Below are 121,896 nucleotides of genomic sequence, written 5' to 3' on the forward strand. Positions count from 1 at the left end.
GAAGAGAAACCACACCCCTGGTGTGTTTGGCAGCCACAGAGAGAGCCGAGAGCAGACGTGGCCTTCCTGATATAGAGTAATTCAGAAGACACGAAGCCACTCATGATCTGAAATGCACTCAGCCAGCCCTGGGTGTTTTATGGTAGGAAGCAGGAACTTTGAAGCTTTTCTTGCTGCATATACAGGTAATCAACATAACCAGAGCGCTCAGTCCTGCTGTTTACACACACTCACACAGGACAAACTTCCAGGCTGGTGCTCTCCCTCTCATGGCACATGTATTATATGCAGGCTGCTCACCTGTTACTAAAGCCGGTGCAGTTCTTTGCAAAGTACAATTAATTTTTCATCAATCCCCTTGACCCTTAAGGAACTCATCACACCAATGAGGCCAGAGATGAACACTTCAGCTTCAGTGTAACCCCGTGTAAAAATATAACCTAAGAAATGGTCGGGGATTGAATCATGACCAGGAAATGGTCCTCACCTATTGCTACCAGACAAACAGAAGGCCCAGGGATTAAGCGTGGCCTGAGTGAGGCCAGGATGCCTGGATTTGTATCTGGTCACACACATGATGGGCAAGTCGTTACCCTCTCTGTTCCTTTATAAAAATTCGATAATGGTAGCTACCCTGAAGGGTGGTGATAAGGATTAAATGAGTTAATATAAGTAAAGGCTTAATACAGTGCTTGGCACATGGTAAGCCCTTAATCAATGTTAGGTATCATTACTACCCAGAACACCTTCCCCCAAACACTTGGACCTTCACACCTCCCATTTCTAGATTCCTCTGAGGTTCAATTCTGTACCGTGCAGTCTAGTGTTTGATGACATGCAGTGTTGCCTTGTGGTTTCAGTGTCATTTCAGTGTTTGAGTCTTAATGTTGCATCCTCAATAGACTGTAAATGCCTGGTCCTAGGAACCACGTAGTTTACTTTTGCTGCATTTCTACAACGCACAGCCCTGTCCTGGGCAACCACTGGACACATAAAAATCCCTGGAGTGTGTGCATCACTATAAACAGGAAAAAATCTGTGATGTGGCATTATATACGGGTACTACAGCCAACAGCTAACATGCTAAGTGGAAAGACTTACAGAGACACAAAAACCCCCATACTGAACGTCTATGGCTGGTTGTCTCACAACAACCCCCAACCGGAAACAACCCAGACGCCCTTCCACAAGCGAATGGTTAGACAAACAGCGGTCCCTCCGTGCCACAGAACACTACCCAGCAATGAAGTGGTAGGAACTCTTGATACAGCGAAAGTAGCCAATCCCCGAAAGTTACACACCATATGAGTCCACTTATGTACTATTCTTGAAATGGCAAAAATGTAGAAATGGGAATGGATTAATGGTTGCCAAGGGTTGTGGAGGGGATAAGAACAGGGGGGAGGAGCAGCATGAGGGACCCGTGGAGGATGGGGAAGACCTGCATTTTGATAGTGTCAGCGTCAACATCCTGGTCCTGATATCGTGCTATATAGTTTTTACAAGGCATCACTATTGGGGGAAACTGGGTAAAAGGTACAGGGATCTCTCTATGATTTATCACAACTGCATAATCTACAATTGCCTCTAAATCAAATGAATTTTATTTTATTTATTTATTTATTTATTTTATTCATGAGAGTCAGAGAGAGAGAGAGAAAAAGAGAGAGGCAGAGGCAGAGGCAGAGGCAGAAGCAGGCTCCCTGCCTAGCAGGGAGCCCGATGCGGGACTCGATCCCAGGACCCCGGGATCATGACCTGAGCCGAAGGCAGACGCTTAACCATCTGAGCCATCCAGGCGCCCTAAATCAAATGAATTTTAAAAAACCACTTACGGCATTCCCAGCAGAAGCAGAAAGAGTAGATTGGGTTGCCCACTGATGGGCGAAATATGGCAAGCCTCTTCTAGAAGGGCTTTATTTTTTAGGAAGGAAGTTTGTTGATTGTACTTAACACTTTTGTTTCCATTAGTACTTAATCCTTGGGATATATTAATAGCAGTGTTTAGTCATGCTAAGCGACATTATTGTCTAATACCATCAGGAGTCACATGGTTGGTGTTTTTTGTTGTTGTTGTTGTTATTGTTTTATTTGACAGAGAGACCCAGCGAGAGAGGGAACACAAGTAGGCGGAGTGGGAGAGGGAGAAGCAGGCTTCCCGCCGAGCAGGGAGCCCGATGTGGGGCTCGATCCCAGGACCCTGGGACCATGACCTGAGCCGAAGGCAGACTCTTAACGACTGAGCCACCCAGGTGCCCCGGATTCACACAGTTTTTTTAAAACTGGCAGGAGTCATTGAGAGATCATCTTTTCCAATTCTCTCATTTCACAGATTCAGAAACTCCGAAGTGGCCCAAAGTTACACAGCTAACTAGCAGTATTAACCAGGACTAGGACCCAGTCATCCCAGGATCCAATCCTGTGCTTCCAACTGCTCTGTATTTTTATTTTATAAATGCAGCACTATTAGTGGATCTAGATCAATATCCTGAGTTACCCCGGTGTCCATGCTTAGCACCTGAGAGGACTCATTGCCCTCCAGCAGGGGTGCCCCTGCCCAGTTATGGGGTGGCTGCTGCTGGTGGGGACAGCAACTTACTCTGAGACCAAACCAGGCTGGTGGACCCCTCACCCTCCAAGCACATAATAGGACCAGAGTGGGAGAGGACGGAATAACACTTGGAGGACTGGCTAGAAAGCAAACAGAGAAAGAGGCAGCTGGAAGCAGAGCCAGGATGAGAACCAGCTCTCCACGCCCAGATCAGGGCTTCTCTGATGGGGCACCCCAGAAATGGCCACCCCAGTGTGTGCTTTTCATCACTGTGTGGCCAGTGGCCTTTATTTAAGTCATCATGGAGGGGGGAAGCCAAGCTAGGGACAGAGAAATGGAAACCTAAGTTTCCAGAACACCAATTACCACCCGGGACCCTGGGCATGATCCCTCCTTCCTGCCATCTTGACTCAGTTTACCCATTCATACAAGGGGGTTTGGATTAGCCAGAAGAGTGGCTCTAGCTTTTGTTCTGAGCTTCCTGTGCAGACCAAACACGCAAACAACTAAAAATCAGGCTTGCAAAATAAGACTCGTACAGATGGCTAGCCAACGGCAAATGTGTAACAGACCTGAATCATTTCCCCAGGCTTATTAAATCAGCCCCTGCTTCCTCATGGGTGGTGGTAGAGATGCTGGCTGCAGGGAAGGGACTTGGGGAAGGAGCAGTCAAAATTTCACTTTTTGGGAGACATTTTGTACGTTGCACAAACAGCCCCCACTGCCAAATGAGTCAGAATTTCCGAATGGCATAATTTTAGGGCCTCCTTGTGGTTCCCTCTCTGGGCCACTTCTGAAAGGGAGGCCTCAGGGCGGGGTTTCCTGTGCTCAATTCCAGAGATGCTGGAGGGGCTCTCTCCGCCTCCCCCATCCTTTGCCAGAATTTTCTTTCCAGAGCAGTTTTCGTTTCCACTCCTTTCTGTAGCCGTGGGTAATGCTGAAGACTGAAGACGGAGGTGAAGGCTTACAGCCTTCCTAGTGGCAAACTGCCCCTCTCTCCCGCATTGATTACTCAACATGTTCGCCTTCAGCGTGGTCTACTTCGGAGTGGCAGAAGACTGGCACAGAATTAACAAAAAATCACACCCTGTGCTTACATCATGCTTGAGAAGAGCAACGGGAGAGTATCGTCACAAATCACCAAGCCCTGTAAAGATGAAGATAATATTAATGATGACAATAAATCTACTAATATCGGCATGTAAAATATTTTTTATCACATATATTTTCCCCTATGGAATATTCTTTTTTTTTAAAGATTTTATTTATTTACTTGAGAGAGAGAGAGAGAGAGAATGAGAGACAGAGAGCACGAGAGGGAAGAGGGTCAGAGGGAGAAGCAGACTCCCCGCTGAGCAGGGAGCCCGATGTGGGACTCGATCCCGGGACTCCAGGATCATGACCTGAGCCGAAGGCAGTCGCCCAACCAACTGAGCCACCCAGGCGCCCTCCCCTATGGAATATTCTTGCTATGCCCGCTTAAGAGATGAGAAAACCCAGGTTCTAAGAGGTCACATGGCTTGCTAGGGTTCACTCAGTGAAGGAGCAGAGCTGGGTCTGGAGTGTGGGTCTCGCAGCTTTGAGGTGGTGCTCTGTGCTGTGTGAGCTGGGAGTTGGGGGGGGTTGGGGGGGTTGGGGGGGAGGTCGGGGCATCTCTATGCACACCACCGCCCCGTTCAGGAGACAGCCCCCTGGACACAGAATCATTGCACTGTGACCTCGACCTCTGGTAGTAGTCCTCTGTTTCTCACTCTCCATATCCCCAGGGACTCACACGTAGTAGGTGCTCAGGAAATATCTGATGAAGGACTGAATAGCTGCGTACTAGAACCTGTTGGGATCATGCTCTACCCAGAACAGCTCACATGAGCGGGGTGCTCACACCACTAGGTGCAAAATCATTGAAGATGGATTCTTCTTATTGAGCGCATGTAACTGAAGAGGAAGCCAAAGATGAGTAATGAACAGAAAGTTGCCAACTTGCAGTTTGGCGCTGGAGCTTGAGCTCTTTGCCCCACCTGTGCGAAACCATCTCTCACAGCAGGAAGCTGACTTCTGATGGCCTGCTGCTTCACCTTACCAGCAGTGCTGGTGGGACCATCCTCCTCCTTGCGCAAAGTACCTGACCTCCGTGTGCCTCCGTTTCCAACCTAAGACAAATGGAACTTTTCCTAACCCCCTGGAAGACCTTGGCAGAGATGTAATGAGGAGATACACGTGAAAGCATTTGGAAGAATAAAGAGCGTTATCCAAGTGCCAAGTGTCATAATAATTGGTCATTGCTGTCTGCACCTTCAACTTGGCTGTTGTAACCCCAAGGCTTGTGACAGCACCTCAGATGGAGGCGGGATGATAATGAGAAACATAATAGGACACCTAGAACCGGTCAAGGGGAAGCGTGGGAGAGGCCCTTTGTGGGCATCTCCTATGACCCTGTGGATAATTATAGCTTGATGAACAGAGTTCTGAGTTAGGAGGTGTGGCTGACACTGGCATTCTAACTCCTGCTAGGTCTACCCCAGTGTTACTTCTGGGCTGTAGCATTCCTCTGCTTTGCCCTCAGTTTGGAAAAGACACACACACACACACACACACACACACACACACACACACACGCATGCACAGCGCGTGCGCGCGCGCGCGCGCGCGCACACACACACACACACACACACAATTACTATCTGGTCCTGTTTTACAATTTAATCTTTGTCTTAGGACACTGATCTGTTCAACAAATATGGATAGAGGACCAGACAAGCTCTCACTAAGAAACAAAAGAGGAAAACACCCTCTGGGAAGCAGTAGATCTGGGCCAGCTCCCTAACTCCTCAAGCTTAGCCTCCATGGTCTCATCTGCAAAATGGGCGTCACTGACACCTAAATTGTGAAGACTGGAGTCCCCATGGTACATAGTTCCACAAGTTGTGTCGTTAGTGGCTCTCATTCCCATCCAGAGGAGACAGAACCAATCAGGCAAACATGTTGTAATTACTCGGACAAAGATCAAGGCTCGGGTGGAGAGACAGTTCAAAGGGCCCTAGGTGTGCCGGGAGCCAAAGGCAAGGAGGCAGATAAGATTCAGACATTCTGCCGCAAGGTTTAAGAGTTGGTGGAGTCGCTGATCAAGGTGAGAGGATGTCTTTTGGGTGGGAGTGCGCGCTGGGAGAAAAGGGAGACAGTTTCCGGGGGCCTTGCGTGGGTGGGAGGTCCAGATTATGTTTAGAATTCACATTCCTTGCAGCTCACGCACCGTCGCCCCCTCTCGGCATCCTGGGGGACTCCCTTCTGAGCCTGTGGCCCAGAGATCCCGCGCGCCTTGGCTCCAGGCACTGTGGGGTGGGAGGGGCCGGATGGGGTGCCCCCACTGTCAGGCCAGCTGATAGGTGTCACTTCCTCCTGGATTTCGCGCCTCAGGGGAGTGCCCTGGCGTTGGGCCCCGCCTCGGCTCTTGCCGGGGGGGCAAGACCTGCGAGCCCCCTAGCCTTCTCCCCAAATCTGGACGCCCGAGGAACTCCCTCCCGGATCTAACTTTCCCCGGGGGAGAGGCAGCTCCGTGTCATCCCCAAGGATGAGACCCCGGCGGAGGCAGGCAGGGGTCCGGGGATCCCGGCGGCTCCCGGGCCGGAGTGTGCAGCCCTGGGCGCGGGGCCGGGGGTGAGGATGGGGAGACCCCACGGCAGCGCTCCCTCCCTCGGAGGGGTCTGCGATTGGGCGCCGGGGGCTTGAGGCGGTGCACCGGGGGCCTCCGCGGAGCGCGCGGAGCCGGGCGCGTCCTTGTCCAGCCCTGCCCGGTGGCAGGGCTCGGGCGGCGGCTCCCGCGGCAGGTCCCCGAGCGGACTGGGCGGGGCTGGGGGGGGGCGAGTGTCCGGCCCCGCCCCGGCCCCGCCCCCCTCCGTAGCCGCCCGGGACGCAGGGAGGAGGGCGGCTGGGCCGGAGCAGCCCGCGGCGCCGCGCTCCTGCAAGCTCGGGGCCGGGTAAGTGGCGCGGGACCGGGAGGCCGAGCTGGGGCCGTGAGGGTCGGGGCTGCAGCCCCCCGCTCAGCCCCGACGCGTCCCCCAGGGGTATGGGTCGCCGAAAGTCGAGGGGACCCGGGGAGGCGCGCCTGGCGCGGGGGCGGGGGCCCTGGCGTGACAGCTGCGGGCGGGCGGGTATTTTTAGTTTAAACCCAACCGTTCCCCGCCGCCTGCGAAGTCCCGGAGCCTTTCTGCTCCCCAAGCTTGGAGGCGCGGCCCCCAAGAAAAAGCCCCTAAGCCCTGGGCAGCGCGTCCCCGGCTGGCCGGGCGCCGCCTCCAATCTTTGCTCAGCCTCCGCTTGGGGCCAGAGGACCTGTCACCGCGGGCCCGCGCCGCCGAGTGTCCCGGGCCTGGGCAGTAAACGCGGGCGGGAATACCCCATCCTGGCGACCACGCGCTCGCCTCGGAGTGCCCGCGACAGCCCAGAGCCCGCGAGCTAGGAGGCGGGGGGGGGGGGGGGGGGCGGGGGGAGGTCGTCCCAGGCGGCCTCGGTTTCGTTCAGACGCCTCCTGGCTGTGCAGCTCTGGGCAAGTCCCTCAGCCTCTCTGAGCCTCATTCCGCAACTCTCAAGGAGGGCGTAGCGAGGCCAAAGATCTCTTGCAGGGTCTGAGCCAGCCCCAGATGGATGCTGACTCCCCTTAGGGTCTTGAGATCTTGACTCTAGACAGAGGACCTGGTGGAGGTAACCCAATGGTCAACCTAGGAGCCCGTGAGTGCCCCACCCTGCGCAGCGACCTCTGCTTCAAAACTATACCGCTGCAGTGGGGGTGATAATCAATGTTATTTTTTCACTTTGGCCCAAGAGCTCTGGCCCAGGGCTGCCCTGGGACCCTGTCCCAGGTTCCTGGTCTCTTTCACTTCTGAAGGGTTAACTTCCTCCTGGCACCAGTGGAGGAGCCTGACATGCCCAGGAAGCATGCCCCATCCCAGGTGAGAGAGCGCAGGAGGAGACAGTGGGGAAAAGAGACGGTCCCCCCAGAAAGGGGAGCATGTCACAAAATCACTGCCCTTCTGAGCTTGGCGGGACAGCCTCCTTCATCCACCAAGAAGAGAGAAAGCAGGCCCCGAGATGGGGAGTGATTTGCCCAGAGCTGCGCAACCAAGAACAGAAGCTGGCTCTCTCAAAGGGTCAGGCCCTGCCTCCTGCACAGCCAACAGCCCCCAGGGGTCAGGAGCTGGGAGGCGGGAGGGACAAGCCTGTGCCAATGGGTTGTTTTGCTCTGTTTCCTGTAACCGTGCCCCAGCGAGGCTCTCTGACACGTGTGGGTCTGCACATTCCTCAAGCAGGACCGCACTGGGCTGCCGACAGTCACAGCTGTGCCAAGCCTGCTGGCCCCGGGGCGGTTTTCAGCGAGGGAGGCCTCTCTGAGGGCAGCTGGAGTGGGGGAGTGGGCTGGGAAGGCTTTATTTCTGGAACTCCTGTCTTGCTGGGGGTCCTGAGGAGGCCTGAGGATTTGCTGGTGGCCCTGCGGGGAGGATTGAGAATCCAGGCTTTGGTTTCTGCCTCAGGGTGCAGACTGGCCCCCTGCAGGCACCCCCCTTCAGGGTGAGTTTGAACTCCTTCGGTCTCCATGGGAACAACCAATCCTCTCTCCCAGCTGCTTTACATGATCTGTAACCGCTGCAGACCTGTCCTTGCCTGGGGGGCCGCTGGGCCTCGTGATGCCAAAACCTGGGGCTGGGACAGTTGGGGGACCTTGGCTTGGCTGCAGGGTGACCTCCGCTCTGGGGAAGTAAGACTGGACAAGTCCAGCACAACCCCCCCTAAATATCCTGGAGCCCCTGAGAGCCAAGAGGGCGGTGGGGCCTCCCGTGTTGCCCAGCTGTTAAGAATGGGGGTGGCCATGTTAGACCACCTGGGTCCAGGGCCAGCCTTGGCGGTGAAACAGTCACTTCAGCTTTCAGAGCTTGGATCTTCTTCCGCACGAGAGGGGGGGGTAATCGTAGTGCCCCCATCTTGGGTGCTGTGAGCATTAAATGAGATGCTCCATGAAGAGTGATTTATACGGGGCCAGACACAGCACGTGCAAGCAGCTATCATAGTTTTTGGTGATGGGGCTCCGGAGGGGGGAGGTGGGGGACACCTGAGTGCCCCCTGCCCAGCGCAGCTCCGCCCTTTCCTCTCTGCCTTGAATGCCCGTGTCTGTCCAGTGGCGGGTGGCCCTGGAGCCTTTGCACCCCTGAAAGATGGTCTTCGACCCAGGCAGAGAGATTTGAGAGGGGTCTGCCAGGGGACCCCATGTGTCTGTGGGCCCTTAGGAAGCATTTCCTGTCTCTCCTACGGCCCTGACGGCAGCCAATGCTGCCACTGCCGGCCCATTTACAGATGAGGAGACGGATGCAGAGGCCAGGAGCCACAGAGTCAGGATTTGACCTCTGGGCTTTTGACTTGATGCTCTTCATTATGCCCGGCTGCGTGTCTCAGAGGATAGAAGCACCATGTTATCTGCTGATCTTCAGGAGAACAGTATTGACGAGGCAGGATCCTGGTTATCTAAGACATTGGTATTTCCTGGAAAAGAATGAATTCTGGACTTCTTCTCCCTGTAACATCGAAACATAGCTCAACAGGGCCAAGAGAGGAAACTGGGAGAAGGAGATGGAAGTTCCAGAATTGTCTGCTGACCCTCTCCACCCGCCTCAAGGGATGGATATTTGCCTCAGGATTTGGGAACGGGGCCTAGCAGCTAGGAAGTAGCGGGGAGACCGTCCCAGCAGCCAAAGCCTAAGTTTGGTCATCTCTAAAATAGAGATAAGAGGCCCCCACACCTCCCTGTGGGGTTGCTGTGGGGGATAAATGAGACAATGGGGGACAAGGCTCAGCAGAATGCCCTGCAGGCTGGGGACACATCATAGGAGGAGTTACGATGGTTTTATTATTACTAATCCTCCTAATGTAACTGTAACAATGTGCTGCGGCCGTGCTCCTCTTGCCTGGATTTCTAGGCTGCAGACTTTGGGCAGGGAATCCCAGCATCTCCGAAATGGCTTTGAAAGGCTGGGCAGAGAGCTGCTAATTATGAAGCTCAAAACGCAAACACTAACCAGGAGTTGTTAAGCGATGCATACACGGGAAGTAAAAAGCAATGGCAAAATGGGAGAAGTGAGCACCTTTAATGAGTCAGAGATGACCACTGGGGGGGTGCATGGGGGGTAAGAGGGGATTGGGAGGGTCACAGGGTCTGCGACAAAGGAATTCACCCTGTAATATTTGTAAGGATATGTATGTCTCCTGTGCGCCTCTCTACGTAGCTCCTGTTCATAGATTTAAGCAGGTTTTATAAAAGGCAAGGGAATGGCAACCCCAAATCGGGGTGGTTATCTTCGGTGGGGAAGAGGGTACAGGGTCAGGGAGGAGCCACCTCCACCTCCAGTGGCATCCATTATGTTCTGTTTCTTCTAGCTCATGGGTGCTATTTTAAAATATTTTTATGCTTCATCATTTACAAACCTGTATCTGTTTCCATACACACAGACACGCATATATTCCATTGTACATATCAAATCTTACATGCAAATAAAAAGGTAATATGAAATGTGAAACATTTCACAAAACCCTCTTAGGAAATCAGACTCTTCCCCATGGATTCAGATGTTAATTTGGCTGGATTTAAGAAATAAAACAAACACAAATCCTAGTGTGTGACAGACACATGGCTTCTTCTGGAGAAATCATCTCCCTCTTCTGAAGTCCTAACAACAAGAAGATGGTGTGAACACGGCGATCTCAGGTTATCAACGGGAGTTTTTAAAGTCTCGGGTAATGATTTATGCTTTATGATTTATGATTTATGCTCACGAATCAGAAAATCCTGAAATGTTTGAGCTGGGAGGAACCTCGGGTCACCTGGACCAACCTGCTGGTTTTATGGCTAATAGAAGTGCCCCGGCCAAGGTCAGCATTAGGCACATGGGCAGGGCAGACAGCTCACTCTGGGCTGCCACACCTGTGTGACTGTCACTGGGACACCACCTGCCACACCTCCATATTTGAGGCTAAACTAACGCGATCATTTTAATCTTTTTAAAAAGTCAGAAAAAAGCTACAGTGTGCCATGAGCACACACTTCCAGAACTTACACGAACACAAACATCATCAAAGGCCATACATAAGCCGTGTCCACACTCCCCTTTGCTACAGAACCCTCCTGGGACAGCCCCTCATATTCCTCCCGGTCTTTGTGGGGCACACTTGATCTACTTATAAGTTATCAAAACAACTTACTGCTCTGGGTATGATTACCTCCATTTTTCAGTTGGGGAAACAGATTCAGAGAGGTTGAATGCCTTGCTCCAAATCCTGGGGCAGGTAAGTGCTAGAGCAGAAGTCCCACCCCGAGGAAGAACTGAAAAGACAGGAAACTTTTTGTGTGTGCTGTGTTGTGAACGCATCCTTCCCTCCCCAGAAGCTGCAATCCCCAGTGGCCCAGCCCAGCTGGTGGGTCATGGGGACATGCCCTGATCAAGCATAGTTGGGTGGTGTCTGCCCACCTGTCAGATCGCAGAAGGTTCTGGAACCTGACGGCTCTCACTGCCACGTCTTCCTCCTTATGACCGAGCAGGGCAGCGGGGTGCTGAGATTTGGGGAATCCATCCCATTTTTGGCCCTGGTGCTCTGAACGCCCACTTCAATTCTGGGCCACCTTCTTCTGCCCAAATCACAGGTGTTCTTCGGGCCTTCCCTCTGCAGAGGCCAGTGGGGCTCGAGGTGCCAGGGGATGTGTTCAGTGGTGGTTCTCCTGATGTGCGGAGGCAGCTGTTGTGCCCAGCCCATGCGCCCACCTGCGCAGTGGAGCCCGGGGCCCAGCCCCCCTGCCCTGGGTCCTGGGGTCAGTTGTGACACCGTGACCCCATTTGTCATGTGCCTGATGGGGCTGGTGGTGCCTCCCCCTGGGGCAGGGCTAATGCACAAGCCAGGCAGCTTTCAGAAACTGGGAAACAAGCCCTCCCTGTATGTGCCCGCGGACACTGTGTGTGCAGTGTTCGCGAAGGGTTTGGAAGTGACAGCTGCAGGGGAGAACAGGAGCCAGCCTTGACTTCATCTCCTCTGAGCCTCTAATTTGACCCATGGGGAAACCGAGTCTCAGCGAGCGCAAGTGCCTGGCCCAGGTCTCTCTGGTGCCTCGAGGCCAATCTGGGATCTGAGATGGTGTCTTCTGGTCCCTGGCCAGTACTCTTCCCTCGAAGCCACCTTCCCTAAAAGTCTGTTTTGTCTGCATTCGTGCCATAGCACCAGGCGGGCTGGGCGTGTGGTGTAGACAGACTTGTCTTCGGGCCTCATCACCAAGGCCTGCATAGAAGAGGTGGGCCCCTGGAGTCACTTGTTGAACTCTCATTAAGCCAAGACTTATTTGAGGCCTGGAAAGGGCTGAGCCCCTCCCAAGTGACATTTGCTGAAATAATACAGCAGGCTGACTCACTGGGGGAGCCTCTTTCCTTGTTGTTTCAAAGAGCTGGCCCTTCTGTGATGATGGGAGGTACTGGCAGGTCACCAGGCACACTGACCTTTACCTGGGCCAGTCTCGGCTTCCTGCCCTTCAAAATGGGAGGCTGAAATTAGGAGAGCTCGAAGGGGCCTCGAAGGAGGTGTCTGGAGATTCTAAGTCTCCCGTTGCAATCTGCCCACCCTAGGAGAGGCCAGCTCACTGAAGCGGGTGAGTCCCTGACTATCCCCTCCAGGGCTCCCCCTTGCTCTGAGGACCAAGACCCAGGCCCCCAGGCTGCCCGGCTGGCCTTTTGTGCTTTCTACCACCTGGGCTACCTCCTGGTCCCCTAAGGCCACAAACCCATCCTGGACTTCACCACCTCCAGACCTGCCCTCCCATTGTGACTTCTGCCTCACTGTGCCCCTCACCCAGCTCCTCCCCGCCAACACCTGCTAGGTGGCTCTTCCTCCTAGAAGCCTTCCTCAGGCCACCCTGGGGGGTTGGGGGTTTGTTTTCCTTTCCCAGTGTACTTTCCTTTTGGTGTTTAAATTTCAGCTTTTGTGTTTGATTCCCCCCCACCCCAGGATTGTGACCTCCCTGAGGGCAGAGATACAGGGTTTTTCATTCCCTTCTTGTTGTTATCTAATTAAAAGGCTCTACACTTTAAAATCAGATCTTACAAATATAGGGGTGCTGATGCCACCCTAATGAGCACCCCCAGCTGAAGTGGACGGGGTAGATCCTAGTGATTCCCAGGACACCGAGGAGAAAGCTGGGCTCCAGAGTCGTGACCCAAGGCTGGGGAGAGAAGGGACGCTGGTCACCTCCCTCTGTGGCTCTCTTTGGAGACTGTCCTCTTGGAGAGCTGTCCGTTTTCCTGGGCTCTCCGGGGCCGGCGCTGGACCTGGAGCCTGTCTGGAATCTGACATCTCTTGCCCCCCCCCCGGAGCTCACGTCTGATGCTCATTCCCTCTCTGAGTCTCTCTTGCACTTATCACTACCTGAAATCACCCTAAGTATTTGCTCTTGAGCTTATCATCCATCTCCCCTGCTAGCACGTCAACTCCATGAGGGCAAAGATTTTTTTTTCTGTCCCCAGAGCCTCGCCATGGTGGTAGGTGCTCAGCCCCTATTTATGGGATGAATGGCAGTAGAAACTGACCAGGAGCGCTGAGTGCCCCCTCCCCCCAGGGGTCTGGCACACTTGATCATGATGGCTAGCGTCTGCTCAGCACTTAGGAGTGCCCTTGCTACTCTGAATGCTCCCTGGGTTTTTCCCTCTCTATCCTCCCAACAGCTCCGGAGGCAGGCTCTGAGGGTCCCACTTTACGGAGACGTTCAGCAACCTGCCCTCGGCCACTTTGCAGCAGAGTTAGAATTTAGCTCCGACTATCTGACCCCACAGCTTGTGCCGGGAACCGTCCGCCTTCACTGGCCTTTTCGCGGTTCCATGCTGGGAGTGCGCTGGGCAGGATGCGGTGAGTCACACCCAGAACTCAGGCCTCCTCCCTAAGCATCGAGTTCTTTCCCTGAAACCCCCAGTCTCTGTCACACTGACAGGCCATTCCTCAGAGGAAATCCTTTCTGCGGGGCCAGTGTCACATGGGTCCAGGAATGCCACAGGTTTTGCAGAGCCCGGGCCCACCCTGGGGCGCCCCACCCTGACCACCCCGACCACACCCTTCCCTCCCGCGGGCCCCGGAGCTCCGCCTGCGGCTTGCTCACTCGCTGTTGAGAAGTGGGTGGCCACACGCCTGGCTGGATGTGAGCCAGCTGGGGTTGTCAGGTTAAATTCCTTTATTCGGGACTGGGCAGCAGTTTGGAGCCTGGCTTATGTAATTTGCCTGTTTATCTGTTTGCTGATTTCACATTCAGCTTGGCTCAGAAATACTTATAGAAAATGGATTTGTAAAAAATTCCATCTGTAGTATCTCTTGTCCCCAGTGCCTTCTAGGTAAAACCACCTGAATGCCTGGGTGGGTGGGGGGCGGGAGGGTGGATGCTCCCAGCGGTCTTTGCTTGTTTGTGTGCTCCTTTGGCGGTCTTTGCTTGTTTGTGTGCTCCTTTGGCGAGGCGAGGGGGTGGCCCCGTAAGTCCCCACACTTGTCCCCTCTAGGTAGCGGGGTTTGTCATGCGGGCCCCTCAGTGGAGCCGCTTTGCTGGGGAGCCAGAGAGGTACGCGTTTGGGACTGGGATGTAGCCCTTGGGCTCTGGAAGCCATGTGCCTCGGGCAACCGCCTTCCTTCAGCATGCTGACGCCCCCTGAGCTGGACAGGGGAGGAAGACTCCAGAGGCACGTCTGTGCCCCGTGGTTCGAACGAGCCTGGTGGGTGAGTGCAATCTTGTTAGCAAGTCACATCACCTGCGTGGGCCAGGCCAGTTCGCCTGCTCCCGGGGCTGGTCACACCTTCCCTGCCATAGGATCACGGGCGGATGAGGGAGTCCCAGCTGCAGGTGAGCGCTTGGTCTCAGCTGCTCTGAGCACTCCCTCTTTTCCCCGGGTTGCCGCCTAGCTGGGGAAGTGACTCCGGTGGCAGCGTGGCCCATGTGCAAGGGAGCTGGCCACTTCCGCCTGCCTCCGCCCTGGCACTCCCAGTGGTTGGATCCACACAGCTGCCGGTGAGCTAGCCCTTGGCTCAGGTGTTCTCGGCTGGGGCCCGTGCACCGGCCGGTCCCAGGGGCGTGATGGGCAGAGCCTGCCCCTCCTTGGGAAGACTCTGATTGGGGTGTATAGGGTGCAGACTGTGTATCTTGATCACTCATTTCCCTCCCCGGGTCCCGGCCATCCCTAATGGCCAGAGTGACTTTTTTACTTTTAGAGAATGGCCTATGGGAAAAAGTCAGTGTCACCCCACTGGGCCCTCGGGTCTTATCCCAGCCCGGGATCCTCAGTACAGCGTGAGGGTATAAACAAGGTCTGAGGTCTGAGTTTGGACTGGGGGCTACTGGTCACAGACAGGGTGAGTGTGGTGGCACGTGCTCAGAGCAGGGGGTGACAGTCATTCCTTTCTCCATCTTCCTCTCTAACTTCCCTTTGACTTTTCCCCTTTATCCTTCCGGTTATGCAATGTTTTCCTAATCACCTGGGCTTCACTTTAGGCCAATGTAGGAATCTCTGGGCCTCAGGCTGCTTGTCTGTGTTTTTTTAAAAGCTCCCTGGGTGTTGCTGCTGCACGGGGCTGGTTGAGAACCACTGGGTTCTCATGGTTTATATGCACAGTGTTTATCCCTTATGATGTTCTACACACAGTAATCGATCATCGCTCTGGTTTTCTATTTGAGGTAAAGATAAAAATTCTCCTTTTTAAAAAGAGATTTAAGTGTAAATGGGGAGAATTAAAAAAAAGCACTAATGAGAAAAAATAATAAAACCAGGCATCCCTAGATGTGGCCAAAATCACAGATATGATGCCCAGATGTCCAAAGTGTGTAAAAACTGTAACTAGGTGACCTCAAAGCACCCCCCCCCCCAGGCCCCACGTCCTGATGGACCCGAGAGGCGCTCACCATGGACAGCCTAACAAAACGGACAGTTAGCCCAGACTGTTCACACCAGCTGCCTGGATCCAGAGGAAACAGGGTTAGCAGATTCGGGGGCAGTGGTACATGAGGTGTCCCCCTCTTGCTTTACTCAGTGACCCCCCCACCCCAAACAGGCCAGCTGGTTCTCTCTGTTGCAGTGGGTCTCCACCTCTCCTGGATCATAGTGGCAGCTCGGGAAGCCTTCTGGGCAGCACTCGGGGCTTCCCCCCCCAACTCCCCCCCCCCGCCCCGCCCACCGGAGACATTGCTACATAAACCCAGTGGAATGCAAAGTTACCAGGATCTGACTCCATAGGACTCAGGCACCCGCCCTGGCACATGGAGGAATCAGGTCATGGGGGGCTAGTAGTGCTGGCCCCAGGCCTTGACTTCTCAGATGGAGGAGGGTCCTCACCCCCGCCCCCAATGTTTACACTATCCCAAAGGGACATAGAAACCGAACTTCAGGTGAACAGACCCTGCTTGGCCCCAGCCTGCTTCTCCTGCTTGTGTCTGGGGGGAGCCACCTTTTGCCATGGGCGAGCTGGCCCCTGTGCCTTCCTTTCCTGATTGTGTGAGGTTCCTGTTGTCTTTTAACTGGTCAGCCTACTCTGGGTATCAGGGATTGCAGACTTCTTGCCGAAAGGAATAGTATGGAGTCTTCTAGATTTCCAGACCTCTCAGGAATGCTGTGCTGATCTGTGGGGGTGGGGTGAGGTATTTCTCTTGAGCTGATAAATAGCATCGGCAAACCTTTTCTGTGACGGGACAGATAGTAACTATCTTTGCCTTATGGGCCGCACAGACTGTTGTAATTTATTCAGTTCTGTTGTATCTTCGCTGCCGTGGCTACAGGCCAGTACAGTTTTGCTTACGGATGCTTAATGGATGCTGGAATTAGAGTTTCCCGTCATCTTTACCTATCATAAAGTATTACTCTTGCAGTTTTTTCCCAACCATTTATTTTTTTATTTTTAAAGATTTTATTTACTTAGAGAGAGAGAGCATGAGCAGGGGGGAGGGGCAGGCAGAGGGAGAAGCAGACACCCTGCTGAGCAAGGAGCCCCATGCAGGGCTCGATCCCAGGACCCCAAGATCATGACCTGAGCCAAAGGCTGATGCTTAACTGACTGAGCCACTGAGGCGCCCCTTCCCAACCATTTAAAAACAGAATCATCATTCTGTGTACTGGAAAGCTGTGTACTGGAACCCGCAATGGGTCATGGTTTGCAGGCCTCTGTTCTAGAAGCCCCCACTGCAGGGGAGGGTGGGTCTTGCAGATTGGAGCAAGTGGTTCTAATCATTTCAGTTCTGAAAACTAGTTCTGAAATAGGTCTCAATCTTTTAAGCCTGCTGTTTAAAATAGAACCGTGGGTCTGTGACTTAGTTCCCGCATTCAGCCAAACCTTAAGTCTAGTGGCGAGGAGGAGAGGAACCTGGAGGGAGAAAACTTGACCTGTGCTGGCTGTGCAACCTTGGGCAGGTGGCTCAGCCTCTCTGAGCCTCGCTTCTTCCATCTGGGGAGGCAAGAATAGTGGGACCTACCACGTCAATGGAATGATCAATGCAAGGCTTAACACATACCGGGCACATGGCACAACTCTGCAGGAAGGTCAGCTATGTCCTCTCCCCTCTGCAATGAGTTCAGGAGCACGGGTGGATGGGAGTACTTTTTTCCTTCAGCCAGCAGCACTGCACAGTAGATCTTACTTGACACTTCATAGAGAAGGAGGCCCAGAGAAGTTACAGAGCTTGTCCAAGGTCACAGCTGATAATAAATAGTAGATCTAGAAGACTGTGTAACTCGAAGGACCTAGCTCTTTCCATGCAATGTCCTTGCAGGGGACCAGAGGGGGGTTAAATCTAATTCAGCTATGTACTTGCTGAGAGGTTAATGTAATCAGCATCTTTCCTTTTACAGTCAGGCTCTTGTAACTCCTCTGTGCTGTGCCTGAAGTTCTTTGGGGGACAAGCATCATTTGGGGGACCTCACGGACTTACAGCAGCTTGTGGGGTTAGCAGCTCCAGGCTGAGGGTTTTCTGTAAATATCTTAGGGGGGCAACTTTGTCATTCTGCAGGGAGCTCTAGTGTAGAAGTCCCAGCCTGGAAACAGGCATCTGGGGAAGTCTTTAAGTTTATCGGACCCTCTTGGGCGAGAACATCTGTGGTGTCTGAGTCTCTGCAGGGTTAGTGGGGAAGGCTCTAGAAGGTTCTAGAAGACTGGACTCAGGGTAGCTGCATTTGAAGAATGGAATCATCGCAGTCTTAGGAAACATACTGGCTGTGAGTTCCTAACTGGTGTTAGGCCTTGGTATTTTCCCTTCTGTAAAATGGAGACAGAAATGTCATTAGTGGCCTGTTGCCTGAACACGTGTCTGTCGGGCGCCTGCAGTGGGCCTTGCTCTGAATGCACAGAAGAAGGCTGGGGAGGAAGCCTGGCCTTGGATTATGGAGGCCTCTGGAGATGAAGCCCAGGCAAGGGAGACTGTGGCAGGATCAGTGCATCTGGGCCAGCTGCAGTTAGGCTCCGGACTGGGTTTCCTGCACCCCTTGCTCTTGTCTGAAGGCTTCATCAGAGAAGCCAGGACACCCGGACATTGGACTCGCTGGTCAGCTGCCCCATCTGTAACGTAGAGCATCTCCTGCTCGGTTACCTGAGGACAAGCAGCCTGGACCCAGGCTGCTGGAACCCAGCCCCCACCTGTGAGTGGCTGAGAGGTTGGGGTGGGGACAGGTGTGTCAGGAGTGGGGGGAGGCATCTTGGGAGAGAAAGAAAGATGGACACAGGTGTGACCAACTGTCCCCAGTGTGCCCTAGATGGAGGGGTTTCTTGGGATACAGGACTTGCGGGGCAGAAACAGGGAAAGTCTGGAGCAAACTGGAGCAATCGGTCCCCCTTGGTCAGTGGGTCATGCCACCCTGACTGTGGCATCGGGCAGTCTCTGGGTCATGGCGGGGCGGTGTGGGAGGGGTCAGCTCTCCCCTGAGCATCAGGGTCTGCTCAGAGCCCCTGTGCATGAGGAATCACCAACTCTGCTGTCCCCTGGGTCTCTGCGTGCATAACGGGAGAAACCAGCCCCACCCCCACCCCCCACCCCTGCAGGACCGGGTCCTAGAGCACAGAGAGTTTCGGAAATGCCGTGGGGTGAATGGCTGGGGGTTAAGGTCTCCACCACGCTGGGGCAAATGACTCAGATGCTCGTTCATGCTTTGCCACCTTGCATATGCTGTTGCCCATCCCTTGGCCACCTCCTCTGTGACTCATCCCTTGGCCCCTCACGACAAGCAGTGTCTCCCACCCCCACTGTGTCCCTCTGAGCTGAATCTTACTAACCCCCCAACTGGGCTTCTATGTTTCTGCATCTTTCTCCCCATACACTGCGAGCTCCTCAAGGGATGGTCCCCACTGTAGTGTTTCCTCTGCTGCACTTGGTACCTGGAGGCCCCGTAAAGGTTTCTTGAAGGAATGAATGACACTGAACACATAGAGCAGAGAGTCATGCATTCCTTGCTGAGGACCTCCTGTGTGCCAGAAGCTGTCCCAGGAAGTGGGATGGGAGCAGTGGACATGACTAGCAGAGTCTCTGCTCTGATGAAACGTGTATTCTAGAAAGATCTAGAATCCTCTAGATTCAACAAGCAGGCAATGACTGCGCAGACCATATCAGAAGGTCACATATGCTCTGAAGGAAATGCAAAGAAGAAGGGAAGGGAAGTCACTGAGCCGCCGCCAATTGCCAACAGGCTGGGAATGGAGGGGGTGGCTGATGGTTCAGGCCTAGCACATGCGGCGCCTTCCCATGGAGGCAGAAAGAAGGTACCTTCCCCTGGGTGGTGGTGGCCCTCCTGTGCAGTGTTGTCCACTCAGGGTTGGTGGCATGTGGGCCCTCAGTCCCTTCAAGGACATCTGTAAAAGCCAGCATTGTGTGAGGCAGGGCAGAAAACACATTTGGGAAAGTCAGATGGTGTCCTGTGCCTTGTGCGGGAGCTGAGTGTGTGTCTGCTCCTCTCCTCAGGGTGGGAGTACCAAGTACCAAGCTCACATGCTGGCCACCCTTCTCCCCCCACCCCCCGCTGGGTGGGTGACCTTGCCAGGGCAACAGCAAGAAGGGACATGGGCTCCCAAAGGGACTGGTGGCAAGAAGCCAGGCACCTAGGCTTTTCCAGGAGGAAAGGGATCGGTCCCTCTCCAGCCCCAGGCAGGGGACTGCCCGTGAGAGGGCCAAGAGGGATACGGAGGTGGCAGCGTCATCAGCTGCCATGGGTTGCCCCTGACAGGGGAGTGCTGTCCCCTGGGGCTGATGGGGTGCTCAAGCCCAGACACGGGCCTCTCCAGGAGGGGTGCAGGGCCACAGCGCCCTAAGACTGGGAAACACGCCGCTCCCCTGGGCCCCAGAGGATGGCTTCGACCCGGTGCTGAGGTCCGGGCAATTCAGGTGGCACTTCTTAGTCTACGAGGATGTCACTCTGGGGGTAACACCCTCACGCTGAGACACCAGAGCACCGAGGAACAGAAGTCAGTCCACAAGCCAGGTGCCCTTGGCTTTGCACAGACACATCCTAAACCTGGCATCTTGAAGCCCTGGCAGGAACAGGCATGAGCTAATTATAATCAGCACAGCCTGTGAACAGTTGACCTTGGACTCCAGAGAGGTGAAGGTTCCCTGGGGGGAATGACTCTGGAGTGCTCTGAGGCTTGCAAATACAAGGCAGGGGTTAACAATACAGGGTGTGGACTCATCTGGATAGTCCAGTGGATATCTCCTTTCAGCTTCAGCAGAATGGGGATGGTTTTAAACCTCTTGGACTCTGCTAAGAGGAGAGAAGAAGGCAGCAGGATTTCTTGCTGTGTGACCTTGGGCAGGTTAGGTAACCCCTCTGAATCTTGATTTCCTTATAAAAAAGCCAATCATTCCTGCCGTGGGTCTGAGAGTAGGTGGGAGACCTCAATGAGCTGAATGTGTATAGACACCCAACGCAGTGCCTGACACATAGTAGGTATTTAGCAATGTTAGTTCCCAGCCCTCTACCCATTGAAAAATCCCAGAGGGCTTCCTGGAGGCAGTGATGGGTAAATGGAGCCGGGGAAAGAAAAGCATAGAGGGGAGAAGCCCCAGGGAGCTCCTGTTGCTGGGAAGGAAGCGGGAAGTGGTGGAAGGTAAGGCTGCCGAGGTAAATGGAGAAGGACTTTAGCTGTCCTGTTAAGATTGAGGATTTTCTCAGGGGATATGGAGCACTGAAGGGTTAAAGTCAGGAAGGCCCTGACCCTGAGCCCTTACATGCCCTCTTCCGTCGCCGAGAAGGGAGGACTCAGGTCCCTCTGCCTCCTGCAAGACAGGCAGGCTTCTGGGGCACCTGGGAGGCTCAGTCATGATCCCGGGTCCTGGGATCTAGCCCCGCGTCCATCAGGCTCCCCGCTCATTGGAGAGCCTGCTAGCCCGCTTCTCCCTCTCCCTCTGCCCTTCCCCCTTGCTCGTGCTCTCTCTTACTTTCTCTCAAAATAAATAAATAAAATCTTAAAAAGACTGGCAGGCTTCTGGGGGAGGAGTCGAAGCACCCTGATGCCTGAGGCTTGGGAACCAGGCATGGCTTTGGCTCTGCAGGGCCAAGGGTCTCCCCAGGGTTCCCTCCCTCCAAGAACTCCCGTCTGGAATGAGCACTTCCTTCCTTGGGCTGTTCATCCCACAGCTGGAGTGCCTTTTCTTAATTGAAAAGTGATGTTCAGGTTATTCTGTTTCCTAAACCAAACCTGAAAACCACGGGAGGGCATTTTTCTTACCTGGAAAGAATGCCGGGCTTTCTAACCTGCCTTGTTCTTGGTGATGACACAGGCGCAGGGTCAGGGGGATCTGGCCTACGTGGGTCCCCATGGGCCCTGGTGGGTCTGAGAGGCAAGCCCTACTGTGCCGCAAGCTCAGTGCCGGGCTTTTGTGTGCTTGTTGGTGCTGTTGTTATCCTCACTTTGTAACTGAGGAACACTGAGGAACAGAGAGGTTAATAAACTTGCCCAAGGTCACACAGCAGACAGATGGAGCAGCCAGGTTCAGTCCCAGACTGGCCATACTTCAAAGTCTCTACCTTTTCTGTGCAGCATAATGTGATTGCTGGGCTTAACACTCATTTGAACTTGTTTTGAAAGTCTAACAGAACCGCGAAATCCTTAATGTGTTCTTAGAGCGTGTTACATTAAAGCCCTTTAATTTTTTTTTTTAAACTGTGACTACCACCTTAAGGGAATCGAAATTTTAACAATGTACCTGTGATTCCACTGCTGTAAGAGAAACCCTTGTCTTTTTTATGTATTCCTTTCAATCTTTCTTTTTTTTTTTTTGACACAGCTTTTGCATAATTTACCAGCAGGAGTTGGCAAACTACAGCCCCCTGGCCAAATGCCACTTGTTTTTATAAACAAAGCTGCTGGATCACAGCCATGCCCGTGGATTATACATCGCCCCTGTGTTCACACCACAACTGCAGATCTGAGTAGTTGTGACAGACACCATATGGCTGGAATACTCCCCGATCCTTTCCAGAAAAAGTTTGCCAACCCCTCTTCCAGAACGCACAGAGTCTTTCAGCATGCCCTTCCTCCTGTTAGCTACAGCATTATGCCACGGTGTGAACCATCACATTGTTTCATTGTGAATGGCCCAGAATATTCCACGAAATGATATCACACACTTTTCTCCATCATTTCCTCTTTGCTGGACTGTTATATTGCATCTTTGCTTTCATTTTGTTTTGTTTTTCCTCCTTTCCTCATCTGTCAATTTATTATTTATTTAAAACACTTACTTAACACCTGCTGTTTACCTGCGCTGTTCTAACCATTTTACCGATAGAACTCACTTTATTCTCAGATCAGTGATAGGAAGTTCATATTATTACTACCCCCTTTTTAAATATTTTTTTAAATTTATTTTAGAGAGAATGAGAGCAAGCAGGGAGAGCGGCGTGGGGCAGAGGGAGAGGGAGAATCTCAAGCAGACTCCGCGCTGAGTGCGGAGCCGGATGCCGGGCTTGATCTCATGACCCTGAGATCACGACCTAAGCTGAAATCAAGAGTCGGCAGCTTAACCAACTGCGCCACTCAGGCGCCCCCTTACTCCCATTTTATAGACGAGAAAGTGAAGTCAGAGAAGTTAAATCCACTTGGCTTAGGTCTGAATCTGCTTAGCAGGCTAGCTCCGGAGGCTTAGCATCTTTTAGGAAGTATCCAGAAGAGACAGGCCTTTGTGACTGGGTGTGAGTGGGGGTCTAGGGCAGTGACTCATCAGGATGAGCCCTGCCCTGCACTCCCTGCCCTGCCCAGCTGCCCCACATCACCCAGATGTGGCTATTCTCTGGTCTTCCTTGTCACAAGCCAGGCAGCTAGGGCCCTATGACCACACATTTTGTTTCTCTGTGGAAAAGGGGGTTCACGGCCAATGCTGAAGAGTAAGAAAAGGCAGGGCCAAGAAAATGTGTCACAATCAGGAAAATACCACGTGGGTGATAACAGCAAGAGTAGATCAAGGACTCTGCTTTGTGGCCAGAGGGCTCCCGGGCTTGCTCAGTTGTTAAGTAAGTGATAAATTTGCAAATTCTCTAGTCAAACTGAGAAAAACACCACCAAAAATGCAATGTAACTGTCCAGCAAAACAGAAACGGCTAAGGATGGTTTGTGACATCCACCCGTGGAATGTTCTGGGTCACTTACAATGAGAACTGTTAATGGTTAACACCATGGATGGCATGTGGCAGGCTTGGTGTTAGTCTTCTCCGAGTCAGGGGGCCTCCTGAGACCTGCAGACCTCACCAGGAGGACAAGCAGACCCAAAAGGCGACATGACATTCCAGGCTCACAGAGCCCTCGTGACCCACCCCGAGGGTCTCGGGGGACAGATCAAAATCCCTGGTTCACAGAGACGTTCTGAAAGGTGAATTCAGTGAGGGCTTCCCACAGGGCGTGTGAACTGGTGAATTGCAAAAGGTCTCAGGTTGAGAAACGCCGTGTTATAGACATCAGGGGTGGGAGGGAGACCATGGGAGAACGCTGGATGCCATGCCCATCTTCCAGAAGGGAGGAGGGAGACTGAGCTGTCAGGCCACCCAAGGGTGCAGGACCTGGTCGGTTCACTTCCTCTTTGTGATCTTCACGCCAACCGACGACCACAGCGTCTGGTGCAGAGTAGAGGCGTTGAAACAAGATTTGCCATTAAAGGCACCGAGCCTCTCCCAGGCTTTGGAACGGAGGGAAAGCAGGCCCCCGGTGTGGTTCTCACTTAGATGAAATGAGCCCAACCCAAACCTCTGCCTGCTCACTCGGGGTCCTTTGAGAGCCTGCCCTTCATCTTTCCCTGGCCTGTCTGGGTGGAATGAGAAGGCACAAGGTGGGAGAAGTTAAGAGCTGGTTTTTCTCAGCCTTCGGTTTCTGGAACCCCCGGCCCAAGGCTCCCCGCACCTGGGACTGGAGTCTCTGTCTGGACTGATTGATTTTGAGCCGTACACCCAGGAGACCCACGGGGGAAGCATCACCAGTAACCTCAAGCTGTGCAGGCCTCTCGGGCTTGTCCCCGTCTCAGCCGCGCTCACCGTGCGGGGCTGGCCTTGGCCGGGCGCCTTGTCAGTCTGAGCCACTGGGGTTTACCCCCGAGCTTGTGTGCCTCTGCTGTCAGTCGGGTGTGTGATGGGAAATCCTGTTCCGACTCAAAAAGGAACCCCCCTTCTCTTGCCTTTCTGACTCACTTCCTCATTTTGCTGACCATTCTGCAGCATGGCACGGGTGCTGGGGCCGACAGGCCTAAGCTTGCTCCCAACTCTGTGCCTCGGCAGCCGTCTGACCTGACAGTTGGTCCCTCTGAGCCTCAGTTTCCCCATCTGTAAAGTGGCTCAGTCACTCCTGCCTTGGTGTCGGTGCGTAAGGGGTGCACAGCATCTGCCCAGTGCCTGGCACACAGCAGGGGGCCTCCCATGTAGGAACTTTTGCTCACATTTCCCCCAACCCACAGGAGCCTCCTTTGGCATCCAAAGGTCAAGCTCCATGGTAAACGTGACACCCACCCAGGGCAATTGTAGGCCACAGATGAGCCTGAGGTGGGGACAGTAGAGCAGACCGGACACCTGTTACCCACCAAACAGCGTTGGCCACAGCGCGTGGCCAGGTGCTTTGCTGGCTGAGGGCCCACGAGACAGGCTTCAAGCGCAGACACTGTTGGGAGGCTGGAGGCTGCTTTCTGCAGCTTATTAGATGTTTGCACATTCGATCAGATGTCGAGAAAAGATCTTTTGACTTGAACCCCTGGCCTTGTGAAGAGCAGGTTTGTGATGAGAAGGATGCCTTAGGGAAAATGACATTTTAGGAGGCATTTCCCAGCGTGTGGCCCGAGGTGCCAGGTTGCAAAGAGCCTGCTCAGTCCCACGTTGTTTCAGAGGGTTGGGCAGATGCTGTCTGGCCGCTTGTGGATCTGTCACTGACCAGAGGATGCCACTCCCTTGCTCATGGACCCTCACTAGCTCCCTCTTGCCTGCAGATGCACGTCAGCCCACCCCCTTTGTATCCCCTGCCATTCAGTCCCCAGAGCCTGCCTCTGACAACTGCTTCCTTCTGTTTCCCTTTAAGAATTCCCAAGCCCCCTCTGCAGCCTGAACTTGGCCTTGCATTTTTTCACCTCCTAGCTTTTGCTCACACTGGTCCACCCACTTATCTTGTTCTTTGCCACTTTGCATCTTATCCAGGCCCTGCTTTTCCTCCATGCCTCAGCCAGAGTGTCCCCTCCTGTGTGAACCCCTCCCTGGATCTCCTGATCACCAGCATCGCTCTGTTCTCTAGGCTCCAAGAGCTTCTGGTGTGCCTCTCCACGTGGGCATTCAGAGTTCGCGGTCATGCAGACCATGAGCTTTGTAACCTGCAGGCCGCGCCAGGCTCGGCGCCGGCCTCAGCACTGGGCACACCTGGGTATGGAAGTCAGATGATCTTGGATTTGACTCCTTATCTCCCAACTACTAGCTCTGGGACCCTGGGCGGGCCGTGCCACTTCTCCATCTCAGTGTCTTCATCTGTAAACTGGAACTGGATACTGAGACCCGACTCTCAAGTATAACAAAATATTTTTATGATTAACTCAGCAAAAGCTGTCGCATCGAGTAGCTTCTCACAGGGAGAGTTTGTTCCTCCCAGGAATTCCCAGTACCAAGGGATGTGTCCTTGAGTTGCAAACCCTGGCAAGCCTGTTGGAATGCTTCCCAGGGCCTCACTCTGCTCCTCTGTGTTTGCTCAGCCCATCGGGCTGCCTTCAGCCCCTCTTTGGGGTGACAGAGTTTGCTTTCTGTTTGTTCCAGTGTGGGATGTGAAAGTTTCATGCCACTCATGTAATGTCCATAAGCCCGCTTTGGATGCTGGCGTGGTGTCAGGCTCTCAGAAGCAGTCTGGCCCAAGGGGCTGGCTAGGCTGCAGTTCTGGAGTCCCAACAGACCCAGGTTCAAATCCCAGCTGTGCTTCTTGGGCAACAGCAGTGACCAGTTCAGAGATTTTAGTTTATTTTTGAGAGAGAGCGAGTGTGTGCGAGAGAATGAGTGGGGAGAGGGACAGAAGGAGAGAGAGTATCTTAAGCAGGCTCCATGCTTACTGTGAAGCCCAGCACGGGGCTCGACCCCACAACCCTGAGATCATGACCTAAGCCAAAATCAAGTCGGTCACTTCACCAGCTGAGCTATCCAGGTGCCCCTGAGAGTTTAAAGTCAAGTTATTTCACCTCTCTGAGACTCAGTTTCCTTATCTTTGCAGTAGGGACTACCATAGCAACCTTCAGAGTTTTCTTAAGGATCAAGTGAGGTCATGCGTGCCCGGAGAGGGAGGGACATGTTGAATGGCACCTAATGCGGGCTCAGTGGATGGAAGGTACAGGTTCACCATTTTGAAAAAGATCTCCAGCAGCCCCTTAGCTCCTCCCATATGGGCATACCACTGGGAAGGTGCAGGGTTTGGATCCCTGGAGGGAAGAACTTTCTTCTCCCCTGAGCTATGTAAAAAGAGGATGGGATGCCTGGAAGAGGTAGTGAGCCTCCCATCACTGGAGGTGTGCAAGGGTCTTAGAGGCCTTTTGATGGGTATATTTTTAAGAAAATTCAAGCAACGATGGGTGCTTAATCGAGGTCTTTTTGATTGGCCACCTTAGTTTTTGGATTCTGATTGTTTCTTAACAAAACAGCTTTATTGAGATAAAATTCACAACATACAGCTCACCCACTTAAAGTATACGATTTGATGACTTTTAGTACATTCCCAGAGCTGTACCAACATTACTGCAGTCATTTTTAGAACATTTTTATTACCCTAAGAGGAAACCCTGCACCACCGCATCTTCGTCCCTAGGTATAGATTTGCCTGTTCTAAACATTTCATGTAAGTGGAATCATGTGTTATGTGGTCCTTTGTGATTAGTTTCTTTCATAGCATCATATTTTCAGGGGACATTTGTATTATGGCTTCATGATTGCTTCATTCCTTTTTCTTGCTGCATAGTATTCCATGGTATGGATATAACACATTTTATTTACCCATTCATAAGCTGATGGGCATATTGGTTGTTTTCACATATTTTCACGTGGGGACATGTTGTAATTTCTCTTGGGTAGATATCTAGGGATTGTTGGGTCCTCTGCTCACTATGTGTTCAAGCATTTAAGGAACTGCCACGCTGTTTCTCAAAGTGGCTACACCATTGCATATCCTCACCAGCAGTGTATGAGGGCTCCACTTTTTCCACATCGTCGAACATAACTTTGTTATTATCTTTTTGATTCTAAGCATCCTAATGAGTATGAAGTGGTTTCTCATTTTGGTTTTAATTTGCATTTCTCTGATTGCTAATGATGTTGAACATCTTTCAGTGTGCTTATTGGCTATTTGTATCTACATCTTCTTTGAAGAAATGTCATTCAGATCTGTTGCCCATTTTATAATTGGGTTTTTGTCTTTCTAGTTATAAGTCCCTTAATCAGATAAATAATTTGCAAAATTTCTTTCATGCTGTGGGGTTTTCTCTTCACTTTCTTGATGGTGTTCTTTGAGGCACAAAAGTTTATACTTTTGATAAAGTCCAATTTATCTAATTTTCCTTTGTTGCTTGTGCTTTTGGTGTCACATCTAAGATAACAGTGCCCAGTCCTAGGCCAGGAAGATTTACGCTTATGTTTCCCTCTAAGAGTTTTATAATCTGGCTTTTTGCAATTTGACCTTTGATCTATTTTGAGTTACTTTTTGTCTATGGTGTGAGGTAGGGGTCCAAGTTCTATCTTTTGCATGTGGATATCAAGTTGTCCCAACACCATTTGTTGCAAGGACTCTTCTCTTCTCATTGAATTGTCTTGGCACCCTTGTTGAAAATTAACTGTAACTATGATAGCTAATTGTTTCTTTATCAGTGGGTCAATTTGAAGAAATGTGCATTACGTAGAAGGTGTTTATACCAAGATAAATCCTGGCCATAGCTCTGCCATTGAGCGGGATCTTGGATGGGTCTCTTTCTATCTATAAGCCTCAGTCTCCCCATCTATAGAATGGCCCAGCTAGCTAAGAGAATTCCTAAAAAGTGGTCCAATTGTTACATACTGAGACTCAGGGAGGTCTCTGCAGAATCTTTCATTGGCTCCTTGGGGTAACCCATCATCCTGTGAGCCCGGCCCTGCAGCCTGAGATCTGGAGCCAGGCTCAAATCTGAGGGCAGTTTCAGCGACTCCCTGGCCTGGGATGGCCCCATGAAAGCCAACCTGCCTTTCCAAGAACATCGATGTTGTGCTCAGTTAATAAGCAGCACTGCCGTCCTCCATGCCAACTATGCTGCAGGCCTGTGTGTACAGAGCAGATGAGACACGGCCTCCACCCTCGAGGGCGACAGGGTAATGGGAAGGGAGGCACATCAACAACAGTCATGGAGCCAGTGGGGCGTGCTGGTTGGTGCTGTGTACCTGGGAATGCAGGTGCGAGGGGCAGATGACAAAACACGGCTTTGCTGGTAAGGCCATAGGCCTGGCCCAAATGTCAATACTTGCTCAAGGAAGTATCTGGAGAATGTTAGGTTGAGCTATACAGGACGTTCACGGGTCTTTCATCCAGCACCTAGCTGCGGCTGTTACTTTACCGACACCTTTGGTTTTCCAACCTTCCCTAACAGGCCAACCAGGTAGTATTGACCTCTTGTCCACAGGTCAAGTGCTATGGTTAAGGGGAAGAAGGCTCTGGAGCCAAACTGTCAGCCAAACTGTCAAAGTTTCATTTCCAGCTTTGCAGGCTTTGGGGAAAGTTATTTAAGATCTCTGTGCTTTGTTTCCTTATCTATAACAGGGGGCTGATAATAGCATCTCCTTTGTAGGGTATAATGCAGAGAGCTAGCTCTTAGGAAGGTCTCCAGCTCTGAGAGGTTGGAGTTGTGGGTTGGAACAATGTAGCATTTCCTCCAGCAAGCTAGGCGGGCTTCCCAGTGGCTTGTTAGAACCCATGGCTATTCCGTGTTGTGACCTGGTAACAAAGTAAAATTAGCCTTTCTGTCTCCAGCACAGAAGATGATCATTATAGTCCGGTACATTTGGATAGAGCGGGGCTTCTTGGCCACAGATAATTGCCTTACTAAGAGTGATTCTGTTGGGCGCCTGGGTGGCTCAGTTGGTTAAGCAACTGCCTTCGGCTCAGGTCATGATCCCGGAGTCCTGGGATCGAGTCCCACATCAGGCTCCCGGCTCAGCGGGGAGCCTGCTTCTCCCTCTGACCTTCTCCCCTCTCATACTGTGTTTCTCTCTCTCTCTCAAATAAATAAATAAAATCTTTAAAAAAAAAAAGAGTGATTCTGTTGGAAAAATCCCAAGGTGAATTGGATGTGCCCTTTCCCTTCGTGACAACCTTCTAGTTTAAAGCTCAGAGAGGATGGAAGTCAGGGGGTGACTATTGCTTCCACTTTACCAACAAGGAGACTAGGTTTGGGAGCTGACTGGTGGCAGTCAGCACAGGAACCTGGGTTTCCTAATCCCATTCTGGGGCCCACGTGGCCCGAGAGAAGGCTCTGATACCGGGTTAGCAGAGTCGCTGATGTCCCCCCTCCCCCATCCCTGCCTTTCTCCCATTTTCCCTGAACCTGCAGCATGTGTCCATCAAGGAGCAGTACGACCAGACGGATGCTCCTTCTGGTTCCGTACTTCTTCCTTTTAGTAAAAAAAAAAAAAAAAAAAACAAAAAAACCTGAGCTAATAATTATCGAGTACCTACTGAGTGCCAGTGGGAGTAAATCTTATTCTTTATAATTTCCAGATTTACCCTCTCGTTCACAAATATTTGTAGTGCCTGCCATGTGTCGGTGTCTATCCCAGGTGCCTTGATCAAGAGAGCAGTGATAAGACAGGCAAGGGCCAGGCTCAGACGCAAGTTCACGTTCAAAGGAGAATAGGTGGCGAGCTCAGTGCAGTTGGGGAAGTTGTTGATTTTCATCCGGTGGCAGCCACTGAGTGAGCTGAGTTGTGTGCAGGCACCCAGGTCCCTTTGGAGCCCAGCCCGTCTGGGAGCTCCAGGAGCACAGAATAGGGCCCCCCCAGGACCCCAGTTTCAGAGCTCAGAGAGACCGTCGCACATTACATGCTTTTGGCTGTTGGTTCAAGGGTTTGGGCCTCAGAGAACCACCTGTTCGAGGAGTCGGCTGGCAGGGCCCTTGGAATTGGAGCGGATTCCTGTTGGCTGCGTGTCCCCGTCGCTCAGCTCCTTACTCCTCTGGCCTTCAGCCCACCGGCCAGGCTGGGAGCTGAGCCACCGAGAGCCTTAAAGGAAGAGGGGCCTGGGGAGTGCTCTTCGGAGCCCGAGAGCTTAATAACGGTGCTCTAAGTACAGATGCAAGTCAATCAGGTGGTTGGCCTTTGGGGACTGCAGATTAAAACCACAATAAACTATCCCAGCCTGCCGATTAGAAGAGGCTAAGATTGAGAAGCTGGCTGTGGAAGGATGTGCGGGAACCAGAACCCTCACACACCACTGGTGGGAACGGACTGGGGTGCGGCCGCTTTGGAAAACAGCCTGGCAGTTTCTAAAAAACGTAAACATCACACCTACCATGTGAGTTGGGCTCTCCACTCCTAGGTATTTCTGCAAGAGAAAGGAAAGCAAATGTCTGCATACAAGTGTTCAGAGCCGTTTTATTCATGAAAGCTGAAAACTGTCCACCCGTGGGGTCCATGCAGACTGGGAGCTATTACTCAATGCAGAAAGGAATGAGCCGTCAATATGGGCATCAGCATGGAGGTATCTCAAAGTAGTTGTGCCCCGTGAAAGAAGCCAGGCCAAAAAGAAATAAATACATGCATAGGGCATCATTCGATTTATGTGAAATCCTTCAGAAAAATGCCGGGTCACCTCCAGTGACAGCGCGCACGTCAGCGGCTGCCTGGGACAGGGTGTGGGCAGAAGGGAGGAATCAGAAATGGGATCAGGAACCTGGGGGGTGATGGGTGTGTTCTTTATCTTGAGTGGGGTGATGGTTTTATGGGTGTACATGTCAAAACCTACAAATTGTACTGTTTAACGATGCGTTTATTCATCAATTAGCCTCCCAGGAAAGCTGTTAAAAATGAAGGCAACCCCATCTCCAGTCAATTATTCAATAAGATGAGTCTGACCCTGCCCTCCTTCAGCAAACTCCTCAACACATATGAGCAGTAAAACAGGAACAGCGCGGTCCAGCTGCGGGGTCCCATAATGGGTCCATGGCTTACTAACCATGCCGTGCCCCCCAAGCCCCCAATTTTCTTTCCGTGAGGTAGAACCAGTGATCCTAACTCCCTCCTAGGTTGGGAGGAGAACATGGGGAAATCCACAGAAAGTGCTTAGTAAACCTGTGGTAAAAGCAAAGCATGCACAGGGTCTGCGGGCACCCAAGGAAGGGAGGGGGTCATTGTGCAGGGAAGGAGGAAGCTGGGAAGGTCCCCACCTCTCAGTGGCTGTAAGTGGATCTTGGAAAGGAGAACAGGGAAGAGTCTGTGGGAAGGAGGTGTGGAGGGGTGTGGTAGGAAGGGACTTACCAGCCAGAACTAAGCTGGAGGAGGGGGCAGCACCCAGACTCGAAGCTCCTGGAACCTTCGACAGTGTGGTGCAACAAGGTGGGACTAGGGTTAGGTGGGAGCTCCATCCATCCATGAGGGTCATGAGCACTGGCTTCATCCGCCAGTCCAGGGTTTCTCAAACTGGGACCTGAGGAAGATTTTTCTGGGGACCACAAGTTGTATGAGAAGTTTTACAATTTTTGTCTAATAAAAAACAAAAGTTAAAACTGTACACGTGGGGCCATGCTTTCAAATTGAGAGACGAAATTTTCACCTAGCAGAAAGCTCTCATTTCTAAAGTCCGTGTTGCTGAGAGTGGGTTCTGAGACTATGTTATGTGCAGCTATGATTTTTTCCTTTAAAGAGGTTTGCCATCACCTTATTCCATCAGGGAGCTGCCAGAAGCGGGGGGCAAGGCGTGCGTCGTCGCTGTGGCCAGACTTCCTCCCACGGGCTACGGATGGTGTTATCTGTGCAGACAGTGCAGGGAGGGGTGCCAGTTCTGGGCGAGGTGCTGCAGAAGGTCAGGCAGGTCTGGTGGGTTCGGGGATGACTGTGGGAATTGCCCCTCTCTGGGGCAGATTCCTCCCTGAGAGAAGGCGTGAGGCGCTGGGGACCTGACTTGCGCCTCGGCTTTGCAGGGCCAGTAAGAGGCCTGGAGAGGGAGCATGGGGACATCTGTCACGGCAAGGCTGTCACGGATCCCTTGGGAAGGGAAGTCAGGGCAGGTGCAGGGACAAAGGGCTGACATCCCATCCTGGCTTCCATCCCGTTGGGCCAGCTCTTCTCAGGCAGGGGCCTCGGAGGGTGGGGCAGCACCTGGGGCTGGCCTTGCTGCAGGCCAGAAGGAGCACTGTCCTCCCGGGTCAGAGCCTTGGGAGATGTCATCCATGGGGTTCTTGGGAGTGTGAGTGGTTTTTACCGCTGGAGCATGGGATTGAGTCACAGCCTGCGGTGTGAAAAACCAACACCCACCTAATGCTCTCTTCTGAATCAGAGGCCAGGAGGACCACGTTGACCGGCCAGAGCGACCTCGTGCCTGTGGTCTGAGGCTCTGTGTCCTAGCCAGGTCGGACTGGTACTCAAACGCACTGCCCAGCGCTCTCTGACCTGCATCTGATGGCCAGTCCCTGCCTCCTTGTCTTCTGACCGCCCTGCCCACACCGCCAGCAGCTGACCATGACCCTGGGGCCAGGGTGCCTGGCAGGACCGCCCCCTCCTCAAGATCCCTACAAGGAGTCCTCCCCTTCCAGGCCTCTGATTGGTGGCCCCCCTCCTCCCGGCAGCCGGAGCCAAGCACACCTGTGCCCCAGGAGCCGTGGCCCCACACCTTGAGCCACATGCCCTGCCCCAGGGATGCATTCTGCCCACACCCCCTTTCCCCCATTCTCTCTTAGTTGCCCTGTGCATTCTCTCCCCTCCCAAATATTTGTATTTGACCTTTGACCATGCTTAGACCATGGGTAGGAATCTTGGTGTCCTCCGTGCCGTGCCATTTGATGGAGAGCTTGGCTTTAGTCTGTTGAGAGGACTCAGAAATGCTGTTTGAGAGTCAGTGTCTGGGGAGGGAACTGGGCCAGAGAACGGTGTTCACCGCCAGCTACCATTTATCCGTGATGGACGGCTGTTCGAAAATTGCTCTCAGAGCCCTTGCTGTGAAAGCCGTCGCTGGCCTGTCCCCTTTGTGGCTGGAATTGTAAAGTGGACCCCACAACCCTGGTACGATGCGGGGTTTCTGGTGTCAGCATTTACGAGACCGCGGGCAGAGGGTGCGTTGCGGCGGCCTGTCGTCTGTGTGGCTTTGGGGCCATCCCTTCGCCTCTCTGAGCCTGTGCTTCCCTCTGAGACGGGGTAAAGCCCAGCGTAGGTTCCCAGCTCTGGATTCAGCCCCCTTGGAGGCTGTTGAAAGATGAAATAAGATGGTGTAACACTTCTGTCCCCGCTCTTCACGCTTTGCTCTCAGAATCACCTTCTGCACACGCCAGGCAGGAGAGAACCCCCCAGGAACATCCCGGGGCTCTGAACGACGCCCTGAACGGTGGTGGCCGGGCCACATCATTGTCGGCTGGACGTAAACAAAAGAGTGCGTTCCCAGAATCCACTTGAAATAAGCTTTGGGATTAAAACCAGCTGGCTGCTCAGTTCCTGAAATTCCATCTGTGTCCATAGAGCAGCGGGAATGAGTAAGGATGGAAACTGTGGCAGGGCAGGAATGAGTCACGGGGAAGCCAGGCGAGTCACAGAAGGGGTGCACACCCCGTTCCCCGGGCTCTGGGTTAGCGTGCGGCGGCGGCGGCGGCCCTGGCCAGGTGGTGGAGCAGGCATGGGCTGTCGCTGCCTATAGGGCCTGCCACGGGGACCAGGAGTTACTCAGGTGTGCATACTGAAGCCTTCTGGGTTCCAGAAGGAATGCCGGTGGCCAGGCACTGATGACCGAGGCTGCCTGGAAGCAGGGGCCAGATCTCTGAGCAGAGGCCCGGATTTCCCCCTGGAGTGGCCTTCTTGGAACCTAGATGTTCATCAGGGATGATCCGCAGAGGGCTGGTTGCCCCAGGCTCCCTGCGCTGCGTGGGCAGCCCTCAGTGGGGTTTCAGGGGACACAGGCAAGGGTGTGGAAGCCGCACAGAACCATGGTGTTTAAAGAGCAAAGGCAAGTCCTGCACCTTCTACCTAACAACCCTCTGACTTTGAGCAACGTTCTTAGCATCACTGATCCTCAATTTTCTCAGCAATAACGTAGGGGTAATAACAAGTCTCTCACTGGGGCTTTGTAGGATAAATGAGTTAATAGCCATAAGCCCTTCATCCTAGAGTCAGGCACACACAGAGTGCCAGATACTTGTTGCCTATTACAATTATTATCCTTAATCCTGCATCTGCCACTTTTGACAGGCTTATTTACCTTTGTGAGTCTGTTTCCACCTTTGTAAACTGGTACTAATAAGGCCGGCCACATAACAGCCACTCTGTGAACCTGACTTTGCCCCTCTCTTTGCTTGGGAGGGGTTGGTTGGGTGTCATGTTGTACGGCGTTCCCTACTGGAATTTGGTTAGGTCCGAAGCAGGACGCTTACGGCGTCTGGATCGCCAAATGGCAAAAGCTGTATTCTAGTGTTTGTGCATTCCCAGAGAATGTGTTGGAGGGATTGAGGCAGGGCACTGTCCCAGCCTGGTCCTTATGATGTCTGCCCCTTCCGTGGCGCCACAGAGCCTAGTCGGGGCCTCCGCCCTACAGCCTCAGCTCTGCGGGTCCCAGGAGGGGGAAGGAGGGGTCTGGGCCCACTGACCCTTCAGGAGACAGGGTTTTGAGCCCTGGTGGACAGTCAGTATCAGGCAGTTTTATTGGAGCCATACCCGGCTTCTGCTGCTCAGTGGCTCCCAGCCCTTCGTCCCTCCAGTTTAGTGGCAAAAGTGGCCGATCTCCAGGCTCCCTTTTGTCTCCTGGCTGCCGCACCCCTGCATCGGCAGGCCTCCGAGGTTTGCGGCTGGACTGAGTGGATTCGGCCCACCTGGTAGGATCCTGTCCAATCAGGGGTCACTGCCTGCCTTGGGTCATTTCTGTCAGATGCCCCAGGGGGCGGGGAGTTGGACTTGGTTTTGGAGGCGGTGTGGTCCGTGAGACAAGCACAGACTACGGAATGTGACAGAAGGAGGTTCAAATCTCAGTGCTGAAGCCGTGGGTCTGTGTCCAGTCTCAGTGTTTTTTTGTTTTGGTTTTTGTTTTTTTTCCCAAAGATTTTATTTATTTGGCAGAGAGAGAGAGAGAGAGAGCACAAGCAGGGGGAGCAGCGGAGGGAGAAGGAGACTCCCCGCTGAGCAGGGCGCGATGCGGGACTTGATCCCAGGACCCTGGGATCACGACCTGAGCCGAAGGCAGACGCTTCACCAACTGAGCCCCCCAGACGCCCTAGCCTCAGTGTTCTTATCTGCGAGTGGAGAAGGTGGGGCAGCCCTGAGCCCCTGCTTTCCTGATGAGTCCCCACAACGTTCCCAGAGGAAGGGGCTGGTGGAAAGGAGGCGGCTGGGCTGAGCTCCCCCCGCCACCGGGCAGCCGCAGTGCATAGCACGAGGGGAAGCCCGACTTCTACTGCTGCCGCCGTGTCACCTCCCTCTCGGGGGGGGGGGGGAGCAGGGACTCGAGGCAAAGTGCCTAGCACAGTGCAGGCCGTTTATCATGGCAGTCCTGTCTGCGCCCTCCTGTCTGCGCCCTTCTCTTCCCTTCGGGCTGCATCCCATTTCCAGCACCCTCTGCCCACCGCATACCAGTAAGTATGTACGTAAGTAAGCCGACCATGTTTCAGCCCTTCGCTTTGCCCTGAACCGGCCCCCTCAGGCTCTAGTTACGCGCCCCCTTTTGATCCCACGAGTCTTGCCAGCTTCCTACTAACGTGTTGGTCTCCCAGACTTATGGCTTTTGCCCCGGGTTCCATCTGAGCACATGATCTGCCCTGACTCGGCTTTATTCCCGCGCCCTGGCCCAGCTTGTGTGTCCTCAAGGCCAAAATGTCATTTCTCTTCCGGCCGTCATTTGTAACCACACAGGACGCTGGAAACCAGGGCAGTTTGCTTTCGCTCTCTTTCCTCTGGCAGACAGCCTTCCCTCAGGGGCCCTCCTGCAGCTGCCCCTCTCTGCCCTGACCCCCAGCCTCTGCCCAGCCCCTGTGAGGGCATCCCCCCTCTACCCTCCCTGGCCAGGGTCACCTGCCGGAAGCTCAGAAATAGTCGTGTCCCCCCCACATGGACCCTTGCTGGCTGTGGTCCCCCAAGGGCCTGGATATGGCTCCGGAGGCTCTGATCCGGCCCTTGCACCCCACCCCCTACCCTCCACTCCTGCCCCCAGCCCAGCTTCCTCTGGTCACTTCCTCCCTGTTCCCATGCTCCAACCTCACCATCCCCCTGCTCCCCTCCCCGCAAGAGCCTCCCCACTGCCCTCAGGGAGCAGCACCTGCCACCCAGCCCACCTGCTCCAGACCAGGTGACAAGCCCTCCTTTATGGCTCTATGGCCACTGTCTCTTAAAGCTCACATGGGTCTGTCCCTACCTCCTCCCCACTCCAGAGCTGCACCTCTGCCCCTGGCTTCCACAAAGGGAAGTCCATGAGAGTCCCATTAAGCTTGCGGTGAGGGATGCCTTCTAGGAATGCCTTGGTCCTTAAATCAATGGTGGATGGGCTTTTCTTGAGTTGCCCATTTGATTTTTAACTAAAAACTTTCAACCTTGCATCACAAAACAGGCTCTCCTTCCTGCTGACTGTGAGAAGGTGTAGAGCAGGAATACCCCCCACCCCCCAAGGTCTGGGTACTGAGAGGGAGCTCCTGGGGGGCATTTAGGGGCCAAAACTTGGATGGGAAACTGTAGTCTTACTGCTGCTAACCTCTAGCAGATGGCGGTTCCTGCACTTCATGCCGGAGGCAGAACCAAAGCAAAGCCCTCTCTCCGTTACCAGTGCTGGTAACTTTGTCACCCATATTTTTCTGCTGCATTGAGGTTGTAGGTATCTTGAAATGTCCTTCCTGCCCATCACTGCTTCAAAATTAAGGGAGTGATTAGCCCCATTGTTAGCTCTTGTGATTTAATGTGTTAATAAAAAAGTGTGTTGCGTTCATGTGTATCTCATTAATTTAGTCTTTTGATAACTATGGGTTTTTTTTTAAGATTTTATTTATTTATTTATCTATTTATTTATTTAGAGAGCAAGCGCAGGGGGAGGGGCAGAGGGAGAGGAAGAGAGAGGATCTCAAGCACACTCCCCTCTGAGCACGGAGCCCGATCTCACGACCCTGAGATCATGACCTGAGCTGAAACCAAGAGTCAGACATTCAGCTGACTGAACCACCCAGGTCCCCAATATGTTTTCATATGATTGGTTTCCTTTGTAATTCTTTGCATTTTATTGTTGGCATTTCAAGCCATTATTCAGAGAAAGTCCACAGAAGTTAAGAGCTGTCCCGCTTCCCTCAAAACCCCCATCCTGGCTGGAGCTCAACCATCTGCAGCCCATGCGTGTTCAGGGTTCAGCTTCTCTCCTGTGAGCTTCTTTTTTTAATTAAAAAAATTTTATTGAGAGAGAGAGAGCAAGCAAGCACAAGCAGGGGGGAAGAGTTGAAAAAGCAGGCTCCCCACTGAGCAGGGAGCCCGACATGGGGCTCGATCCCAGGGTCCTGGGATCATGACCTGAGCTGAAGGCAGCCACTAAACCCACTGAGCCACCCAGGCGCCCCTCTCCTGTGAGCTTCTTGAGACAGGCCTAGCTGGGAGCATGAGTGTCACTGACTGGGAACGAAATGGTTGGCAGAACGGGCCTAGATACCCCGGTCTCCTGGACTCTGCCTGCAGGCTCGCCAAGCTGGACCCCACGTGTCCCATTTACTGTACCTCGGGGTCTCCAGACCACCCTGCCTCACAGGCCTTGGGCATTTGCCGCCAGGATGGCTCTCCCAAGCCTCTCTTGGCCTTTTGGCGATTAAGACAGTGCTTCCTCGCTGTCCTGTCTTCAGAAACTCTGGGAGATGGGCGCCTGGGTGGCTCAGTTGTTAAGCGTCTGCCTTCGGCTCAGGTCATGATCCCAGGGTCCTGGGATCGAGTCCCACATCGGGCTCCCTCCTCGGCGGGAAGCCTGCTTCTCCCACTCCCACTCCCGCTGCTTGTGTTCCTGCTCTTGCTGTCTCTATGTCAAATAAATAAATAAAAAATCTTGGGCGCCTGGGTGGCTCAGATGGTTAAGCGTCTGCCTTCGGCTCAGGTCATGATCCTGGAGTCCTGGGATCGAGTCCCGCGTCAGGCTCCCTCCTCCTTGGGAGCCTGCTTCTCCCTCTGCCTCTCTCTCTCTCTCTCATGAATAAATAAATAAAATCTTTAAAAAAAAAAATAAATAAATAAAAAATCTTAAAAAAAAAAAAAAGAAACTCTGGGAGACTCCTTTCTGCCCCTCCCATGCCTTGCTTTGTAAAGTTACGTAAAAGCCTAGCTTTTGGAAGCCAGTCAAGTCCCACGCTAGACGCTAGACGGGAGATTAAAGACACAATGAACCAATTTAAACGCCCGCACATTCTAATGTGCTTTACAAACGGAGTATTCAAAGACAGGGAGTGGCTTCAGGGAACATATTAAATTGTTAGAAAAAAAAATCAAAACAGCTCTGAAAGGAAAACAACAGGGTGGGCGACTGAGCTCTGATTTGCAGGCCCAGGTCCCCCTCGCAGACAGCATCTGTCCCGTGCAATCTGGGGGCAGAGCCCACCCCGTGCCGGCCCTGGTGGGGGGCTCAGAGCCCCAGGTCTTCAGTCAACACTTGTTGAACCGCCAGCTGATGATCAAGAAGAAAGGGCCTGGGGCGCCTGGGAGGCTCAGTCGTTAAGCGTCTGCCTTCGGCTCAGGCCAAGATCCCAGGGCCCTGGGATTGAGCTCGGCATCAGGCTCCCTGCTCAGCGGGGAGTCTGCTGCTCCCTCTCCCTCTCCCTCTCCCTCTTCCCTTCCCCCCTGCTTGTGTGCACGCGCGTGCACTCTCTCTCTCTCCCATGCTCTCTCTCTGTCTCAAATAAATAAATAAATAAAATCTTTAAAAAAAGAAAAAGAAGAAAGGGCCAACAAACCAGTTTTTTTAATTTAATTTTTATTTTTAAAGTGGTGGTTTCTCTTCCTAGAAAATTCCCAAAGAGCCTGTGGAAAAATAAGGAAACGAAAGCTTCCGACTGTGTGTTTCCACCATCCACAGGCAAATCGTCTTTAACCAAGTGGCCTCGAAGGCCACTGTGCCAGGAAGGGAGGCCTGAGGTCACGTGCGATGTGGCTCGAGCCACTTCGGGCCATGCGCCCTGCAGTCAGTCACGTGGACATGTCATGGCAAGACTGCCCAACCTTTCCCTAGGAGTGTAGTTTTTTGTGATTTTGTTTGCTTTTAGTGTAGAGTTGTAACTACTAAATATACAATTTTGCCTAATTTTTTGGTATCATTATATCATAAGAATTCTCCATCACCCATTCATTTTAAGCATACTTTTTGTGGGCTGCATAATATCCCGAAATGCAGTGTACCATCCTTCCCTTAACTAATCTCCCACCACTGGGCATTTTGGTTGTTCCTAGTTTTGCTTTGCCATTTTAACCAATGCTACATTCGTTTTCTGGTGCGTTATTAAACTTTATAGCAATTCTGGGATGTTTCCACGTTGGTGGAGGGCTGACTCTGGGCAAGGCGTTGTGGGAGGTTGAGGATAAGCTACACCCAATCCCTTCACGTAAGATGCAGATATAAATAACTTTAATCCAAAGTCGGTTATCATTGCCCTAAGGAGACAACTAGAACTGGAACACAAAATAGTTCTGCCCGGGCTTAATGGGATTCTGAGAAAGTTATGGGTGAAAATCTGAACCACTGTGTCTGTGGCTAAAAGGTAAGGGCGAGGGAGTGGAGGGCAGCGTCGAGGAGGACTGGTTTTGCTGGGGGATCCAGGCCTGCTCTCCATGGTCTCAGCCGTGTCACTCCCCCTTCAGGCCTCAGGTTTCCGGGCTGTTAAATGGAAGGGGTGTTTCTCAAACTTTGATGTGTTGGAATCTCCCGTGGATTTGGGTTTGAGCGCAGATTCTGATCCAGGAGGTCAGAGTGGGCCCCATCGCGGTATCGCTAACGTGCTCCGGGTGATGCGCTGCTGCTGGTCCTGGGAACACACTTTCTCAGTGGCCGTCTGGTTCTTCTGTCCCGGCAGAGGCACCATGCGGCCAGCGGGGTCCCCAGTGTCTTCCTGCTTCCCTGCGTCCCTGGGCCTAAGGTCCCTGCCAGGTCTGGATGGTCCGGGTGGGCCTTCAGGAGGGTGGAGAAGGGGTTCTGCCCAGTGAGAAGTGACCCAAGGGTCAGGGTCTGGCCTTGCTCCCCACAAGGCAGGGCTCAGGGCCTGTGGTGCTAGGCCTTCCCCAAAGGTGGCCAGAGCAGGTGGGGCTCATCTCAAGTGCAAGGTCAGTTGATTGTCCGTGGCTGCCACAAGCTAGGTGGTCTGTGGCTCAGGGGAAAAACACCAGTGATTGTCCGCCGTGGACCCAAGTTGGTGGCAAACTAGCAATAAGACCGCTGCTAACCTGGCCGTCCACAGCCCTGAGATCGTAATATTCAGGTGAGGTTCTGGGGCTGGACTCGGCTTGGCCGATGCCAAAAATTATTTCTTCAGCTGAGGCTTCTTGATCCATTCAGATCATGGATCATCATTATGCGTCATGGACATCTCAGATTGTATGTGTTTTGGGATTCTCTTTTGGAGGCGCTTCAACTCACAGAGACAGAAGAGGGCTGGTCCTGAGTCCCCAGGTAGGGTGAGAGGGAAGCAGGGAAGCTGAGAGGCCAGAGAGAATCTTTGCCAGCCCAGCGCCCTGGGCCCGCTCTCCCTGCTTAGCCACAGGAGAGACCTGTTCTCCATGGCCCTTTGGAGGACTGTGCAGCCGAGTGGGAGCACCAGGAGGGGCGCTGGTGGGGTGTGGGTCTGTCCCCAGCGTCGGTCCCCCCTCCCCCACCCCCCACGCCGCCCTACGTTCTCGCCCGCCGGCCTGATCTCATGTGGTCCTACCTTCAGCCCCTGCAGCTGCCATGACTCAGCCACCCCAGGAGGGCTTCGACAGGAGCGTGGAGGATGCCCGGGAGTGGATGAAGGCCATGCAGGAGCGACTGCAGTTCAACGACAACACCCAGGGGCCCCGGGCGGCCCTGGAGGCCAGGCTGCGGGAGACCGAGGTATGCAGAAGCCGTGGTTTCCATGGCTTCCGTAGCCCCGTGGCCTCGCCGTGTCACTCTCCCTTCAGGCCTCAGGTTTCCGGGCTGTTAAATGGAAGGGGTGTTTCTCAAACTTTGATGTGTTGGAATCTCCCGTGGATTTGGGTTTGAGCGCAGATTCTGATCCAGGAGGTCAGAGTGGGCCCCATCACGGCATCACTAACATGCTCCGGGTGATGCGCTGCTGCTGGTCCTGGGGACACACTTTCTCAGTGGCCGTCTGGTTCTTCTGTCCTGGCAGAGGCACCATGCGGCCAGCTGGGTCCCCAGTGTCTTCCTGCTTCCCTGCGTCCCTGGGCCTAAGGTCCCTGCCAGGTCTGGGTGGTCCAGGTGGGCCTTCAGGAGGGTGGAGAAGGCGTTCTGCCCAGTGAGAAGTGACCCCAGGGCCAGGGTCTGGCCTTGCTCCCCACAAGGCAGGGCTCAGGGCTGTGGTGCTAGGCCTACTAGAAGAACTGGTGCCCAGGGCCTGGCATTATGGGGCCCCCATCCAAGGATTTCTGCTCCAGGCCAGGGAACAAGGGGGAAAAACATGGGCATGAATCAGAGACCTGGGTTATAGTCTCCATGAGGGTGCTAAAGTGCTGTGTGACCTTGGCCAAGTCCCTACCCCTTTCTGGGCCTCCGTTTCCCATCTGTGAGCAAAGCCGGGACTGACACATCTCTCGGGTCACATCCATTGGGATGTTCCTGGAATTTGAATTTTCTGAGTCCTTGTCAGATGAGCTTTCTGCTTCCCTGCAGCGTCACGTGCTCCTCAATGACCAGAGACGGGTATTCACAATAAAACTGTGCCTGGCGGGGCAGAGAGCATACTTTCTGGTTTCTTGGACATTCTGTTTAATAGAACAGCTCACTGGATTTGAGTGAGGACAGGCTATGGAGTCTGGACATCTTGGGTTCAAATCCCACCTCTGCTTCTTGCTGGCTCTGTGAGTCCCTGCAAGTCATTTGCTGTTGGGCTTCCATTTACTTCCCTTCTAGAAAGGGATGGTGCTAATTATCTCAGAATGGTGCTTCTCATGCCTTCACTGGCCTGACTCTGGTGGAGTCACATTTTTCACTAGCCTCCCCTGTCTCAGGCCTTGGACCATGACCTTGGGACCCCCAGGTAATCGGTTCGTTCCTGTCCCCTGCCCTCAGGTTGCTCCCGACACACACCTTAATTAAATACAGCCCTGCTCCTGCAGGGTAGGCATGGAGGGGCCTGCCTCTCCCAGTGGTGAACGTCGCCTGCCTCCTGGTGGGCGCCATCTGAGCACTCACCATCCTGGGCCACGTGACCTTTCTAGGACAACCAAGAACAAGTGCTTGATGGGGCTGGTTAAAGCCCGCCCACCAAGTGACCATCATAGCAGAAAGGTGGGAAGACTTTTAAGTCATGTGATCAGAGGCCTCCCAATGGGACGGTGAAGTGAGCAGAGAACCCAGGGCCCCAAGGGAAGCCTCTGGGGACAAGTGACTTTACTGTTGAAGCTAAAATACAGAGGAGGTAGTCAGGTCGGGGGATGCAGGGGTGAGGGTGGGGAGGAGGGGCCTCCGGGCAGAGGGAGCAGTGCAGGAAAGGCCTGGAGGTGGGCAGAGCCCAAAGCGCATGCTCAGAGTCCCAACAAGGCTAGTGTTGGGGTAGCACCGAGCATCAGGCAGAGGCAGGGGGCAGGGCCAGAGAGGTGGTTAGGGGTCAGAGGGTGACAGCCTGAAACAGCAAGCCAGGGGGTTTGGACGTCTGTTCTGCAACAGGGGATGGTGGATTGGAAATTCAGATGGTCAGGGGTTGAAGGATTCTCCCATTGGAGAGGAGTTGGCAGCCTGAAGCCCCTTCCCATGTCAGACTTGGCCTTTCTCATCAGCAGCATTATTATTGCCACCAGGAGGCATTTATGCAATGATTAGTCCTCCCAGATCACAGAGAGAGGGGACCCGACATTCATTTGACACCTGTTACATGCTCGGGGCTGCCCTTTCCGCTTTTATGTTTAATTTTACAAAAGTCCTGTGAATGTGGTTTTATTGTCCCTACTTTTCAATAACAAAATGTGATTCCTAGACACAGTGATGAGCCAAAACTCCAGAAATTGATCTCGTCAGCGCTTGAACCCAGGGCTGAGTCCAGAGCATCACTGGCCATCCCCATGAGGGGGCCTGGGGCAGTGGAGGCAGGCGAGGTCCACCTTACTCCAGGGCTCACTACATAAAGGGGGACAGGTATGCACATAATCCACAGCACACAGGGTGTCCTGATGTTATCGATGTTATTCTCCTCCTCTAAAACCTTCCGTGGCTCCCCATTGCCCACCAAAGGAAAACCAAACGTCACCTGGTGTCAAAGTCTGCCACGCCCTACACAACCCTGTTTTCTGGCCTCAGCTGCTCCAGCACTGTCTCCGCCCCCCGCGCCCCACCCCCAGCAAGCACGAGTCTCCTGTTTATTGAGCATGGGCGTGGGTGTGCTTGTGAAATGAAGCACCCCCCCACCCCCCCCACCGTGCCCCAGCTCCTGATGCTCTCCGTCCTGGAGCACCACAGCCCTGCATATATACTCGCTGTCTCAGGGTACTCATCCCTTTGCACCTTGGACCCTTACACCAGCAGGTCATTACCCTCCTCCGAGGCGAGGGTGGTCCTTAGGAAGAGCCCTTGCCTGGCCCAGAGACTTGACTTGGAGCCTAGGCGGAGGCATCCTGTCCTGGGTCCTTCACCGCTGGCTCTCCCACGGGGCTCAGGCATGCTCTTTTCTGGGCTTTGACATTTCAAAACCAATTTCGCAGTAAGAAAGAAAACCTTTCGCTCTTGCCATCTGGTGAAGGGAGCAGCTAGGGACTTTTCCAACTCTCTAATCCATGGGACCCCTCTCTGGGGCCTGGGGGTCTCCCTTGTGGGCGCCCCCCCCCCCACCAGCTCAGTGATGTGCGTTCCTGGTAATTGTTTGCTAGAGCAGCCAGGATGTGAGTTCCAATCCCGCTGTGATGCCTCATAGCTATGTGGCCAGGAGTGAGTCCCGCGTCCTCCTGCAAAGTGCAGGAAGAGCCCTCTCCCCCTTGTGCAGCTCAAGGACCCTCATGGTGGTGGAAGCCTTCTGGGAAGGGAGACTGGAGAGAGTGTTGCTCTGGGAAATAGGGCTCTGGCAGGCTGGGGTTCGAATCCCCGTGTGGCCGTGGCGCCTCAGGAGAGTTTCTGGAGCACCTGGAGCTTCAGCTTGTTGGGGTGGAGGTGCGCGTGGAGGTAGCCGCCTGGTGGGAGGGACGGAACATGGAGGCGAATGACTTACTGGGGCCCTTGGCCAACTGCAGGCCCCCCTGGCAGAGCCGGCCCAGTGGCTGAGGTGGTTTCTCGTGGTTTCGATGCAGGGATAGGTGCATGCCGACCCTCCCCGCCTGGGCCCGAGCCTCCAGGAGCTGGTCCCCCAGGTCCCGGCATCTCGTCTCTTTGCCCTCTGGTTCCCAGCCTCCGTGGCCCTGCACTCGGGGCCTCGCCTCCGCCGAGCTGCTTCCTAGCTGGCTTCCAGGCCCCCCCTCTGTGGTCGGAGACAGGATGCATTTCCTAGGACTTGGCTTCCAAATGCCGGACACATTGTGCTTCTCTGCCTCTGCTCAAGCCCCTGTCGCAGATGCTGCCATGTCGCTAAGAGTTGGTGCCAGTGCCACCTCCTCAAAAAGCCTCCCTGGGTTTCCCCACATTCCTCCTTGGAGCTCCAATCATTACTTTGCGGTGTCTGTGGCCCGTTTGCAGTCCTCTGTGCTCTTGGCTGCAGACCCCACCACAGCCTGCAAGTGCCAGGCCTTATTTGTTCAACCTGGACCCCAGGGCCCAACACAGTACCCAGCAGAGTACTGAGAATAGTACCCAGTATGGTACCCAGCATTGTACCCAGAATAGTACCGCGCAATACCCAGCACAGTGCTCAACTCCGCACCCTGCATAGTACTAAGCATAGTACCCAGCACAGTGCCCAACTCAGTACCAAGCATAGTACTCAACACATTGTCCAGCACAATGCCCAGTATAGTACCCACTGAGTGCCCAGCATAATACCCAGCACAGTGCCCAACTCAGTACCCAGCACAGTACTGCACATAGTGCCCAGCATGGTACGGAGCATAGTACCCAGTGCAGTTCCTGCCTCATCTTGGCTGCACTGGGAAAGCTCTGACTAACCCCATTCCTCCAGCCTTCCTGATCTAGTTGTTCTTCTCTCCCCTGAGGTTTTCCCTCCATCCAACCCCCACCTGACTGTAGCCCTCACTGGCTCCTTCCAAGCAGGATCATTCTGTGGCTGCAGGTCAAGTACCCCTTCCCAGCTGGCTAGTCGCTCCTGCCAAGCACTCCTGGATCTTGCCCTCCATCAGCTATAAAAGAACCTCCCACCAGCAAGAGAGTGTAATCATGACAGCGGTGAAGGAAGGTGGAATCTTCTCCTTAAAGGCTTAGGCCCAGCCTCCTGGCCCCAGGCCAGCAGTGAATATCCCATTGGTTGCTATTTTGGTTTAGGGGCAGAGGTTTCTGCTTTGGGCCAGGAAGGGCTTGGTGTTCTGTCCGCCTTTGGGCCTGGCCTCTCCTCTCTTTGGTAGGGAAGCCACAGACTCACTCCCCTGCAAAGGGCAGTGGATCAGGGGGTCTGCCGTGTCCTCTCCGTCCATCCTGCACCTGGCTGAGCAGGGGCGGCAGGAGAGCAAAGGGCCAGAGGCCTAGGGGAGGTCACACCGTCAAGACACTAGGCTGTGGGAAAAGGGCCGTGGTCCTCAAGGGGACTTTCCAGGCCTGGCTGGTTTGCTGTCTCTGGGGGTGACAGAGAGACTGAGCTCAGTGTCTTCCCCCACAACTGTTGGCTCCCTGGGTTTATGGAGCTAGATACTGACAGAGCCTCATTTGGGCAGCAGGTATGGGGAGGCCACTCCAACTGCTGCAGAGAACTGTCCCCCAAAGCTCCAGGTTTCTGTGGGTTCCCAGTGCCCTTGTCTATAAAACTGCCGTTACCGTGGCACCTCTCTTGTGAGCTTGGGGTGTGCGCATTCTGTCTCCTCCTCGACGCCGGGGGTCAGAAATCTCAGGTCCTTCATCAGAGTCAAGCTCATGGGATGGTAAGAAATCCTGAGCCTCACCGTGGGACCCCTGCTCCTGAGTGATGTGAAATGTTCTGTGCAGGGCGTGGGTAATCTCGCTCGGCCCAGAACAAACCGCAGGGGCCCTTGGATCTTTAGTCCACACTAATCACTAGAGTATCTTTGTCTTCCACATTGCTCCCCGCTGCTGAGCGGGACTCGGTGTCTCTGTTGGGTTCTTGCTGCAGCCATGACCCTCTGGGGCCCTGCTGTATCCCACTGCTTGGCCGGGCCCAAAAGCAAACGAAACCTCTCTCCCCCTCTTGGGGTAGCTCCCTGCTCTCCATTCTCCCCATCTCCCCACCCCCACACTCATAGACCACAGAGACAGCCTGTGGAAGGAGCTTGTTTAATGTCTCTCTTTGATAACACAGGGAGGAGGGGAAGCCCCTCTCTATCATCATCATCATCATCATCGGTAACCATTCTCCTATGAAGTGACAAGGATTGACGCCACTGCCCATTTGCACATGTTGGAAAAGGATCTACAGCATAGCTCAACCGTTTACAAAGTATACTAACCCATCAATGTTTTAAGTAACTGTATTTTTGAAAATTAATGGTATAACCCTATGAGGTAGACAAAGTGGGGATTGTTATCACTATCTCAGGGTGCGAAAGGGAGGCCCAGAGTGATCCAGTGACAGCTATCAGTGAAGTGGCATCTGGCTCCCCCCAGCTGGTCCCGGTGCCAACCACAGAGAAGGGTCAGAGACGGCCAGCCCCCTGGGATTTCATACTGAGAAGGCTGGCTGCCAGCCCCCAGGGAGACAGGCTGGGCAACAGAGCTGGAGCTGTAAGCAAATGTGCTGTCAGTGAACAGGGATCAAAGGTGGGAAAAGACAGTACTGACAGTGGACAGTTCGTTAGTGGCTGACAGTGGAACGTGGCCAGGCGGTGTGCCCTGGGGCTCTCCCTGCATCAGGGAATGTGACCAGGACCCTGGGTGGCATAAGGCCCACATTTCACAGGCCTGGAGAATCTAAGTACCATGATGAAGGTCACTCAGGTAGGAAGGAGTGGCTTTGGCATTGGAATCCAGTTGTACTTCTACTGCAGAGACCACGCTTTAGTGGCCAAAGAAGTAGGTAATACCAATCAATAAGGAGAAGAGCTGATGTTAATCAGAGGCGTACTAGTTGCTAGACATGGTGTCTTAGTCTGGGTCCTCCAAGAGGCCAATGCCAAGATGAGATTAAAAGCTCAAGATGTTTTAGTACTGGAAGTCCTAGCCTCAGCATCAGACAACAAAAAGAAACAAAAGACGCCCAAATTGGCAAAGAAGAAATCACTCTTTCACTCTTTGCAGATGACATGATACTCTATGTGGAAAACCCAAAAGCCTCCAGCAAAAAAATTGCTAGAACTGCTACAGGAATTCAGCAAAGTCGCAAGATATAAAATCAATGCACAGAAGTCGGTTGCATTTCTGTATACTAACAATGAAGCAGAAGAGAGAGAAATCATGTATTTATATGCGTTGCACCAAATTATATGGATCCCATTACATGCAATGCACCAAAAACCATAAGATACCGAGGAATAAGCCTCACCAAAGAGGTAAAGGATGTGTACTCTAAAAACTATAGAACACTTATGAAAGAAATTGAGGAAGACACAAAGACATAGAAAAACATTCCATGCTCATGGATTGGAAGAATAAATATTGTTAAAACGTCGATGCTACCAAGGCAATCCCTATCAAAATACCATCATGATTTTTTCACAGAGCTGGAACAAACAATCCTAAACTGTGTATGGGACCAGAAAAGACCCCAAATAGCCAAAGTAATGTTGAAAAAGGAAACCAAAGCTGGAGGCATCACAATTCCAGACTTCCAGCTCTATTACAAAGCTGTAATCATGAAGACAGTATGGTACTGGCACAAAAACAGACACATAGATCAATGGAACAGAATCGAGAGCCCAGAAATGGACCCTCAACTCTATGGTCAACTAATCTTCGACAAAGCAGGGAAGAATGTCCAATGGAAGAAAGACAGTCTCTTCAACAAATGGTGTTGGGAAAATTGGACAGCCCCCACATGCAGAAGAATGAAACTGGACCGTTTCCTTACACCACACACAAAAATAGACTCAAAATGGATGAAAGACCTAAATGTGAGACAGGAGTCCATCAGAATCCTAGAGGAGAACACAGGCAGCAACCTCAGTGACCTCGGCTGCTCAACTTCTTGCTAGACAGGTCTCCAGAGGCAAGAGAAACAAAGGCAGAATGGAACTGTTGGGACGTCATCGAGATAAAAAGCTGCTGCACAGCAAAGGAAACAGTCCACAAAACCAAAAGACAGCCTACAGAGTAGGAGAAGATATTTGCAAGTGTCTTATCAGATAAAGGGCTAGTATCCAAAATCTAAAAGAACTTATCAAACTCAACACCCAAAAAAACAAAATCCAGTCAAGAAATGGGCAGAAGACATGCCCAGACACTTCTCCAAAGAAGACATCCAAATGGCCAACAGACACATGAAAAAGTGCTCAACATCGCTCGGCATCAGGGAAATCCAAATCAAAACCTCAATGAGATACCACCTCACACCCGTCAGAATGGCTAGAATTAACAAGTCAGGAAACGACAGATGTTGGCGGGGATGCGGAGAAAGGGGAGCCCTCCTACACTGTTGGTGGGAATGCAGGCTGGTGCAGCCACTCTGGAAGCTTCCTCAAAAAGTCAAAAATAGAGCTACCATATGACCCAGTAATTGCACTACCAGGTATTTACTGTAAAGATACAAATGTAGTGATCTGAAGGGGCACATGCACCCCAGTGTTTATAGCAGCAATGTCCACAGTAGCCAAACTGTGGAAAGAGCCAAGATGTCCATCGACAGATGAACGGATAAAGAAGATGTGGTAATATATATACAATGGAATATTACTCAGCCATCAGAAAAGTGAAATCTTGCCATTTGCAACAATGTGGGTGGAACTAGAGGGTATTATGCTAAGCGAAATAAGTCAATCAGAGAAAGATAATTATCATATGATCTCACTCATATGTGGAATTTAAGAAACAAAACAGGTGAACATAGGGGAAGGGAAGGAAAAAGAAAATAAGAAGAAAACAGAGACAAACCATGAGAGACTCTTAATCATAGGAAACAAACTGAGGGTTGCTGGAGGGGAGGTGGGTGGGGGAACGGGTAACCGGGTGATGGGCGTTAAGGAGGGCACGTGATGCAATGAGCACTGGGTGTTAAATGCAACTGATGAATCACTAAACTCTACCTCTGAAACTAATAATACACTATATGTTCCTTAAATTGAATTTAACTTAAAAAAAATTTTTTTTTTTATAAAGCTCAAGATGTTTGATAGGGAAACATCTGTGAGAGAAAATGAGTTGGGAGCCCCATGAGGCTGGGGAGGTGAGGTCAGTCTGATACAGGTCTGACCCCCCAATCCAGGAGATCAGGGAGCGTCTGGGACTGCGGTGTGGATTTAAGGGAGTCTGGCAAGGCCGTGGAGCCTCCTGGACCAGTCACCCATCAGAGGAGCCCAAAAGCCCGTAGGAACAGGTCTGCCTTGGTGTTTCTGCTTGGTCACTGGAGGGAGCAGCCCTGGGTCAAGCCCACTCCCGTCAGTACACCTGCGAGGCAGATTCTCACAGCCCCACACACTGTGACATGCACCTTGCATTTTCTCATTTCATACTGAAAAAAAAAAAAAAATCTGGGAGCTAGGTACTATGAATGATCCCATTTTACAAATGAGAAAACCAAGTCCAGGGTGCCAGGCTGCTGATAATGCAACCTGTCTGAGTTCACAGAGCTGGAAGCGGCCAAGTAGGGAAGGGAAGGAAGTTACATCATCAGCTCTGTGGTGGTGCGCTCATCTCCGAGGCCCCCTGCTTCCAACCTCAAGGCCGTTAGCTGGCTGCCCACAGTCACGGGAGAAGGATGCAGGAGCCACAATGAGAACCCCAGCCCCTCTGGCCTCCAAGTCCTGGCTCTTGCCAACATGCCACTGTCTTGCCAAGGCTCTGCCCGCTTGTATTTTGTCTGACCCCTGGAAACTGGCTTTTGTGTCCACGACAGAAACTATGCCAGCTAGAGCCGGAGGGGCGCGTGAAGGTGGACCTGGTGCTCCGGGTGGCTGAAACCCTCCTGGCGTGTTGCCGTGAGGACCAGAAGCCCGAGATCCTGGCCCAGCTGAAGGACATCAAAGCCCAATGGGAGGAGACGGTCACCTACATGACTCACTGTCACAGGTAGGGTGGCTGGGGACCCTGGCAGGCCTTTGCAGCTGCTGGGGACCCTCCTTGGCTGCCACCACACTGTCCTGGGGCCTCTGCCCAAGGGACATTTCTCCAGTCCTGGGATCGCCGGGAATAGAGTGTTCTCTTGGGATTTTGGCCAGTGCCACCTGCCCCTTTCTAATTATACTCAAGCTTAATGATGACAGTAGACAGTGGGAGTCCCCTCGTGCTTTGCCAACAATTAGTTCTTAGTAGACTTGCCATGTGTTCGTCCTCCAGCAGAATGGCAGAGTGGCTCTGGAGTGAAAATTGCCTTGCCAGCAATTCAGCCTAGATTCTCTGCCTAGACCTGGGAGCCAAGGAGGGATGGGGGTTAGACAGACCTGAGATTGCCCCTTGCTCTGCTGGTTACTTGCTGTGCGGTCTTGGGAAAGTTACTTGACCTCTCTGAGCGGCCAGCCTCCTCATCTGGATAAGGGATGTCATCAAGTGTTCCTTGAAGGTGGTCGAGAAGATGGCAGAGGATAACAAATGTCAAGGGCAAGGCACAGTAGGCCCTCGGTACACGGGAGCCGCCAGCATCCCCTTCATCTTTCTGAAACCCAGAATGTTGAGGGCTGGGGTGACTTGGCCCAGTGCTGTCTGCTAGAATTCCAAAGTGGTTTGATGTGGGCTGGATAGATGGGGCCATCTCCATGTTACAGACAGGGAAACTGAGGTGGGCGAAGAGGCAGGGAGAGGCAGCAAGCTCATGGCACCTCTGGAACCCACACACAGGCCCCCAGCCTTCTGTTCCCCTGAGCCGGGGACAAGCCCCCAGACACTGCTGCACTCCGGACATTATTAGACATGGGGAATCATGGCCCCACGCTCTCTGTCTGCAGCCGCATCGAGTGGGTGTGGCTACACTGGAGCGAGTACCTGCTGGCTCGAGACGAGTTCTACCGCTGGTTCCAGAAGATGATGGTGGTGCTGGAGGCCCCCGTGGAGCTGCAGGTGGGCCTGAAGGAGAAGCAGTGGCAGCTGAGCCACGCCCAGGTGCTGCTGCACAACGTGGGCAACCAGGCCGTACTCCTGGACCGGCTGCTGGAGGAGGCGGCCTCCCTGTTCAACAGGATCGGGGACCCCAGTGTGGACGAAGATGCCCAGAAGAGGATGAAGGCTGAGTACGGTGTGGTGAAGGCCAAAGCCCAGGTGCGTGAGGTGGGGTGGGCTCTAGCTTCACCCCTGCATCCAGTTATCTGCCACTGTTTACCCATGCAGCTACACATTCGCTCCCTAAATAGCTACCCCCGCCCCGTACTTGCCATCTACTGTGCATGCACCCAACACCCAGTCACCCCGCGGCCACCACCATGCATCCACGTGCTCGCCCTCCTACCCACTCCCCATCTGTCTCCCCACTGAACTACCCAATCTGCCATTCACTATCCCCCCCACTACCCATCCCCATCCCCCCCAGCCATCTCTCTGTACCCACCCTCCCAGCCATCTGTCACTCATCCAGCCATCTCCCACCAGCCTAACCAAGCTCCTGTTCACCCACTGTCCACGCACTCGCCCACCCACCTCACTACCACACATCTGCCTTCCATCTACTCACCCACCCACCCCTCCGCCTTCAGCCACCCATCAGCTTATGTGTACCGTCCATACACCTGGTGCCGCCCAGCGCTGAGTACACATGTGGTGCTTAGCACGTGTACACTGACTGATGGTGTGATGCTCGCCCTTGCCCGGCTTCTCTCCTTCCCCCCCCTTCCCTTCTACCACCCTAGCCCTTCCTTCTCTGCTCGCTTTTGACCTTCCCCCACCCTTCTGCCCATTCTTTGTCCCCATACCCACACCTCATTATATCCTTGACTATCTTTTTACAGATCTTATTTATTTATTTATTTATTGAAAGTGTGCGAGCAGGGGGAGGGGCAGAGGGAGAGGCAGAGGGAGCATCTCAAGCGGACTTCCTGCTGAGCACGGAGTCCAATGGGCCCATATATTTTTGATTTTTAACCAGTCTGTTGAGTTACCAATTTCAATTATGAGTATTTTTTAGAGAAATTCTAATTTTTCTTTTTTTTAATTACCTCCATTGTTCTTTCTCTCCTTGTATAAATTTTGCCCTCCTTCCAGATACGGGCTCCATCTGTAAGCATTCTAAGTATACATAGTTTACAGTCTCCATCAGATTGTTCAGGTAGCTGAAGTCCAGAGCCTGACCTGACATCCATTGGGTCTCCTGATGGGATGAATGATTTCCTTGGGGCCTTTGTAGTTTAGAGGTGTGAGCTCGTCCCGAGCAGCACTCTATCTGTAGATCCCTGTGGCTGGGGCCTGGCCCTCCGAGTGGCCTGTGTTTGCTTCAGCCAGGCTCCGCCAGGAAGTCACACCTTCATGAGTCCTCTGTTCATATCAGTGTGTTTGCTGGGGAGTTCCCGTTTCTAAACTTGAACCCCAAGCCAAAATTATGTGAGAGGCCCCTGGCTCCGTACTCTGAAAGGTGATTGTTTTTCTCATTTGTTTTGGTTTTATTTATATCCCAGAGCCCAAGCTGAAACCCAGACTTCTTCTTTCTTGTATTTTGCATATGGGGAGATTTTTCTAGTTCGCCCTTGAGGGTTCTGACATTTGGCATTGCCTCCTCTGGGCCCAAAGTCTTACTTCCTCCACCAGCCTGAGCACTAAACCCAAGACAACCTCACGCACACCTGTGAGTTTAGCAGTCTCTAATCTTTGCTTGTGGTCCACTCGATGTCTCTTCCTTTGGTGTGTGCACACACAGGCCTGCGTTTAAACAACGCTTGTTAAATTTTGTGCAGCATTTTTGGCTGTCGGGCATGGAAGGGTGTTCAGGCTTTCTAGCCCACCATATTGCTGGGTCCTTCCTGATTACAGTTGAAGGGCAACAGGCCTATAACGAAGAGGGAGGGATCCTGGAATGCACTGACAAGAACAGGACTGAGGGGGGCGCCTGGGGGGCTCAGTCGTCAAGCGTCTGCCTTCGGCTCAGGTCATGATCCCAGGGTCCTGGGATCGAGCCCCACATCGGGCTCCCTGCTCAGCAGGAAGCCTGCTTCTCCCTCTCCCACTCCCCCTGCTTGTGTTCCCTCTCTTGCTGTGTCTCTCTCTGTCAAATAAATAAATAAAAAATCTTTAAAAAGAAAAAAGAATTAAAAAAAAAAAAGAACAGGGCTGAGGTCCCTGAATGCTTGGGGAGGGACCTGGGTTCAAGCCAGGCTCTGCTGCTTCCCAGCTGCATGGCCTCGGGGAAGCTCACCCTACCTGCCACCAGGCTCCTGCCACCAGGCTCCTGCCACCAGGCTCCTGCCACCAGGCTGAGGACTGAATGAGTTTCACAAGTGAGCCCTTTGAAAACTGCCAGATGGCCTCCCAATAGAAATTTACCTCTACTCTCAATAGCAATGAGAATAAATAGCAACCACCATGGAGCTTGAGACACAGCAGGTGCCCGGAGCTGTTTGTTGAATGAATGAGAGCCCCGCCCTTCAGCCTGGTGGCACAGAGTTCCCAAGGTCCCGGAGGGAAGGGACAGGAGGTTGTGGGGCAGCGGTGTCCAGGCCAGAATGGAGGGGCAGCGTGGGTAGGGAGCCTGCCTCTCATATGTGTAGCCAGTCGGCCCTTCCCACATCCTGAGCGGTGGCAAGGACCATGATTCTCCAGGTCTGCCCCTGGGGCCCAGGCGGAGAAGGTTCCTGCCCCCGTGGCCTCTTGTTGTGACTTTAGAGGAAACAAGTGCTCCTGTCAATCAGCGGAGAGCCTTTGCAGCATGCAGAGGACAGGAAATGGAAAGTAGTTAGGCCTGTGGGGGTGTGGGGGTGTGCGTGTGTACACGTGTGTGCGTATGTGTGCGCGCGCATGTGTGGAGGGGGCGTGCCAGGGGCCCCAGGTGAGCACCAGTCCTGGCCCACGTGTGGAAATGGTCACCTTAGAGATCCTCAAGGTCACTCTGGGGGACCCTCCCCTCACTGGATCCAAAAGATCATAAAGCACGATTCTTCTTGGCGACATCTGAGTCTCTTCATGTCTTTGGGCTCATTTGGTCCTCGCAGCCTTCTCGTGTGGTAGATAGAGCAGGTTTGACTGGGCCCATTTTGCAGACTTAAACAAACATCTAAGTGGCAGGCCCACTTAGATGTCCCACTAGAAAGACTCAGAAGGTTCTAGGCGATGCTCGAGGTAGGCTCTACCCTCAGTGGTGCCTCAGGTCCTGGCCCCGTGCCCATCAGGGAGGGTCACGCGGAGAAAGGGGAAGGCAGCAGTGAGTGGGAGGTTTGGAGCCCCTGGAGGAGGGAGCACCGTGCTTCCTGGGGGGTTTCCAGGAGGCAGAGATCAGCTAGCAGGGTCTGCAGGGCAGGAGCATGGGGGCTCCTGTGTTTGCAGGGTGACCTGATCCTGCGTGGAGAAGTAAATTCAGTTTGGCTTTTCCAGCTGTTGGCTGAAGCTCACAGACACTGGATTTTCTCTTCCTGGCCACCAGAGCCTTGGGAGCTCTGCTCTGTTCCTACTCACGGGGCGGGGGGGGGGGCCCTGTCAGCCCATGGACGGGGAGGGGCTGGTGAGCCGTGGAGCGGCTGCTTGTCTCCCCCAGACTGGGCCATAGCAGACCAGAGGTGCCGGGTAGGGAGGGGCCGGGGCAGGCCCCTGCGAGCCCTCTGAAGTCATATGCAAACCTGTATGAGTGCATTTTGCTGGGGAGAAGAGCTATAGCTTCCTTCAGATTCTAGAGGGGGGCGTGAGCTTCCGAAGACTGAGAATTTACCGAGCAAATCAAACTTTGGCACTGTCCTTAGTAAGAGATTTAACTTCCAACCCCAAGGTCCTCATTAGTGAAATGGGATATAGCCCCCCAACACACACCAAGCCCCGGGACACAGCCCAGCCTTCCAGCCCTAGACAACAGGAAAATGCCCGAGCTCTATCCTAAGCAAGGTGGGGAACGCTGCATGTCCTGGGGCCCCTGAAGATCCTTCGTGGTCCACATGCCTCCTGGGCACCTGCCTTGGACATTGGACAAAGACCTCACCTTGCGTGGAAGGCTTTCCCAAGGCAGATAAGAAAGCCATCCCAGGGTGGGCCGCTGAAACGCTCCTAGCCCAGGGACAGCACAAGGGCCGTGTCAGAATCCCCAGGGAGCCAGGCCTGTGCTCAGGGTGGGTCTCCGTGGCATTGTTCTAGTCCGCTCAGGCTGCCGTACCAGAACACCAGAACACAAGTGTATTTCTCATGGTTTTGTAGGCTGTGAAGTCCAAGATCAAGGTATTGGCAGATTCAGCGCCTGGTGAGCGGCCTTTTCTTGGTTTGTGGATGGCTGCCTTCTTGCTCTCATGGCAGAGAGAGGGGGCAGTAAGCTTCTGCTGTCTCTTCTCTTAAGGGCACCGACCCCATCCTGGGGACCCCACCCTCGTGACCTCCAGTGATCCCTGTCTCAACGGCCCCACCTCCAAATACCAACACGTTGGGGGTTAGGGCTTCAACCTATGAATCGGGGGGTCACAACTCAGCCTGTAGCGGACATGCTTTGCATTAATACCTTGCCTTTCCCCAGTGAAGAGTCCATTTCAACCTTTCTCAAGCTAGTTAGCAGGCCATAGTTTTCATCCCCTGAAAATCCATATTTGACTTCCGAAATACTCATTAGCAAAGCCACTGGTGTTGCGGGGGACAGGAGCACTGAGGCACTGTGGGGGCCACCTCTGGACTGTGGCCTTTGTGGCCACCCCCTGGAGGGAGGTCCCAGGACTCCATCTGCTGGCCAAGCTCTGGGGTGAGCAATGGCATGTTGTCAACTCCAGACCTCAAGAGTCAAGAATAGAGCAGGCTGGTTGCCAGTGGGGTCCTGCTTGTTTACTATGAGTTTTATTTTTAATCCACCAATTATGTTTTGTGAAAGGGCCAGGCGCCCAGCAGCATCGCCCCCCCCCCCCCCCCCGCCGCTTCCCAAGGCGGCTCTCAAAGGGGGCGTGTCCGTCTGGCATCTGGGCCATGAATCAAAGCGGTTGGCGCAGGCTTGCAGAGGCATCAATCCACGCCGCCCTTGTTAATTGGTTGGGTTTTGACATTCCTGACAACTCTGCCTGCCACCAATGGTTTAATTGCTCGGTCTCCCCCATTTGTCACCCCTGTCATCCTGCAGCGGGGCCGGCCTGGCCGAGGCTGAATTGTGCTCTGTGATCGCTCTGCCTGGCACAGAGTGGGTCTGGACGCCTGCTGTGCTGGGCTCCCAGCGTCTGCTCACTCTCATGGAGGCTTTTATTTACTCTGCGTTTCCCAAGCGCCAGCTAGCACCTCATTGCTCACACGCCGGGCCGCTGGCCAGCTCGTTCGGGGGAAGACTTCGCTTCGCTACAACATTTATCACCGTCATCGTCAACCGGGGCCCTGCATTTATTCTCTGCTTGTTATTCCTAACCCACTTTCAGAAATGAGGCTTTCCCGGGGACAGGGGCAGCTCTGGAAGGGTTTTGATGGATGCAGACAATCCCACGGGAAGAGGGAGCCAGCACGGGAGGCATGATGGAGAGGGCCATGGTCTCTTGGTCCACGTTTGGAATTCAGGCAGCCGCTATGCGCTGCTGGTGATGCTCTGAGCCTCTGTCCGTTAGTGGGAGGCTCCCAGCTCTTCACTGAAGGACTTGGTCCTGTGCCTCGGTTTCCCCATCTCTAAAATGGGGATATTTTCTCCTCCCTGTCCTGGTTGTTGCAAAGGTCTAAATGAATTAATATTCATATTTTCAGGTGTGGTGAGGACTTTCTCAAAGGGCAGGGAAGTTTTCTGAATCCACATGTCTGTCCACACTTCCCATTTGAGAACTTTTGACTCCGTTTTGGAGAGGGTCAGCGCCCTCCTGGACATGGCCGGCTCCCTGGCTAAGTAAGAGCTGAAGCCAGCAAACAAGGACCTGTGGGCCAAATCTGCCCCATCTCCTGATTTTGTATGGCCTGGGAGCTAAAAATGGCTTTTACCTCCTTAAAGGGAGGAAAATAAAAAGCAGAATCTTTCAGGACATGTGAAAATGATACGAAATTCACATTCCAGTGTCCACATTTGAGTTTTATTGGAATACAAGCTTGCTTTACGTGTTTGCCTCTGGCAGCTTGTGAGCCACAGCCTAGCACATAACTGGCTGCACCAGACACCACAGGGAGGATAAAGCCGAAAACATCCACTGTCTAGTCAGCCCACCTCTGGATCAGAGCCGTGATTTTGGAATTGGGCACTGGCCATTTATAATCTTGTCTAGAAGGCCCTTCCAGAGTTACATGACCTCCCAACATCAGCCTGGACATCTGCATAATGGGCAGGCTTGGCATCATTGGGAAAATTAAGATTGTGCTTGTCATGTTCCAGGGTTTTAGGCACATAGCATGTGCTTATGAAAAGGAAGTCCCCTCTTTCGCTCTTGGCTCTCCTTTGAAAACTTCTCTCTGCTGGCCACACTCCATGTGGATTTCTTCCTGCCTTTAGGGAAGCGTTCATCCACAGAGCCACCCTGCGCGGGGCCTGGGGAGGAAGTCAACCAGAGCCCGGTGCGTCGGGAGCCCTTGGCTCTCGCAGCGGATGACAAGGCGTGGGCAAGGCCAGGAGGAAAGCACAGGACAGAGGGAAGGCCGCTTACTGAGCCTGGGGGCAGCGGGCCAAGTCGGAGGAGGTGGGGCCTGGAAGTCAGTGTATCTGGGCGGAGCTGCTCACTTGCCCACTCCCACTCTGTTGGGTGTGACAAGAGCACAGGGGACAGCAAGTGACAGGAATCAAAGGCTCACAGGTATTAGGTGCTGACTAGTTGCCCAGTGCAACTGGGGTTGTGTGAGCTCTGCCACTGCGCCCCAGTGAGGTGGGGGACTGTTATTATTAACCATATGTACCGATGCAGAGACTGAGGCACGAGGCAGGCCAGGGTTCAAGTTGCGGGCAGTGGGCTCCCGAGCCCAGGGTGTTGACCGCAGGGCCCTGCCCTTGACCCATAGGCTGCAGCACTGAGATCTGGGCCTATGGGCAGTGGGGAGCCATGGAGGGCTTTAGAGAAATGAGGCTGTGTGATCAGAGATATGTTTGAGAAACAGAGTCCCTGGGGACACAGGTCTTATAGCAGGGACACTGCTATTTCCCGATGACAGCTGCCCTCAGGACACCATCTTGTCCCTGTGTGGTTAGAACGAGAGTGGGATTGTCACCGTCCCCGTGAGGAAATGGGGGCAGCCTGCTGTTTATTTGTATGCCCTACCGACACGGCCGGCTCAGGGCACAAATGTCATTGGCCCGGTCTTGCCTTCTGGGTTTGAATCTTGGTGACCTTGGGCAAGTGCTCTCTGAGGCATCGCTCCGTGCCTCAGTTTCCCCGTCTGTCAAACCAGGATAATAATAGTGTCAGCTGATGGGGTGGGCAGGAGAGCTCAATGAGATGATAATGCACCTCAAGTTCCTTGAGCGGTCCTGGCACTTGGGCGAATGCTGCAGTGATCGCTTTGTGTAGCAAGAGTTGTTACAATGCCCCCGTCTTGAGCGCTACCCCCAGGATATGGCAGGAAAACATGTTGACAGGCCCGGTGTGGACATGCTTTGACCAAGAGTCTCTTGGTTGACTCTAATAAGGTAGAGAAGAGCATCTGGGATGTCTTTATCTTCGGCAAAAGGACAGAGGGTTGATTGCATCACACACACACACACACACACACACACACACACACACACGCAGGCAGGCCTTGAAGGCCAGGGGCACTCTGGGGGGACCTTCCTAGGTGGTGACTCTCCTCCCCTCCCACAGGACAGAGTGAGTCTGCTGGAGCAGATGACCCGGGAGCATGAGGATTTCCAGGCAGATGTGGATGAGTTCCAGCTGTGGCTGAATGCGGTGGTGGAAAAGGTGAACGGCTGCCTGGGACGGAGCTGCAAACTGTCCACCCAGCACGGTCTCTCCATGCTGCAGGTAAACTGGGCTGTGTCTCGGTCAGAGGGGGCCACTGAGGAAATGCTCAGATATGGGGGCTCTGTGTTGTCATTTGTTTAATAGGGTATGCTGGGGGCCACGGGAGATAACAAAATCCACGGCACACAGACCCCACATGAGAAGCATGGAATCTAGTGCAGTATGTTTGGGGCTTCGGCTGGGAAATCTCTGAGCCAGCAGGGCATTTGGAAACCCAAGGCTAGGGCGGCATGGTCTGGACCAGTGGGTCTCAAGTAGGGGACATTCCAGCCATGTCTGAAGATACCTTTTGGTGGTTACAGTGGGGGGTGGAGATGCTAATGGCATCTATTGGGTGGAGGCCGGAGATGCTGTGACGCATCTTGTGACGCACAGGGCAGCCTCCACAGTGGAGTGGAGTGACCTCACTGCAGGTGTCAGTGTGCCTCAGGTAAGGAACCCTGGCGTAGGCATCAGGCCTATGGTGGTGAGAGGCTTGGTCCACTCTGGCCTTCCTGAATGGCTGTGACCTTGAATGAGCTTCTGACGTCCTCTGTAAAGGGAGTGTTAATTACCGTCAGTAATTCAAGGACCACGTTATAAGTTTTGCCACAGATATACAGCCCCTGTACCATTTATTTCATATTTGTACTTAAGGTGACTCTTTTTTAAAAAAACCAATGAACAATGACCCAAAAACATCTTACATGACTAGTATGAGAATGTTCATCAGACCGTATTTGTAATAGTTCCAAATTGAAAGCAAACTCAGATTTTAATCAGCAGAGTAGTGGATAAACATATCGTGGAACAGGAGAGATATATGTATATGTGAATATACATATGAACAGGAGATACATATATATGCATATACACACACACATATATATGAATACTACTCACAATAAAAAAAATAAAGTACTAATATATACAACAACATGGAAGAATCTGAAGGGCATTTTGCTGAAAGACGCCAGGTTCCAAAGCTAATATATTCTATGATTTCAGATATGTGGAGTTCTAGAAGCCTTTGGGGTATTAGAAATGCTCTGCATTTTGATCACAGTATGGACTACACGGGTGTGAATGTTTCTCAAAACCATCTGAACAGTAGTGCTTAGGATCTATATACTTGACTCCATGCGTTGACACTTCGATAAAAAAGTGAAATATTTTGAAGGCACTTTCAAACAAAATAGATTTAAAGGTGTTTATATAAATTTTTTTAATTAAAAGTGGATGAATATTTTATTTGAAGGGAAAATTTACATCATTGTCATGAATGGAAAACCAGCACTCACTCCTAATTTGCAGAGAACCATAAAATAAATATAATGAAACCAAATGGGGTCACTAGGCTCTCTTTGGCTCCATACTTCTGCCCGCCGAAGGCTCCGGGCCTGAGGCTGCCTCCGTCCTCGGTAAAAAGGAAGATCAACAAACGTCAGAGAGGGTTGAAGACAGAAAGACCCAATAGAGATTTTCTCCTTGACTTAATCAAATGGCTATAAAAGACGCGGGAAGGGAATTCTGTCCTCACCTTATGAGTCAGTGCTACGAAGGCAGACAGTCCACTCCTTGGAAAGGCGCCCCGGACCCTAACCTGGGAATCAGGGATGGGTGTTTAGCATGACCTTCCCCGGGGCTCGGGAAAATGCAGCCGATGTTTTCTCTCTCCCCTCATATGTTTCTCTGTCCTGCCCCCACCCCCCCGCCCCCTTTAGGACATCGCCAGTGATTTTCCCCGGGGTGAGAAGTCCTTGAGGAGGCTGGAGGAACAGGCTGTGGGCGTCATCCAGAACACCTCTCCCCTGGGTGCAGAGAGGATCACCGAGGGACTGGAGGATATGCGCAGAGCTCTGGAGAAGATGCGCGTCCTCTGGGAGGAGGAGGAGGAGCGGCTGCAGGGCCAGCTCAGGTCCATGGGGGCCAGTGAGCAGCAGTGGCGGCAGCTGGAAGCCGAGCTGGGAGAGTTCAGGAAGGACCTCCAGAGGCTGGCCAAGGAGGGCCTGGAACCCGCAGCGAAGGCGGGGACCGAGGACGAGCTGGTGGCCCGCTGGAGACTCTACTCGGTAAGCAGCGTTTGGCTAAGACATGGACTGTCCAGGTGCCCTGTGTGCCTCGGAGCCTCACCACTTGGAGCTCCCTTGCCTGGGGGGGTGGGGGGCGCGAATCAAGCTAAGCCTTAAGTACACTCACTTTGGTTTCCCTGGATCTTTGGTAACCTGAGTTCCCTGGGTGTAATACGTAAGTTGGGTGCTTGTACCCATTTTCCAGATGAGGAAACTGAGGCCTGGAGAGATTTCACTCCCCCCACCCCCAACATCCCCAGGATCAAACGATGAGTCAGAGGGTAACTAAGACCAGAGGTGGATTGGCTTTGAGTTTGCCATTCCCTTGCCCAGTGGTGAGATATGGGGTGGACTTCCTGAGACCAGAGCAGGGAGAGTTAGGTCAGAGGGAAAGTTCTTCAGCGTAGAGTTGATGGGGTTCTGGGGAGACCCAGCAGACAATGCCCATCCTGGGAGGGTGGCGTGGCTTCCCACCCAGACACAGCGTGCAGTCAGATTGCGTTTGCCTTCCTCCCACCCGTGTACACACTCAGGAGGTCTGACTTATGGACAGAGAGATTTCCAAATAAGGATTCACATCCTCCCCCACTCCTGTCTTTACTTATTAACTCACTGGGTTAGCTCCACATTAGCACCATTAGGGGAAATGTCTAAAAGAAGAACTACCCAGATCCCACCTCCAGTCTGCATTGTTGTTCTATTTTTTCTCTTCCTTCTAATGCTTGCCCATCTGCAAAAATACGTTTGTGTGGGTAGAAACAAGGCACATAGTCTTCAGGGCTCACTGAGCCTCGTAGCAGCCCAGATTCCGCTGTAGTGACCACCTTTGCCCAGAGGGAACGTGCTTCCTCTTTAGGACTGTCCACCTCAGCACAGGTCGAGGTGGCGAGCACAGGGGTCAAGGGCAGGGGCTTTCGGGTCAGACTGCCTGGGCGCAGGTCCAGCGTTCTCTCCTTGCTACCTGCGTGGTCCTGGGAGAGGTGCTTTAAACCTCAGCTGTATGCACAACAGGAATGAACCCATGAAAGCTTAACAAGTGCTTAGCATAGCACCTGCCAAAGCCAGTTCTCAAAGAGGACAAACTCGGGAGGGAAAGCCTAGAAAGCCCTGCCTCTGTCCCATCACGAGAGCTTCTTGCCTGCGCCCGGCTGTGTGTCAGGAAGCCTGTCCCGAGGCAGGAGGCTGACCACCTCCCTGTGAACTCTCTGACCCACCTGGTTCCAGTGTCTTCTCAATTACAGTCAAGCTGTGACTAACCGCAATCAATGAAAGGAAGTGTGGAATTTCTGACTCAAGACTTTTGTTCGTAAGGGAGCATTCACACGGTTGCTGTTTTTGCACTTACTATGTGTTCTGTAGGAAGAAGCAGGCACACACACCTGACCTGCTCCAACCCAGCCCTCGGAGTGGTGGGGTGCCCTGGGACGAGGCCCACGAAACCCACCTGGTTCGGCCGGGAGCAGCTGTGGCCCAGCAGAGCAGGGGAAAGGTAGAGGGCACTTATCCCGTCTTGCACCAAGAAGGAAATGTGGACTGTTCCCTCTATTGAGAAACAGGCCCACTTCAGAGAAGGTGGTGGTATCAGGACCCCAGGTGAAAGAGCTACATGTTCACCTTCAAACCGACACAGTCCGGTTGTTATTTACCTGGCATGCAATGTGCTGAGTGCTGGACAAACCTCAGCGGGGGGGCGGGGGGGGAGCACGGCCATGATCCCCTTTTATAGATGGGGAAACTGAGGCACTCATGAGTTGAAGACTTGCCTGTGGTTATGCACCCTCCAGGTGGAGGCAGGGATTTGAACTTGAACCTAGACAGTCTAACTCCAGAGCACATGCTTCTAACCCGCTGTACCAGCTCAGACTCCCAGCTTTAGCAAATTAGCATCGTGAGAGGCAAGGACCAGGAGCGAGGACATTGGAGCTCAGGCTGGCCGTGATGTCCTGATCTCTGTCCCAGTCCCGAGACCCGCCTCCACAGAGAACCGGGGGCGGGGGGAGTGATCTGTTGCATCCCCCTGCGGACCGGGCAGGACCATTCATCAGCTTCAGGGAGACTTTTTGCAGCTGAAGTTGAAATCAGAGCGGTTTTGTGGCCAACGCAGCATCGACCACAGCTGCCTCACATGGCCCCCCTCCCGGGCATCCCTGCAATCCAGAAACTCAAGATGCCCACATCGTGGGTGCAGAAGGCCAAGTCTCTCTTGTCCACAGGCTGGCCAGCCCTCCTGGGAGCGGGTGTGCGGGGCTTCCTCGTGAATGGTTTGGAAACTGCGAGTTCACACACACCAGTTGTGTCTTCCTCTTCTATGAAAACTTGTGCGGATTTCATTACATTTGCTTCATGATTGAATGTGGACAGATTCCACATCCCGCTGCCCATACAGTGTTCCCTCCTGCCCCTAGCGGCTGCCTCCCATCCGTCTGAGCTTGTGCCCTTGAGCTCCACGCTGGTCCCAGTTCACTTGTGGTTTGCCCAAGACTGAGGCTGGCTGGTTCACTAGTCCCTGTGAGTGGAGGATCTGGACCAAGGCTCAAGGTTGCATGGGGGGCAGCTGGGTGGGGGTACGGCCAGGCTCCTGCTCTGTACCCAGTGCCTGGTCAAGGGGGTGGCCCCATTTTACCAATGAGGGAACAGTCCGGGGTTGCCCAGCTAGGAAGGGGCCGAGGGGGTTTCCCGGACAGCCTGTGTCATGCCAAAGCCCAGCCCTTTCCACTACCCCATCTCACCTCCTCCTCAGCACGGGCCCAGCAAGCATCAAGGTCAAGGTCAAATTCCGCACTTCCTTAGGACAGCAGGAAAGGGCTGTGTCTGGTGTCAGAATGCAGTCCAGTGAGTGCAGTGGTTTGGGAGTGCTCAGAGGAGATAGCCTCTCGGCCTGCCAATAACACGAACCAGATTCACAAAGCACCTTAGATTGTTGTTTTCCTTCAGTGCCGCAGAGTCTTAAGAGCCAAAGGGCCCAGCTCCCATGTCAGGTCCACTGTCTACTTGCCCCGCAACTGTCAGGAAACTTTCAGCCAGAGTTGCCCTGGGTATACAATGGAGACGTGGAGAATTACTTCCTAGGGTCTTTGCCCAGCTTCAGTGAATGGGACACCCAGAGCACTCAGCGTGGTGCAGTGTTCCCAAGATATTCGTTATTTGTATTATTAGGTGCGGGCCCTCAGGACAACACTGAGGTCAGTAATAATAGAAAAGCCAGCCTGGGGAGAGCAAATGCCAAGGTCAGGGCACAGAGCAGGAGGGTGGGGCTGAGCTTCCAGAGACCCCAGTCCCTGCCCTGGGTGACGGGCTTCTCCCAGGCTAGCCCACTCCCACCTGCCACGCTCGTCCCCCAGTCACTGACTCTCCCACGCCCCTCTGGTTTCGTCCCTGTGTCGTAGGCGACGCGGACAGCGCTGGTGGCCGAAGAGCCCCGGGTGGCCTGGCTGCAGGCCCAGCTGAAGGAGCTCATCACCCTCTCCCGTGACCCGCAGCCTCTCTCCGACAGCGTGGTCGCTGCCCTCCAGGAGTTCCAGAGGTATCCGGGCTGAGGGAGGTGGGACTCGGGCTGTGCCTTGAACCTCACACTCAAAGGGTCTTCTGACCTCATTAAAGACCATCACACCTGGGTAACTCTAACATAATTCTGGTGCCCTCAACCCCTGGTATTTTGTTCCCAGAAGGAGGACTGGACTTAGCTTTGTTCCATGCGGCGTGGCTCATTCACCGATTTCCATCCCGTCTCTGTGTAGCATCACTCTGGGGAGGCATCCACCACATAATGGCCCAAAGGGAGGGCTCTTCAATAGACAAACACCACCCCCCTGCCTGCAGATGGTGCTGCCTCAGCATCCGAGCCTGTCTTCAGACCAGCCTCTACCTCTGCCTCGGCCCATGGGCTCAGGCAGAGCCGGGGCTCCAGTGTCCTAGCTCAGCAAACACCAGCAGATCAAATATCCACCTGCGCTGGAGCTGAGCACCGTGTAAATTTGCAACCTGTAGCTGTTTTTGCTCCGTGAGCCTCAGAGGTGTTGTGAACACAGCACAACTGTCCACGGATCCAGAGCCCCTTGCATCCTTCTGCCTGATACAGAGCTTCCTTCCAAATGAACTTGGGGGGCTCCCTCTTGCTGTGAGTCTATACCTCAGAGCAGGGGCCCGGATCCGGCTTCTCTTGTTGAGGTTTTATGTGCTGGCTCTCTATGACTGGATGTTGTAGTTGAGAGATTATTTCCAGAAATTATTAAGGCCCCGGATGATGGTCTCTTCGATTTTGCTTTAGCTCCTGCGAGGCGCCTGGGGATAGGCAGTACCAGGCTAGGGGGCTCCATGATTCCTCTTTGAGGCTTGAGGTTCTCTGGTCATGAGGCTGGGCTGCAAGTCTGTCTGAGAACTGGCATACTTCAGTGCACGTTAATCCAGAGGGGGAGACCTCTGAAGCCCCGTGGCCACTCCCAGCAGCCTGTAGATGGGGGAGAGCCCGCCATGGGGATAGTGTGTGCTGGGCTCCCTCGGGGTCCCGGTAGAGGCCTCAGTTCTGAACTGACCCCCTCTCTCCCCCTTGCAGCATGAAGGGGAAGAGCACCAAGCTTCGCAATGCCACAGGGCTGGAGCTGTGGCAGTGTTTCCAGCGGCCTCTGCAGGATCTGCAGCTGTGGAGGGCCCTGGCCCAGAGGCTCCTGGATGTTACCGCCAGCCTGCCAGACCTGCCCTCCATTCACACCTTCCTGCCCCAGATCGAGGTAACCAGGTCCCACCAGGAGGGCTGACCAGTGCAGGGGCGGCGGGGAGGAGGGAGGCCCCCAGCCAGACATGACACTGTAGCCAGACTTCCAGGGAAAGACGTGTCCCTGGGTGCTTCAGGAATCTGGATAGGGTTCCCCGCACCCTGCCTGGCCAAGTCCTGAGTTGGCACAGGAAATGTTATCAGTGACAAAGGTCATCCTCAATTCTTAGGTGACCTCAGGACTTTGTACTGACCCTCCCACACCCTTTCCCTCTAGGAGTCTCCTGCAGATGGTCCTCTGGGGGAAGCATGAGCAATTCTGAGGGAGAGCATGTGAGGCCATTACCTTTACTGCATGTGTATCAGTTAGGATGCATGTAACAAGTGACAGAAATTCTGACCAACGGCAGCTTAAAATCCAGAGACTTCCAGGTGGTTCAGGGCTGGCTTGGTAGCTCAGCAGTATCTTCTAGGACCCAGGCTCTTTCTAGCTCTAAGCCACATCTCCCTTCATAGCCCCAAGATGGCTGCCACCACAGCAAGCTTGCATCTTCACGTGAACAACATCTTGTTCAGGAAGGAACAGCAAGGGGCAAAGAGGCTTTCTCTATTCACCATTTAAAACAGGGAGCAAACCATCCTTCCCAGAAGCCCCAGCAGGTTCCGTACATCTCTTTGGCCAGGTCACATGACTGTCCCTCGGTCAGTCACTGGCTGAGGATGATGGGATTGCCAGCACCGGCTTATACGGATTACAGACCTAACCCTGTGTTAAAATGTGATCAAAGAAGACAATTCAGATGATACGAACAAACTCTGTTTAACACTTCATGAAGTGGACAGCCTCCTTTCGGAGAGCTGCAAAATGGAGCAGACGGCAGGAAGGTTTCATAGGATAAAGAATAAAGAACAAGGAAAAGACAGATAGAAAATATCTGATTGGCCAATGGCCAGCCTTGTTTGGGTTGAGAAGGCCGAGAGTTGGCTTGATGTTTGGGGATCGCAGACTAGAGATACTGCGTTTCTGGCCAAGCAGAGCATTTACGAGAACTCAAAACTTACCTGGAAGTTTCACTCTGTTGCTTGGCATCCAGGGTGGAAGCAGCCCCATCTTGACCCTGGAAATTTATTTCAACACCTGAAACTGGGCACTTTGCCATCTAGACACAATGCTGGTTGTTGGGTGAGCAAGAAGGAGGAATGAACGTTGGGTGAGCAGACAGTGGCATCTACCACAACTGCCCATCAACAGGCAGGCTCTGATTAGCCTGTCAACACTGCCTGATGGTACCCTTTGGAGCTCTGACGTCCATAAAATACTTTCAGGTCCAGCGAGTCTAAGACATACTGAGTGGGAGGAGACACAAAAGAGTATCAGATATAAGCCTCGTTTTATATTAATTTTCATCTGGTTATGAAAGTCGTGCCTGCTTGGAGATGTAAAGATTTGTGAAGAAGGAAACAAAGAACGCCCAAAATCCCATAAGCCCTTAGGACCACTGTTAACATGTGGAGGGACACAACATCACATTTTCCCTCCAACCTGGTATTTCTGGGGATGCCCTTCAGCCCATGTAAAATTCACTTTGGGGAGCCCTGAGGATTTTACATGTGTCAGAAAAATCAATTTTAGCTCAGACAATCCCAAGTAATACCCTTTATATCTGATGAAAATCCATCTAGCCATTTCTATGCAATATGGTCACCAATAGACAGAAGCCTTAAATAATTCATGACAATTTTCGCGTATTTGGGATCATGTTATACAGTTGTATATTCTGATATTTTTGGTTGGCACATCTGAGCTTTTTCTTGGCATTTTGCTAAGCAAAATGAGGAGACAGAGGAATATGTTCCAAATGAAAGAACAAGGTAAAACCTCAGAAAAAAAAAAAAAACTCTAATGAAATGGAAGTAATTAGTATACCTGATACAGAGTCCAAAGTCATGGTCATAAAGATGCTCACTGATTTTGGGAGAAGAATGGGTGAACACAGCGAGAACTTCAACAACAAAAAAAATAAAATAAAATACAAGAAAGTATCAAACAGAAGTCACAGAACCAAAGAATACAGTGACTGAACTGAAAAATACACTAGAGGGTTCAGGAGCAGACGACATGCAGCAGAAGGGATCCGTGATCTAGAAGACAGGGTCCTGGAGCACACTCAGAGCAGCAAAAAGAAAAAAATAATTTTAAAAAGTGCAAATAGCTTAAGGGACCTCTGAGACAACATCAGACAGAATAACATTTGCATTATAGATGTCCCAGAAGGAGAAGAGATATAAAGGGCGGGGGGGGGGGGGGGGGCAGAAAACTTACTTGAAGAAGTAAAGACTGAAAACTTCCCTAACCCGGGGAAGGAAACAAACATCCAGGTCCAGGAAGCTCAGAGAGCTCCAAATAAGATGAACCCCAAGTGACCCATAGCGAGACACATGATAATTAAAATGTCAAAACTTAAAGAAAGAATCTTAAAAGTAGCAAGAGAAAAATAATGTGTTATGTACAAGGGAAGCTTCAGGAGACTATAGGCAGATTTTTCAGCAGAAACTGGGCAGAGGGTCTGAATAGGCATTTTTCCGAAGAAAACATACAGGTGGCCAACAGGCATATGAAAATGTGCTCAACATCACTCATCATCTGGGAAATGCAAAACCCCAATGAGATATCACCTCACACCTGTCAGAATGGCTAGTATTAAAAAGATAAGAAATAACAAGTGTTAGTGAGGATATGGAGAAAAGGGAACCGTCGTGCACTGTTCGTGGGGATATAAAGTGGTGCAGCCACGGTGGAAAACAGTATGAAAGTTCCTCAAAAAAATTAAAAATAGGGGTGCCTGGGTGGCTCAGTTGGTTAAGCGACTGTCTTCGGCTCAGGTCATGATCCTGGAGTCCCGGGATCGAGTCCCGCATCGGGCTCCCTGCTCGGCAGGGAGTCTGCTTCTCCCTCTGGCCCTGTCCCTTCTCATGCTCTCTCTGTCTTTCAAATAAATAAAATCTTAAAAAAATTAAAAACAGAACTACCCTATGATTCAGCAATTCCACTTCTGGGTATTTATCTAAAGAAAACAAAAAACACTAATTCGAAAAGGTATCTGCACCTCCATGTTCATTGCATCATTATTTACAATAGTGAAGGCCTGAAAACCACCCAAGTGTCCACTGATGGATGAATGGATGAAGGAAGATGTGATAAATATATCATATATTTATCATATATATATATATAATGGAATGCTACTACTCAGCCATAAAAAAGAATGAAATCTTGCCACTTAAAGTAACATGGATGGATCTTGGGGGTATTATATTAAGTGAAGTAAGTCAAGCAGAGAAAGGCAAATACGACAATGATCCCACCTCTATGTGGAATCTCAGAAAACAAACAAGACAAAACTTGTAGACACAGAGAACAGAATGATGGTGGCCAATGGGGCAGGTGTTGGGGGTAGGCAAAATGGGTGAAGGGGGTCCAAGGGGTACAAACTTGCAGTTACAGAATAAATAAGTCATGGGAATGTCAGGTCCAGCATGGTGACTATAGTCAATATTGTAATGCATAGTGAAAGTTGCCAAAAGAGTGAATCTTAAAAGTTCTCATTGTCATAAGGAAAAAATAATTCTAACTTTCTATGGTGACGGATGGTACTAGATTTATTGTGGTGATCATTTTCGCGGCAAATACGAATATCGACTCGTTACGTTGTGCATCTGAAACCAATATAATGTTATATGTCTATCATACTTCAACTACAAATTTAAGGAAAAAAGATAAAATGTTTCCAAAGAGTCATCACTCTAAATGGCTGCATAATATGCTTTTCCATTCTTACAATATTTAGGTTGTTTCCAGTTTTCCTTGTCATCAGTTGTATATGTTGAATACCTACGTACACAGACTTTGATCTCCATTTCCATCATTTTCCTCCTCATGTTGCTGAGGAGGGACCGGAGCCAGAGAGAAGTTAGGGCGTTTGTTCAAGGTCAGGCCACTTGAGAGGCAGAGCTGAAGCCAGAATGGTGGGTTCTAGCCTCTCCTCTTATGTTCCTATTCCTGCTGTCACACTGGGTCCTGGGAACAGGTTTATGAAGCAGGCAGGACAATTTTATTATTATCCTTTGACTGTTAAGGAAACCGTGTCCCAGAGAGGGGAAGGCACTTGCTCAAGGTCACACAGCAACTGAGTGTCAGGGCTGGCTTTGACCCCGGTCTGTTTGACTCGGTGCCAGGTGCTTTTCCCGCTGGACCACAATTGCATTCCCATCCTGTCCTCCTCGCTGGAGCAGAAAGCTAACCAGGACCTGTGCCAGGCAGGAGAGAGAGGTACTGTCTTTCTAGAATGTGACTCAGGACCTCCCAGGACAGGAGTTTCACAGAGCAGTGTTTTGGAAAAGTGGGCAGCACTGGGTTTGTCCACGTTTAAAGGCTGTTTGCTGCTGGGATCATGTCTTGGATTATGCTCACCGGGCTTTCCCAGGAAGGATGGCTTTCAGGGGCTAAGCTCAAGCTGCCAGCCCTATATTTCTTGGCTCAGCTCCTACACCTAGCCTCAGAGTAGCCTATGGACCTGCGAAGTTCCTCTAGAACTGAGACACCAGGCCCCAAGGTTGGACATGGCTGAAATACTCGTTTCCGGGGGTGACTGTAACAAAGTGCCCAAACTCGGTGGCTCAGAGCAACAGAACCTCATTCTCTCATGGTTCCAGAGACGGCAAGGCCACGATCAGGGTGTCTGGAGGGCCCCGCTGTCTCTGAAGCCTCTAGGGGAGAAGCCTTCCCTGCTTCTACGAGCCCCTGGTGTTTGCTGGCGGTTGTTAGTGTTCACTGGCCTGCAGACGCAACCCTCCAATCCCAGCCTCTGGTCACGTGGACGGCTTCTCCCCTTCTCTTCCCTCCGAGTGCGTGTGCCTGCAGATTTCCCCTTTTAATAAGCGCATGGGTCACATTGGATTAGGGTCCACCCTAGTGACCTCATTTCAACTTGGTTACCTCGGTAAAGACCCTATCTCCAAATAAAGTCACATTCGGAGGTAGTTGTGGGAGATGGTGGCTAAGACTTCATATCTTTTTGCAGGGGACACAGTTCATCCCATAAGAGCTGGTGTAATGACCCTAGCGGAGAAGGGCCGTCTGTTAGTGTGTGCTCGCTGTGGGTTGTGCACCATGTTAAATGCTGTCTAGGCCTCCCCTCATGTCAGCCTCATACAGCCCCATTGAGTTGGGTGTGACTACGCCTGTTTTGCAGATAAGGAAACTGAGTCTCAGAACTACCCAAGTCCTCCCAGCTACTACGGAATTCACACTCACAGTGGCCAGGCCGAATTCTGAACTCCTGTGTCCAGGTTTGCTGAAAAGGGAGTGCAGGGCACCCTCTCCCTAAAGAGGCTTGTCCTCTCTGTGGCTGATCACAAGCCACATGCCCTCGTGGGAAGGTTACGCTAATTCAGCTGTGCCCGCCATGTTTATGCTGTCCTTCCTCCAGGGACTCTCTCTGCCCTCCCAGGGCTGCTGGCAAAACTGCCCTCTCTAGGGAGCCTTCTTGGATTTCCTCAACCAGGAGGGTTCAGCTCTGCCTCGAACACCCATAGGGCTCTGTCGAAACTTTAAGGGAAATGATCACTTTGTGCCCTGAATTATAGTTACCTACCTGGCTGGGGGTCTTTGTTCTTCCTTCCCAGCTCTGTGGCTAGCTCAGTATCTCAGCAACATCACAGGTATAAAATGGAAGGACTCTGGCCAGCTAAAGACAAGACCCTTGGCCTCCGGGCCCCTGGGCCCTCAGAGCAGCAAGACGTGTTTACCCCAAGCAGCGAATTAAGCAGCAGGAACCCGAGGCTTGGCCCAGGGCTTTGGGGCGGGAAGAGGGAGTGTAGGCTGGGGATGTGGTCAGGGCAGGCTTCCTGGAGGAGGTGGGGCCTGGGCTGTGCTGAGTTCCAGCTGCGTGGGAGCCAGCTACTCATCACATAAGTCTCCTTTAGGTCCTTCCTTCACCTGGCGAGCTCCTACACATCATGATTCCACGCAGGTGTCACCTCCTCTGGGGGGGGTGCCTTCCTGAATTCCCACTGACCATACTCCCCTAGGCCCCTAGCCCCTTCAGAATGTCCTAAACAGCACCTCCAGGGGTAGTCCCACTGCTGTCGGCGACGGGGGGTGGGGGTCACTGAGGAAAGGATCACCGGACAGTGGCAGTGGGGGTGGCTAGGGAGGAGGTGGAGTTCTTGCCCAGGCTTTGGTGATAAGACAGAAGTGGGGGGCGAGAGAGGAATCGCGTTGACCCTGAAATGCAGGGCCTCCCTGATGCACCCTGCCGCCGCCTCCACCCCCGGCACAAAGGCGTGCATCCCGCGGGGCACGTGCGGCAGGACAGATGCGCTCCTGGACAGCTTCCCAGCCCGGGCCTGCCCTGCCGGGGCCCTGGGCTTACCGGATGCCTTGTCTGCCGTAGGCGGCCCTGGCTGAAAGCTCCCGCTTGAAGGAGCAGCTGACGGCGCTGCCGCTGAAGAAAGACTTGCTGAGGAGCGTCTTCGGCCAGGACAGAGCGGCGGCCCTCTTGGAGCAGGTGGTGAGCTCCGTGCGGGACCGGGACCTGCTGCACAACAGCCTTCTGCAGAGGAAAAGCAAGCTGCAGGTGGGTGTCCGGGCCTTCCTGGTAGGGAGGAGGGCGGCCTGCATCCCTGCCTCAGCTGCACCTCTGGCTGCTGGGTGGCCTGCCCTTTCCCTCTGTCCCCATGGCCTCAGCTCCTCGGCTGTACACCGGGTGCAGTGAACGAGCGAGCCTTCTCACTGGTGTCCCGCACCTGCCGCCCCCACCTCTGCCCCCACCCCCCGAAGTCCCCCTCTACACCGCTGTCACACAGAACGGGCTTCGCCGGAGGGGTGGGGGCGGGTGTCAAAGGAGAAAATGCAGAGAAAATCGCCTGTAAAATTAAACCACCATAGAGCTGAACACCACTATTATTAGGAAGACATTTCTGAATGACAACGCCGAAGCTAAGGTGTAAGGTGGCGGGTGGTGGGGAGTGTGTTCCCTCACGTAACAGACGTGAACTGAGCGTGAGCTGCTCACGGGGCTCTGAGAGGATGCCCGCCGGGAGCTTCTTTCACATCCAGGATCCGTCTCACCCGAGGAGCCAACATTCAGCCCACATCTGAGGGTCGGTGGGGCAGAGGGTCTCTGCGGCAGCTCGTCCAGCTCTGCCCTTGGAGCCGGAGAGCTGTAAAGGAGTGGGCATGGCTGTGTCCCAGTAAAACTTTATTTACAAAAACAGGCCTCTGGTGGGATCTGGTGTGGATGTGTTACACGATGTAGTTCTGTACTAGAGAGCAGAACAGCCGTCATGTGAGGACCCCACGGTGATTCCAAGGAGGGCGTCCAACCCCTGCAAGGGCTCCAGGAAGGCTTCCTGGAGGGGGTGATGCCTGAGTGGGTATGAGGCCACCAGGAGAAGGCTGGAGAAAGAGCCGTGGGGTTGTGAGGGGCTGGTTGTACAAGGTGCCTGTGAGGAAATTTCTTAATTTCTGTGCTGCCCGTGTGTGTCTCTGCAGAGCTTGCTGGCCCAACACAAAGATTTTGGGGCTGCTTTTAAGCCCCTCCAGAAGAAGCTCTCAGACCTCCATGGCAGGGTCCAAGCTGAGAATGGGCTTCAGCAGGACCTTCCTGGGAAACAGGCCCAGCTTTCAAGGTTGCAGGTAAGGGCTTGGTGGGGCCCGAGTGGCCTGGCTCGGGTTCTCCGCTGCGCCCAGAAGCAGCTCCCCGCTGGCAGCAATAACTGACCAAACAGCCATCACCGAGCCCCTTCACTTGAGCTCTGACCTTTTGTCTGAATCGCTGCTGATTTATCTGGTGGTTTCTGGCCTCTGAGAGACATTTAGTACCTGTGAACTGCTGATTCTGGAGCCCAACAAAATGATGTTTACTCTGTGATTCCAAAGTCTAACGTGTGCATTCATTTTTCTTTAAATTGCTTTGCTAAGTGTTCCTCATGAGTACAGAGGTCCAGTTAAATAATTGGATTTTAAAAGTAAGAACAAATGTTTTAAAACACATGCAGACTGCACACAGGCTGACTGTTGATAATTATCGGCTTGATAAGGAGCTTGCAAGATTTTAAATGCATGCGATACAATTATTTTAAAACTCAAGCATAGCTCATGCATACATTGAGAGGGTTCTTGGGAAGACACTAAGAATGGTGCATTTGGGGGCTTTGAAACTCAAGTTGGGGTGTGATTCTTCACAAGGAGAGGTGGTCATCAAGTAAGAATTCAGATGGGAGTTTGCTCCCCAGAGATGCCTTCCAGGCTTGTGTCCCAGAATTTTGTTTTTTAAGATTTTGTTTGTTTATTTGACAGAATGAGAGAGAGAGAGCTCAAGCAGGGGGAGTGGCAGGCAGAGGGAGAGGGAGAAGCAGACTCCGCTGAGCAGAGAGCCCAACGTAGGGCTTGATCCCAGGACCCTGGGATCATGACCTGAGCCAAAGGCAGACACTTAACAGACTGAGCCACCCAGGCGCCCATCCCAGAATATTTTTGTCTCCTTTTAAAAAATCTCACCAGCTCTGAGAGGAGGCCCATCAGATGGCCAAATGGTGCAGCTCTTGGGGTGGGGTAGCCCCATCATGCCAGGACCCTCCCAAGCTCCCCCACTCAGAGCCGCCCCCCCCCCCCCCCGATCAGCTCCCATGACAAGAGGCAAACAGGGCAGCCACACTTGCTGCTTTTCCTGCAGGGGCTGCAGGAAGAGGCGCTGGACCTGGGGGCAGGGATGGAGACCATGAGGCCTCTCGTCCAGGGGAACCCCGGCCACCAGCACAAAATGGACCAGATTTCCACCGACTACCAGGCCCTGCAGAGGTCTCTGGAGGTAAACCCGGGCACCTGGGATCCTACACTCCGGGGGTCTTTCTCTGCCTTTTCTTCCTTTATTCCTTCAAACCTTTCTGTTTTTCTTTTTCCCTTCCTTTCTTCTCTTCCTCATTCATTCAGCAGATGATTATTGAGTGCGTCCTGTATGCCAGGCAGTGTTCTGGGCCCCAGCCAGACAGCCAAAGACCCTGCTCCCTGGGGGGTTATATTCTAGTGGGTAGATGGACCAAGAGTCAGCAAAACAGCAAGTTCAGATACAAATCCAGGTGTGCCAGGAGGCCAAGGAACAGAACAGGCTGCTCTGCTCCCCATAGCAACCCTGGGGCACAGTGGGCGTTGGCTGTGGTAAGGGCAGTTGAGCGTTGCGCGGCGGCTGCTCGGAGCCTCCTCTGCAGTGCCCTCTAGCGGCCGCCTGGGGCTCCGTGGGGTCCGCACACTTCTGATGGCCCCTTGAGCCCTGGGAATGGAATGGGGTGCAGACTTCTTCAAAACTGGCCTGAGGACAGGTTTCAGTGGCTGATTCAGATGGGGGCCTGGGTCTGCCTTTGTCACAAGTACCCTGGGGATTGTGGAGCCGGCTGTCAGGCAGCCATGCCTCAAGAAAACTTAGTCTAAGGCGGGCTTCTGCACTCTGCCGGGCCCAGCCTATTTTATATTTATTTATTTATTTATGTTTTTTTAAAGATTTTATTTATTTATTTGAGAGAGAGAGAGAGAGAACGAGAGATAGAGAGCACGAGAGGGAAGAGGGCCAGAGGGAGACGCAGACTCCCTGCCGAGCAGGGAGCCCGATGTGGGACTCGATCCCGGGACTCCAGGATCATGACCTGAGCCGAAGGCAGTCGCTCAACCAACTGAGCCACCCAGGCGCAGTCTATTTTAATAACATGTTCCCAACATCGCATGCCATCCCGAAACTCGGAGAGAGTATAAGTGACCCACACAATTTAAGAATGGCATGTAATGCCCTTCCTGTAATAGGAGAGAAAAAAGGCAAGTTAGAATAAAATGCTTGTCTTTCATGTAAGCGCTGAAGGTGGTCACAGGAAGATGTGCCCCGCCTGGGTGACAGCCAAAATGCCTCTACTTTATGAGATTCTCTGAAAATGTGAACAACCTTTGGTGAAGTTTCAGTTGCACCAAAGCGCGGTCTTCCATCAGTTGACGAAATAGAGGCCTTCCTGGAAAAACCAGCGTGTTTATTAGAACTGGAGAAACCTCTGTGTTTGTCAGCTGGGGAAAGTGTCCAAGCTCGGGTCATGATGGGCAGGGTTTTCAGCACTGTGGATTCAGGTAGGGCACGAGGAAACCTTGCAGGCCATGGGGCAGCAGGATGGCAACACCTGTCGCTCTCACTGTATCTGCAGGTGTCACCCCTGCCCCATCACTGTCATAGCAGTCAAACCCCCCTCCCCCACCCCCACGCCCGCAAGCTTCCAAGAAACACGGCTCCAACCTGTAGATGCTCATTGATCTAAGTGATGCATAAGGTCTAGATGACCTGATTTAACTCCACTTAATAAATGAGTGGCTAGTGGTCTCAAGGTTGGGTTGGGGGCGTAGAGAAATAGGAATCACTGTCCCTGCTGCTTGGGAGCTCACAGAACCCAGGGAAACAGCAAACATCAACTTTAATGCCTGCATCTGATGAGTCCGATTGATGGTGATAATAATTAGAAACAGCATTAACGGAGCATGATTAACGGTGGCCGAATGCTGATACTCCAATGCTCTTGTGACTCTTCATTTATTGTCTACATACTTCAAAGAAGTCACGCCCCCCTTTTATTAGTGTGGTACTCAGGGCTTTTTAAATCTCATAAGTGCTAATAAGTCCTTCCCCCACAGCCCAGGTGATCCTCCTGTCTCCCCCTGGGGGGGCACCTACCCCCCTAAGGACCCGAGGCTATTGAAAGCATGGGGTCTGAGCCGGTGCACAGCAGACAGGAGTGGTGGCGGTGGTGACGACATTGCGGAGAAGCGGAGTCTTAGGTGACTCTTCCGGCTCTGGTCACTGGTTTGTTGCAGGAAGATGAGATGCACTGTCTCTGTGTCCCCAGCTCTAGTGGGCCTGGCCTCCAGTGGTGTCAGCCAGCATCTGGAATGCAGGAGGGCTGGGCCGGTGGTGGCCTCTGCCAGGGATCACAGAGAGACCCTGGGGTCTGAGTGCTCTGCCGTGGGCTGAGAGGGAGTGCTCAGAGGGCCCCAGGTTGGGTGACCAGGAGGACATGGGCCCTCCTTCCCTGAAGACAGAGGAACAAGGCCCCAGCCTCAGAGAGCTCAGAGTGGCTGACCCAGAGGAGGGGTGGGGGGAAGCAAGACCATTCTCAAAAATTATCAGAGTGTAATCATATATAGAAAAGCAAACATCTAAGTGTGTAGTTTGATGAGTTTTTTAAAACTCCACATTACCAGTACCCAGATCATGACACAGAATAATAGTGGCTTCCCCCAGCCCCCAAAGCCCCTCATGCCCCCCACAGTCGCTGCCCACCACTCCTGGCACCTGACACTCAACTTGGAACACCATGGATTGGGTTTGCCTGATTTTATACGTTATTTTCATTGAATCAGAACGTTTTCTTTTGTCTCTGGCTTCTAGCTTTCCCCTCATTCATAATGGATTAGATTGTTGTGTAGATTGCTCATTCTTGCTGCTGTAAAATATTCCACTGTCTGAAGCTACCTCAACATACGTATCCATACTTCTGTTGATGGCCACTTGGGTAGTTTCCGGTTTGGGGCTATCAGAAGCAACACCACCCGCATGCCTTTTGGTGAAAACATGTTTGTATCTGTTACGTAGACACCCAGGGGTGAAATGGTTGGGTCATAGGGATGCCTGTGTTCAGTTGTAGTAGATACTGACCTGTGGTTTCCCCCCGTGGTGTATGATTGATACCCACACTAGCAGTGGGCAGGAGCTCCACTTGCCCACACCCTCATCCAGACATGGTACCGTCTATAAAAGTTAAGACAGGCTTAGAGATACTTTAAACCAGAGTTGGTCTTTCCAGAATAAATTCCCTGTCCTGGGCAGAAGGGAGGACTCACCTCTTGTGTTCCTGCTGGGTGGGGAGCCCTGGCGGGGGTGCATCTTGCCCCAGGGCAGGTCCGGGGGTCCTGCAGGATGGAGGGGCCCGGAGGCCCAGTGGCCACCAGCGCTCAGAGCGCCCTGGGCCCCCCCCGGGGCTGTGCTACAGGACCTCATGGACAGGGGCCAGCAGAGTGTGCGGGAACACTGCACCTTCCGCCACGAGCTGCTGGAGCTGCGACAGTGGATTGCCATGGTCACTCAGAAGCTGGAATCACACCAGGAGGATGCAGGCACATGGGACGCCCAGTCCCAGGAGGTCAAAGTCGAGGTAAGGTGGCTGTTCCAGTTCCCTCACTTGCCTCCCAGAAGGCAGGCTTGGGAGGCCAAAGATTCTACACGGGGGAGCGGAGACCCCGGCCCCGAGAGCTCACTGTGGGGGGCTGCGTGTGCGCATGTGTGTCCTTTAGAGGCTGCTGGCTGAATTCCCGGAGAAGGAGGCCCAGCTGCCCCTGGTCGAAGCACACGGCCGGCTGGTGATGAAGAAGTCTTCTCCGGAAGGGGCTGCCATCGTCCAGGAGGAGCTAGAGGAGCTGATGGAGTCCTGGCAGGCCCTGAGGCAGCTGGAGGAAAGCCTGCTGAGGTGAGGGGGGTCCCCGGCTCTGAGCCTGGTCTCAGGCAACACCCCCTTCCTGTGCAGGGGAGAGCTCAGTGGTGCCCTTAGAACAGGAGGCTGGGGTTTGGCTGGGTGCTGAGCATGGCACCAGGTGCCTCCATGCATCTCCGCCCTGGCCCAAGGACAGTTGTAGTAGGAGCAGTAGAAGCCAGGGAGTGCCCCAGCGCGGGGGTGAGCCTCCCGCCCGCGCTGGCTTGGGCCTCGCCTGCATCGATGGGTACAGGCACTTTAATGACAGCGTAAGGTGGGTCCCCAGTGGGAAACTGGGAATGCATGTGTCTGGGGAACATTCTGACAAACCCGAAGGATAGTTGACCCGAAAGATCATCTCCTACCACGTGATGCCCCAGTGACCTGGCGAGTCCCCATTGCATCACCGCGGTGACTGGGCCGTTTGTCTCCTCAGCCTCATCAGAAACCAGCAGCTGCAGAAGACGGAAGTGGATTCAGGGAAGAAAATGATTTTCACCAACAACATCCCGAAGGCCGGGTTTCTCATCGATCCCATGGATCTTGTTTCCAGGCGTCCCCGTCAGGTGCGTCTGCCTAGCGGGGCTCCCTGGGCCCTGGGAGGCTGGGGCCGGAGTCAGGGATATGGGGGGTGGTCTTCAACAAAGCCCCCTCCTCGCCTGGGGCCACATGCTCAGCTCAGGACTCGGCCACGTCCCAGCCTGGGTGAACCTGTCCCTGCTCCTTGTGCCACGGCACAGAGGGACCCAGAGACCCCAGACCCAGGCCACAGGAAAGGTCAGAAGCGTCCCTCGGGCAGACAGGTCCTCACCCCTCAGAGAAGAGGTAGCCAGCCGGCCCTACAGGGCTGAGAGCTTCCTGCTGGCCCCAGATTGCAAACTGCCATCATGCAGGCTGGGTCCCTTTTTTGTGCCATAAGCTGTATTTTGTTCAAAAGATCTAGCCTAACGACCTAGTGCCGTCCATCCCTTCTCTTGACGGCTTTTAAAACAAGGAACCGCACTGAAAAGACGTTCCTTCCTCGTTCTTCGGAAACCGCACACCAGCTCTCAGTCTCCCCTGTATTCTTGTACTGCCCCTTCCCGAATCACCTGCCCAATGTGGCTGTGCCCGGAGGCCTGCGCTTGGAGCCAGGGCCGGCTGTGGGCGAAGCAGAGGCGCTTCTAACCCACAGGAATGCAGACCCCAGCGCAGAGCCTCTGACACTGCAGCGTGCTCCCTACGCGTAGGAAAACGCAGATCCCACTTCAGCAGGGCCCAGGACTCTGCGTTTCTTGAAGCTGGAGGGGGACGCCTGGGCCACTGGGCCTCGGAGCACATTTTGAGGAGCAAGGAAGTGGGAATCACAGGCAGTTAAGTAAGGGCAGTGGGCCAGGGCCGAGGGCTGATGCTGTAGGAGCTGATGCAGAGGGACCGGGACCCAGTTCTGGGACAGCAAAGGCCTCCTGGGAAAATGTAGGGGAATCCTCACGGCCCAGCGGAAGTCAGGGAGAGGAAAGGAGGGGTGTGTCCCATGCAGAGGAGACGGTGTGAGAGACACAGAGGGAGAGAGCACAAGTGCCAGGGGTCAAGAGGTGTCTGGGGCTCGGGTTCCGGGGGTGGGGGTGTTGGCGGGGAAGGTGGTTCGCGCCACAGGGTCCAGCAGGGCCGGGACTGAGGCTCTCAGAGGGCCACACAGATGGCCTCGCTGGACGGACTTGCATTTTAGACAGCTCCCTCTGGCTGCAGAGCCCAGAGAGGGACAGGTGTGTGCAAGGCTGACCACCATTATAGCCATCCTGGCAAGGAATGGTGGTGACTGCCGCTAGGAGACCAGCAGGTGACCACGGTGACTCACTGTCGCAGCTCCAGCAGCTCGGCGCTGAAAGTGCAGTGATCCTGCACGGTCTGCAGGCACCCATCCACGAGGTCCTGCGGCACAGCCCCGGGGGGCCCAGGGCGCCCTGAGCACCGGCCCACACTGACCCCCTGGGCCACCCCAACCCCGCAGGACCCCCAGACCTGAATCACAATTAAACTCCTAATGTGGCCACCCTGAATGGAGAGACGTGCCCCCTCCTCACCTTTGGAAATCCTCATCCCCACCCTCTGCCTCAGAGGAGGCCCCCGGGATGCGGGCCTGGGGGGCTGTTTCACCTCTGATGCGTTGGTCGTGCTGCTGTGCGTTCCTTCAGGCAAACCCACTCCAGGAAGAAGGCAGCCATGAAGGTTTCTCCCAACTCCTGAGGGACTTCGAGCAGTGGTTAGAGGTGGAAAATGCCAAGCTGGTTAGAATCATTGCGATGAGAACGGCCACCGCCAAGGATTTGAAGACCAGGGAAACAAAGCTGCAGGTTTGTTCCCACGAGAAGGCCCTCTGTCCACAGGGTTTGCCCCCATGGACGTGTTTGCTACCAGGGAGTTCTTAAAAAAAAAAAAAGAGCACACACATGGCTTGTGAGCCATTTTTACTTGTGTATAAATAACAGTTCTTAAACTTTTTTGGTTCACATATTTTAGAAGAAATTTGGAAGAACCATTCATTCATTCAGCCTACATCTGTATTTCCCCAATTTGGAAAATATCACTACTAATCATGACTCTGAAGTCAGTTAGCTGTTGCTGTGTAACAAATCATCCCAGCTGTTTGTGGCTTCAGACAGCACATGTTCATTTAAGTCATGATTCAGAAGGTTGGCAATCTAGGCTAAGCCCATCTGGGCAATGCTTCTGGTTTTGTGGGGCTCCCTGATTTGCTGTCAGTTATAGGTTGGCCGGGTGGCTCTACTCTGGGGGTTGGCAGGCTGCTGGAGATGAGCATGAGATGGACCACACATCTCTTCTCCTCTTGTGGGGCAGCCTAGGCTTCTAGTAGCAGAGGCATTGTCCAAGGGCAAGTGGGAGCACCCAAGGCTTCTGGGGCTTAGAGTAGGAACTGCTGCATTACTTGCCCTGTATTCTGTTGGACAAAGAATCACAAGGCCAAGCCAGATTCATGGGGAGGGAAAACAGACTCCACTTCTTGATGGGAAGGACTCAAGGTCATATTGCAAAGGGAATGGATATGGTGGGGGGAGGTGGGATGGGGGTGTCATGGTCATTTTTGCCATCCTTCTACCACCAGTCTTCTTTCTACTCCACTCCCACATCTAAATAGTCCCCCACCCCTCCTGGATTCCACCTCCTGGGTGTGTTTTGTTCTGCACCCTCTTGCTACCACTATGTTAATCTAGGTACTTAACCATTTCTGACCTTGATTATGGCAGTAGGCTCTCAGCTGGCCTCCTTCCTTCCTTTTGGGCCCCCATCCAGGTCACGGCTCAATTCTGCAGCCAGAGTGACCTTCAGCATCATAAATCTGGCTTTGTTCTTCCCTTGACGAGAACCTTTCCGTAGAGAATCCAACCCCACCCCACCTTAAGCATATCACGCAAGGTCATTCTCAACCAAGCCCCAGCCTACCTCTCTTTTTCCTTATTTCTCAGCAGTTCTACTATGATACGTTAGGGTTTGGATTTCTTTTTCTCTTATTTGGAATTCGTCTGGATTCTGGAATCTCTGGTCTAGAGTCTTTCTGGAAAATTCTCTGATACTTTCTTAACTTATTGCCTCTTAACATATCGCCTTGTTTCCCTTCCCCTCTCCTTCTGTGTTGCTGCTGAAACGTGGTATTCCTTCTCACTGTGGGCTCTATGTCTCCTCCCTTCTCTTGTGTCTTGTTCATCCTCCGGTCTCTTCCTGTTGCACTGTGGAGAGTTTTTCTACTCTACCTTCCGGTTTACTAATTCTCTCTTTAGCTGTGTCTCATTCACTATTACACATGTCTGTTATGCCTTCAACTTTTGATACTATATTCCCCAGTTCTAGAATTTCTACCCAGTTCTCTTGAAATACCACTCTGTCACTTTTCGTAGCTTCCAGATCCCTGCGGAACTTTTGAAGCCTGGCTTTTAATTCTTCGAGCCTAGTAAAGAGAACTGTTTTACCGAGTGTGTCTAATAACGAGTATGTCTAATAATTCTAATATCTTAAGTCATTTTAGGAACGTTTTTTTCTGCATGTTGTTTCTGCCCATTCTAGTTGTCAGTGTCTTGCATGTATGGGGCTGCTTTGATTATGTGTGAAAGAGGTATAGGGGTCACTTGAGGTTGAGGATCATCTCTTTTTCAGAGGATTTTGTTTGTGGCTTCCAGGCAAGAAGGGCTTTCTTGTTCTGAAGCCAGGGAATCAAAGTTCAATGTTGGAGGCTCCCTGCGCCCCTGGTGACTTGGAGTGGACTTCAGTCCACACAGGGTGTGAGTTTATTTTGGATTCACCTTTAGGAGCCTCAGCCACAGGGGGAGAGGGTTATGAGAGTCCTCCACCCCTACAGAGCCCAGACCTTGACCTTTGTCTCCATAGCCCCGTGAGGCTGCCAAGAGCATGATCCGTTTCACAACTGTTTCTTCCAGAACGGCAGGTGTCCTGAAGGCAAAAGCAGGCCTGAACACTGGGCGTACTTCTCTGGGCTTCATCATTTCCCAAATTTTAGCTGATGTGCCTCACCTTCTTGCCAACTCTTTGATGCCTTTTAAGTGTTTTTAATACTTTGGCCTCAGCGAGAGGTTTGGTCCAATCACCTAGGGGATTATGAGCAGGAAGTCCTTCCCGCAGACTTCCTACCTCACATTTGGCCATGACTCATTTCTCGCCATCACTGCCCAACTCCAGCCATATCAGAGATGACTTGCAATTGCTCCAGGTTAAGCCTCCTTACTCTTGTACAGCTCTCATTCTAGTGGGTTCTGAGAAGCTAAGCAAACTGCCTGTATCACACTACGAGCAGGATGGGGTGAAAGCAGGGCTACAAAGTCAGAATTTAGACCCACGCACTCCGATTTAGAGCTCCACTCCTACCCCCACATCACTACGGCTCAGGAGTCTTGAGGATTATCTGCCCAGTCCCAATAGCACACGTCCAGGCTTAACCATGCCAACAGAAAAGTAGTAGCTTTTTATAATGATGGCAACTCTTATGTCAAGCCCTCCAGAGGACTCGGTTCTAGAACATCAGAGATGGAAGTGACCATGGAGGTCATTCTGTATTGTTCCAGAAAGCGACTGCCCGTGAATTTGCACGATGGGATTCTCACTTTACAGGCTCTGCCAGCCTCCTCTGAAGTGAAATTTGATTGGCTCCTCCTGACCGGCCCGGTGGGGCCGTCTGGGCCATCTGGAAGGCACACGTGACACTGCTTTTCCCCCACAGGAGCTGGAGGCTCGGGTGCCAGAGGGTCAGCATCTCTTCGAGAACCTCCTCCATCTCGGGCCAGCAAGGGGGACCTCCAATGAGCTGGAGGACTTGCGTTACCGGTGGATGCTGTACAAGTCCAAGCTCAAGGACTCTGGCTACCTGCTGGTAGGTGCTAAGGAAGCACGGGCCCCAGGTCCTGGGGATGGGACTCCGGCTGAGCCCAGGCTCATGTGAGGAGACAGAGCTGGGCCATGCTCACGGGTCCTGGTGCTTGGCTTTAAGATGTCGCGTAGCCGTCCTGCCACCCCATGTGGCTGGCACTCCAGGAACGATGGCAGGAGCCATCCCGGTTAATGTTTCAGGAGCGCTTTGCTGCCTTCTGAGCTGAAACCTTCGGGACCCCATTCAGTCCTGTCTCCAGTCTCCAAAGAGGGTGGGGGCTGAGACTCTGAGACTTGGAACTCCCGGGGTCATGGAGCTAGGAAGCAGCAGAGCCAGCATTCAGAACGCCCCGCTGGGGAATGTGTGATAGAGGGGAGCACGGCCCCAGGGTTCCCGTGTGCCTTTGCACAAAACAATAGTAATAGTCATGAGAGCCTTTATGAAGTGCGATGTCCTTGTAACAACCCTATAAAGGAGATGCTGTTGTTATTCCCTGAGAAGCGATGGGGAAACTGAGGCACAAGGGTTAGCCCCGGATGGAGGGCCTTTGAGATGGCCTCCCCAGACGCTAAGCTTTGGTGCTCCCGCTCCTTGGTCCCTGCAACAGCCATGCTGGCCACTAGGTGTCAGTGCAGCCCCAGCCTGGTGGCCGCCCCCCAGGCCTTCCCGGGCCCGGAATCCCACCTGGGCCTGAAGTGCGTTAAAAAGCTCATTAAATCGAATCACCTGCTGGTTCAGCCTATCCAGATGACCAGAAGTTTTAAAGAAACACTCCCCTGACAGAATGAATATTCCATTACAGGCTCTGTTGGGATTTGAGTTTCACTCACTTAACGTCTTTTTTTCCCCTTTTCCTCTCCTTCCCGAAAATAACAGACGCAGAGTTCTCCAGGGGAGCCGACTGGATTCCAGAAGGTACCGTGTCTGCCATCTGCTGCACACGCTAGAAGGCAGGGCGTCTGGAGGCCGGTAGGCCTGCAGTGCTGAAGCCAGACTCCTGGGCTTTCTGGAAGGTTCCATGAGGTCCAAGGCACGTTTTCTGGGCAGTGAGCTCTGGGCTGCCCTGTCCTGGGCCCTGGGGCCCTTGGGAAGCCCCAGGAGGGTGCAGAGTGTACTCAGCTGTGACACACCCATGATAGAGGAGGGACCCTGGAGATTTTCATGCAAAACCAGGACGTGGTGGGGAATGGACAAGGAGACTATTGACAGTTATGTGGTGACAGCGGGTGTACCCCAGGACCGTCCCAGGAAACCCGGACCATTGCGGGCGCACTGGATCGTGCGGCCCCCTGAGTGGTGGGGACGGGCGTCTGGGGCACGGCGGTGGCAGGGGACAGAAGAGGAGGGGGGAGTTGTGCCTTCTGTTCTACTTCTGTTCTCTCTGCGCTAAATCATGGTCAGGGCATCTCATTTAACTGTCCCATCAACGCTCGAGAGGTGTTATTCCCTCCGCTTAAGCACGAGGAAACGGAGCCATGACAGGATTGGAATCACTCGTTCGGCCCAGGCGTGCGGCTTCTGGGTGGTCTCTGGCCTCTGGCCCCAGAGCCCACATCTTGACTTTCCACACTGTGCCTTGGAGACAGCATCCCGGGGGCCTGGGGGGTATCCCTGCCTCAGGGAAAACCCAGTGTAAGTTGATGTCACCCTTTCCAAAGGGAACACACTTGTTTCCCTGCCAAGCCCTGGCCCGTAACAAAGTGAGCCTTCGGCGTGCTCTGCTGCAAAGAGCTCTGGGTTCCTCAAGATCCCTAATGCCATGGAATCTGTTTCCAGGTGCTTTGCACACCAGGATTTCTTCTTGGTCTCCAGCTGGGGTGCACGTCTCACATCTGCAGGGGAGTGGGTGTCCCCTGGACTGGGTGGGGCCATCACAAGACCAACGCTATGCTTTGGGCCCGGCGTCAACTAGCCTTGTGGCTTTGGGCAGGTTGCTTTGCCTCTCCGGGCTTACTTTCCCCATCTGGAAAATGGAATTGTCAATGCTGACTTTCCTTCCTTCATGAATGAGTGTGGAAGGTCATGTGAATGGTTGTAGAATTCTTCAGAGAGACTAGAGGCCTGGTTTTCCCCCCAATTTAGAATAACACAGAGCCTCCCCAAGAAATGGGGAAGAGCATCAGGAAGGATGGGGTGGCTCCCACAGTCTAGCCTCATGGCTCCCGGTGGCCTCCACACTTTAAGCCCCTCCCTGGGGAGCCCCCATCTGATCTGGAGCTCCCAGGTGGAATCGGTGGGCGTCATGTCTTGGTCCCCTGATGCCTTGCACACGGTGAGTGCTCACTGAATGTTTTTGAGTAGGGGGACACATGGCTGGGGGCACCAGGCCTCTGGAGCAGGCTCAGTTTCCTGGCAGCCTGTGATTGGCTGAATGTGGAGTCTCCATAGCCTTGTGTTCATTTGCTGTCTCTCATTCATTCATTCATTCCACAAGGATTTACTGAGCACCGACTTTGTGCCAAGCACTGATTCGGGCACTTGGGATCCATCAGTGAGCACAAGAGCAGAGACCCACCCCAGTGGACTGTGTGTCCCAGCTGGGTGGAGGGTGCCTGGGAGGAAGGGTTCACCCGTCTAGCTGGTGGTGCTCCACACAGCGGCTCATCTCTGGGCGGGGGCTCCAAAGGGCAACAGCAGATTCAGGTCTTTATAACAGGCATCGTCTTATCCGTGGCCAGTGGAGTTTGGGCACAGTTTTGTAGGGTCTGCAAAACAGGCAGGCTCTACATGGCTAAGAAAAAATGTGCTTATTCGGGCTCTGTGTAAAATAATTGGGTGTGTGAAAATTTGAGTTCGGTGCTGGCTGGCTGGCTTTTGTGAAGCCCACTGCAAAGAAGTAAGCAGCCTGTAAGCCAGTGTGCAGAGGCCATCTTGGGCTCACTTATGTGACATCTTATGTACAGATTTCTGGGTCCCACCCTGAGTGATTCACTGGGGCTGAGTTGGCCCAAGAATCTGCATTTCTAGCAGGTTCCCAAGTGATGCTGATGCTACTGGCCTGGGACCACACTTTGAGAACCACGGCTCTGTGCTTTGGACCTGAATCTAGGACCCCCCCGTTAGTGTGTGTTCCTGTTGATGAGTCCCTCAGCCCGTTTTGCACTGAACAGAACGAGGGTCCACCGAGCTAAGGGTAGGCAGAGTTCTTGTAACAACTGCACACAGTAGGTTCTTAATTGCCATGTAAAAGAGGCCCCGGAGACTTCTCTGGACACTGCACCTGCTTATCTTTCTGTGAACAAAGGGAGCAGTGACGCTTCTGAGGGTGGGGGGATTCTTCCCTTCAGTTTGGTTCTTGTGGTCGGTGTGTGCGTATATGCATATGTGCACGTCCGTGTGCACTCACACACACATGCACACACGCACGCACACACGCACACACAGGCCTGACAGGCAGAAAATAGACTCTGTCTTTAGGCATTGTAATCTTGCCAACTTGAAAACATTTCGTATGTGATTTTTAGTCCAAAAGGAAGAAAAAAAACCTGCCCCAAAGCTAATTATTTATGAGCAGTTGGTTCTCCACACTTTTTTCTTTTCTCTGCGTGCACCAAGTCATTGAAAGCTCCAGCAACGTCAATGGCTTCAGCCTGCTTGTTTGTATAAACACAATAATTAAGATTTATTAAATTTGCAGCTTCCTACACACTTGCCAGCCCAATGCCACCGGATCCGCGTGCCTGCAGCATTCAGACACATGAAATGTAATTGCTTTTTAAATTGCATCTGGGCTGTGAGTCGCCTGAATTTCTGCATTGGCCCCGGGGAAGTGGGGTACAGTCCTTCTTGCGACAAACTTTGCATTGAAGAGCAGATTCGCAAGGGTTTCTGGTTGCTTGGGTCAGCTGGGGCAGGGCCGGTGCCCCAGTTTGCAGGAGCGGAGAGCAAACGCCTCCTGTGCACGCTGTGGACCCTGGGGGTGCAGCCCCAGATGCTGAGTGACCCAAAGTTGCATTTTATTTACTTGATCATATGGCATAGGTCTTAAGACTCGTGATTTTTCATTTTCACATTTCTGGAATTTGGGCGACTTACTATGATCTACCCCTCTCAGAAAGGATTTGGGCTTGCTTCCCTCCGCCACCCAGGATGCGCTCCACCTGAGATTTCTCTAAATGGAAAATCTTTGCTTGCAGGTGGTGTCCTGTTTTGTTTTCCTTTGGCTCACACTGATTGTGTAAACTCAGACACCCAGCCTCTGGGAGCTCCAGCCTATGGTTCACATTCGCAGGGAAGAAGAATTCCCCTCGCTTCACCCAGTGCCAAGATCATACCTCAGATTTCCTTGCTTCCCCTTTCTGGGAGGTGAGATTACTCCTCGTTTCCCCTGACAGGGAAGGCATGGCCCCTCAGTGCCCCAGCTTTAGGTGGAGTCTCTTGTCAGGTGCCCCATCTTGGTTGGTTCTGTCCTTCCTGAGTGGTTTGTAAAATAATGACACCCCTCACAGTCGGCATCCTAGATCAGATGAAAAACTCAGATACTAAATCTAAGGAAGCCTTTGTGAGTTCTCCATGTCAGATGGTAACCTTGTTTCTTGGTAAGTATGATTTTTTAAAAATCTCCACTGTGTGCCAGGCACTATGCTGGAACACTCACGTGCCTGGCCTTTGCCACTCAAAACCACCTTTTTTTTAGTGGGAGGAGCGTGGCCTCTTGGCCCCTTCTCCATATGTGACAAAGGACCCAGTTCAGGTGGGGACAGAGGAGATGTCACTTGGCTTTGTCCCCCTGTGATTCACTGTGCAGCTTTGGGGACTAAATTTGGCTCTTTCTTGGTCAAAGGGCTGGGCTGGGCTGGGCTGGGCTGGGACCGCGCAGTCTCTGACCTTGAAAAGGAGAGAGCCCCAGATGGGCCTCCACCCATGTGCTGTGTTATCCCAGGGCCCCGTCTGTCCGTCCGTCCACTGAGCCCAGAAGCGACGTGCTACCGCCAATGTAGGAAAGAGCCTATGCTAACCCTTCGGACATCAAGTTTTTGAAACTTGTCTTTGACTTCAGAAATCCAGACAAGTTCATCTCTATGTGCTCTATTTCCTCAGCCTCCCGTCCCCCAGCCCACCTGCCTTCTGCACCACCTACTTATCCCTCCCTGACCCAGCCCCTGGCAACAATGGATTGTTCTACTGTCTCTTAGTTATGTCTTTTCTAGAACATCATAGAGTTGAAATCAGATAGTATGGAGCCTTCTCAGATCGGCTTCTTTCACTCGATAATATGCATTTAAGTTTCCTGCCTGGTTTTGGGGTTGCTTGATAGCTCATTTCTTTTTGTGCCAAGTCATATTCTGTTGTATTAATATTCCACTTCTGGTCTTTTTTATAGACCTCTTTCCTCCATGCTGGATCCAGTCCAGGGTCACCCAGTGCATTCAGTTTGTACATCTCTTTGGTTTCCTCTAGGCTAGAACTAGTCTTCTGTTTTTCTTGACCTTGACCTTGAGTCCAGGTCAGAGATTTTCTAGGATGTCCCTCGAGGCACATTTCCCTGGTATTTTCTTGAGATTGCAATCGGGCTGTGCATTTCTGGCAGGAATGTTGCAGAAGGGATGCTGTGTTCTTGGCGTGTCTTATTGGAAGACCCACTGCGTCGCTGTGGCCCCAACATCGCGGATGCTAACTCTGACTGCGTGATTAAGGGGGTGCCTGCCAGCCTTCTCCCCCATACAGTGCTGTCCTTTCTTTTGTAATGAATAAGTCATCTCTGCGGCTGCTTAGAGACACTGGACGTACAGTGCCTCTTTCTTCAGTGGTTGTATCTACGGGGTTTTCTGCAGCCATCTGGGCAGTTCCTTCTGCTGCTGTGGCTTTGTTTCCTGACTCCGGGCCTCCCACTCTCCTGGGTCCATCTCTCCAGTCCAGGTCTCCTTTCTGGCTTCAGTCCCAAAGGCCCACCCACCTGCTGGATATCTGCTTGGGAGTCCCACAGACCCTCGGACTCAGCATGTCCAGAGATAGCCTCACTGTATTCCCTGTACCCAACCAAGCCCAGTCCCCATATCGGTGAAAAACATCATGACCACCCACTTTCCCAAGCCGGATGCCTCCGGGTCATCCCAGACCCTCACCGACCTTGGTTCTGGTCCTAAGCTCAGAGCCTGGTCATGGATGGATCTCATGAGGAATGATGAGGGAAGGAAGGAAGGGAAGGGAAAGGAGCCATATGCCCGTACATCTCCCAAATGAGGCTTGCATCCTTGCTTGAGTAATGACAAAATCCTCACTCCGGTCACTTGATCCAGAGGTCCTTCCCACCAACTAACTAAACCACCTCCAAAAGGCCAGCTCAGACGATGTCATCTTCCATCTCTCTCCAAAACCAACTCAAGTTTCTGGAAAACCACAGTCTGTGGCCTGACCATCATGGGCAGAGCTACTCAGGAAGGAGATAAAATGAACCCAGCCCCACCCCAGCCACTGCCGTCCTGTCCCTGCTTGGAACTGTCCAGAGCCCCTGAGGTCTCACGGGAAGTGAATCTGGGGCTGTAACTTGGTGCTTTGGCAGCGAGCAGTCAGCGAAGACATTATCACAGGCATGGCGAGCAGGCCCTGGCCCAGGAAACCCTGGCCACCCTAAGACTCACCAGCGCAGTTGGGGAAATGCAGTGGGCCCCAGACACGGCCCCCCTCTGAGGGAAACCCAGGGAGAGGAAGCCAGCCAGGATGTGGTGCCTTCAGGGACTGGAGAAATTACTAGTGACGGCTTCATGGCAGCCATCTTGAATTGCTGGAGAAAAGCGGGCCCCTATCCATCCTTCTTGGTGCTGGCCTGGAAGCATCTCTGTGGTGGTGAAACCCCACCCAGGAAAGCCCCCAAAGGCCCCGGCGGTGACGCAGTGTGACTTCCACACTGGGGGCCCCAGCTCGGGGTGGGACCAGATTTAACAGATGTAGGCTGACTGACACCTCGGGCCTGGGGTGACTGTCATTGTTGGTGTTGTGGCTGAGTTGTTTCTTGTGAGAACACCATGCAGGATGGTGGGCAGAGCCTGGGCGTGGAACGATGTGGTGAGGGAGGCTGTCTGTGTGACCTTGGCCTGGTTCCTCTCCCGTTGGCTCGGCTCCTTCCTCTGGGGAATGGGTGTGGGGGAGAACTGAAAGCCGCTGGGCCTGGGGGCTGTGTCCGGGGTGTTCATCAATGGTAGAGCGTCTGGACAGTGAGAAGAGCCACAGCCAGTGGTCAGCAAGGATCTGTGTGGTTATGCCATGGACACCAAGGGAGGAGCAGACGGTCAGACATGCAGGAAGGGAAGGACGCTTTCATTCCCTATTTCATTCATTCAGCACATATTTGTTGAGCAAATGAATGTGGACCCTGCCTCCGAGGAGTCAAGAGGACCATAGACTTTAATCAGTCATCCAAAGGGAAGGTATTGGGGCTGTGAAAATGTATAATGGGCTGTTTTTTGGTCTACGGCAGGGAAGGTACCCCTGAGGAAGCCACTCACAAGCTGAAATTAGAGTGATCAGTAGGAACTAATTAGGTGCATTGGAAAAAGGAGGGAGATTAGTATTCCAGACAGAAGGGATAGCCTGTGCAAAGGCCCAGTGGCGGGAGGACGTGAGGGCCTTTGAAGGGCCAAGAGATGGCATTTAAGGAGGGTGGTGCTTTTCTCTCTGATGGGCCTGAGGAGATTGGTGGTGCCTGATCCCTGGCACCACCAGGTAGAGGGGGAAGCTTGTGGGGCTGTAGGAGCGGCTTATCTGCCCCAGTATCCACCAGTTAGAGGAGGAAGGGAGTGAGCATTTACTGAGCATAGCATGCATTGCCTCATTTATCCTTCTAACTTTGGTAGGCAGGCATCATCCCTCCCTTTTCCGCAACAGATGAAGGGACTGCAGCTCAGAGAGACTGAATGACCTATCCTAGGTTATACAGCTAGGAAGTGCCAGAGCCAGGGTAGAACCCAGAACTCGAAACCTTTTCTTTTCCCCCATGTCACCTTTCATCCAAGGTAGATTAGGTCACATTTACTATGATAAACTCTTCTTGCCTGAACTCCTCAAACCCTCGAGTCTCAGGTCTGTGTGAGATCTTGAAGGACTTCCAAGCATTCAGTTACCCTACATAACATCTCCTATTTCCTGCCCCCCCGACCATGTGCTGTCGACCCCCTGCTTCCATACCCTAAGGGATTGGGAGTGTATTGCTTCCAGAGGAAGCCCCTTCTCTCTTCGGATAATTCTAACTGGGTGGAACACAGGTAGTACTTTCTCTGGGGAAACTGAGGCACAGAGCAGCTCCCAGATCTGGGAAGAGCTGAGATTGTCAACTTCTTTGTTGGCTTCTAGAAAGGTAGTTCATGCCTGCGTGTGTGTGTGTGTGTGTGTGTGTGTGTGTGTTTTCTAAACATCTGAGGATCATTTTAAAAAGTATCTCTTATTTCAAAGAGCATTTCAGAATTCAGGTCCCTCAAAGCGAAAATGTGAGCTCTAAGTGAACAGCCACTGGGAGTCTTTTGAAAAAAGACCACCCCTTGTCAACACTTGTCAATGCAAACACACTTTGGACCTTCAGAGATGTTTTCTCCAGAGGATCCTGGCCAAGGCACCGTTCCTCACTTAAATAAGCAGAGTGCTAGCTCTGCAAATGCAGGTGCAAACAAACAGGACACTGTAAACAGATTTTGCATTTGGGAAACCGTTCATTATAGGGTTGTAGTTGAGGGCAATGCCAGGCTAGCATGGGCCTGCAGCATGTTGTTCTCTTTTCCTTTCTCCTGGATGGGTCAGAGATTTGGAATCAGATAGAGTCAATGTGACATGTCAAGGAGTCAAGTTGAGTCCACACAGGCTGAGGCAGCCCCACGTGAACCAGGCAGGTGCCAGGGAACCGAGCACGTGCCAACTAGGTCTGACCCTCCCCGGCAGCTGTGGGAACTCATGCTCACTCAGCTGCTCGGGTGACTTACCTTCCCCCACCCCTAGAGTCCCTGCTGATACCAGTGCAGCCGGGAGGGCCTCTCCGCCGTGTGGGGTGTAAAAAGTCTGGTTTTGCAAAATCAGTGTGGAAGGGCTTCAGTGAGTGAGAACATTTGAGGCTGGAGGCATAGGGTCAAGTGTTATCAACCTGGAGGAGATCGTTGGGGCAGGAGGTGTGGTGACTCAGGTGGGAGAGCTAGAGAGTCAGAAGTGCCCAGGTCAGAACCCCCCCATTCAGCCGTGCTTCCTCATCACTGTCAGCACTGCCATTGCCATCCTCACCCTCGCCGTCATCACCGCCTTGTCACCACCACCACCACCACCATCGTCATCACCTTCACCATCGTCACCGTCACCACCATCATCACCTTCACATCACCATCACTGGCACCATCCTCATCACCATCCTCACCACCATCATCCTCACCGTCCTCACTATCATTGCCATCACCACCATCATTGTCATGCTATCACCATCACCACCACCATCATCACCTTCATATCACCATCCTCACCATCATCATTGTTAGCCTCCTCACCATCACCAGCACATCATCATCACCGTCACCATCATCACTGTCATTGCCATCACCACCACCATCATCATCATCATGCTATCACCATCACCACCACCACCATTATCATCTCCACCATCATCACTACCACCATCATCTTCATCATCATCCTCATCGTCTTCACCACCACCACCATCATCATCCTCACCATTGTCATCACCATCACTATCATCACCACCACCACCACCACCACCATCGTGCCATCACCATTATTACCACCACCATCATCACCATCATTACCCTCACCATCATCACCATCACTATCATCATCACCACCACCACCACCACCACCATCATGCCATCACCATTATTACCACCACCATCATCACCATCATCATCCTCACCATTGTCATCACCATCACTATCATCACCACCACCACCATCGTGCCATCACCATTATTACCACCACCATCATCACCATCATTACCCTCACCATCATCACCATCACTTTCATCATCACCACCACCACCACCACCACCATCGTGCCATCACCATTATTACCACCACCATCATCACCATCATTATCCTCACCATCATCACCATCATCCTCACCATCATCCTCACCATCACTTGACTGTAGCTTTGGATTCCCGGAGGGTGACCCTTTGGTTCTTCAGGGGGCCAAAAGATATATTCTACAATAATAGTCCTACTAATAAAAGCTTATATACTTTTAAATTGGTATATAAATATACTTTGAGTCTTCTCTACAGCCTGACAAATAGGGGTAGGTGTTTTATCCCCATCTCTCCCAAGGTCACATAGATACTGTGTGACAGAGTCTACGATAGAACCTAGTCAGCCAGGTTCCTAAGAGGTAGGCCTCTGCCCTGCACCATGCTGTATTTTGGCCACGGGACCTCTACTTCCCTGAGTCGCCAGCGCTCTTGGGCCTGCACTCTTTGGCAGTGAGGACATCCCATGAGGCCACAACCCAACCAGTCCCTCTAGACTTTAGGAAATGTCTTTTGGCCACTTTCACGGATGTTGCTGCAAGGAAGTTCATTAGGCATTTGGACCTGCATGACTGGCCTTTGGGTGATATTGGTGGCGTTGACGGTGAAGGTGGTGATGAAGGAGGAGGAGAAAGTGATGCTGAAGAGCATGATGATAAACATGGTGGTACCTTTCATACCCTGAATGATTTGAGAAAACCAGAGATCTTTGTTTCTGGCAAAATTGACATTAGCCCCACTTCACAGTCGGACAAACTGACACCCACGCGGTCAGACAATCAGCCCAGGGCCACTGCTTGCCTAGTGTCCCCCTTGCCCTCCCCTCCCGCTCAGGGCCCCTGCGCCCACTCACACCTGCCTTTGTTCTGCAGAGTCCGCGGTGGCCGGCGCGGTGGCGAGGACTCGGCTCCCTCTTCCCGAAGGTGTGCTGCGTGGCGCTCCCCCTGCAGCTCCTGTTCTTACTCTTGCTGCTCTTGCTGCTCCCTGTTGGGGAGGACAGCCGCAGCTGCTCCATGGTCAACAACTTCGCCCGCTCCTTCAGGCTCATGCTCCGCTACAGCGGCCCGCCGCCCACCTGACCCCAGGTGGCCCCTCTCCGACCCTCCGCCCGCCCCAGCACTGCTTCTGGGGCTGCGGAGGCAGGCGGCCGCCGGACACATACTCTACTGACGTTCTCCAAAGAAAACCACTTTTTATACGGTGTCGTCTTAGTCTATTTATACAGAAGCTGTCCTGTGTGTGACTAGGGGATGATGGATAGAATTTTTATAGCCTCTGTATGTAGATGCTTAGTCTGTATCGTTTCATATATGATGTCTCTTTGTGGGGGGGCCGAATTCCTAGCACTTTGAGGGTCCAGGGGGATTGGGTGGCATTTTGCCTTGGTCTGCAGTTCCCCCCCAACCCGTGCCCTGAAAAGCAGGAGCAAATAACATGTCACTTATGGCCACTGCTTGCCCGGAAGCTGAGCCCTGAGCCCAGCTGTGAGAAGACCCCTGAGCTGCGGACATGGAAGAGCCGCACAGGCCCTCACTCGGCGCCCAGTTACTCTTGCTTTAGGCACAGTGAGGACAAAGGACAGCAGCTTAGACGCTGTGGGTTGGAAGCAGAAGTGGTGATTATCGAAGGCGGGCCTGGTGACAGCAGTGACAAGTGACAAGTGATAGAGTGATATCAAGGAAGGAAAAGAGCTATAACGAGGAGACCCAGAGCATTGAAACAGCACACAGCACGGGGGCTCCATGGGTGGGGGAGGGACCGCTAACCGCAACCCCCCCCCCAGCCTCCGATAGCACAGAGCCACAGTGGAGGTCCGTGGCCATGACACTGATCCGCAGGCACGCTGAGCTGGGGCCCCACGTGCTGTGTGCAAGGAGAAGGGAAGGCGAGAAACTCGGTCGCGGGGGTCTTCATGCAGAATGGGGAGCGCGCTGTGTGCATCAGCCCCGGGAAGATGCATCCCTTCTGTTGCTCTCTGCTTTTTCCTGGTCTGCGACTCGAGCCGAAGGGCCAGAAGGGATGCATCTGGGAGGCCAGGTACCAGGGATCAAGGGTCCAGGACAGGGATCAGAGACGGACCTTAGAGCTGAGCCTGTCTGCAGGGCTCTGCCTCTTCCTCCCGCAAGAAGGGACTTCAGAGAGAGGCGGGTCTTCTGGGCCCAGAGTGTCCCACACATGGCCTCACAAGAGGCCATGGCCCGGGCCGCCCCAAACCCCAAATGAGGCTCCCTCTGGGCAGGGCAAGGCTGTTAATCTCCCTGCAGCCCCTGGGGAGGAGCCGGGGGACCCTGTGCTGGGCCCTGAGGCCAGAAACCTGTCCCTTCTTCCCCAGGGAATTCTGGATGGCTCCTAAGTGCATTATAACTGGATCATGTTTTTCCTTAATCAACACTAAGTGTCCTTTCAGAAAACGCCTAGTGCCCATTCTTTACAAACTGATTTTGTCTGCAGGAGACCAAGACGGGGTCCTCTAGGCCTTTGGGATCATAAAGTGTCCAGACCCAGAAAGGCCCTGTAAAGGGAGAGAAAAGGAGGATCCAGGAGGGTCCTGACTGGTGGCACCAAGCCCCGCCCCGCAGCACTCCTGCACACTCGGCCCCGCCCTCTCCAGTGGCGGAGGAGGGCCCGAACCCAGGCTTCCCTGAAACTCAGCGGAGCTGGGCATTCACAGGCAGGAAAATGGTACTGCCCAGAAGAGGTCTTGGTTTGCACTCAGAAAGCACACTTTTCTCCAGATACCAGGAAACGAGCCACAAGACCATTCTCCAGGGACCACTGCCGTGGAAAATCAGGGCTGAGTGAGCCAAGGCCTTGGGCCCAAGCTGGCCAAGCCCGGGTGCTCACTGGGCCGTGTGGGTCCGGCCACTGGAAGGTCAGACTATGGCAGGGCCTTCGAGCAATCTCCATTCCCACTCTCCCACTTTGCAGGCCGGGAGGCTGAGGCCCAGAGAGGGGAGGAACTTAGCCATGGCCACACAGTGAGAGCAGGAAGCCAGACAGAGCCAGGCACCCCCACCCTCTGGCTCACTGTAGCGGGACCCCCCCCCCCCGCCCCATGTCAGGAGCTCCATCAAGGAGCAGGTGCTCCAGGCGAAGGCTGCTGTGTCCCCTGTGGCCCACGTCGGGAAGGGGGGATCTGCAGTGTGCAGGTTGATGGCGGCGGTGGGGTGGGGTGGGGTGGAGAATGTCTCTGCATATTTTTTAAACTTTGATAAGGAGGCCATAGAGCCTGCTTGTTTGCATAACTTTTTTAAAAGAGAATTGATATTTTCATTACTTTCCTATAAATACAGTTGTGAAATAATAGCTCACTTGCTGGTGCTTTTCAAGTGTAATCTCTTCTGCTTAAAGTGGATGCAGACAGTTATGATTTTTATGACTTTCCAGCTTCCTGAACAACAACCGCAAAGAGCTTTCAAGTGCCATTTGAGAAAGGTGCCCCAGTGGGGCCTTGTGTGTTTATTTTTCCTCTGTGCCCAGAGTGAGAGTCGTGGAAAGAAATGTGAATATCATGGCCCGGCCCAGCTCTGTGTGTTTGTGTGTGTGTGAGAGAGACAGACAGACAGACAGACGGACAGAGAGAAGGGAAGAGGAAGAGAAGGAAGAAGGGGAGGGGGGAGTATGGGAGCAGGAAGCAGAGGGAGAGGGGAGGAGAGGGGGAGAGGAAAACAGTGAATATGACCAAAGGTGCCGGTCCCCTCCTCAGCTGCCCCCCACCCTGTGCCCTTTCTCTTAGTCTGACCTCGCGGGGAAAGGCCCATGCAGGACCCGAGGGTGAGGGGTGGGATGTGTGGGTGCGGATGGCAGGGGAGACTCAGGAGGAGCTCCGCTTCAGAGCAGAGGGGACAATGGCATCCAAAACAAGAGTGCCCTCCGTTTGGTGCTTGCAGGTGCCCGGCCCCTTGGTAGGCGCCGGAGGAGCCATATTTCGTTTAATCCCCATGACAATTCTCGGGGAGTGACATTAACTTCACCTCCCCGACAGGGCTTCGGGCTGGCTCTGCCGGGGTGCAGGGAGATCTCAGTGAGTGGGCGCTCTGCCCTCCACTCGGCGGGAGGACCAGCTCCCACATGGGCTTCCCTGCTGCTCTCCTAGAATCGGCACAGGGTCACCCCCCAGGTTGGGGGGGGCAGAGACCCCAGGGTCCTCTGCAAACACCTTCACACCAGTTACTTCCCACTGCACAGGGAAGCAGGGCTTCCTGCCCCTCCGCAGGCTGGGCAGCTCTCTGTCCTCCTGCGCGGTCCCAGGCATGGCTGGTACGCGGATAAGCCCGCTGCCCAGCACAGGGTGGGCACTTCAGCTGTGGTTGTTGAATCCCATGAAAAACCCCAGAGGCGAGTGTGTTTGACACCTCAACCCCCCTTCAGGGTACAGAGGAAGCCTTTTGGACTCACTCGCATCTCTCACCACCTCATCTCTTTTCTCCGGGCTCTTTGCTCTGGATGTGCAAGCCCTCAGATGCTACATGTTTATTGTCACTTCTCTTCCTGACACAATTATTCATCTGCAGCCATGGGTCATGGTAGAAATTTGTGGTTGGAAATACCAAACTGAGAAGCCCACTTAACCCCACTGGAGATTTTCTGAGTTGGAAATAAACATTCTATCGATCAATTTGGCCAAGAATTAGGATAAGCTCTTGCCCCTCCCCACCTCCTGCCCACTGTTAGTCCCCAGAGCAGGGGCACTGAGGGACCCCCAAGGGAGGAAGGGAGACTGTGCCTTGGGGGGCGGGGGGTGAGGGGTCCAGGGTGTTCTGTGAATCCTGAGGAGCGGCTCACGCTGGTGGCGGCACAGGGATGTCCAGTAAGCCTCTTGTGTCCCTGGCCCAGCCGGGATTGTGCCCTAATTCCCTCTCTCATGGGAACTCAGCTACTCCAGCGGGCCACCCCCCACCCCACTCTTCTCAGCCAGTCTGACCGTCACCAGTCTGGGGCAGTACAGGAGAGGTGGCGAGGCCGTGAACTGAGAGCTCAGCACAGGCCCAGCACTAAATACACCGACATTTACTGCTCTTACTGCATCCAGGGCAGACATTGATCGTAGATTACTGAGGTCTTCCCCTCCCCCTCTCCAGCCCAAATGGGCCTCAGAGTCCTTCTCAGAACCACTCCAGGCATGGGGCGCCTGGGTGGCTCAGTCGTTAAGTGTCTGCCTCCGGCTCGGGTCATGATCTCAGGGTCCTAGGATCGAGTCCCACATCAGGCTCCCCGCTCCGCGGGAAGCCTGCTTCTTCTCCCTCTCCCTCTCCCCCTGCTTGTGTTCCCTCTCTCGCTGCGTCTCTCTCTGTCAGATAAATAAATAAAATCTTTAAAAAAAAAAGCCACTCCAGGCAGCTGCTGCCAATCAATCCATTGGTCATTCGAGAAAAACCTGTTTGACTTTCTTGCACCTGATACCCATCCCCTCAGCAAACTCAATTTTGGCCGCCTCCTTTCTTTTTTTGGGGGGGGGGTTTAAAATGAAGATGTTCCCAATCAAAAATCACTTTCCTTAGTTTAGTACATGGGTGATGCAAGCTAAGCCCAGAAAGCAGATAATGGGATGAATTACCAGATTGAACTTTCAAGGGAAGCAAAATGGAGTAGGAAATGCTAAATTACCTGGTTTTCCAAATGGTCAGAGGTTGGAAGGGTTTTTATAGACTGTCTTGTTCCAACCTGTGCCCATTTTGCAGGGGAGCAAACTGAGGTCCCAGCAGCTCCTGTCCACCCAGTGACACAGGGAGTTAGGTCCGGAGCTGGAGACAGGTCTCACCGCATCAGGTGACAGAGCGACAGTGCTCAGTGCTGGACAGGGTGCAGATGGAGCTCTGCTGTTAACGGCTGGGTGACCTTGAATGAGCGCCCTGTCACCGTCCCTGCAACCATAAAAGGGGAAGTTAGCCCTGGAATCCCCTGTCCTGCTTGAGATGTTAGCTATTCTCAGAAGATGGTGGTGGGAAATCCCTAGATTCAGCCCAGAATCTCAGAATCCCTCCTCCCACCAGCTTTGACTTAAACAACCGGGGACTTTGCTTTTCCCTCATCCTGAGAAATCTAGCCAGGTAGTTATTGGCATCCTTTGCTCAGCTCAGGGATGTCAGAGCCAAGGATTCTTTTTTTTTTTTTAAAGATTTTATTTATTTGACAGAGAGAGACACAGCGAGAGAGGGAACACAAGCAGGGGGAGTGCGAGAGGGAGAAGCAGGCTTCCTGCTGAACAGAGAGCCTGATGTGGGGCTCGATCCCAGGACCCCAAGATCATGACCTGAGCCGAAGGCAGACGCTTAACGACTGAGCCACCCAGGTGCCCCAGAGCCAAGGATTCTATAGCTCTCTTTCCTTTTCCTTGTGTTTACCTCACGGCCCTAGGTGCTTGCCCTACCTCCAATTTTTCATCTGGGTTCCAAGGTAGGAAGAGGGAAGATGAACAAGCTGAACCTGCCCTCCTTCCCGGAAGCTCCACCCAGAGACTTCTGTCCTCCATTGGTCAGACTGTGTCACATGGTTCCTCGACACCTGCAAGGAACCCAGGAACACGCCCCCCAGCAAAGCGGGCATCTCAGCAAGACAGAGGGTAGAGTGGGTTCAGGTGGCACTTAGGTGGATGAGTGGGTAGCTGGATCCTCTGTGTCTCGGTTTCGTGCTCCACCAGAGAGCTCGGAGGCCTCCTGATCACAGGAGTGAGAGCAGGTCGCGCCGCTGCCCACCCCCTGCACCACCGGTTGGCAGGGCTCTCTGGGTCCATTGGGTCCTTACCCTCCCCAAGGTGTTGCGGGCATTCCTTCCCCACTCGGGGCGCTTCCAGCCCCATCTTTTTTAAGACTTGGGGACAGGCAGATGCGTCACGTGCCCCTGCTTGCCCAGGCTGTGCTCCTCCCCGGTCCCGGCCCTGTCACCCAGGGCTAAGCTTTTGAGAACAGCTTTGTGTTTGGAAGGAGCCCAGGAAATTCATATTTGCTTTCATTGCTTCTGGAACATGAATTACTCCTGGGTGTAAATCCCGGAAAGAGGCGCTCTCTGAGCTTTTCCAGGCCAACCCCTCACTTTCTAGCAGAGGGGAAGGGAAAGCGCAGGGACACGTCCACAGGTGGCCATGGGCGCCTCTGGCAGAGGGCCAGATTCAAAGGACTGACACCAGCCATCAGTTCTCCCTCAATGTTTCAATGACAAGAGAAATGCCTTCTGTCTGTCCAGGTGAGAAGGAGGAACTTGTTTTTAAAAAGGGAATTAAAAAAACAAAACTCACAGCAGCGCACCCAGAGTCTTAGAGAACAGTCAGCCAGTTGAGCATCCCCCACCCACCCCGTGCCCGCCTGCTGGTTGTCATGGCAACATACCCGCGCTCACTGGTTGGTACCCAACCACCTTGTCCAGATGGGACAGTGAGCGTACGGAGGGATCTCTTTACCCAAAGGGTCCAGGCTTCCTTCCAGGGATGTGGACCCCTAAGGTCAGCAATCAGTCCCCCCGGCCCACAGTCCCCCTGCCTGTTCTGAGAAGAAGAGGGAAGAAACCTCCATTGAGGGCCTACAAGAGGGCCCTGACTCCTTCGAAAAGCCTGTGTTATGGGTCATGATCCTGTGGAAAGAAGAGCCCAGGGAGGGTTAGCAGCTTGCCGAAAAGCAACCAGAGTCCGCGAGTCGCCTGTTTGGGACTTGAACCCAGGGATGATGGGCTCCAGGCCTCTCCGTGGAACTTCAGCCTCAGCTGCCTTTCTGTTCTTGGTGGACATGGGCTGCTACTTTGGCAGCCGGTTACCGAGTGGAGGGTGACCCAGAGCAGGGGCTGCAGGGCATTGCCCCGGGCCCACTCCCTCCAGGGAATTCTTCACCTCCCACTGACATCGGGAACAGGCACCACCATGATGAGTGCCAGAGGCTGGGGACAGGTGCTTGTGTCCCCTGGAAGAACGGAGACAGGCTGCCTCTCACAGGGCGCGGGGGTGGGGGGGAACAGAGTAGGCTTAGTGACGTCACTGCCTGAAAAGCTGCTCTGATTTCTTCTACTAGAGAAAAAAAGAGGCGTTTTCTCTCTAGGGGCCAAGGCCATGCATGGTCTAGAAGTTTTATTGGCAAGGAAGAAGTAGACAGAGGAAGGTGTGTGTGTGTGTGTGAATGTGGTGTGTGTATACTATACACACATCTGCTCAGAAGCAGATGGGGCAACCTGGTTCCCAGCCCTGGGCTTCTGGAAAACAGACGCATCATGGTCTCTGGCAACCTCAGGATGACCGTGCTGGACGCAGGACATTTCCTCAGATAATAGCATTTTATACTTCTTCTGGAGCAGCTATTTGTCCCCTGTCATTCTCCACACAAAGGGGAATGTCAGTTGACCCCTGAGATTCTCTGCCATCTGGAAATTTCCTTAAGCTGGTCTGGAAGTGATGCTCTCTCTTTCTCTTGGGACAGCTTGTGAAAGAGGACTTAGCTCGAGGGGTCCTGGATTCACCCACGTCTCTCTTACTCTGTGTGTCTGCCTGTGTCTTTGTGTTTTAGAAGCCACTGGTATTCATAAGGTGCCAGGGGCAGGAAAAATGGCAAGTTTCCAGCACCAGCTTTGGAGGAATGCATGCTTTCTCCCTCCATTTCAAGTCCAAGAGACCAACCCTCTTCTTCCAAAGCCTGATGGATTCATTAATGTGTCTTATCTCCTCTCCCAAGGAAGGGTCCAGGCCTCTGCAGAGCCCCACCTGGAGGCATCAGCCATGTCCCTGCAATCTCTCTACCCTCAGACAAATCCTCAGGGGCAAAGCTGCTCCATCTTTGCAACCTGACTTTGACTGGCTGTTTATACCGCTGGATTGGTCTGGTTAATGCAGTGTGGACCAGGCGACTGGCCTGGTGGAATGGGTGTGTGTGGGGGGGTGTGGGTGTGTGTGTGTGCGCGCGCGTAAGTGGGTTTTGGCATGAAAAGCAAGCTAACTTCACTGTTTAAAATGTTCTGTTATGTAAACAGTATTCACAGGGACCATATCCACTCTCATCATATTATTTGTGATTGTAAAACATGCATTTGCAATAAATTAAGCTTTCTGGGAAGGCAAGCAGTATCAGAGCCAAGTGAGTGTCCTGAAACATGTGCTTTATCTCGGTTCACATCAAGTCCACAACCAGCCTAGAGCCTTCCCTGCTCAGGAGGGAGGGACGCGTGGCCTCTTGTAGTCTCTTCTCAGTACTGTGTTTCAAAGTTGCATTGACATCCTCAGCCCCTTTCTGTTGTTCAAGTTGTAAGGGGCTGTGTTCTCAAAGACTGGCTTGATGTTTTTGTTGTTGCTTTATGTGTTTAAAAATGTATCTGCTTTATGTTTGGAAATAAAAATCTCTATGTTGGTCTATGAAGCATTGTGTGGTTTGGAAAACTCTTTCTGAAGTGAGGGGTTTTGTCTGAAGAGGTTATGAGGAGAAAGAGGGTAGGTGGCAAGAGCTGATTGAATTTTATTTATTTATTTATTTATTTTAAAAGATTTTATTTATTTATTTGACAGAGAGAGACACAGCGAGAGCAGGAACACAAGCAGGGGGAGTGGGAGAGGGAGAAACAGGCTTCCCGCGGAGCAGGGAGCCCAATGTGGGACTCGATCCCAGGACCCTGGGATCATGACCCGAGCCGAAGGCAGACGCTTAACGACTGAGCCCCCCAGGCGCCCAGAGCTGATTGGATTTTAAAGTCTGGCTTCTGGGCAGAGGCAGGGCCTGGTTTATGCAGAGGTTGACCTCAGGGCAATAGCGGTTCTCGGCTCGACGGGAACATCAGGATCACCTGGGAAGCATCTTCACAAACATTACCAGCATCTCCCCCAGAGCTGGTGGGCTGCAATCCGGGGGGTTGGCCAAGTGGATTTTGAAAATTCCAAATGCACCGAGTAGAGAAGCGGCCCAAAACAGAGGCAGGCACCAGGCAAATAACAGAAGGCCCTCCCAGCACTCTGCTCCCACCCCTTGGATCAAAGCCCAAGCGTTGATGGTTTGTTTAACAAACAGTTCTTAGGTCTGGGGATCTGGTGTCTGAACCCACGGGGCACGGGGCGCTGTCACCAGAGAGGGTACAGTGAAGGAGAAGGGGGGATACCATTCGAGGAGAGGTCGAAGAGACCAGTGGTGAACCCCGGACCCACCGCCAGTTAATGAAGCCTCCTAGCAATGGCCCTGACTTGCCAAGAAAAGGGGAATTTGTGTCCAGAACCTTCTGTTTATGAAGTGTACCCTTTAGTTTTGAACACTTCTCGTGAGAAGGCTTTAAAACAGAAAGGCGTTGCCTCTTGCATTATTTACTCCCCGTCCCAACCCCAAATTTTAAAAATCTGCTGTTAACTTCAATAAGGCTTGTAATACTTTTCCTGGTCTGTTATCTGAAGAAACCCTCGTCACTTATTGAGAGGAGAGAGAGAGAGAGAGAGAGAAGGACCTCTCAGGTGAGAGCAACGTGTCTGTAATCCCTTGCTCCTTCAGTGGCCGGTAGAAGGTTGAGACCAGGTTTTAGAGTGCGTGTTCATCTAAGTGGTGTCCAGGATTGCGAGTGAGAAGGACTTGGAATCCTAGATGCAGGATCCAGTTCCGTGACACGTGCCCTGGAGCTCGACGCCATCCTGATCGCTCCCTGAGCCTCTGACTTGGATGGGAGAGGCTGCTCTGTTAGAAGGGGGTCCTTGGTTTCCAAGGCCGGCCTTCACAGCAAGGGAACCAGTGAAGTCCCCAGTGCCCCAGCTGGTGGCCGCTGGTGCCGAAGGACAGAACGATTTTCTATTGCGGGACTATAGCAAAAGCAGCATTTGTTTGCTACAAGGAATGTTCTGAAAGAAGTGAGTCGACCAGGGATCCTGGGACCCGCTGGCTAACGCCTTAGAGGAGCGCCCAGGGCCCACGAAGAAACCCTTGTGAATCTTGTGGCCTGGGGTAAGGGGGCTCCTCGGCTTCTAACTAGCTGTCCCCCAAAACAAAACATAGGTGGTGAAGACAGCTAGAACTCCGTCCCCTGGGATGCTCTGCCCTTTAGGTGTATGTAGGTCCTGGCGTTGGCCTGTGTAGCTGATTCTAAAAAGCCTTAATCTGTAGAAGGTGAGAGTGTGCCGTGCATCATTGATGGTTAACTGTGGGGCGCACGTTTGTTCCTACAACGGAGGCATCAAACCCTGGGCCAGGCACTTTGGTGTTAAAACATCATCTCAGTGGGAAAATCTTTACTCTCAGCTCTCATACTCCTGGCTGGGTGATTAAGTCAGTTTTTGTAAGAGAGGGAGACAGCAAGAGAGAGAGAGAGAGAGAAAGGTTGGTGGGGGAGGAAGGGGCAAAGGGAGAGGCAGAGAGAGAATCTTAAGCAGACTCCATGCCCAGCACAGAGCCCGATGCGGGGCTCGATCTTACAACCCCGAGATCATGCCCTGAGGCGAAACCAAGAGTCAGACACTGAACCGACTGAGCACCCCAGGTGCCCCAAGTCATTTTTACGACTATGTGATTCCCCCTTCCGGCCTACAACCAGCCCTGCTATGGAAGTAATTATCTTCCCTGTTTTCATCTGTGGCTTCCCAGCCCAGCCGTGACACGTTTAATTGGAGAGATTCATCATCTTTCGTGGAAACCCCTGGGTGAGAACGTTATTCAGCTACTTGGCCTTGGCCCTTTCTGTCACCATCTCACCAGCCCTGGCTCCCAGCACTCCTGCAGTGACCTCTCTCCACCCTGCTTCCTCCGATTAGGCGGCGAGGGGGGGCGGCCCCGGCCTGCTCAGGGCTCCCGTAGCGGGGATTCCGGATGGCAGTTGTGCTCTGGCCTGCCTCCTGCTCGGCCACCGCCTCCAGTCCCACTGGGTCTTCACCGTGGCCTTCCGCTGCCAGTTTCTAACGGGAGGCCTCCGCTACCAGTGGACATCAAAGGAAATTGCTCCAAATTGTCCCGCAACCGTCTCTCTCACATGCGAGTGTGGGGGTCCCGTCCTTGAGCATGTGCAAATAATTGAGGCCCTTTTGCTTTGGAATAGGTGACAGGATGACAAAAAGAGAAGTTAAAAAAAAAAAGGCTAAATGCAATTCAGTATCCTGGATCGCATCCTGGAACAGTAAAGGGACGTTATCGAAAAACTCAATGAAACGCAAATGAAGTCTGTAGTTTCCTTAATAACATTGCACTGGCGTGAATTTCTCGGTTTTGACAAGTGTCCCACGGTTATATAAGATGTCAGCATCAGAGGAGACCGGGGGGAATGGTGTCAGGGAACTGTGTGTTATGTTTGCACCTTTTCTAAAATGATTCCAAATAAAAAAAAGCTTTTTTAATACAGATTTTTTGGCCTTGGGAAAATCGTGAGGGTATGGTCCTGGGGACTTCCAGGTGAGACCAGAGCATGGGCTGAGGGGGCAGAGGCTGTGCGGCAGGTGTGGGTGCCCTGGGATGTGAATCTCCTAGGCATGGAGCTCTCGGCGTGACCGAATGAGAGAACGGGCAAAGTCTTCACATCTGGGCACTCACCCAGCAACTGGACATGACACTGGGACCGGGCGGTGTGAGGTTCCCACCCATGGGAAGACTGGACAAGCAGATGGGGAGGTCCTCTCAGCCAGCGTGGCTCCGGACCCCACTGGAGCACTGTCCACACCACGGACTTCTGTCCATCCACTCGTCGGGGTACTGCTGGGAGACGCTTCTCTGCCAACAGGCTGTGACTGAGCTTCTTACACCTGGGACGCTGACATGCCCTCCCTCTTCCCCAGCCCCCTCCCCAGGCTAATTTATGGCCATTGGTTTGCATCTTCTCCTCCTTCAGCTGCTCTTTGATTCCTGCTCTGTTCTCTCATCCCCCGGCTTTGACCGGTTTCTGGTTCCATAAATCCAGATCTGTTTTGATGTTTACATCCTCCAGGACCGGGCTGGCTAGCAGGCCAAATCTAGCTGCCACCCATTTTTGTTTAGCCCAAGAAGATAACCATGATTTTTAAATGTTTAAATGGTTCCATTTTTTTTTTTTAAGACTTTATTTATTTATTTGACAGAGAGAGACACAGCGAGAGAGGGAACACAAGCAGGGGGAGTGGGAGAGGGAGAAGCAGGCTTCCCGCTGAGCGGGGAGCCCGATGCGGGGCTCGATCCCAGGACCCTGGGATCATGACCTGAGCCGAAGGCAGACGCTGAGCGACTGAGCCACCCAGGAGCCCCTAAATGGTTCTGTGTTTAAAGGGTCACATATCGAGTGGTTATGTAAGTACCTACATAACACCTTCAGTTTTGCCTCTTAGCCTATAAAGGCCTGAAATATTTCCTACTTGGCCATATAGAGAAGCATTTGTCAACCCCTGCTCAAGGATGCTGCTTACGAAGCTGCCCGCCCGGGCACTGTGTGTATCTAAGCTGTTCACCCCTGGATCCCAGCCAGATCCTTCTGGAAGACTGGCTCCCTGTCGGCTGGCCCTGACCCCCCTGAAAGGGACCAAGGAGAAAGCCCATTGGACTGGGTGTCAGGAGAAATTGCTCCAGCCCCAGCAATGGCCACCAACTCCCTCTGTGTCTTTGGCTAACTTCAGTGCCCGCTCTGCTTCTCTACGTCCCTCGCTGTCAAGTGGGGCTTTGCATGTGAATTGCTCTGGAGAACTCCCACAGTGGCGTCGGTCCTCTTTAAACTATCCTTCGCGTAACCACCAGGAACACGCAGAGAGAACAACACACGGGGGAAGCTCAGGGGAGGGCCTGCAGTTAATCCTTCGTGTCGAGGCCACGCGTGATGAGCCAGGCAGGTGCACGTTCACACTCACACAGACGCACACCCTACACAGCACAGATACACGCCTGCGCATGCCCACCACCCACATCCGCACGCATGCATGCTCACGTCAGGAACAAACACACCACTCCCCGCACATACTATGCACAGACGCACCTCATAGACATATGGACACCTGCACGCACACAACACACACACACAGCCACACATACAGACACACACACCACACACAATTACCTTCCCTGCAAACCACACGCAGAGGCACACCCCCACACAGCCCCCCCCACCACACGCATGACTCGCTGTCCAGCCTTCATGACTGTGTTTCCTGGGGCGTTAGACTGGGAGCCCCACCAGAGTTCTGGGGCACATCCCTGTGGGTTCCCTCCTAGACTCTGGGCCTGATTAAGTCTCTTCAGAAACCAGAAAATTAAATTTGGGGCCATTTTTCTGGTCTGGATATTGTGCATAATTTGAGGATTACTGTGGGCAAGGAAAAGAGAATGGACATTTCGCTCTCTCACTCTCTCTCTCTCTATTTTTTAACTGAGCTTGAAAAGAAAAAGACTGTTGTGTGGGTTAATGAGCCTTTTGATGGGCGAGGTCAGGAGAAGGTAGGGCCCGGCGCAATCCAAGCCAGCATCTGAATACGCAGCAAGTCTTGCCTTTCGGGGGTCAGGGCGGGGGTCAGGGCGGGGGTCAGTAATGCGGGGGCTATAAAGAAAGAGATTGCATTTAATTAAAGAAACATCTTACAATCATGTTTGTGCTGAAAGGCATGTCCGACCCCGACCAAAGGCCCAGGGGGCCAAACACAAAATGTGTAGTCTGGGTTGCCAGCACACCTCCCCCAAGCTACATTTTCACATGTTATCAAAACCCGAGTTTATCCAGGAATGGGGGGAAGTCAGGGAGAGAGCCATTTATTTTATGAGTAATGCATACTGGGCTTAATAACATGATAACGTAATAGTCACAGTTTGCTAGGCACTTATTTCATTTGGTTTTTACAATAGATGTCAGAGGCATTATTGCATCCAACTCCCAAGACTATTTATTGGGTACTGAAGAAGCAACAAAGCCTCAAGGTGAAGACTACAGCAGGGTTGGAGAATGTGGAACAAAATCACCCCGTCAGAGGTACCTAATAGATTTATCTGAATCACTGCCCCAAGAGCTGGGTTAAGAAGGACCCTGAGCCTTGAACTAAGCAAAGAGCTCCGAGATCTCTCAGTGAGGACCAGGGCAGCGGTGGGGGGAGGGGCACATTTGGATTCCTTCTCTTAGCCTAATCTGTCTCGAAAAGTGAGAGGATTGCTCTCCACCGGGGCTCACAAACTCACATGCCTACAGAACCGAGCCAGGAAACGCCAATGAGAGAGGAGACCATGTGTAAAAAATATCATGAAAAAAGGTGTGGTGGGGGGGGCGTGCTGCCGGTTGTTGCCATGTGAGTGTGGGAGCTTTGGGTGACTGCATCGGACAGTTCTGAGATCACACAAGATTTCAGATTTTAATATTAGAAATTTTTTTTCGTTTTAGTGGCAAGTAGTTTGAATAATTAAAAAGTACCTGTGCAAACTGTGTGTGTGGATGTGTGTATATGTTCGTGTGTGTGTCTTTAGGCTGGATGTGGCCCATGGGCCTTTGCTTTGCACCCTTTAATCTAATCCCTAAGATTTCTTTCAGTTCACAATTCTAAAATTGTGTGTGGGATGCAGATCCAGAGACCGTGCGCATGTGATATGTTTCTCAGTGGGACCCATAGTTCAAAGCCTGGTCACTCACCCACTGGGCCCGAGAGCAGTTTGAGCACCTACTATGTGCCTATCGGCAGGCTTTAATACACATTGTCTCACTCAAGCTTCACTCACAGTGGCTCTTCTCGTTCTTCATGCAGCTGAAGATACAGGCTCAGAGAGGTCACAGACTTGCCCAAGATTGCACAGCTCACAACCATATCAAAGTTTACTCCTTGGTGATTTTTCAAGCTTTCCGGTTTTGTGGGTAGAAATTCCATGACAATCAGAGAAAAAGACTCCCTGAACACTGATAACTGCATAAAGCTAAGGAGGACTTGAACCCGATGTAGCATCCAGGTCCACTGTGGCATTCCCAGTGTGCAAAAGATTGTAACTAGATCCTCTTCAATGAATAACCCAGTAGGCGTTATCGGGGCTGGGCCGATACCTGACACCCCTTGGCTGCCTTCCAGCCCATAAATTGTCCTCAAGGGCTGCCTGGTTTTGGCTGTTGGTGGAAGGTGGGAGAGGAGAGGTCCTGGAAGGCAGTATCTTTCCCATCTGTTCTGCATTACGATGCTGTTAAATATTTCATGCTCTCCATTGTACCAACAAATAAAAGCAGAACTAATCTCTTTGTTTAAGGTTCCCTGACCGACATTGCTGGTGATTTAGCAACATACTTATTTTCTCACAACTGGAGGAGACTGGTTCTGCGGAAGGTTTGGGAAGAGAATGGCTCTCACCCACGAAGCCAAGTGAGAAGTGTCCTGATGCTGATGCAGAGAGAAGAAACGACAGCTCTGGAGGTGTGGGTAAGAAAGATGCTTTTTAGTTGTCTCAGCCATGGAGATGAGAGCCTGGGAGACAAGACTTTCTGGTGTATACCCATCCATCCATCCGTCCGTCTATCCATCTACCCATCCATCCATCCATCCATCCTCTGTCCATCCATCTGTCCATCTGCCCATACATCCATCCATCCATGAGTCCATCCATCCATCCATCCATCCATCCATCTCTCTGTCATCCATTCCTCCATCTGTCCATCCATCTGTCCATCCATCTGTCCATCCATTCTTTTATCCCCATTGCTGGAAGGCAGTGACAAGCCAAGGCGTGAACGTGCCCTCTAGAAGCTGGAAAAAGCAAGGGCTGAATCCTCTCCTAGAGCCTCCAGAAAGAACACAACCCTGCTGACACCTCGATTTTGCCCCATTTCGGACTTCTTATTAATCTTTTTTTTAAAGAATTTTGTTTATTTACTTGAAACAGAGAGAGAGAGAGAGAGAGAGAGCACAAGAAGTGGGGAGGGACAGAGGCAGAGGGAGAAGCAGACTCCCTGCTGAGCGGGGAGCCCGACGCGGGGCTTGATCCCAGGACCCTGAGATCGTGACCTGAGCCAAAAGCAGAAACTTAACCGACTGAGCCACCCACGCGCCCCGGACTTCTTATTAATCTTATTAAGATAATAAATCTGTGTTATTTCGAGCCACTGATGTGTGGCAGTTTGTTACAGAAGCGACAGGAAACTAACACACCAACCCCTAAGGGTCACTGTGGGCATTAAAAGAGCCAATATTTAAAAGCACTTAGCCCAGTGCCTGGCACATAGGAGGTGCTCAGAACTTGTCATTGCTCTTGCTTCTATCACCACCACTGTTCCGATGCTCTGTGGGGACAGGGAAATAACTAAGGTTTTTTGATTTAAAAGGTAATGCATGCCCACTGAAACAAATTTGGTAGACAAAGAAGGTACAACGCTGCTACTTTCTAAAAGGATCCCGGTGAGAGATGGGTTGATTACATTAATTGCCCCGAATCTTCACTCCTCTCTCTGTCCACCCCCCCTTTGGGCAGGTCACTAATCAGGACCCTGCCTGTCTGGGTGGGTTGTCCCCCATGCCTCGGTTCTGGGCTCAGCCAGGTGACTGATTTTGACCGTTGGCTTGGCAGCAAGGGTAACAGTAAAGCAGAGGCCTGGGAGTATTTGTACCTCTGCCTCTCCGAGAGCACATGCCAAGGCTAGCCGGCTGGAGGAGGGGAGTCATGCGACCCAGGACCTGCCACGGCCCCCGTGGACCGCCAGCTGGTGTTGGACCTGTGACCGAGCCGAACCAAAGAGCCGCCCCACTGAGCCCAAATAGCTGACACGCATCTTCACGGGCTAAACACACGATGGTTCCTTCAAGTGGCTGGATTTGGGGACAGTCCGTCATGTAGCGTTATTGCTGCGACAGGTAACTGGCGTAGAATAAATATAGCAATCCCTGGACTGGAGGCTCATGATGTGCTGGGCTCGGTACTAAGTCCTTTGGAGACACCAGTGTTTCTTACGAACACACTCGGGTGAGAATCACCTAGAAGCTTGTCAGAATGTCCCAGCATCCCAGCATAGTTTCACTTCATCAGGAAAACAGGAGGGGCCCGAGAACCTGCATTGTAACCGTCTCTTCCCTTGACTCTTGGGCACCATCACATCTGGGAACCAGTAACCCTCATTCTCTCATTTCAGCTTTGCTGCTTCCCGGCGAGGCAGAGATCCTCATGCCCATTTTACAGATGAGGAAAGTGAGGCTCAGGGAAATAAGTTTGCTCGTTGTTGCGAGGGGGAGCCACAGCGTGACCCCAAGCATCATGATGGTCAAAGCCAAGCTCTCAGTCAGTCCCCAGATGCTGCCCGCTGTGGTCAGGGCTGGGCCCACGAAGCTTCACCTTCTGCCTGATATTCTGGGGGCTACCACTGCCACCCCCCAGCCGCCGCTGGTCCATGATGTTCTGGGCCCACCTGAAGCTGGGCCTGTTACAGGCAGAGGTGAGAGGTGTCAGGGAAACATGAAGTCAGCGTTCTTTACTAAAATGGAAATTGTTGTTAAATAAGAGCATAAATATTGAATTACCCACCGAGACTCCCCTTTGCATAACAACTTCGAGTCCAGATTCAATAGGAAGCAGGCTTAAAGTAAACACAGGCTTAACGTCCCACGCCTCCCAGCTGAAGTGGCCGCACGCGGTGCTCCCCGGTGACGTGCGTGGCCGCTCCCCGTCCACGGCCTCGGACACCACGAACAGCTCCGTCGTGAAGAATCTCACCTCTTTGCTGTGAGGCACCCTTCAAGGATGGCCCCACGGCCTGGGGTGCGTGGTGACAGTGGCACCGTGGGTGGCTTCTCGTGTCTCCCCAAACAGCGAGTTTCAGGGGACACGTGGAGCTGTCTCTGCATGACTCACACCCCTTCGCCTAGATTTTTCCCTCTTTTACATTCAAAGCAGGAACAACGCAGCTGTCCCGTGTCACCCCCCCCTCTGGTGGGGCATGAAGGCCACACCCCGCCACCCTCCAAGACTTTTCCGGCCGGGGCCCTAGCCGTCCCCCTTCTCTGGGGGGTCCTCCTGCCCATGAAATGGTCAGTGGCCATAGATCACGCCTCGGGAAAGCTCCCCAGCAGGTAGCATGTCGTCACCTCCTCTGAGATCTGTTTAAGGGGGCCCTCCGCTTCAGGGCGCCAGACTCAGTCTCCATCCGAACCCTTTAAAGATGACACCGGCAGAACCTCGGAACAAATCCCGGGGACGTCCCTTCAGCTGAAATGGCCCAGCATCTGAAAGGCCCGCAGGTTCCTGGGGACAGCGGGAGTGTGGGGGCAGGGCAGAGGCGGACAAGACCTGGAGGTGGGGGGAGGGGAAGCCAATGGCTGGGTCATGAACAGGGAAATGACATGAGTGACACGAGGGGTGGTCACACGGGCTGGTTCTCACATGGCGCTCACCATATGTCGGGTGTGCGCTAGCCCCTACGTGTAACCGCCGCATCACTCCCGTGAGGCGAGGACAATTACTTCTCCCATTACACAGATGAGGAAACTGAGGCCACCTGGGTCCCCACCCATTTCTAAAAGCCAGATCTTCCAGCCTTTTGGTATTTTCGAGGGGTGCCCCCTACCTCCCTCTGTCATATACTTCTTCCGCTGTGCCTCTTGGGAGTGTCAGCCAGGATTGACTGGGGTTGTTTGCCCCCAAAGACCCTCGCAGGCGTGGGGCCCACTGAGGAGGGCCAATTGTTCCAGTAACTGGATCTTTGCGTCTGCCCCCAATCCCAAGCCCTTCGGCCTCCAGCCCCCACTAAGCCTCAGCCAGAGACAACTCAGCCCCACTGCCCCAGAGACATCTGGTGATGTCTGCAGACATTTTCAGGTGTCACAGCTGGGAAGGGGATGTGGACTAGCATCTAGTGGGTGGAGGCCAGGGATGCCGCTGAGCTCCCCACAACGCGCAGGACGGAGCCCACAAAGAGCAATCAGCCCTGAATGCCAACAGCGCCAAGAGCAGGGAACTCTGCTCTGTCCGCAGGTCCTGCCTGACTTGTATCCGGCCCCTCATACGAGGGCCTTGCTTCTGAATGCCCCTCACTTTGATTAGGCCCTTGAGAACTCATTCCCGCCCCCACATAAGCCTACATCCCACCTTTGGGCATCCGTGGTTCTCTGTTGATCCTGATTACGTGCCTGAGGGGCCACCTGCTTCCTGCCACCATTACCACAGGCCACCAACCACGTGGCCCTCGTCCCACCACCACGGCGGGTCCGCCCCGCCCACCTGCCTGCCCACCGTGCCAACCTTACCCCTTGGGCCTGACAACACCCAGGTCTTGGCCAAGACCAACTACCGTCGTTCTGCCAAGACACAAAAACAGACCCCCCCACCGAGACAGGGTCTTCTTGCCCCCCAGGACAGTGTCCAGCTCAGGCCCACAACCGCCCACCCTGCTTTCTGCTGCAGCCATTCAAGTCCCAGGAGCCCGGAGGCCCCGTTCCCTGGGGCTCCAGTGCGGAGGCGAGCCTGGAAGTGGAATGAAAAGACTTGGTGACCCGTACCTAAAAATAAAAATATTATTCAATTGTCATGTCTGACAGACAGAGTGCCTGACGCAGAAAGCAAACCCATGGCAACCGGATACACACACTGGAAACCTTTCCACGCGGGTGGATTAGAACAGATCTCAGTTGGGCCTTCTGGAAACCAGAATGAACAGGCGTCTTTGTAGCTCTGTGGTTTCTGGGCTTGGATGGGGTGGGGGGGCTATGGGTGTGTGCGAAGGAGAAGGGCAATGCTCCCCCCCCCCCTCCCGGCTTCCACTGCCTCCTTGGGATGTCCCCTGCTCTTGGGAGGAAGGCAGCTTTGGAAAAATGAATGAGGGTAAATATGAATGCCCCTTTTGCCTCCCCAATTAACGAGATCCTCTCTCCTTTGGTACCCACGGGAAGATGTGGGCTCTGGGCTAGACAGACCGAATTATCCCTTTCCTCCCCAATACTTTCCTGCCTTTAGGTCTTGCTTCTGCTCTATGCCTCGTCCAAACCATCCTTCCCTGTCGCCTCTGCACAACTAAATCTGACCAATCCTTCTGGCGCAGCTAAAATGTCACTTCCTCCAGGAAGGATTTCCAGATATTTTTCCCATCCGCCAGCCCTACCCCAACCATCTGCAGGCAGCAGTGGTCTCTGTCTGCCTGGGCTTCTCATGGCACTTTGTCAACGCTTCTACGGTGCCCCTTAACTTAGCACCTGGAGCCATGAGCGAGGTAGACATGAAGTCAGGCAAACCAGCTCAGAACCCAACTCTGTTCCTAAGGAGTTGTGTGCCTTTGAGCATTTCACCTCACCCCACCTTAAAGTCCTCACCTGTAAAATGGACCCGAGGGGCCTACCTTCTAGGGTTGTTGGGATTTTGAAATGGCAAAATGTAAGGCCTGGCCTGCACAAAATAGCCTCCTGAAAATGCCCGTCGTCATGACCAGCACCTTCAGGCAAGAGAGTGTGAGCTCTGGATTTGAGGCTGGCTTCACTGCCCAATAGGTGTTAGGTTTTGAATGGTGCCCCCCCAAAGATATATTTGAAGTCCCAATCTGAGGATTAGGTGTCTTAGAAGGTGACCTTATTTGGAGAGAGTGTCGCAGCAGATGTCATTAGTTAAGGTGAGGTCACATTGGAGTAGGTTGGGCCCCAATCCAATATGCCTATAGTCCTTACAAGCTGTTGTGAAGACACACAGCCAAACAGCCACGTGACCACAGAGGCAGAGGCTCGACCAAGCATCTACAAGGTAAGGGGGCGCCTGCCTGGCTCAGTGGGCTATGCGTCTGCCTTCAGCTCAGGTCATGATCCCGGGGTCTTGGGATCAAGCTCCACATCGGGCTCCCTGCTCAGCGGGGAGTCTGCTTCTCCCTCTCCCTCTGCCCCTCCCCCCACTTGTTCTCTCTCTCTCTCTCTCTCTCTCTCTCTCTCTCGCTCACCTTCTTTCTCACATAAATAAATAAAATCTTACAAGATAAGGAATGCCAATGATCTCTTCCAGCAATAGCCAGAAGCTTGGAGAGAAGCTCTGAGTGGATTCTCCCTCACAGCCCTCCGGAGAAACTAGACCTGCCGAATCCTTGATTTTGGATTGCTGGCCTTCTGAAGTCTACAGGAATGTATTTCCATTTCTTTAAGCAATCTGGTTTGTGGTGTGGGTGGTAGCAGCCCTGGGAAACTCAGACATCCGGCACTCCCCTCTCTCAGCCTTGGTTCCTCCACCCCAACCTGGGGCTCAGGGCGGGTAAGAGTTGGGAAAGCTCTGGGCACCTGGTAAGGGCTGGATTCATATTTGCAGAATCTGACCCTCAGCCACCTTCAGAAAAAAAGCAAACAGAGGTGGGGAGATATGCCTATTCCCAGGCCAGCCCAAGGCGGGGCCACATGCGTGAAAAATCCAGTCGGTAATGTCTGCTCGTGTGTCCGGGCATGTTTATACTCCAGCAGCTTTCATGGAGGTGGGCAAGGTTCTAGAACACTCACCGGACAGTAAGTTAGAAAAAGAACCTGCCGAGGCAAGTACCAATAGAATTTAAAACTGGCGCAGCTGAACAAATATGTCGGAGAAGGCCCGGAGTCCCACCGTCCCACACCCCCAGACCAGGCGGCGAGGAGGTCATCTGCTGTTGTTATTTGCCCTGCATGCCTTCCCATTCCTTCTTAAAATAGGTCCTTCCTTCTTTGAACTGCTCTGCCCTCCATCCCTGTGACTCTAGTGCACCTGCCAATCCGGTACCGTGGCCAAGGGGGTGGTCCCGTGACCCAGGCCTGGTCAATATGGCCAATATGGCCTCCCCATCTCGTGGCCATAGTAAGGTAATCATCCAGGCAATGCGGGTGACTGAACAGGACCAGTCCCCTTCTGGGACTCTCAATATGGAGGGTGGGAAAGAGAATGTCTATCTCCAAGGTGGCTGAAGTGGGATGACAGGTGCCTGGAATCTCTCCGGCTGTGACATTTTGTCCCCTGACTGCATGGAGAAAATCACCTACAGCAGGAAAAACTAGCTCTACACACAGAGGACAGCAGAAGAGCACATTGATGTGTGTGTGTGTGTGTGTGTGTGACAGACAAAGGGAAACTGAGGCCTAGTGATACTATTTTAGTCCTCGGGCCAGCCTCATTCATGAACTTCCCGGTTACATCGGTCAATAAATCCTCATTTTTACTTTAACCGGTTTGATATGGGATTCTGACATCCACAGTGAGAAAGTCCTGCTCAACACAGGAGGGCTGCTGGACATAAACATCAAACAGGGAAACCTCTCTCGAGAGCAGGCCAGGGCTCCGGAGAGGTCCCAACGAAGAGCGATTGCGTGCCCCACAGAGGGCCTTGCCTGGAGGGGGCTGTTCGGTTGGAGGGCTTTTCAGGAATGCCTGTCTAGCTATCCATCTGAAGCCTCAAATCCCCACTCTGGACACCCTGCCCAGAACTATCACCTTCCCCTCCCATGCTGGGCTTTTGCCCACACTGCCATCTTGGGTAATGTGGAGTAGAAAATGCTGGTTGATTTGCTTTCTGGAGACAGACCCAGAGCACAGTGGGAGGGATTGGCCCCACACTAGAGGAGTCATGCCTTTTCTGCTAAGACAGATGTGAGGGAGAAACAAGGACCACTAGTGGACATGGGCTGTAGGTGTGCAGAGACCAGGAGCTTCTGTCTATGTCAACGTGACTGAGCCACGGGGTGCCCTAATATTCTGGGTGTGTCTGTGAGGGTGTTTCTGGATGAGGTTAACGTTTGAATCAGTAGAATGAGCCAAGCAGATCGGCTTCCAGAATGTGGTGGGCCTCCTCTAATTAGTTGAGCTGAAAAGAGCAAAACGACTGAGTAAGGAGGGATTCCACCTGCCCGCCTGCTTGAGTTGGGACATCGGTCTTCTGCCCTCCCGCTGGAACTGACACCAGGCCCTCCTGGGTCCCTGGCCTTCGGACTCGGACAGGAACGACAGCACCAGCTCTCCTGGGTCTCTTGCTCACCCGCTGCAGACCTCGGGACTGCTCAACCCCGTCCATAACTGCGTGAGCACGTTCTTTGTAACAAATCTCATTCTCGCTACGTATCTATGTTCTCCTGGTTCTGTTTCTCCAGACAGTCACTGAGAGGGCGGGTCCCAGGTGCTATGGAGACCACAGGGGTTCAGGGGCATCGACCACCCTGCAACAGCCCTCAGCAGCCTGGGGAGGGGTGAAGAAGACAGCCACGTTGTGGCCCAAATGCCTTGCAGCCAGCTGACCTTGGGCTGGTTTCTTCACTGTTCGGAGTCTCAGTGGTTTTATCTGCACGGCGGGGCAGGAGAGGTGAATAGGGAAGGCCCCTCTGGCTCTGGGTCCAGTCGAGACCTGAATAACACAAAGGTGTGCGTGTCCTGAACCTTGGGGTTGGGGCCTGGGGAGGGCCAGGCAGCTGCGTCGAGACCCCAAGGTGGTCCCTCGGTGGACCTGGGTCCCCAGCTCCACCAGGCGCACAGCCTCCCCTCACCCGAGTCTCTGTCCGACTGTGCCCTTGTCCCAGAGGCCTTCCTGACCACCCTTCTCACATAGCACTCCCCTACCCTCGTCCCACGGCAGAGCCCCAGGCTTTACTCGGTCGGTGGGGTTTCTCTTTAGGCTCATGGCGTCTTTGACCTGCAGGTTCGCCTATCTTCCCGCCAGATTGTAAGCCCCGGGAGGATGGGGACTTCGGTCTGGCCACTGAGTGCCCAGCGCCTTGTCCAGTGCCTGGCATGTGCCGGGCCCCAGGCTTTGTTCTCAGGGAGGCTGGCGGGGGGTGGCGTGGGGCCCTGTGGGCTGCCGGAAGGGTTGAGGTGTCCCACACTCTGGGCCTGAGCCATGAGAGGGGTTTGAGCAGGGTGCACATGATGGGCTTTATGCTCTGACAAGGCGCCTCCCTCTGTTGTTGGGGAAGGTTGCAGGGCCAAGAGGAGAAGCAGTAGGGAGCTGTTAGGGGTCCAGGCCAGAGAGGATTGAGGGCAAGCTTCGACTCTGAATGCATAAGAGGTAGACTCGCAGCTTAAGGGGAGACTGGGGCACCCGCAAACACTGTTTCTATAGCAGCCTCCCTCCCAGCATGCACACGGGCCCAGGGCACAGCTGGGCTCCCCTGGCGGGAGGCAGCGCACTCAGGGGAAGCCAAGAAAATGTGAGAGGTGCAGGGTGGGGAAAGGGAGCTCTGCCCCCACAAGCCCAGAGCTAAGGACAGAGGCAGGTGGAGAGAGAAGTGGGTTTTCAGGGTGCAAATGGAAGCCTACTCCTGGACAATTTAAAACAGCAGGTCTCTCTCTCTGCCTTTTGCTGCAGAGCCATCCATGCTTAGTGCCAGATAATGCCTCTTTCCCTGTGCCGCCCCAACCTTTGATTTATTTTAATCATATTCATTTTAATCATACTTATTTTAATCATATGAGAACTATTGGATTGTTCAGATTCCTTCAAGCCAGAGACAAGTAAGATTTTCACTTGTCCCCAGCACTTTTGTGGACAGCTGAGACTAGAGATGAGGCTGGTGGTCCCCATGCCTACGCTTTTCCTAGGTGGGGGCCACGGACTCAAATGCCTCAGCCCAAGCACTGTCTTCACCGTGTTTGACCTCGGACAACCCTTGGGAGCCCTCATTCGCTCACCTGTACCTCCCTGGGGTTGCCATGAGGACTGGCAGGAGCTCCACCAGGTCCAGGGAAAGTGACCAGTAAATGTTAGTTTCCTCCCCCGTTCAGTCTGCCTTTAAAAGCTGGGACCGGGGGTGCCGGGGTGGCTCAGTCGGTTAAGCGTCTGCCTTCAGCTCAGGTCATGATCCCGGGGTCCTGGGATCCAGCCTTGTGTCAGGTTCCCTGCTCAGTGGGGAGTCTGCTTCTTCCTCTGCCTCTGCCCCTCCCCCCCGCCGCCTTCTTCCCCTGCCCGTGCTCTCTCTCTCTCTCAAATGAATGAATAAAAAATCTTTAAAAAAATAAATAAAAGCTGGGACTGCCTTGGCACAGCCTGGTGCCTGGCACACAGAGATGGAGCTGAACAGCACTTGGTGAATTGCAATCCACTCGGGGAGACAAACCTCCCAGAGAACACAATTTTAAAAACTCGTACTATTTTGGAGTCTCCTGCTTCCCTAATTTTAGGGAAACCAAGATATTGAACTTTGATGACACTCCCGTCTTCCCCAAAGGCTGTAAATTCTGCCAACGAGTTCTCAGATAATAAATGTTTTGCTCGTGGAATTTTCAGATTCTCTTGAACAATAAAAGTGACCCTTTGGCCTCAATTATCACATTTTATGACAGAGTCAGGCCTCAATGGTGGGCCAGTCCGGAGGTCACAGAAACATCTGTGCAAAAGCAGAAGATAATGCCCACTCCAGATGAAGGCTGCAAGCTGGAAGGTTCCGTGCAATATAAAATCCCAACTCGACTCCCACCATGGATACACTTCCTTAGAAACTCAAATCTGATTTGGGCACCAGAGGGGAAAATTAAAACCAGAAACTGAGACGCAAATGCCATATTTTGCTTCATTTTGTTTGTTTGTTTGGTATGTGCATTTTAAAAGAGAGAGACCCAAATATCTTCCTGTTCGGATTTTACTCTCAACAAGGTTAAACTCCCTGTGTCATTGTTCTCAGTGACAGATACTGTGACTTCAGAGGCTTGGAGATATTTTTATTGATGTTATGAGCAGGAGAAGAGAACTGGAATTCCCCTGAGCACACACACACACTGTTTGTCTTGTCTGTTGCTAGATCCCAGCCCCTGGCACAAGGCCTGTCCATAACAGATGCTCACCCAGTATGAATGAAGCCATGATCACAACCATCCTAATCAGTTTGGCAAACATTTTAGAGTCACGATGCACTTTGCATCCCATGTCAATAGAAAGCCTGGAACAGCTCAAGTCCTGTACATGTGGGCTTCAGAATGGACATTTGCCTAAAATACGGTGCTTAGACCACCCACCCCCCATCTCCTGTGAAAGCCAGGCTAAGTTCCACTAGCCCCATAGCTAGGCGGAAGCTGCCTCCCTGGTTGGAGGGCTAGTTGCCTTCTCATTTGTCATGTAAGGAATGTCACGCAGTGACACGGGCGCCTTCAATGTATTCCTTGTCGATTACATCTGCAGGCATCTCACCTGCAGAAATGTCTATGAATTTCCTAGGAAGAATTTCAAAGTCAGGGGTCTATACATTTCTAGCTGTGTATTAGAAAGAACACAGGACTATTAGAAGGGGAATTAAATCTGAGTAATACTGGAACAAAGGAGGAACAGTCAGGACACTTGGACTGTCGAACACGTTAAGTATTGCATGAAAACAGCAGAAGAAGGAGCTCTGTGAAGTTAGAGTTATCTGAACCAAAACTCCTGGAAAAAATTCAAGAAAACTACCTGAACGTTCAAACATTATCAGGGACTATCCTATACTGAGTTATTATAAGAAAAAAGAGAGGGGCACCTGGATGGCTCAGTTAAGCATCTGCCTTTGGCTCAGGTCATGATCCCAGGATCCTAGGATCGAGCCCCACATCGGGCTCCCTGCTTGGTGGGGAATCTGCTTCTCCCTTTCCCCCCTCTGCCACTCCCCCTGCTTGTGCATCCCTCTGTGTCTCTCTGCCAAATAAATAAGTAAAATCTTTAAAAAAGAAATAACTTTTAAAAAATAAGAAAGAAGAGACTAAGGAGCAGAATCATAAACCCACTGACAACCAGGCATACCAGAAAGACACGCTCATAAAAATAGATCAAATGGAAACATACTATTTTTTAAAAAGCCAAAAGGCACTAATAATATGATACAAGGCACACGAAAACATATAAAGAGTATCCCCAAAACCAAAAATATGATGAGACAGAACTCAAGAATTGGAAATAGAAGAGAAAAATCATTTTAGAA

General features: G+C 52.9%; 1 protein-coding gene across 4 annotated transcripts; it reads left to right on the forward strand.

Annotated features, from left to right (window-relative positions):
• Window positions 1-6,454: 6,454 nt before the first annotated feature.
• On the forward strand, window positions 6,455-111,157 carry SYNE3 (spectrin repeat containing nuclear envelope family member 3). Of its 4 annotated transcripts, XM_088024463.1 has the most exons (19): window positions 6,455-6,525; window positions 41,130-41,287; window positions 50,481-50,653; window positions 51,526-51,835; window positions 59,422-59,583; window positions 61,287-61,634; window positions 65,021-65,157; window positions 66,187-66,361; window positions 72,801-72,983; window positions 73,901-74,044; window positions 75,084-75,218; window positions 78,424-78,585; window positions 78,725-78,897; window positions 79,337-79,466; window positions 81,075-81,233; window positions 84,128-84,277; window positions 85,151-85,189; window positions 108,941-109,064; window positions 110,312-111,157. In XM_088024463.1, the coding sequence occupies exons 2-19, from the start codon at window positions 41,144-41,146 to the stop codon at window positions 110,653-110,655; spliced, it is 3,192 nt and encodes a 1,063-aa protein (XP_087880589.1). In that variant the 5' UTR covers window positions 6,455-6,525; window positions 41,130-41,143; the 3' UTR covers window positions 110,656-111,157. The 4 variants fall into 4 exon arrangements, with proteins under 4 accessions (XP_087880589.1, XP_087880590.1, XP_027954784.2 ...); XM_088024464.1 differs by lacking the exon at window positions 108,941-109,064 and having other exon boundaries at window positions 110,312-110,387; XM_028098983.2 differs by lacking the exons at window positions 108,941-109,064; window positions 110,312-111,157 and adding an exon at window positions 95,096-97,745.
• The last annotated feature ends 10,739 nt before the right edge of the window (window positions 111,158-121,896 follow it).

Source organism: Eumetopias jubatus, unplaced genomic scaffold (assembly GCF_037043125.1).
Source record: "Eumetopias jubatus isolate StellerSeaLion01/CBP00866 unplaced genomic scaffold, mEumJub1_p1.0 scaffold_7, whole genome shotgun sequence".
Classification (NCBI taxonomy): Eukaryota; Metazoa; Chordata; class Mammalia; order Carnivora; family Otariidae; genus Eumetopias; species Eumetopias jubatus.

What these genes read in the sequence shown, in the direction of transcription:
- SYNE3 (XM_088024463.1), top strand. Translation starts at nt 41,144, where the DNA reads ATGACTCAGCCACCCCAGGAGGGCTTCGACAGGAGCGTGGAGGATGCC. An exon ending in CCCGCTGGAGACTCTACTCG is followed by an intron (nt 61,635 to 65,020) that starts GTAAGCAGCGTT and finishes CCTGTGTCGTAG; the next exon opens with GCGACGCGGACAGCGCTGGT. An exon ending in ACAAAATCACCCCGTCAGAG is followed by an intron (nt 109,065 to 110,311) that starts GTACCTAATAGA and finishes TCTTTGTTTAAG; the next exon opens with GTTCCCTGACCGACATTGCT.